At 60.2% G+C, this 140,224-nt stretch overlaps 1 protein-coding gene across 14 annotated transcripts; it reads left to right on the forward strand.

Annotated features, from left to right (window-relative positions):
• Nucleotides 1-35,127: 35,127 nt before the first annotated feature.
• MBNL1 (muscleblind like splicing regulator 1) lies at nt 35,128-114,366 on the forward strand. 14 transcript variants are annotated; one of them, XM_055125595.1, is made up of 11 exons: nt 35,128-35,371; nt 51,268-52,308; nt 90,849-91,031; nt 97,963-98,163; nt 101,286-101,543; nt 101,913-101,966; nt 102,624-102,777; nt 106,143-106,178; nt 106,850-106,944; nt 109,603-109,677; nt 111,001-114,366. In XM_055125595.1, exons 2-10 carry the CDS (start codon nt 52,135-52,137, stop codon nt 109,657-109,659), a joined length of 1,212 nt encoding a protein of 403 aa, XP_054981570.1. In that variant the 5' UTR covers nt 35,128-35,371; nt 51,268-52,134; the 3' UTR covers nt 109,660-109,677; nt 111,001-114,366. The 14 variants fall into 14 exon arrangements, with proteins under 14 accessions (XP_054981570.1, XP_054981573.1, XP_054981574.1 ...); XM_055125598.1 differs by having other exon boundaries at nt 90,849-91,019; XM_055125597.1 differs by lacking the exon at nt 35,128-35,371 and adding an exon at nt 50,554-50,682.
• Nucleotides 114,367-140,224: the final 25,858 nt, after the last annotated feature.

Here is a 140,224-nt window from a genome sequence, read left to right on the forward strand (position 1 = left end):
ACAGCGGCCTCCCAACGCCACCCACAGCCCCGACAGCGAGTCCAGCCACGGTGAAGCAGCGGTGACGTGACGGCTCGTGATGTCAGCATGTGGAAAGAACCAAGAACCAAGTCAGAGACTAACCCAGCTCCAAACATCTACACTGCCTGTTTCCACTTTGGGAACACTAGAAGAACAGCACCAAATACCAAGGCTCTTCTCCACACAGTCAAAAAACTTACTCTGAGACTAACACCCAAGGACAGTAGAAGCAAGGGCCAGGAGGGTTGGCCGGTGGCTGGGATCCTCCCTGGAGTGCTCAGGGAGAAGGCAGGTGGGATAGAGAAGGGACCACTAGGACAACGATGGTTGGAAATGATAGTTCTGGGTAAGAAGTGCGTGCTGAAGGTAGGTAAAGGAACAAACACGATGACCTCTCAGCATCTGTGTCGCCAACTACAATACCCAAAGACAGAGAGAGAGAGACAGAGACGAGGCAGAGACAGAGACAGATAGACCAAGCTGGGGGTGGGGTGGCTGAGGGCTGGGACGTTGGTGGTGGGAAATGACACTAGTGGAGGGATGGGTGTTGGAACACTGTGTTAATGAAACCAGACCATGAACAGCTTTGCAACTCTGTATCTCATGGTGTCTCAATAAAAGAAAGTAAGGAAGGAAGGAAGAAAGAAAGAAAGAAAGAAAGAAAGAAAGAAAGAAAGAAAGAAAGAAAGAAAGAAAGAAAGAAAGAAAGAAAGAAAGAAAGAAAGAAAGAAAGAAAGAAAGAAAGAGAAGGGAGGGAGGGAGGGAGGGAGGGAGGGAGGGAGGGAGGGAGGGAGGGAGGGAGGGAGAGAGGGAGGGAGGGAGGGGAGGAAGGAAGGAAGGAAGGAAGGAAGGAAGGAAGGAAGGAAGGAAGGAAGGAAGGAAGGAAGGAAGGAAGGAAGGAAGGAAGGAAGGAAGGAAGGAAGGAAGGAAGGAAGGAAGGATAGTCAGTCACCCCAAACATGGCTCTGTTCTCGCGTCCGGGCAGCCCCTGTGTGCTGGGTTTGAACACAGCACAACACAACACAGAGTTGCCCGGAGCAAAGCAATACTCCCCGTCGCCTGCTCTGCAGGGAAGGACAGAGATATTAACAGGAATCTCCTCGCAGAGATTCTTTCTCCTTCTGTCACTCAAATGCAGACCCCTGTGCCGTGATAACAGCTGCGGGGTGGGTGGGACCCCACTGTGGACCGCAACACACCCACAGCCTTTCTTGGGACACCCCAATCTCCGTCCTGAGGCTCCTGAGCCTTGGGGCTCCCTGGGCCCGTCTCCCCAGGCCCGTCTCCCCAGGCCCGTCTCCCCAGGCCCGTCTCCCCAGGCCCGTCTCCTAGGCCCGTCTCTCAGGCCCGTCTCCCAGGCCTGTCTCCCCAGGCCCGTCTCCCAGGCCTGTCTCCCCAGGCCCGTCTCCTAGGCCCGTCTCTCAGGCCCGTCTCCCCGGTCCGTCTCCCCAGGCCCGTCTCCCCAGGCCCGTCTCCCCAGGCCCGTCTCCCTGGCCCGTCTCCCCAGGCCCGTCTCCCCCGGCCCGTCTCCCCAGGCCCGTCTCCCCAGGCCCGTCTCCCAGGCCCGTCTCCCAGGCCCGTCTCCCCCGGCCCGTCTCCCCAGGCCCGTCTTCCCAGGCCCGTCTCCCCGGCCCATCTCTCAGGCCCGTCTCCCCGGCCCGTCTCCCAGGCCCATCTCCCCAGGCCCGTCTCCCAGGCCCGTCTCCCCAGGCCCGTCTCCCAGGCCTGTCTCCCAGGCCCGTCTCCCAGGCCCGTCTCCCAGGCCCGTCTCCCCAGGCCCGTCTCCCCAGGCCCGTCTCCCCAGGCCCGTCTCTCAGGCCCATCTCCCCAGGCCCGTCTCCCAGGCCCGTCTCCCCAGGCCCGTCTCCCCAGGCCTGTCTCCCCAGGCCCGTCTCCCCGGCCCGTCTCCCAGGCCTGTCTCCCCAGGCCCGTCTCCCCAGCCCGTCTCTCAGGCCCGTCTCCCAGGCCCGTCTCCCAGGCCCGTCTCCCCAGGCCCGTCTCCCCAGGCCCGTCTCCCAGGCCCGTCTCCCCAGGCCCGTCTCCCAGGCCTGTCTCCCAGGCCCGTCTCCCCAGGCCCGTCTCCCCAGGCCCGTCTCTCAGGCCCGTCTCCCCCGGCCCGTCTCCCAGGCCCGTCTCCCAAGCACCGCCTCGACTTCTCTCTGTTCTGGCCTCACAGCGCCCGCGTGAACACGCGTGAGAACAATGGCCAGCAGGCTTTGCGGCCCTGGTGCCGTGGGCCGAGCTGGGCAGACACTGGGAGCGCGGGAGGGCCCGCTGCCTCCACGGTGCCTCCAGGGCGGATGCAGTGCGGGGCCCACGGGTGCACTCCCTGCCCACAGAAATGCTTTTTCCTCCACACGAGCAAAGACTCAGAAGCGGGGCTGCTCCCAGGATGCACTTGGGCCTGTGAGAGGTGTCACTTCCCAGACTCTCCAAGACCACGGGCTGGTCAGTCTCCACAGCAGCCCTGTCCTGGCTTCTGTTCCCGCCCTCCACAGAGACAGACCCTCACTCAGCCACGAGCCAAGGGCTTGGAGCAAAGCGGGGAAGGAAGGAGCAGCGGCGACATGGCAGACAGGGTGCCGACATGGCAGACAGGGTGCCAGCCAGTGCCTCTCTCTGCGTCCATGGGGCCAGTGCCTCTCTCTGCGTCCTCAAGGCCAGCGCCCCTCTCTGTGCCCGCGGGGCCAGCGCCCCTCTCTGCGCCCGCGGGGCCAGCGCCCCTCTCTGCGCCCGCGGGGCCAGCGCCTTTCTCTGCGCCCGCGGGGCCAGCGCCTCTCTGAGTCCACGGGGCCAGCGCCTCTCTGAGTCCACGGGGCCAGCGCCTCCCTCTGCGCCCGAGAGGCCAGGGCCCCTCTCTGCGTCCGCGGGGCCAGCGCCTCTCTGCGTCCGAGGGGCCAGCGCCTCTCTGCGTCCCACAAGGCCGAGAGCCAGGACTGGGCTCTTCTCTTCCTTATCCATGTTGATATTTCCTTGAAAGTCGTCTTACTCTTTCCTGGTTATAGAACACCAGCTAATTAAAGAAAATTCTAGAGCACGTCTATTTATAAATTAAAAAGTCCTTCGAAGCACAGCCCCCGAGAAACAGGCGCCCTGCTAAAGGTCTCAGCCGTTTCCTTACGCGCCTCCTCCAGGCTGCTGTGGTTGTAAGGGGCTTCTTGCGGCTTATTTCAGTTGCAATCCAATTACACTTTCCTCCTTGCCGCTGGGAAATGAGCTAACGACGGTTTCCAGTGGTTGTGTCCTGTCAGGTGTTTGTTTATACTAACTCCCGGGAAAAGGGCCTCACTCTGAACACCCGTTTAGCGGCCAACGGCTGCGAATAGGAGTAAGGAGAAGCGGAAGAATCTGTCTTCAATCTCATGGTCGCTCATCCGATAGCCGGGGAAAGTGTGGCAAATCCCACACAGGCCTTCACAGAGCAGCCAGCGAAGCCCCTGCACCTCTCCCACTCAGAGGTGGGCTCTCACGGTCCACAGAGAGCATCTCTCGACATCTGCGAAGACAACCGCAAATCAAAGTGACTTGGCACCTCTAGATGTCTACGACAGAAAAGGTGTTTTTCAAGAAAGAACACGCCAGTGTGCAGTCTGGCACCAGCCCCGGCTGCCAGAGCACTGGCGGTCACTCAGCTTCCGGTCACTCTCCCGCCTGCACGGCAAAGCCAGGAAGCAGCCCAGTCCTAAAATAACAAACGGACACTAAGCTCTGAGGGGCCAGGCAGCCAGCAAGGCTTCTCAGAGCAGTGCCTAGCTAAATCACACGGAGGGCCCTCTACTGAGAAAAGACTGCACAGAGAAAGGATAGCCGGGTTCACACACACACACACACACACACACACACACACACACGCGCGCGCGCGCGCGCGCGCGCACGCGCGCGCAGCCACACTTCCATTACAACTCTTGGGGTTGGGGCAGAGAGCTCCAAGGCCTGGGGCTTTGCCTGCAGGACCCCCAGACCCAGCCCCACACACATGGTCCCCGAGCACCACCAGCACTGACCCCTGAGCCAGGAGTAGCCCCAACACCGCCCAGCATAGAGCCCCCGAAACTTTCTCTTCAGAAATTAAACAGCTAGATAAAGTGTGAGGCTAACAATGGCCACTGATTAACTAGAACTGTTTGAGTATTTCCAGGACTCCCCGTCTTATGCAACCACCGAGTCCTAACATGGCGCTCTACAAGGCGTGTGATGCGCGACCAGTGATTTAGGCCTTTACTCAAACAGCTCCGACCTAACGTGCTGTGGTGCAGACATGCGTGCACACAAAAGCTGTATTTTCAAAAATCTGCCTGGAGCCAGGGAGCTGGCATGGTCCAGGCTGTGGATGGCCGAGACCAGGTTCCATCCCGAGCTTCCCTGGGAGTGAGCCCAAGCACAGAGCCAGGGGCAGCCCCTGAGTTCTGCCAGATGAGGGCTCCCCTCCAGGGAACCTGCTCAGTTCAAGCAATGCCGTGATCAGAGTCTGCCCTGAGCCCGCAAACAGCAGTCGGGGTGAGGAGGGAGATGTGCCAGTGGTGACCGGGAGGGCAGCGCCCTGCTCGGTGAGAAGGGGCACGGCACCCCTGCACCTTGGCCGACCCGGGAGGGCAGTGTCCAGCTCAGAGAGAAGGGGTACGGCACCCCTGCACCTCGGCCGACCCGGGAGGGCAGTGTCCAGCTCATTGAGAAGGGGTACGGCACCCCTGTGCCTAGGCTGACCCGGGAGGGCAGTGTCCAGCTCGGTGAGAAGGGGTACGGCACCCCTAAGCCTAGGCTGACCTGGGAGGGCACTGTCCAGCTCGGTGAGAAGGGGTACAGCATCCCTAAGCCTAGGCTGACCCGGGAGGGCAGTGTCCAGCTCGGTGAGAAGGGGTACAGCACCCCTAAGCCTAGGCTGACCCAGGAGGGCAGCGCCCAGCTCGGTGAGAAGGGGTACGGCACCCCTGTGCCTAGGCTGACCCGGGAGGGCAGTGTCCAGCTCGGTGAGAAGGGGTATGGCACCCCGCACCTTGGCCAACCCGGGAGGGCAGCTCCCAGCTCGGTGAGAAGTGGTACGGCACCCCTGCGCCTCAGCCGATTTGGGGGGGGGCAGCGCCCAGCTCCGTGAGAAGGGGTACAGCACCCCTGCCTCTCAGCTGACTTGGGGGGGCAGCGCCCAGCTCCGTGAGAAGGGGTACGGCACCCCTGTGCCTCGGCCCCTGCCCACGTCTGCAGCTGTCTCTCCTACAGCTTTGTCTGGACAGCACTGACTGGTTTGGTGAGAGCTCAGGAAGGAGGCCCCAGAGCTTCTGCTGCTTCCTGCGGGGTCACAGGTCATGGCTGCCCCACAGGACCCGCCTGTCTGGGGCTTCACTCCCCCAAACTCCCACTTCCCTGGGCTCCTGGTGGTGTCCCTGGCTGCAGCCAAGCAGGCTTCCTGGAATGATCGGTTTGGGCTGGCCACACCCTCCACCCTGCCCCAGCCTTCCCTGCCTCCCCGCCCCAACACACACACACACACACACACACACACACACACACACACACACACACACACACACACCACACACATACCCCACAGCTTTCTCTCCTCCCCAGAGCTCCTTCTTCCTAAAAGCCAAATGCTGGCGTTTCGCAGAGTGAACTGGTCTCATTTTAGAGCTTCTAAATTATTGAAAACAAAGTGTTGTCTTCAATTGTTTCAACACAATCAATATTCCTGATCTCCTTTGCAAAGGGAATTTTGGAAGGTACAAAGGGCGCCGTCTCAGCAGCAAACAATAGTGAAAGCAAAGAAGCAAGCCCAGTCACTCTGTTCACTCTGCAGAACTTGCGATGTGGGCAGCGTCCACCTGCTTACGGGCAGCGTCCACGCGGGAGCTAGTTAAGACACACTTGCTCCCTGGCGGCAAGGCAGTGCAGAAAGCCTTAAAAGGGAAGGAACATAATTTCATTTGCTGGCACTTACCGAACATCTAAAATAGAATAGTAGCAGAACTCAAACTTGCAGCTCCAGCCAGAGGAGCTGTGGAATCACCTCAGAAGATTGCGAGTTATTATAAAAATGTCCTGGTCGCGCTGTTGCTAAGAGAGCTTCACAGGACCTGACCGTTTTGTTTAGCCAAGAATTATTTAGAGCCACAAACAGCCATTAAGTAGCAGAGAAAGATAGTTTTCAAAATATTTTCTATACTGTGATGTAGAGCCTGCTTTAACTTAGCACAACATTGAACTAGTTTTTACTTCTTGATGGAAATTAGACTTTTCCAATGATAGTTTTCAAGTATGTAACATAATTTTGGGACAACATCCTTGCGACAATTTGCTTTTTTTTCAGTTGACAGACTAGAAAACAAAAAAGAAATCCTACTTTTTATTCCTTTCATGAATCCAGAACATTTTAAGGCAAATTTTACGTGTGAAAGTTAAGAGACACAGCAGCAAGGAAGGGCTGGCTCCTGCGCGGTGACTCCCAAAGACGCCTCGCTGGCAGCGCTGCAGAACCACGTCCCTTTGAGCCACGCACATGTGTTCACACTGACTTGCTGCAGACTCAGAGGCGGTACTGGTGGGAGGGACCTGGGCACAGGGCAGGTTTCAGTAACCGCCTCGTGCAGGGCTCAACGCCTTGTGTGCGTCTGGGCTCCTGCTGGTGTGCACAAGCTCCACTCACCTGGCAGAGAATCACCCTGTGCTGGCAAGGAATCATGGCAGTGAGGGTTCGCAGATTTTCAGATGTGAGTAGAGCTTTGTGTAAATGTTTCCCAAGCCTTTCCTAGTCACAGATTGTCAATATATATATACATATATATAATTAAAATGTCCATAGGAACATAGTCAACTTACAGCTCTGTAGGGTTTTTTAAGCTCAAAGAAAACTGAACTTTTTTTTCTGAAACTTCTTTCTTTAAACTGTCTGAAAAACAAATATTAATATTTAAATTCAAGTATGAACCCCCACTCTGAAATAAATATCTAGCCGTTTCCTTCTCATTCAGTCAACTCTGCTTTCTCTAAGGGCAATTTGTACTAAAGAGTCTCCAAGCCCCCAAATCAATCGAGATGGAACAGACAGAGGTGCCATCACACTCACTCCTGCCGAAACTGCTCTGCTACTGTGTCTCTCCTTCCTCCACGAGCCTGCTGCAGGCACCTATTCAGTCTCTCAGGAGCTCCTTCACGTGTGCCTGCTTGCTCTCATCTGGCATCAGGTACCTGGAAGGCGCCCTGTGGACTGTCTGTGGTCAAGGCAGTGCAGCCCAATGAGAGTGCAATGAGAGCTACAGAATGAGACCTGCCTCTAATGAGATCTATGCTGACAAGATCTGTGCAATGAGAGCTACACAATGAGATCTATGCAGTGAGATCTAGGCAGTGAGATCTAGGCAGTGAGCTCTACACAAGTGAGCTCTATACAGTGAGATCTATACAGTGAGATCTATGCAGTGAGATCTATACAGTGAGATCTATGCAGTGAGATCTAGGCAGTGAGATCTATACAGTGAGATCTATACAGTGAGCTCTATACAGTGAGCTATACACAGTGAGATCTACACAGTGAGCTCTATACAGTGAGATCTACACAGTGAGATCTATACAGTGAGATCTATACAGTGAGATCTACATAGTGAGCTCTATACAGTAAGTTCTATAGTGAGCTCTACACAGTGAGCTCTATACAGTGAGATCTACACAGTGAGCTCTATACAGTGAGATCTATACAGTGAGCTCTATACAGTGAGATCTACACAGTGAGATCTATACAGTGAGATCTATGCAGTGAGCTCTATACCATGAGCTCTATACAGTGAGATCTACGCAGTGAGCTCTATACAGTGAGCTCTATATCTACGCAGTGAGATCTATACAGTGAGATCTATACAATGATATCTATGCAGTGAGCTCTACACAGTGAGATCTATGCAGTGAGATCTATGCAGTGAGCTCTATACAGTGAGATCTGGAGTCCCTGTGGTTAAAGGATTAGTCAAGGCAGCAGCATCAGATGCCAATGGTAGGACAGTGCCATTTGCCTTGCATGTGCTTGTCCTGGATTCAATCCCTGGCATCCCATATGGTCCTCCAAGTACTGCCAGGAGTAATTCCTGACTACAGAGCCAGGAGAAACCCCTCAGCACCACCAGGTGTGGCCCAAAAAGGAAAAAAAAAATCAGATAACAGCATCTGGTTATCAGACAACAGGTTAGTCCTCACAGCCTCAGTCATCTCTCAGACACTGACCAACCTGCACCAGGTCAGTCACTAGGAGGACTCAGACTCTCTGGGGAGGCCATGCATGCTAGGGGCTGCCACCTCCTCTCGCCTCGGGTGTGGCCATGAGGCTAGACCCTGTGGCAGTTATCGAGCAGACTATGTGGGGATCTTTCTCTGCCTGTCCGTCCTGTGCTCTCCATGCCCCTGAGATCTACCAGATCTACCCAGCACCTCCCCCTGCAAGGATGGAAGCTCTGCTTTCCCCTCAGGATTCTGACCCCGACCCCTCCCCCATCTACCTTAGCTTTCTCTATCTGGGACGACAAGTTCTGCTGTGGGTGGGAGTGTTACCCTCCTGTCTGCAACTCTCACCCCCTTAGGCGGGGCAGGGCCCAGTCCTTGTCCATCTGATTCCTGTAGCGACCCCCAGGGTGGGGGCAGGGGCTCTTCCTTCTCTCCCACGCCAGGCAGCTTGACTTCCACTCGGACATCAACAGAGCTCCTCTCGCCTGCTCTAATGTTGAAACTTTATCCTGGACCAGGAGAACCAGCTTCTGTCCTCAGTACCACCAGGCACGACCCCAAGTGCAGAGCCAGGAACAGCCGCTGGTGCTGCAGAGTGTCAGAGATGAGACAAAGATGAGGAGCCTTGTCCTGGCCCTCTTCCCACTAGAACTGCAGCCTCAGTCCTCGTCATCTGTCTTGACCCAGCACCCACCCGAGGGTAAGCAGGAAGTTGCTCTATAGATGTGACTGTATTTAAACCAGCAGAATTTGACCAAAGCTGCATAAAAATATTCCTACCTGGAGGGTGAAAAAGGAACCATCTCATCATTATATAGTGACGTATCATTTATTAGTGAGCACTGACTCTAGTATTGATCCAAGCTGATTCTCTAAAATTTGACTAACCATTTCCTCCTTCAAAGCCTGTGGCTGTGAGTGATCATCGGGGTTAAGTCTGGAGTCTGTCTCTCCGACTTCCAGGTTGGGCACCTCAGGCCCAGGAAATGATTGAGCAGATCACTTGAGGAGACTCGTCTAAGATACCCCCAGAATATGAGCCAGAAGAAAATTAGATGCCTCTGCTATCATTTTTCTACCTGAAATATGGGCTCGGGTTCAATAGATCCAAATCACCTTTAATTCCTAAGCATGAGGCATGTCTGCCAGATGGGGATACTGCAGTGACCCTGTGCCACCCCCAAGGTTCTTCTTGTTAGGCTCCATCTGGATCATGGCCACAGCCCACCTTGGCTCCATCACCACCCCCCATAAGTTCTCTGGACATCACCCGGAATAAGTCCAGGGGTGGTCCAAAATAGGGAGGGAGGGAGGGAGGGAGGGAGGGAGGGAGGGAGGGAGGGAGGGAGGGAGGGAGAGAGGGAGGGAGGGAGGGTGGGTTATGGATCATATCGTGGCCTGAAATCGTTCTTTCCCCTCATGAAGAAAGTGCCGTGCAATGAAGTTAGCTGGGATCAGCCCACAAAGGAGCAGCGAGACCTGCGTGGGGGAGACGTGGTGCCTTGTACCTCTGGGGAAGAATGCTTGGTGCGGGGCTGAGTGCTGGGAGAGCCTCCGCCTGGGGGTCAAGCTCTGCTGCCCCTAGGCAGGAGTTTGCTGCTGCTCAGGCCCCAGCCCTCCTGTGTGTCTCCACGGCTGTGTCAGGTGAGGCTAAAGGAGGTAGTTTCGGAATCCCGGGGGTTAGTCCTCACAGCTCCTGCTGTCTCACCACGTATAATCAAGGAATTCCAGCTCCGTGGGTCCCACCCAGGGATGAACAGGGCTGGGGTGACACCCGGGGAGGAACCAGCTGCTCCAGGAACAGTGGAGTGGCCTGAGATGTGAGTCTGAGCCTCTGCCCCTGGAGGAGGGAGAACCCCGCCTCCCGCCTGCCCTGGCCTCTCTTCCTGAGCTGCTTGGCCTCTGCTCCCTGTGTGCTCCCCTCCTGCCTCTCCCTCTGTGGAGAAACACAGCCCCATTTGGACAAAACCACAGACATCCCTGTTTCCTGTCTCCTGGGTCGCTTGCTCCCAAGTGAACATCATGTCAGCCAGAAAGAGGGAGGTACCAGAAATCCAGGAAGGTGCTTTCCTGTCCAGGGCTTGGTTCTTCTGGGGAAACCCAGGAATGATGACCCCATGCCAAGGACAGAGAAACATGCCAATACCTATGAGGAGCATACCTGTGAGAGATACACACCTGTGAGGGGCACACACACCTAGGAGGGGCACGCCTGTGAGGGACACACAACTGTGAGGGACACACAACTGTGAGGGATACACACCTGTGAGGGACACACAACTCTGAGGAACACACATCTCTGAGGGATACACACCTGTGAAGGGATACATACCTGTGAGGGGCACACATACCTAGGAGGGGCACGCCTGTGAGGGACACACATCTGTGAGGGACACACACCTGTGAAGGGATACACATCTGTGAAGGGATACACACCTGTGAAGGGATACACATCTGTGAAGGGATACACACCTGTGAAGGGATACATACCTGCGAGAGGACACACACCCGTGAGGGACACACACCTGTGAGGGACACACAATTCTGAGGGACTCACATCTGTGAGGGACACATACCTGTGGAGGGATACACACCTGTGAGGGGACACACACCCGTAAGGGACACACACCTGTGAAGGGATACACACTTGTGAGGGGACACGCACCCATGAGGGACATACACCTGTGAGGGGAAACACCTATGATAGACACACACCTGTGAAGGGATACACACCTGTGAGGGGACACATACCTGTGAGGGACACACACCTGTGAGGGGACACACCTGTGAAGACACACACCTATAGAAGGCACACATACCTGGGAGGGAGCAATGTGAGCAGAACCGTGCAGAAGAAGGAGCCATCTGGACAAGGCCAGAGCAAGGGAAGGAAGAAAGCGTGGACACAGAGGCAGGCCTCAGCAGCAGTCACCTGACCATGAGGGCAAACGCACTGGAACTTGGCAGTGGACACAGAGGCACAGATGACCACTGCTCCACACCCCACCCATCTAAGTCTGTGCCCACTACACCGCTGGCATCCCTGGTCGTAGAGAGAAAGCTAGAGGACTGGGGTCCCTGCCTGTGAGTTGGGGTCCCTGCCTACACTGGGGGTCCCTGTCTGCAGCCGGATCCTGCAGAAGCCTGGAGACACAGCTCGGCCTCTGCTCAGCTGGTCCCGTCCACAGCACAGAGACCCTCGCACTGCCGTGGGCCCCTGAGCCCACAGCCGGCTGTGTGAGACTCGCCAGGTCACCGCATGGGTCGCCTCCCCCAAACTGCGCCCCACACTGCGCTCTGGCCTCTCTCAGCCCAGCGCTGCTGGCGCTTCCTGTGGGGTGAACTCACGCCCTCCCTTCGAGAGGCGGGAGTGCTGAAATGAAGTCAGCAACGAGACTGAGCAAACTCGGGGCTGTGTAACTCGCGGTTACAGAAAACATTCCAGAGAGCCGCAGTGTGCAGAGGCAGTGATGGGGAAGGGCATTCGGGGGCCGGGGGCTCCAGTCTCCTTCCTGAGCCATCTCCAGTACTTTCATAGACGCTGGGCAGGCCACAGCCGCTGAGTGAGTGCGGACCCTTCCTCACCATCCCCGCCCACGCTGGCGTTTCCTTCTGGGAGTTGCTCTTCTCGCTGCTGTGACTCGATACCTCAGAGTCGTTTTTATTTCCCGGACAATAAGAGATAACGAATGTGTTCCATATGCCCACTGACTGTCTGCATGTCTTCTTCAGAGAAGTGTCTGTTCACATCCTCTCCCCATTTCTTAATGAGATTATTGGTTTTTTGGGTGAAAAACTGATTTTAAATGTGGTGATAAAATTGGAAATAATTATTTGTTCCAAATCAGGAAGAAGACATCAATTTAGCTCTAGGTAATAAAAAATTATCACATGTTCCCCTGAGGATGAGAATATAGAGCAATTACCTAAATTAGTCTTAATATAACATCATGAACTTTTAGTTACTACATAACTTAATAACTTAGTTTTGTTTGAATTGGGCAAGTCATAGGGCTTGTGGGAGTGAAAGCCACAGGATTCGTAGGCTTTATGGGAAACATACAAAGATTGATACTGCGTGCGTGCTTTAAGACTATCTCTATAGTAGATAGAGATAGTAATATAGTAAATATTATTCTTTATTATTATTATTATTATTCTATATTATTCTTCTTGGGTTTTTTTTTTGTTTTTTTTTGTTTTGTTTTGTGGGTCACACCCGGCAATGCGCAGGGGTTACTCCTGGCTGGGCACTCAGGAATCACCCCTGGCGGTGCTCAGGGGACCATATGGGATGCTGGGACTCGAACCCGGGTCGGCCGCGTGCAAGGCAAACGCCTTCCCCGCTGTGCTATCGCTCCAGCCCCTATAGTACAACTTAAACGGACAATTATCTCTGTGCCCACTACACCGCTGGCACCCTTGGGCTGGCCCTCCCTGGCCCTAGAGAGAAGGCCAGAGGACTGGTGTCCCTGCCTGTGAGTTGGGGTCCCGGCCTGCATACTGCGGTGGTCCTTGTATCAACACACGTTTGGATCCTACAGGGAGAAAAATACCAACCCTTTACTCAACGGCATCCATGTTTTCCATAATAATGTCATGTTGTCTGGATCTTGTAAGGACACAGAAAAAACATTTTTAAAAATACTCTTCTCTATAAAGGGGTCACCCGGAGTAAAACCACTGATGGAGGGTGAAGACCCTCTAGCCCATCCCAGAGACTTGCACCCTGTGCAGTCTCGTCCTAACTCGGCAGCGACAGCTGTGCTAGGTTTGCCTGCGGGACCGGGGAACACCGGGCCTCGGCACGCCACCACGAGTCAATCGCTTGGCAATCTCAGAACAAAAGCCCTTTCCAGAGTGACTCCTGAGTGCTGGTCCTCGGACCCGGCCTCATACTGCTCCTCGTAACAGAGCAAGAGTTTATTGTTTTTTAACAAGCTAAACAAGAACAGATGCAAGTAAGCCAAAGATAGGAGGCTGCCGTATGACTCAACAGAGGGCAGAGTGAGTGTTTCTTCCTTGTTTAAACAAGGTTAGACGTCTTCTGCCACTGGGAACAGAAGCAGCCGTAAAGCTGCGAGAGGCGGCCAGTTCTGAGGCTTCTAAGGCTGAGAGAAGTGAGGCACTAGAGGAAGCAGATAACTGAGTGGGGACGTGATGGGAGCTCTGGGAGACTATTAAGCAATGCAGGGAGCTGCTGGGCCCACCTCGGGGTCCCATGTGCAAAGGCCCAATCAGTTTTAGAGACACCCTGTGGGCACGAGCAAGCTCAGCTCTCAGTGCAGGCTCTGCCCGCAGGGGCTGGCGTCCGTCCCCGGGCGCCCAGCAGACTCCGTAAGGCTCTGCCTGCAGGGCCAGTGTCCATCCCTGGTGCTGTCCTGTAGCCCCCTGACCACTGCCAGGTGTGCTCCCAAACCAAAACAAATCACTAAAGGTGAACATTTGTATGTAGAAACCTTCAGAACTGTGCACGACCCGAGTTATCACGAGTGCTCATTCATTGAACCCATTCACAAATAGCTATTGAGTATGTGTGTGCATGTATGCATGCAGGTGTATACTCATGTGTACATGTGAGTGTACAAGTGTGTGCCTGTTCTTTGTACACATGTGTGCATATGCTTTTGTACATGGGTGTTCATGCATGTGAGCATACTGAGTGTGTGTGCACCTACATGTGTATATGTATGTGGTTGCAAACATGTGTACATGTGTACTATGTGTGCATGTATGTGTGCTTGCACATGTGTGAATGTGCATCATGTGTATATGTGCATGCATATATGTGTGTGCTTATACACATATGTCTGTATGTCTGTGTACCCATGCTCATGTGTGCCCATGTAATTGTCTGCATGTGTGTGCTCGCATGCATGTGAGCGTGTGTGTGCTAGTGTGTGCATGTGTGGGTATCCTGACACATAATGCCCTGCTAATGGTGTGGAGAATGTGCAGATTCCATCTGATCAGAGAGGAGCCTCCAGGGCTGCAGCAATAGCACAGCGGGGAGGGCGTTTGCCTTGCACGCGGCCGACCTGGGTTCTATTCCCAGCATCCCATATGGTCACCCGAGCACCACCAGGAGTGATTCCTGAGTGCAGAGCCAGGAGTAGCCCCTGTGCATCGCTGGGTGTGACCCAAAAATAAGCAAAAAAAAAAAAAAAACAGACAAAGAGGAGCCACCTCAGTATCTTCTGAGATTGATCTCAGTGCACAAGAGAGCTTATTTTTAACTCACAATAAATTATGAGCAAACAGAATTATTTCAAAATGCACCAGTATGGCCAATATTTCCAAAATTAATATACCCATTCATAAGTTTTTAGGGCAGGGAGTTCAAACAGAGTTTTAGACAAAGGCGAAAGCACCGGTTGATGTGTAGTGCATGTCCTGAAGTATCTGCTTAGTAAGAGAATCGAGGCAAGCTTCGAAGGTGCTCGGGTTCGTGATGAAGTATCTCTGAGAGCTCACATGGGGGAAGCAGCGTCTTCACTGGAAAGCTGATATTTTTTAAAATGTCCTAGGCATAGCTTCCAATAGCGACATTCTACTAATTTAACCACAATACATCATATGCTATTATTTTTTAACTCGTATTCCAACAACACTCTAAGAACTGGCAAATAGGATGATCAGAAAATAAATCAGTATGAGCCAATTAGTGATTACTATATGATTTTGACTTATGTAAATAAGAAAATTAAAACCATCGGATACAATACAAAAATGCCTATTTTCATTTACATATGTATACTGGAATCTAAAGATTACATTAAATTTTATTTTGTACTTGGATCTCATGGTAAAAATCATGTCTCACCTGTCACCAACACTTAAAGCAATTCGCTGAAGTTTACATGGAATAGATTAGGCGTGTGTATGTAAACTTCCCCCTTACACTTCATATAAAGGTTGTGGTTTACCAAGTTGTTCATGATGATTTGTTATAGGCATCCAACATTCCAACATCAATCTCACCACCATTACCCCTTCTCTCCACCATTGTCTCCAATTTTCCCAACTACCCCTTGGCCTGCCCCTATAGTAGCCCTCAATAATTTATATTGCATGTTATCAATAATTTATCAATATCAAACATTCATCAATAACAAATGATCAAAAAATGTTTCCTTAGAAGAAAATGTGTGAAAAATATATCTCACTGTAGAGTCATTAAGTCCTTGTATAAGAGATTACTGGAGCGATAGCACAGTGGGTAGGGCGTTTGTTTTGGTTGCGGCCAACCCGGGTTCGATTCCTCCGTCCCTCTCAGAGAGCCTGGCAAGCTACTGAGAGTATCCTGACCGAATGGCAAAGCCTGGCAAGCTACCTGATATGCCCAAAACAGTAACAACAAGTCTCACAATGGAAATGTTACTGGTGCCCGCTCAAGCAAATCGATGAGCAATGGGATGACAGTGATACAGTGATACAGTGATCAACTTTAATTGAATTTATTTGCTTTTATACTTTAATCAAGACTGACTTTTCTTTTATTCATAAACATCACTTAATATGTAGAAAAACAGAGTGAATGAGAATTATGAACTCTAATTTACTTTATTTACTTCCTTTTAACACAATTTAAACGGAAAATTATGAACTATTACCATGCATGATAATTTTTATGAAATACTTCCATCTAAATAAATCAATAAATGAGAGAACACAAAATTAATCAAAAGGTAATTAATATTTATAATGCAAGGAATTTTTAAAGAAAGATTTCTTTATGAGATTAAGAATTCTTTCTAATTGAAGGGAAATCTACTTTTCAAATAAAAATCCTTTGACACCATTGAGAAAATGCTATTCACCAACAATTTAGTAAGTTCATTCATGCTCCCTGTGGAATGATTTTTGGAATTTTTAATTAAAATAGCTGATATTCTTGCATTTAGAGTGTTTTTGTAATATTTTCTTTCATTCAGCATCACTAATAGTAAATGTCATATACAAAATAAAGCTTTTAACCAATGCTCATGACTTACAATTGTTAATTTTCTAGTTTACCATGTGCTAAAGAGATTTAGAGAGGGGCTGGAGCAATAGCACAGCGGGGAGGGCGTTTGCCTTGCAAGCGGCCGACCTGGGTTCAATTCCCAGCATTTCATATGATTCCCTGAGCACCGCCAGGGGTGATTCCTGAGCACAGAGCCAGGAGTAATCCCTGTGCATTGCCGGGTGTGGCCCAAAAAGAAAAAGAAAAAAGAGATTTAGAGAGTTTGTTGGGGAAGAATTAAAATCCCTCAATACTAATAGCACAGTAGCCGTTTAACGCTTGGAAAATGCATATGTATGCAATTTCCTATAGTTTAAAAAAATTGCCTCCATGCTTGCTAGAAAACCAGGAGTAGCCCTTTCCACCCCTCCCCCGGCCCCTCCTCCTCCCCCTCCCCACGGGGCCTGTACTAGGCCCTTAACCCTGCATTGAACCTGCGTCCAGCGACACCTCAGGGCTCTCTGTATGTGAAATGCAGCAGCTTCCCCGGGTGCTGATAGCTCGGGGACTGGCCACATTGTTTTCAGTTGTGGAGAGAAGCACAAAGAGCGATTGTGATAGTGCCAGACTCGCCTGTAAGTTCAAGTCAGTGGGACTGTGCTGTGTTGGCTGGCGAGATCACACAGCAGGCAGGCACTGGCCCCGCATGCCGCAGACCCGAGCTTCACACCCGGACCTCAGACGGTCCCCTGAGCCCCACCAGGAGTGACTGTGAGTACAGAGCGGGGGGATGCCCTGACGACCGCCCGGTGAAGCCTAAGAACAAGAACAGAAAGGAAAACTGTCGGCAGGGGTTACAGGTATGAGGCCCCGGCAGCACTCATACGGGCACACGCTGGCACACATCTGCACTAACACATACAGAATCACCCATGATCAGACACCGGCAGAGACACACACCCTCAGAGGCACACACCCTCAGAGACACACACATCCTCAGAGACACACACCCTCAGAGGCATATACCCTCAGAGACACACACCCTCAGAGACACACACTCTCAGAGGCACACACCCTCAGAGGCACACACTCTCAGAGACACACACCCTCAGAGGCACACACCCTCAGAGATACACACCCTCAGAGACACACACCCTCAGAGGCACACACCCTCAGAGACACACTCTCAGAGACACACACATCCTCAGAGACACACACCCTCAGAGGCACACACCCTCAGAGGCACAACCCTCAGAGACACACACTCTCAGAGGCACACACTCTCAGAGATACACACCCTCAGAGACACACTCTCAGAGACACACACATCCTCAGAGACACACACCCTCAGAGACACACACCCTCAGAGACACACACCCTCAGAGGCACACACCCTCAGAGACACATACCCTCAGAGACACACACCCTCAGAGACACACACCCTCAGAGGCACACACCCTCAGAGACCCACACCCTCAGAGGCACACACTCTCAGAGACACACACCCTCAGAGGAACACACCCTCAGATATATACACCCTCAGAGGCACACACCCTCAGAGATACACACCCTCAGAGACACACACCCTCAGAGGCACACACCCTCAGAGACACACTCTCAGAGACACACACCCTCAGAGGAACACACCCTCAGAGATATACACCCTCAGAGGCACACACCCTCAGAGACACACACCCTCAGAGACACACACATCCTCAGAGACACACACCCTCAGAGGCATATACCCTCAGAGACACACACCCTCAGAGGCACACACTCTCAGAGACACACACCCTCAGAGGAACACACCCTCAGAGATATACACCCTCAGAGGCACACACCCTCAGAGATACACACCCTCAGAGACACACACCCTCAGAGGCACACACCCTCAGAGACACACTCTCAGAGACACACACATCCTCAGAGACACACACCCTCAGAGGCACAACCCTCAGAGACACACTCTCAGAGACACACACACCCTCAGAGGCACACACCCTCAGAGACACACTCGTAGAGACACACACATCCTCAGAGACACACACCCTCAGAGGCACACACCCTCAGAGACACACTCTCAGAGACACACACATACTCAGAGACACACACCCTCAGAGACACACACCCTCAGAGACACACACCCTCAGAGGCACACACTCTCAGAGACACACACCCTCAGAGGCACACACTCTCAGAGACACACACCCTCAGAGGCACACACTCTCAGAGACACACACCCTCAGAGACACACACTCTCAGAGGCACACACTCTCAGAGACACACACTCTCAGAGACACATACCCTCAGAGGCACACACCCTCAGAGGCACACACCCTCAGAGACACACTCTCAGAAACACACACATCCTCAGAGACACACACCCTCAGAGGCACAACCCTCAGAGACACACTCTCAGAGACACACACACCCTCAGAGACACACTCTCAGAGACACACACATCCTCAGAGACACACACCCTCAGAGGCACACACCCTCGGAGGCACACACTCTCAGAAACACGCTCTCAGAGGTACATACCCTCAGAGACACACACTCTCAGAGACACACACCCTCAGAGACACACACCCTCAGAGACACATACATCTTCAGAGACACACACTCTCAGAGACACACACTCTCAGAGACACACACTCTCAGAGACACACCCATACTCTTTTTTCCTGGGAGAAGAGGAGACTTGGGCCACACCCGGTGGTGCTCAGGGCTTCCTCGTGGCTCTGACTTAGGGATCACTCCTGGAGGGCTTGGGTGCTCCTGTGGGGTGCCAGGGATTGAATGTGGGTCGGCCTCTGTAGTATCTCTCGAGCCCTCCCTCCCCACTCAGACACAATCTCAGGTAGACAGAGCCACACATGCTCAAACAGACACCCTCCCACTCAGACACCCACGCCAGGCACTGCGTGTACCCTCACACTGTCACGACGCACACGCATGCACACACACATGCACACACGCATGTGCACACGCGCACACACTCCCGTGCTGTGTGTGAGCTACGTCCCCAGAGGAGGAGGGACCCTGCTGGGACTGCGGAGGTGGTCACCGTGGGCCTAGCTGCCGTCGCTGCCGGGACCTGCGCCTCCAGAAGGCAGGGTGCAGGGGGACCTTCCTGACGACCTGGGGTATGCCTGCAGGCCCCGAGCACTGCCAGTGCGTGTCACTCGCTCGGGAGGTTCCGGATGGGACTGGGGTTTCCTTCTGTGCGGGCGGTGCCAGCCTTGCTTCTGGCTTCCTGCAGACTGGCTGAGCGTGAGGGCAGGGCGCGGGTTTCTAATTCAGTCACCTCCGAGCTGCGCTGGCGGGCCCAAGTCCCAGCAGAGCCCGCGCTTTCTCAAGGGGAAGAGAGGTTCTGCAATGCTGCGGGTTTGCAGGGTTTGCATCGCTTCTAACGGACCTGCAGCCCGCCTCTGCCACGGCCCTCACACCTGGGGGGCGCAGCTGCCGGATGCCATTGCTGCTCCTTTAACTGTGTCGCCGCGAGATACACAGTTGCAAAGCTGTGCACCAGAGGGCTTCACAGTGTTCCAACACCTCCCGCCACCGGTGCAGCTCCCACCACCCAGGCCCCCAGTTTCCAGTTTGCCTCCCACCCCCACCCCCCCAGCCTGCCTCTGGGGCAGGCACCTTTCTTCTCTCTCTGTCTCTCTCTGAGTCTCTCTGTCTCTGTCTCTTTCTGTGTCTCTCTCTGTTCTCTGTCTCTGTATCTCTCTGTCTCTCTCCCTGTCTCTATCCCTCTATCTCTCTGTCTGTGTCTCTCTGTCTATCTCTATCTCTGTCTCTGTCTCTTTGTCTCTCTGTCTCCCTCTCTCTCTCTCCCCCCCCCCCGCCCGCCACCCCCCTTTCGGGAGATGGTTTGCAATACAGACACTGAGAGGCCATTGTGTTTGGTCTTCTCCCTGCTCGGCACGGCAGCTTTGGTTCCACAGGGCCCGCGGTCTCCCCCGACCTTTGTGCCGGCTGTGCCTGATCTTCCCTAGTGCTGGGCTTCTCAGAAGCCTGCCGGTGAGGCGGCTGACCTGCACCTGCCTTTTGTTGTCGGCGGCTCTGCGGAGCTCCCAGCGTCTTTCTTTCGTTTTTGCAGTGCCTTATCTTCGTGCACAGGCGGCCTTGGGTGAGAAAGGAAGTCCAAGCCCGTAGGTGAAAACCACTACCCAGATTCCAGGAAAACGCCGCTTTCAGTTTTTCTCTTCACAGTGTGTGCAGTCAGATTAGCGTGTAGGCGCACCCAGAGGCCAGGCCTGTGTCCCCCACGCCTCTGCGCCCGGCCGTGTCCCGGGGGAAACGCGTCCTCGGAGAGCCCCTCCACGCGCCCGGGACTCCGGCATCGGCAGCCTCTCGCCCGACTCCAGCACAGCCTTGCGTGTCCCGGCCCACAGGGCCTGCAGGGCCGACCCACCCAGCCTCCCCCCTCCTCCCCTGGGGCAGGCAGAGCCCTGCTCCACAGAGGAAGCCGAGACGGACCAGAGGAGGGCAGCGGGCTGCGAGCGCGTCCTGCCCTCACTGCTGAGCTAGCCGTCAGCAATGGCCATGGCGACAGCGGGTAAGCAGAAAGCCGGCATGCCGCTGTTCGTGCTCTGGTCGGGGTCGCCGTGAGGGGACACCCGTCATCGGGGCTGTAAGACTGGGTGCACTGCTGCCTCTCTCCAGTTACACTAAACTTTGGCCAAAAGGCATGCTGAATTCAGAAAGCTTCGCCTTCTTTTCTTAATTGTTCTTTGTTGCCACACCTGTCAGGGCTCAGGGAACCACATGTGGTTCCAGGGATCAGATCCAGGCTGGCCGAATGCAAGGCAAATGGTGCACACGCTGTACTGTCTCTCCAGCCCTCCCACCTGACCTGGGAACCATCTGGAGGGTTTTTCATTCTTCTTGATCTCTAGCTAAACCTCTTCCTTTACATGCATGTACACATCACGTAGTGCCTCAGAAACGTCTGGGCAAATAAACTCTGAGACTGTTGGGGCCAGAGAGGCAGTTCAGCAAGCAAAGCTCTTGCCTTGCATGCAGCCAACCTGGATGCAATCCCCAGCGTCTCATTTGGCCCCCTGAGCTTTGCCAGGAGTAATTCCTCAGGGCAGAGCCTGGAGTAACCCCTGAGCATTGCCAGGTATGGCAAAAAAAAATTAACAAAAATGTTTGAGGCTATTTTTTCTTCCCCTAACTTTAGTATATTTATATGTAGGTAAATTCTCCCACATACATCCTTTTGTAAATTTTACAAATTATTAGTTGGACTTTTTCCCAGGAAAATATTCTCTTATATTGTTTATCACTCTAAGCATAGCTTGTATGATTTAAGTGTGATGATCCTGTATTACTTTTCATGCCATCATACTGTAGCATTGTAGCACTATTGACTCGTTGTTCATTGATTTTTCTCGAGCGGGCACCAGTACTGTCTTCATCGTGAGACTTGTTGTTACTGTTTTGGGCATATCAAATACACCATGGTTAGCTTGCCAGCCTCTGCCATGTGGGCCATCATCCTATAATACTTAAATATTTTAGAAAAAGCACTTTGTAGTATAGATAGTCTGGTTTAAAATCTATATAAAGTAATTAAATCTAATTTTGGATATCCATGATTTGCTTAACAAGATCAGACTGTGCTTGTAATGCTTAAAAGCAGAGTAAGAACTGGAAAAAGTAGAGAACTAAAACCAAAAGACCGTTGGGTGGTGACTCACAGCTGAGCTGAGCCCATCTCAGCAGTATCCAAGACATGGTTTGGAATCTGGTTTCTGTTTGTGACTGTCTAGAGTGAAAGGTTTATATGTATTAACACTATGGGATGATTTTTATTTCTTCCTTAAAAATCGGGATTTGACTAAAAAGCAAGCCGTCCTGGCTGGACCCAGGGCTGGGGTGCTGTGTAGACACCCAGGCCTTCCCTAACGCTCCTCCAAGGAAGGGCCAAGGAAGGGCGGCTCTAGGCACCAGTGTACCGTGTGGTCATCTCTCTGGGAATTGGTCCCAAACATGTCCCGGGCCTCGCTCTGTAACAGCCAACGTCGCTCCTGGTAGCAGGGAGGAGGACGTGTTTCTGCCATACGGCAAGGAAACGACCACCTGAGCCTGGCATCCTGACCGAGGTCAAGGGGGTGATGCCACCTGAGCCTGGCATCCTGACTGAGGTCAAGGTGCTTCAGCTGATCCGTGTACCAAGCCTTAAACCACCTTCCCCTCCGTCTTGTGTGCTGCACAGCCTAAACACACACTCTATCAGGACATGAGCATGTTCTCTGCAACAATATCCCCCTCTTAAAATGTCTGAAATACAAGATGAGGCACTTAGATATGGCCGTCAAGGGTGGGTGGGTGGGTGGTCCTGAGGCACAGGCCTGGGGGAGTGCCTACGGCCATCACCCGGAACTCGGAGTCAGGGCCGCTGAGCAAAGGCCCCTTCCGGCGAGACAGACATGCTGTTGGAATTACCACAGCCTCCAAACGAGCAGCTTTCACAAAAAGCTTTCAGCTGCCCGCCTTCTCCTGCCCCCCACCATGGTGGAGACTCAGTTTGGAATTTTCTCTGTCCTTGGAAAAGTGCTATTTGCAGGGACAAGCGGCTGCATTTCACAACAGCCGCCGCTGCTGCAGGCCGTGCCGGGACTTGCCAGCAGAGTGTGGATTCTCGCCTCAGCCTGTGCCAGGCCCCTCACAGGGGAGGGAGACGGGGTGCCGGAAGGGGCTTATTGCTGCAAACCCCGTTTGGACACTGGCTGTGGACACAGCCCAACCACCAACTGCTGTGGAGGTGACAAGGAGCTCAGGCATGTGCTGACCGAGAGCATGTGGTCGGGCTCGGGTTCGGGGCCGCCCAGCCTGGGTCCCCAGGGGTCCCCTCTCCCCGGCGTGCACCGCCTCTGAGCTCCAGGCTTCCTCTTCCTGGCATGGTGGCTCGAGCTGAAGTGAAAGATAAGGCGGGTTGTTCCCTGGAAGATCAGGGAACATTCTGGGACCCAGAAAAGCGGATGAAATGTTCTAATTCAGAAACAAAAATCACCTCGATCTGGATAAGGAGGAGGCTCTGTCCTCTGAGAGGCAAACCTTCCCCCTCAGTCCTGTTCCATGGTGCGTCTCAGTCGGGGTCCTGTGCTAGTTATTACTAACCCAAGTGCAGAGTAGGAGGGGGCTCCCCGAAGCAGGGCTGCTCAGAGGCGGACTCCACGTCTGCTTTCAACTCTAAAAATGATTCCTGCAGACTGAGGGTGAGGCCTCTCCTCTCCAGAGCTTCCCTCTGGGAAGACGAGGCTCGTGCGGGTTCGTCCTGGACATGTAAATGATTCACTGCTTGAGCACTGTTGGTCTATTTCCAACATTTGCAAAACTATGATTATTATTATTTTACATGAATGTAAATACTTCGACTTGGTGCTCCCGAGCTCTTGTATACATATAGAGAAAATAGGTTTCACTTTTTCAGTATTATTAGAAAAAATACTAATAATATTTATCTTTGCTTTTGTTTGTGGGGACAGGCGGGGGAGGGGCACAAGACCAGTTGGGCCACACCTGACCTGGGCCTGCTCTGGGCTTACTCCCGGCTCTGAGCTCAGGTCTCACTCCTGACCTGGGCCTGCTCTGGGCTTACTCCCGGCTCTGAGCTCAGGTCTCACTCCTGAGGGGCTCTGGGGAGCGAACATGGGTTGGTTGTGCGTAAGGCAAGTGCATTACTCCCGTGCTATCTCTCCAACCTCGAAGTTTGTATTTTTAAATTCAAAATTAGAGTAGCAGTTAAGCCAAGCCTTGATGAACGGGAAGTGGCAGCTGGGAAGTAAAAGTCAGACTTCATGATTACGTTCCTTTGCAGATGAAATGAGTTTCATCGTGAAGTTTGGTTGTCTTTTCTGAGAAGTCATTGGTTATCACATTCTCAAAATTATTCTTTCTTTGGAAACAAAGTAAATAGTAATATGGTCTTCAAAACCATGCCCAGTTTGTTCTAGTTCTGAAAATAAATTGGCAGAATTTTTCTCTAAGAGTGCCCTAGTTGAGATTATTTTCACCTTTCATGACAAAAAATGTAAGCAAGAGCTTTTATTCTTGCTCTGAGCTGGCAACAGATGAGAATTATAGAGAATTTTACTATGTACAGTTGGGTTGTTCTCTGAGTTAATCAGAATCACACCCTGACAGCAATGGGATTTTTAAAAGCTCACCAGAAATGTCTAATATTTTCTTTTTATTTGTTTGTTTGTTTGTTTGATTCTTTGGGGGGATCCAGACTCGGGGATTACTCTCTGGTAGTGCTCAGAGGACCACAGGGGATGCCTGGGACGAGCCTCGGCCAGGATGCAAATGTCCTCTTCACTGGGCCGTCTCTCCCAGCCCTGTGCAATATTTCCCAACGTTTTCTATGGAGCAATAGTTTCAACCTATAAAACTCACAAAAATAATCAAAAGAGCTTCAACATACTCTCTCACTCTATATAAATATATATAAATATGAATTTATGGAGAGAGAGCAGGAGAGGGGGAAGAGAGAGAGAGAAAAGAAGAGAGAGAGGAAGGGAGCGAGAGAGGGAGGGACAGAGAGAGGGAGAGAGGGAAAAGAAGAGAGAGAGGAAGGGATCGAGAGAGGGAGGGACAGAGAAAGAGGGAGAGAGGGAAAAGAAGAGAGAGAGGAAGGGAGCAAGAGAGGGAGGGACAGAGAGAGAGGGAGAGAGGGAGGGACAGAGAGAGAGGAAGGGAGCGAGAGAGGGAGGGACAGAGAGAGTGAGGGACAGAGAGAGAGGGAGAGAGGGAAAAGAAGAGAGAGAGGAAGGGAGTAAGAGAGGAAGGGAGCGAGAGAGGGAGGGACAGAGAGAGAGGGAGAGGAGTATGTGTTTTGGTTTGGGGCCACACCTGGTGGTGCTCAGGCCTGCTCCAGGCTCTGTGCTAAGGGTCACTCCTGGCAGTGCTTGGGGGTCCGTATGGGGTGCCAGATATGACCCTGCATGGCCTTGTGCTAGGTGCGCAGCCCACCTGCCGTCCTACCTCTCCAGCCCCTCACGGCATGATCACTGTTCTGAGAACCCTGGGGTCAGTCCCGTGCAAGAAGCCCTCCACAGAGCGACTCCCAAGAGCAGGGCTGGGAAGCGTCGGCAGTTTGCAACTCCCTGAAGTCACAGGGACAAGTTTTCTCCAACGTCTGTGCACACTTCACCTTCCCGTTCCTCGAGTAAGGAGACCCTGGGAGGGGGTCTCTCTGGTTCCCGCAAGGAGGGAGAGGTCAGGTGCCGTCCTGGGTCCTGTCTGCTCTTTTCCGCCTGGAGCCATTCCCTAGCTGTCTCTTTGTCTTAGTGGAGAGTGGGAGGCTGAAGGGCCTCCCAGCTCCTGCCTCCTGGTGGCCTCAGGCCGGGTGGACACTCACCTGTGGTCACTGCCATGGAGCTTGTCCTCAAGGTTCCCATTCCTCTGAGTTGTGTTGGGTTGTTTCCTCTCTGGTGCCGCTGCAGCAGACCCCACATCCGTTGGTGCCCGGTGGTCAGTGGTGGATCTGGGCTCCCCCTGCCAGAGTCTGGCCAACTGGGCTTCTTCCTCAGGGTCCGCGTCTTAGATGCCCCAAGCTGCCCTCCCCGAGTCTCTCTCTTTCTCTGGCACACAGGCACTCCAGTTCCGTTCCACCCGGACCCGGGATCTGGGGTCCTTCTTTCTTGTCTGCAAAGGATATTTCCCGGGGCCGTGCTCAAAGGCCTAACCGTGCTCTCTGCTCACTCTCAGCACTTGGTTTTGAGCCTTTCACGGAAACACAGAGTATCCTGCATTTCACAGGGTGTGTGCACGCACCCCACAACGCACATGCCTGCCGTGAGAGTGTGCGCCCAGACGCATGGACGCTCACGGGGAGCGTGTGAGCACCCAGGAGTGTGCATGCTCACCAGGCACGCATGAGCCTTGGGAAAATACGTGCAATGGGGAACACGTGTGCATACTGGGAAGGTGCATGTACACCCAGGAATGTGTGGAGCAGAAAGGTGTACGGCTCCGAACATGCCTGGGCCCCCGGAGAGGGGCCAGGCGGGTGCTGCAGCTGGGGTGGCAGGGTGCTCTCGGTCCCAGCCTCCCTTCAGGCCGGGGTCTGTGCACTGCTGGGGCCGCTGACCCTGGTTACCCACGTGCTTGTCCCGAAAGTGCAGCCCCCAATCCGAGAAACCACGACGCTTGGGTGAGGCTTCCCACCTGCCCAGGGGGCTGCTGACCCAGTTCTCCCCCACCCGCCCCCCCGCACCCCTGCTTTCTGCCTGGTTCCTGGCCGATCTGCAGTTGAAACAGCATTAAGAACGTTTGTCTCCAGCTCGGGGCCTTCTCCTCTGTGTTGCCAGGCCTGGTTTTATTTTCTGACTGGCTTGACTCCTCTGTCTCCCACCCCGCCCCCAGCCCCTGGAGACTGAGTGTGACTCGCCCCAGCGTGTCTGTGACACAGACCGGAAACACCCTACCTCACACAGTAGGGAACAACCCAGAACGGCTGGGTTGAGGTGCTGGCCAACTTTTTGTCTTTGTGTTTCAGCTCTACTCGAGCGGGGATGGTCTGGGTGCTCTAAAGAGGGGTCATTTCAGGAAAGAGAGTGGACGTCTGAAGTACTCAGTGAACCTTACGGAGTTACCACGATAGAGGGGTTTCAGTCAAAAGTTTAAATGTGCTTAAATGAACAGAAAAGCGTTTACAAGGAAAGGGAGCGCAACCGTGCACGGCCGGGCCCGTGGCCCTGGGACTCAGTTGCAGGCTTTTTCAAAAGTCATTCCAGACTATTCTGCCGCCCCCCCAGCCCTCACACGTGGCAGGCGGTGAGAGGGCTCCCGCAGCCGAGGTCTGTCTCAGACCCTGCACTCTGCTGCCAGCTGTGGCCTGGGCAGGGACAGTCCTTCCGGCCACCCCCAAGTCCTGTCACTCCGCCTTCCTCAGTCCCACTTCTGGCTTCTGTGCTCCAGTCCGGGTCTTGCTGGCTCCTGCCTGCTCCGGTGCAAACGCGGGATTTCCTCAGGTCTGCACCCCGGGGCCTCCGGCTCCACTTCCTGCCTCCTGAGCAACCTGCCTCCAGTCCCCTAGACCAAACAGTGTCCTCCAGCCCCCCCAGGCCCCGGGGTAGCTGAGCAGAGCTGCTAACGTGGTCCCACCTGATGACCACGTGTCAGATCATGGCAGTGATGGAAGGAAGGGGGTGGGGAGCCGGGAGACTTCTGGGGGTAACGTGGCCCTGGATTTGGGGGAGAGGGCAGAGTGATGGTCACAGACACAGAGTCGGGCCTTAACCCCCTGGACTCCATGGTCTTGTAAACTGAGGCTGTGAGGCCAAAAAATTTGGAAAAGAAAATAACACATAATTCTGCAAGCTACAAAGTAAATAAATAAATATTGTGTGAGAAAAAGCATTTTTTTTGTTTTTAAATGTGTTGAATAGTTTTGCGAGGTATTCTAAAATGCAACGATGTCCGTAAGGGCTTCAAGTGACTTCATGTACTTTATTAAATTCAGAGCCGGGAGGCCTTTTTGATAGATGACCATATGTCCTGAGCGAACTGTTTCTCTCTTATAGATTTATGACTTTACTTGCTTAATTGCAGATACCTAGTTTCATTTCAATCCACTTTGGGTATTTAAAGTGTGAGTCATACAATATCATAAATTAAAATGTGTGTGTGTATAAATTTACGTCTGAAAATGTGTGTGCTCGCCGGGGCACACAAAAACAAAACCTTCCTTGTGCACATACGTTTCGCACGTGAGCACAGAACATGCACCTCCGTGTGTCACATACGCACCGGTCGATCCATGTGGGGGTTCCAACCCGGAATTGTTTGGCATCCTTTTATTTGTTTTTTAGTTTTCATTTTGGGGACACACCCGGCGAAGCTCAGGGGTCACTCCTGGACCTGTGCTCAGGAATCACTCCCGGTGGGCTCGGGCTGCTGGGGGCTGCGCAAGGCAACGCCCTCCCCGTGGTCCCGTTGGTCCAGCTCAGTCTGCACAGGCCTCCCAAGCCTCACTCTGACCCCACTGTCCTCCTTCCTGCCCAGGCCTGCAAGATTCTCCCTCCCAGGCCCTGATACCCCTGCATTTGGGCCCAAGCAGTCCTCCTCCTCCAGGCAGTTCTCCAGGCCTGACTTCAGATGTCCCTGAGGTGACCTGACTCCCTGTCTTCACGCCTCTAGCCTAGTTCCCTGGGAATGTGGCTTACTGCGTTACTTTCCATCCTGGGCCCCGTGTAGGTCCTGGGGCTGCTCGGCACGCGACCTCAGGAGCAAATCTGAGGGTGCCCGGGGAGCAGCAGCAAAGGGCCTGAGGTGCCTGAGCCGTGGAGCCCACGTGGGGTGGGCAGCCGAGTATTGGCCAGATGGGGCCTGCTCTGACCCCCGACAGGGAACTGAAACTGAGCTCAGCCCCCAGCCAGCAAGTGGGCCCTCAAGTTCTGCTTTCTGGGGGCGCTTTCCCACTGAGCTAAAAAGGGAGAGTGGCCCCGCCCGATGCCAGGCCCTGCTTGCTCCTCGCTGCCCGCTAATGGGCTGGGCCTCTGAGAACACGGGGGAGAGCTGGGGGCCCCCAGACCCTTGCCGGGAGGCTGGCCGGTTCCAGCGCTGTGTCCCCGTCCCGGGGCGGGGGCGGGCTGCCCCTAAGGCTGTGTCTCTTGTGATGTGACCACGGGAGGGACGCGAGCCATAGCTGAGCATGGTGAAGGGGGCCGCTGGGGCCGCAGGGACGCCTCAGCACTGTTTGGCCTCAGTCACGTTCAGAAACCGTGGGGGGCAGCTCGCCTGGCTCAGGAGCCCCTCGCCCGCCCTCCCGGTGAGAAGCACCGACATTCCCACAGTCCAGGCTGGGGGGGAGGGCTGGGAGAGAGGTGGAGCTGGAGACCCACCGGGTCTCAGCCAAGGATCCACAGGTGGGGCCGGAGCAGACCAGAACCGAGCGCCCTGCAGAAACCCCCAGCTGGGCTCCCCGGCCCTCAGAGACTAGGGCCGGGCCCCAGGGGAGTTAGCAGGTGAGGGGCTGGGGAGAGGGTGGGAGTTCATGGCAGTTAGTGAACTGAGTCAGAGAATAGGCAGAGGTGGGGGCTGGAGTGAGAGGGCCGGGTGAGGGAAGGAGTGGGTGGGGGGGGGGGCTGGGGGCGAGGGGAGGAGTGGGCAGAGGGTGGCTGGGGTGAGGGGGCAGGAGGTGAAGGGCCAGGCGAGCGCAGAGGGGGCAGGAGGCTGGGGAGAGGGACAGGGCAGTCAGGACCAGGTGCTACCTTCAGGGACGGGGCTGACCTGCCCCCGGGGCTGCAGTGCATGGCCAGTCTCCATCCAGTAGGCATAGACCCAGCGGGTGCCTCCTGGGGGCTGGGCAGGGCAGTCCCAGGGAAGGGAGGAGGGTCACTGTGATGCTGGAGTGTTTGGGAGAGCAGCACGGAGCTCAGCGAGGTCTGGGATGCAGGGCTTCAGGTGAGCAGCTTCCTTCCCTCCCCCGCCAGGCTGGGGTCGGACGTCAGCTTCAGCAAGTCAGCTGCAGTGCTGGGCTGGCCCAGAGGCCTCTCTGAGGGCCAGGGGAAGGCTGCTCCCCCCGCTGACCCTCCTCCACCCCATGCCCGGGCAGCACCTGTGACCTTCCCAAGGCGGGGAGAGCAGGTCCTTTCTCAGTGACCACAGACTCAGGTCGAGACGATGAGCCCAGCACCCTGGACCCAGGTCGCCATGCAGTTCCAGGTCAGCAGGGCCCAGGGGGCCAGGTGGGGTCTGTGGTTCAGGACAGCGTCAGCCCCGAGAAGGCCTGCACCTGACTGAGAGCATGCAGGGACATGGGCCCCCGGGTGACAGGGATGTGAGCTGGGGTGACTGCAGAGGGATGGGCATTGCCCGGGTGATGGGATGGTGTTGTTGTAGAGTGATGTGTGCGTTGTCTGGATGACACGTGGGTACCGTCGGGTAGCAGTGTGGGATGACAGGTATGGCTGTTGCCTAGGTGACAGTGTGGGTGTGTGATAGGGTGACATGTGTGAGTGTGATGTAGGGTGACAATGTGGGTGTTCTACGGTGTGTGTATAATGCCTGGTTGACATGTGTGTATTGTAGATAACGTGGGTGTGCTGTAGGGTAACAGTGTGAGTCTGGTATAGGGTGACATGTGTGGGTGTACTGTAGAATGTTGGGTGACAGTGTGGGTGTACTGTAGGGCATCAGTGTGGGTGTACTGCAGGGTGTCAGTATGGGTGTACTACAGGGTGTCAGTGTGGGTTTGCTGTAGGGTGTCAGTGTGGGTGTGCTGTAGGGTGTCAGTGTGGGTGTGCTGCAGGGTGTCAGTGTGGGTGTACTGTAGGGTGTCAGTGTGGGTGTACTGTGGGGTGTCAGTGTGGGTGTACTGAAGGGTGTCAGTGTGGGTTTACTGTAGGGTGTCAGTGTGGATGTACTGCGGGGTGTCAGTGTGGGTGTATTATAGGTGTCAGTGTGGGTGTGCTGTAGGGTGTCAGTGTGGGTTTACTGCAGGGTGTCAGTGTGCGTGTACTGTAGGGTGTCAGTGTGGGTGTGCTGTAGGGTGTCAGTATGGGTGTACTGCAGGGTGTCAGTGTGGGTGTACTGCAGGGTGTCAGTGTGCATGTACTGTAGGTGTCAGTGCGGGTGTACTGTAGGTGTCAGTGCGGGTATACTGCAGGGTGTCAGTGTGGGTGTGCTGTAGGGTGTGAGTGTGGGTTTACTGTGGGGTGTCAGTGTGGGTGTGCTGTAGGGTGTCAGTATGGGTGTACTGCGGGGTGTCAGCGTGGGTGTACTGCAGGATGTCAGTGTGGGTGTACTGCAGGGTGTCAGTGTGGGTGTACTACAGGGTGTCAGTGTGGATGTGTTAATGAGGGACCATAACAGTGTGGGAGTTAAGTGTAAAGTGTATGTGCTGGAGCGTGTGTTGCTGGGTGACATATGTGTGTGTCCCTGAGTGGCGTGGCTGGGTGTGAGGGTCACAGGGTTGTGATGCTCAGAGGATGGCGGAGCTGACCCCTGGGCCCAGACCTCCCAGTGCAAGGCCTGTGTTCTGGGTCCAAGAGGCTTGGAGGGTCTATTTTGGTGAGTTACACCCTCTCCTTGGGGCCACAGACAGATGTGGGCCACTCTGGGGTGACAAACACACATGGAAGTTGTGTGTTAGGGCTCATGGAGAGGAATGGGTGCTGCGTGTTGTGGTCAAATGGCAGTGCATGTTGTGGGTCATAGGAAGGTGTGGGCACTGCATGTTAGGGGTCACATGTAGGTGTGGGTGCTGCGTGTTAGGGGCCATGTATGGGCATGGCACTGTGTTAGGGTCACAGGCGGGCGGGGGAGTACCATGGCCTGAGCACTGCATGCTGTGGGTGCCATGTAAGTGTGGGCACTGTGTCGGCCCCAGGCGGGTGGCGGGTGCTGTGTGGTTCTGTGTGTGTGTAGAATAAATCAGCGACCTGCGTCGCCCTGAGGCCTGTGTGAAGCAAGTGAACATTCCGGAGAAACCCGGAACTCCTCCCACGGCTGCTTCCTCTGGGGGCAGCAGGCCCGGCAGCAGACACAGGCCCTGCTTCCTGCAGGGGCCGCCCGGTGTGGGGGAGGGGCCTGGCCTGGGCCGTCTCTGCGAGGGAGGGCGGGGGGCGTCGGGGCAGAGTCCAGCGGGGACTGTTCTCATCCTCGCTGAGTCAGCGCTCGGCAGTGTCCACTCTGCTCCTGGCTTCCCCGCCTCCAGCCGGGGCCAGTCCCTGTCCACTCCCACCTGCCGCAGCCACACACCTGCGCGCCCTGGGCAGGGGCCCCTGCTCCGCACTGCCGACCCCGGGCACCAGCCAGGCCTGGGGGCGGCTGCTGGGCGAGGCCACTCGGGACGCAGGCTCCTGGGGGTAGCCAGCCGGGTGGCCCAGGGGCTTCACCAAGGTCCGTGTGAGCAGCTCTGGGCGGGTGGCTTGCTCACGGCCCGGGTGGGTGGCTTGCCCTGGGTGCTCACCCCACGGCTGCCAGGGCTCTGAGTGGTGACTGGGGTCAGCTGCGGGCACTCTGGCCTCGCCTCCTGCCCCTTCTTCGCAGGCCCTGGGGTAAGGGCCCAGGGATTAAGGCTCATTCTCACCCTGGTGTGAAAGCCACTAATCAGATAATGGCCCGCACTGACCCAGGGGCAGAGGCTGGGGGCTGCCTCTCTGCCTCCTCCCCTGCACGTGCCCTGCCCCAGCTGATGGTGTGTGCTGGCAGGCCAGCCTTCTCCCCCACCACCCTTAGAATATTCTCCCGCTGTCCTGTCCTCCCTGCGCAGCACGGCCTGGGGTGTGGCTCCTGCCAGGTGCCAGGTGCCAGGCCGCCTGACCCGCGTCTGCTCCTACATGCGTGTGGCTGAGGGCTGGCTGAGGGCTGCGGGAGCTCTTCTCTTCGTGTGCATCCCCGCGACCTGTCCAGCTCCAGGCTGCGTGTTTACTCCACGCCTGTTTCACCCACTCGGGACCACCCGCCTGTGATTTCCTACCCTCCTCCTGGTCGTCCATGTGACAGGCACAGAATGTCACATCAGACACGGCAGTCCAACATCACGGCGAGCTGTGGGGCCTCAAGGAGCAGCGACTCAGGAAAAACAGCCGTCTGAGAACGCACAATCAAATTAATGTTGGCTCCGTCTGTATGAGCACCTTGGGGGGATCTTGTTCATAAAACATCCTCACGTTTGTGTGACTTACATGTTAAGTGGTAGATGTGGATGCAATGCATTGTCTGTTGAGTCACTTAACACACACACATAGTGCATGATAGAACGTATGAGACTCACACATTCCAGATCCAATCTTGAAGATGTAGTTGGCATGATAAACATGCATGTCCTCGAGGGCAAACCTCAGCAGTCCTCCCTGAGTGTTTATTCAGAACCTGGAGGAGTCTGAATGCAGCCTCAGGAGGCCCTGCTGTGGGTCGGGTGCAAATACACACTCAGCCAATTCTGCCGAGGGATTCTCCACCCACGAACTTTCCCATCAACTGTCGCTAAACGGGGCTGGTGGGCCAGGGTTTGGGTCTGGCTCTGACACTCCCCTGGATCAGGTGGTGTTTAATTTGGGGAGAAAGAGAGGCGTTGAGGCGGTTTCACTGCTGCTCCGAAAGAAGCCACTTTCCTGGGCTGTTTCCTCTGGGTGACTTTTGATCAGAGAAGGTGGTTGCACTTGTGATGGCTGACTGCACTGTGGAGTGCAAGCCAGAGATGCTGTGTATTCACACACACACACACACGTATGCTTACACACCTGCAAGCACAGACACGCACACATGGTACAGGCACACACACACAGAGCCGCCTTACGTTCTGGGAGGACGGGTCCATGCCACCGCCTCCTTTTCCTGTGCCACAGCAGGTCAGACGGCTGATGGGTGGCATCTCTGAGGAGCTCCTGAGGTCTCTTCTGGGACGCCCTGGTGAGGCTTGCAGGGCCTCAAGCACCTCAGGGCCGTGAATCGTCTCCCTTTACCACCCCCAGGATGTTCTGCCTTGTGGTTCTCTGAGGAGGGGCCGTCGGGACGCACTCCTGGTGCTCAGAGGCAGTGGACGGGGGCCCACTAGCTGGTCACAGGGACGGCTGACGGGACCCACGCACTGACTACTCCTCCTGTGAGTTTGGGAACTGCGTGGGAATGTGATGGTGAAGTTCAGCGTCTCGGGCCTGAGATACCGTCCCAAGGCTGTCCGGCTCCCCCAGGCCACACTCAGGTTTCGTGCCACTCCGAATCGCGACTCACTTTTGAGCCCCGGATAGATCATTGGCCCCACAGACTTCCGGAACCTCCCATCTTAATTGCTCTAAGGAAAACAGCATTTTCCTTTCTGGGCCTCTTGCTGGCTGGCTGCCTCCACGGCCCACTCCACTTCCTGGGGCTCAGAATGGCGTCCGGGAACCTCCCTGCACGGTGCCCCCAGTGCTGAACACTGCAGGGCACTCAGCAGCCCCCTGCAGCCCCGGGCCCTGACCTGAGCTGGACAGAAAGCTCCCGCCCTGAGTGAGCACTGCCGCCGGCTCCGCCTCTGCCCACGTTGTCATGGAGAAGCACAGGCCACGGCCGGAGGGCAGGGCAGAGCAAACAGGCCGCTGTGGGCCCAGCTCCGCCCTTCCTCATTCCCGTGAGTCATCAGCCGAGGCCCGAACCCCGCACCCTCTCCACAGGCTCCAACACGCAGGCCCGGGACACCTGCCCCCGGGCAGCCGCCCAGGAAAGTTGGGAGTGCAGGACCAGCCTCCTCTCCTGCCCTTCCCGCCCGGGCTCCCGCGGACACACACACACACACACACACACACACACACACACACACACACACACACACACACACACACACACACACACACACACAGTGCCCAGGCCTCCCTCCCGTGGGCCGGACGCCTGGCTCTTAGGTCTTAGGATGTAGGACCTACACCCCTCATGGCACTTGCCCAGACTCCTCAGGCCCTCTAGATAGGGTTGCCGGACTGACTGGTTTATTACTCTTTGGCCCCTCTCTGTTCCCAGGGGTTTGGGGGCCGTCCTGCGCCCTTGCAGCTGTGCCACGGGCCGCAGGCCCTCCTAGTGGCCAAGTCCTCTGAGAAGGGCTCCCTGGGGCAGCCTCCAGGCCCGCCCGTGAGTGTGTGTGTGTGTGTGTGTGTGTGTGTGTGTGTGTGTGTGTGTGTATGTGTGTGTGTCGGGCACAGGCAGCTGCGGGACAGCGCTGGGCAGGGGCAGGGCAGCTGGGGCCGGGCGTGAGAGGCTGCTGCCCTGACCTTCGAACTCCCCCACCCTAGGCGCCCCCAGCCCCAGCCCGGAGTGTGTAGCTCTGGAGAGGGGCGCGCAGAGCCCTGCTTGGACCCGGGGCCCCGTTCCCAGGGCCACTCGGAGCCGGGACCGGGCGCTCGGGCGACGGTCCCGCGTGCGCGGGGTGTCGCCGGCAGCGCCCGAGCGCGCGCGGGGCGCGGGGCCGCGGGGCGGCGCGCGCGGGGCGCGGGGCGCGGGGGCGCGGCGGGGCGCGCGGGGCGGCGCGCGCGGGGACCCGCGCGGGAGCGGCCGGCGCCGAGTCCGCCCCGGGCTTCCTGGAGGGGCCGGGCGCGGGGAGGGGCCGCGGAAACCCGAGCCGCGATAAGAGGCTGCGGCGCGGCCGGGCCGGGCTTGGCACTGCAGCTGCCCGCGTGCAGGCGCGACCATGCGCCCGTGACCCGCGCCGCGGCCGGCCCCGCCGGACCCCCACGCCCGGGCCCCGCCGAGGACATGGGCGAGGTGAGTGGCCGGCCGGCCGCGGCCTCCTGCGGCCGGGCGCGCGGGGCGGGAGGCGCGCGGGCGCGGGGCCTGCGTGCGTCACGCGCAAACTAGGAAAGAAAGTGGACGCGGCGCGGGCCGCAGTGCGGGACGGCGCGGGGACGGCCCCGGCTCCGGCCTGCCCCGGCCCCGGCCCCGGCCCCGGGCCCGGCCCCCGCCCCGCCGGCCCTGCCACCCGGGCCGCGGACGGCGCGCCTGGCCGGACGCCGCGTCTGTTTACGCCGAAGGGCAGCGCGTCCTCGCGGCCACTCCCGCCGGCCGGCCGTGGCGCCCCCGGGAGGCGGAGGCCGGGCCCGCGGCGCCCCGAGGTGCCTTTGTGCTGGGGACGCTCAGGGCGGCCGCGGGGACCCTGGCCCACGTGCGCGCGCCCGGACCCCCACGGTTCCCGGGCCGGGCGGGACGCAGCAGCAGCGTGACCGTGACGGAGAGTGACCGGCCCCTGGGCCCCCGCCCGGGCAGTAGCGCGGCCCGCAGTGCGCCGCGGCCTGGTGGACACACGCGGCCGGGAAGGCCCGGTCGGCCTGGGAGGCAGCAGCAGGAAGCGGCCTGGCTCCCCCCCCCCTCCGGGAGGGGCGGGGGGGCGCCGAGGGCGGGCAGTGGGCCCGGGGCTGCTGGCCGCGTCTCGGCCGTGCCATGTGGGACGCTGCGTCCCGGCGCGGGCGCCACGTGGCGTCCTCACGGCCAGAGCAGGAGGGTCCGCCCCGAGTGAGGGGCTGTGGGTCTCTCCAGGGGACACCGTGGAACCCGGCTGGGCCAAGTGCGAAGCCTTGACCCCTGTCCAGCCTCTCCCGCCTCGCCTGCGCTTCTGGAGTCACTAGTAGAAAGTTTAAAATAAGCCCCGCTGCCTTCTGAGAATGGAGGAGGGGTCAGCCTGCCCCACGCGGGCCGTGGCCAGGGGAGTAGACCTTGGTTTCTGCAGTCCCGGGCCTCTCGCTGCGAAGTGCCTGTCTTTCTTAGCCGTTGTAACCCAAATTTGCAAAAACACGCCACCTAACATCTATTTTTATTTCCTCAAAACTGCTCTTTAGTTTGGAGATTTAATGGCAAGGTAGTAATAACAGAGAAAGGGTTATAATTAGGGATGAGTCTTAACACCTCTCAAAGGCCAGAATAGAGATGATTGCTACTCGGGGAGTTTGTGGAGCCGCCCTGGTTATCACTGTCCTGAAGTTACCAGGCACTGACATTTACTTTAAAATAGAGTTTTCAGTAAACAGCAATTATCTCCAAATGCTTAATGCGTGTTTTCCTTCACACGGACTTTCCTTCCTTAGAAAACAAAAACACGGAGTGATCCACTCGCACTCGGGCCTGGCTGGTGGGCAGTTGGGGCTGGTGTTGCCGTGGGCCCTGGCCTGAGCAGGCACCGTGCTTTCCCGTGGGGCAGGCGGTGCTGGCCCCTGCTTCCTCTTGCTTTTCTGGAGAGGCCCAGGGCGTGGCTGCCTGCGCCGGCGTGTGAGCAGGGTGGCGGGATCCCCACTAACTGACCTGGTGGTTTTGATGAGTCACGCCTGGTCTGTAACGGCTGGTCGGCGGGTTAGCAGGGCCCAGAGCCACACAGCGGAGTGCCTTCCACGTGGGGGCGGCAGGCTGCGTCTCCGGGCTGGAGGCTTGCTGACGGGAGTGGGTGTTGGACCCCGAGGCCAGCACCCCAGGCACGTGGCCTGGAGCTGCACGCCGACCAGTTCTCTAAGAAAGCGAGTGGCCCCCAGAGGCGTTTTGGCAGGAGCCACTGCCGTGGGCCCGACAGCAATTATCTGGAGGGCTGGTACCTGCACGGGACCACCGCACTCTCCCGGCACAGAGTAGCCTCGACGACTGCCTTTGGCCACACAGCTCTGGACGCTGCCCAGGAGGGAGTGTCAGGCTTTAAAACGAGGGCTGGAGCGGTCGAACAGTGGGGAGGGCCTTTGCCTCACATGTGGCCGGACCGGGTTTAATCCCTGGAACCACTTATGGTCCCTAGTGCCACTAAAAGTGATCCCGAGTGCAGAGCCAGGAGTAACCCCCTTGCACCACCAGGAGTGATCCCTGAGTGCAGAGCCAAGAGTAAGCCTCAAGCACCAAAACAGACCAAGAAAAATGTAGGTCTTGTTGGGTCTGCGCTGCTGTTTCAGACACTCGTTAAATTCTTCAGCTGATCCATCCCTGTGCCAAGCTCATTCCAGCTCAGGATGTAACGGCTAAATTCTTTACCCCAAATTGGAAATTCTGAGTCAGCAGTGTTTCTCCCATGAGGACGTGGCGTAGTCTGCGGGGTCCTGTCCTGGCACCAGGGCCACAGTAGTGCGTGGTGAGGACATGGCGTGGTCTTCGGGGTGCTGTCCCAGTCGGCCCCGGGGCAGCGAGATGGTGCTCGAGTGTCAGGATGCTGAGGGGCTCTCCTCGACCTGCTGCTTTGGGGCAGCACCCATATTTCCCAGGACTCTCTTCCTGGAAACAGAACATCTTACTGGTCCTGGTGCAAACGGGCCGCAGCACGGGCTGCAGGTGTACAGTGAGTGTGGGGCAGGACGCGTTCACCCGAGCCCTCACAGACCTCCTGAGGGTCTTCTGTGCTTTGACAAGTTAGCGTGTAGCTCAGCAGAGGTAGAAGACCCCAGAGCAGGGCTCAGGCCGGCCGTGGTGATCATGCAGATAGATTCCCGTGAAAGCAGCACGATTTTAACAGAAAGTCTCATAAATACTTGTCACCAATTTATGAGGTGGTCTCTATCCACAGAGCACTGTTGGTGTGTCCACACAGCATGGTGAGGCACACTGAGAGAAGAAGGCCCTGAAGTGCTCTCTCTCACTTTCTGTCTGTGTGATACACTCGCACGCACCTTTTTTTTGTTTTTAGTCATTTCCCCCCAGTTTTATATCAGCTTTGTGCTGGCGAAATCTCTTATGTTGTATCAGGTAACGCGGAGAAAAGACTTGTTTTAAGGAACTAAGATCTGGGAGTGTTAGTTGGAGGAATTCTCTGTGCTCACTCATTGGGCTTATGGTAACTGGACAACTTTGCTTCAGACTTTTTGCAGTCTCACTGCTGGGTCCTTCCAGGCTCGGCCCTGCTGTCAGCTTGGTGGGGTTCCATTAGGCGTTTGGAGTAAGGTCCCGCTGGGAGTGAGCGTGTGAGCCAGGAGGCCAAGTTGCTGGCTTGGCGGGGACTGTGTGTCACCTCAGAGGGGCTGGACCTGCCCACGGTCCTCGGAAACGTCCAGAGCCACCTCAGAGATGATCCACACACACAGTCCCATTCACACACCATCACACACACATTCACACACACACTCACATTCACAGGTTTACTCACATGTTCACACATATTCACACACACTCACATTCCTTGATATTCACTGACACGCATACACTTACATACTCATACATTCACTCACACACATTCACACACACTCATACACTCACACACATATTCACACACTCACATTCCTTGATATTCACTGACACGCATACACTTACATACTCATACATTCACTCACACACATTCACACACACTCATACACTCACACACATATTCACACACTCACATTCCTTAACATTCACTGACACACATACACTTAAATACTCATACATTCACACACACTCATACACTCACACACATATTCACTCAGCTGTTCACTCACAACACACACACATTTACACTCTACACTCATCCACACACACACACGCGCGCACACACCCCATGCAGATGTAACACCTGGTGCTGGTGGGGGGCTGTTTCCTGGAGAGGTCACGTGAGAAATGACGCTCAGGGGAACAGCTTTGAGGGCCTGCAGACTCAGGGTTACTCGGGGCCAGCCCGAGGGGGACGTGCACAGCGTGGGGGCTGCGGGTGGTCTGTGGACACCAGCCGCCACGGGCACAGGCCGTGCCCCCTCATGGCTGTCTGGTGCGTGCCTCACTGAGCGTGGCTTTGGAGGGCAGCAGTGCAGACCTTGACTGAGGCCCGTTTCCTTTGTTCCGGACTAACCCGAACTGAGCACACTGGCGCCTAGTCCTGCGTGTGCTGCTGCTAGCTGTGCGTGTTTGCATGTGCACATCCATGTGTGCTTGTGAGTATGAGTGAGAGCATGTGAGTGTATGTGAGCAGGAATGTGTATGTAGCATGTGTGTAGCTTAGTAGGACCCAGAAACTGAAGCGCTAGGACTGAGGCCTTCTGAGGTCTGGTGCAGGAGGTCGGAAGTGGGCAGTGAAACAGGGTCTGTGGAGAAGACACTGCATGAAGTCACAGTGTGTGGAGACATGGACTGCATGAGTCACGTACTGTGCAAAACCAGGCACTGCATGAAGACTAATTGCGTGGAGACACACACTGCATGGAGACACATGCAGGGACACACACGCACTGCGGGAGATGGGGGCCTTCACACGGGCAGAGTTGGCCACTGACCCTCCCGGCAGCAGGACCAGGAGCAGGGGCAGGGCGGCCACAGACATCAGACTCCGGCGCTGTTCGCTCAGCAGGGAGGGGTGCTCCCGACTAGGTGCACCTCAGTCAGAGACGCAGACTTTGTGTCCAGCTGAGACACCCACCACTCACCTTTCATCACTGCTTCAGGGCCGCAGGCAGAATAGCTTCTTGGTATGATTTGGACCGAGGTATTCAGGAGAAACTCAGGACAGAACTTGGCTCTCCTTCAGTTAGGGTCTGAAGGGAAAGCCACGCGCCTCCATGACGCCATGAAGACGCGCTAACGCTGCACGGGGTGGAACGGCTTGTACTGGGCAGAGCTGTGCTTGTGTGGGCAGAGGCTGTGCCTGTGTGGGCAGTGGCTGTCCTGTGTGGACAGTGGCTGTCCTGTGTGGACAGAGGCTGTCCTGTGTGGAGAGAGGTTGTGCCTGTGTGGACAGAAGCTGTGCCTTGTGTGGACAGAGGCTGTGCCTGTGTGGACAGAGGCTGTTTGTGTGGACAGAGGCTGTCCTGTGTGGGCAGAGGCTGTGCCTATGTGGACAGAGGCTGTCCTGTGTGGGAAGTGGCTGTCCTGTGTGGACAGAGGCTGTCCTGTGTGGGCAGAGGCTGTGCCTGTACTGGACAGAGGCTGTCCTATGTGGGCAGAGGCTGTGCCTGTGTGGACAGAGGCTGTCCTGTGTGGACAGAGGCTGTGCCTGTGTGGACATAGGTTGTACCTGTACTGGACAGAGGCTGTCCTGTGTGGACAGAGGCTGTGCCTATATGAAGAGAGGCTGTGCCTGTGTGGGCAGAGGCTGTCCTGTGTGGACAGAGGTTGTGCCTGTGTGGACAGTGGCTGTGCCTGTGTGGACAGTGACTGTGCCTGTGTGGACAGAGGCTGTGCCTGTGTGGACAGAGGCTGTCCCTGTGTGGGCAGAGGCTGTGCCTGTGTGGACAGAGGCTGTCCTGTGTGGGCAGAGGCTGTGCCTGTGTGGACAGAGGCTGTGCCTGTGTGGACATAGTTTGTACCTGTACTGGACAGAGGCTGTGCCTGTGTGGACAGAGTCTGTGCCTGTGTGGACAGTGGCTGTGCCTGTGTGGACAGTGGCTGTGCCTGTGTGGACAGAGGTTGTGCCTGTGTGGACAGAGGCTGTCCCTATGTAGGCAGAGGCTGTGCCTGTGTGGACAGAGGCTGTGCCTGTGTGGACAGAGGCTGTTTCTGTGTGTACAGAGGGTGTCCTGTGTGGACAGTGGCTGTGCCTGTGTGGACAGAGGCTGTGCCTGTGTGGACAGAGGCTGTCCTGTGTGGGCAGAGGCTGTGCCTGTGTGGACAGAGGCTGTCCCTGTGTGGGCAGAGGCTGTGCCTGTGCGGACAGAGGCTGTGCCTGTGTGGACAGAGGCTGTCCTGTGTGGGCAGAGGCTGTGCCTGTGTGGGCAGAGGCTGTGCCTGTGTGGACAGAGGCTGTCCCTGTGTGGACATAGGTTGTACCTGTACTGGACAGAGGCTGTCCTGTGTGGACAGAGGTTGTGCCTGTGTGGACAGAGGCTGTGCCTATATGGAGAGAGGCTATGCCTGTGTGGGCAGAGGCTGTCCCTGTGTGGACAGAGGTTGTGCCTGTGTGGACAGAGGCTGTGCCTGTGTGGACAGAGGCTGTCCTGTGTGGGCAGAGGCTGTGCCTGTGTGGACAGAGGCTGTCCTGTGTGGGCAGAGGCTGTGCCTGTGTGGACATAGGTTGTACTTGTACTGGACAGAGGCTGTCCTGTGTGGACAGAGGTTGTGCCTGTGTGGACAGTGGCTGTGCCTGTGTGGACAGAGGCTGTGCCTGTGTGGACAGAGGCTGTCCTGTGTGGGCAGAGGCTGTCCTGTGTGGACAGACGTTGTGCCTGTGTGGACAGTGGCTGTGCCTGTGTGGACAGAGGCTGTGCCTGTGTGGACAGAGGCTGTGCCTGTGTGGACAGTGGCTGTGCCTGTGTGGGCAGAGGTTGTGCCTGTGTGGACAGAGGCTGTTTCTGTGTGTACAGAGGGTGTCCTGTGTGGACAGTGGCTGTGCCTGTGTGTGCCTGTGTGGACAGAGGCTGTTCCTGTACTGGACAGAGGGTGTGCCTGTGTGGACAGAAGCTGTTCCTGTACTGGACAGAGGCTGTCCTGTGTGGACAGAGGCTGTGCCCGTGTGGACAGAGGCTGCTGTGCCTGTGTGGACAGTGGCTGTGCCTGTGTGTGCCTGTGTGGACAGAGGCTGTTCCTGTACTGGACAGAGGGTGTGCCTGTGTGGACAGAGGCTGTTCCTGTACTGGACAGAGGCTGTCCTGTGTGGACAGACGTTGTGCCTGTGTGGACAGTGGCTGTGCCTGTGTGGACAGAGGCTGTGCCTGTGTGGACAGAGGCTGTGCCTGTGTGGACAGTGGCTGTGCCTGTGTGGGCAGAGGTTGTGCCTGTGTGGACAGAGGCTGTCCCTATGTAGGCAGAGGCTGTGCCTGTGTGGACAGAGGCTGTGCCTGTGTGGACAGAGGCTGTTTCTGTGTGTACAGAGGGTGTCCTGTGTGGACAGTGGCTGTGCCTGTGTGTGCCTGTGTGGACAGAGGCTGTTCCTGTACTGGACAGAGGGTGTGCCTGTGTGGACAGAGGCTGTTCCTGTACTGGACAGAGGCTGTCCTGTGTGGACAGAGGCTGTGCCCGTGTGGACAGAGGCTGCTGTGCCTGTGTGGACAGAGGCTGTCCTGTGTGGACAGAGGCTGTGCCTGCATTGGGCAGGCCTGGGGAGCAGGGATGTATCAGATGCCCTAATCTCCCTGGGTGCTTTGCCAGGTATTAGTTCTACCACACCTAATACCCTCTGTCCCAGCACTCGTCAAGATCAGCAAAATCTACTTTTAGACACAAAATCTCTCCACCTGTGTGGTGTCTGGTGTCCCGGCTGATGACACAGCACTGGGTCCTGGGGCCGGCTTCAGGAGTGCTCTCAGAACCGGCTGGGCCCACAGTTCTCCTGCTTGGTGCTCTCAGAACCAGCTGGGCCCACAATTCTCCTGCTTGGTGCTCTCAGAACTGGCTGGGCCGCAGCCTCGCCTGCTCCCCGAGCTCATGGCTGTGTCCGAGGGCAAGAGTGGTTTCTGTGTTCTCTAAGCATCAGCAGGAAATGCTTGTTGAGGTAGCTAGGCAGGCTAGGAGCTGACGGTTCTGCACACGTGCCTCAGTTTCCCCAACTCTCCAGAGGAGAAGCTGAGTGTGTGTTTGTGTGTGTGCTGCAAACAGGACCCTGCAGTGTGCCCGCAGAGTCGGGGCTTTCTGGCAGTCTGCCTCTGCAGCTTGGCCCCAACTCACTCTGTCGCCTCGGCCAGGTGCCTGCCCGAGCGGGAGGTCTCAGCTCACGGCGGGCTTGTGCTGGACTCGGCCCGAGAGGCCCTGTTCCTGCTGCTCTTCTGCTCAGCGTTTATCTGTTGGTCCTCAGGAATGTGCAGTTTGCTAATGACCAGACGTTAGTGGGCTTGAAAATGCCCCTTCTGGGACCAGGAATTCTCACTCCTGCATAGTTTTCCAGAGACGTGCTCCTTGGAATGTGCTCCCTTTTTGGGCAGGAAAATGAAGCATCTATTTTCTAGTTTAGTAGATCCGTGATCAATATAATATTAAATACGCAGCCCTGTCCAACTCGCCCCTGACCTTCTCACCCCTGCCTGACCCGCCCCTGACCCTCTCCTTGCAGCCCTGTCCATCCCTGACCCTGTCCCTCCCCCTGAGCCCCTGCCCAACCTGTCCCTACTCTCTCCACACACCCCTGCCCAGCCGTCCCTGTCCCTCTCCCCACACCCTGCCTGACCTGTCCCTGTCCCCACAGCCCTCCCCAACCCAACTTCTCCCTGCACCCCTGCCCAGCCTGACCCTGTCCCTCTCCCCACCCTGCCTGACCCAACCCTCTCCCTGCACCCCTGCCTGATCTGTCCCTGACCCTTTCCCCACTCCCCTGCCCATTCCTGACTTCGTTCCTCTCCCCGCACCCCAGCCTGACCCGTCCCCATCCTCTCCCCGCATCTCTGCCCGTCCCTGACCTCATTCCTCTCCCTGCACCTCTGCCCAACCCACCCCCTCTGCAGCCCGGCCCTCACTCTCTTCCACGTCTGCCATGACCTTGGAGTCCCTGCATTCTCCCTGGCCACGCTGTTCACGGTGCTCCCCGTCCTCCCTCTGTTGGGGTCCTCCAGCCGTGGTGACCTTCAGAGCCGGGCCCGGGGTGTCCTCCAGCACCGCTGCCTTGCTTGGCGCTTCCCGTCCAGTCTGCTCCGCTCACTGCTGACCGTCCTAGGACCTGCTGTGTGGGAGCCCCTGAGCCCCTCCGGAACCAGCTCCCTCCTGTCCAGGAGCTGGGGGGAGGACTCCTTTGCTCCCAGGAGGCACGTCTTGGGCGTGACAGAGGTCCCAGGCTGGATTTTGGTGCATTGGAGCCGGAGGGTGGCTCTTTGCTGCTTGACTTTGGGCTTTACTACGGGAAGCAAGATGAGCAGTGGCTTCTCGGCTGCCGAAGGCGCTGACCTGACGAACAGCAACGCGCTCGGGCAGAGGAAGGCGACCGGCCCATGGGGCTTGTCCTGCAGCCTCCGTCCCTCTCCTACAGGCCACACTGGCTGCAGGGCTCTCCCGAGGGACCCTGGACGCCTCCAGAGCAGGAGGGCACTCAGAGAGGGTCCTCGTCAGAGCGGACGGGGCTGGCGGCGGGCTGTGCTGCCCTGCCCTGCCTGTCCCCAGCAGGGCCCTGCATCCTTCCCACCCTCCCCGCCTCCCCCCACCCTGCCCCTGCTCTGGCTCGTGGCGGCGTCTCTGCAGGCTTTGTATTAGCAGCGTGAGTTGTGAATGAAGTCGAGCCCTGGCACCAGGAGGCCCAAACCCGGCCCTCCTTAGGGCGTGGGGACCCCACCTTTGTGTCTCTGGACGCCTCCGTCTGCGAGGCAGGGCTGGAAGGCTGGATGGTGTGTCACAGGGCCATGGCAGGACATGTGTGTGCCACCAGAGCTCCTCTCTCTGCCCGTCTCCCTGGGAGGAGCGTGCCATGGGGAGAAGGTTCTGGGCAGACAGCAGGGGAGCTGCTGTGTAGGTGGGACCCAGGGCGGACAGGATGGGGTGGACGGGCCCGGGGTGGACAGGCCCCGGGTGGATGGGCCCCGGTAGATGGGGCCTACGGTGGACGAGCCCAGGGTGGTTTCTCAGTCAGTCACTCTTCCGGGTGGCAGCATTCAGAGTTTTCGCAAAACCAAAATGGGGCTTTGCTGGTGCAGTGGGCAGGGCTGACCCAGGCTCGGCGCCCGGCACCCCACAGGGCCCCCGAGTCTGCTGGGAGTGGTCCCTGAGTACCACAGACTGTGGCCACTCGGAGGACGGCCATTTCCACCAGACGGTGTGCCAGAGAAGGGAGGGGGCGGGGCAGGGCCGTGTGTCAGAGCAGGGTCCCCAGAACTGGGTGCCTGTGCCGTCCGCACCGAGACTCCCGGAATGCAAACGTAGGTTCAGATTTAGGACTCTTGTTCTTTGGCAAATGATTATAAAGGACCGGGACTGTAATTGTTTTAGGGAGGGGAGTCCACTTTTCCCTACAACAGGAGTGAAAAACAGATTTTACAAATGCCCCCATTGATTACCTGCCATATATTGACTAACGGTAGAAAATATTTAGCACAACACAAATACAAGGGCTGAAGTTGTATTTGTAGAGAAAAGAGTCACACCTATACACTAGAAATGTGCAGTCTAGACTCACAGATACTATCTTTCAGGGGCTTGGTAGCCGTAACTTACACACAGCGCGTTATACATTGTTGCAGAAGTATGTATTATTAAACACTTTCTCAGAGAAGTTTGTTCTAGTCAGTCAGTATCTCCATGCTCTCCTGTTAGGAATCTGCACTATTAGAGCTCCCGTTTAAAGGCAGTCCGTACGTACAATTCCAGCTTCGTGGGGCCACTAGCTCAGGGACCCGCATGAGGACACCGTCCTGTGAGAAACCAGAGTGTGTGATCCTGAGGGCACCTCGGCAGGTGACCCAGAAACGCAGGACCAGGCCTCCAGGCCCTTCTTTCCGTCCTTACCCTGCACCTGAGATTCCAGAGAGCCAAGACCCAGATGGTCCACATCAAGATGGCCTAAGTCCTCATGAGCACTCTTGAGTGCACCTGCCTAACTCCACAGATGAGCCCACCATGTGGAGCCAAGTTCAGTACAAACAGCTCAGTTGTTCTTCCATGAAGCAGACAGTCATTCGATAGTCACTGCAGTGATGTCAGCTCTGGGCATTAGACAGTCACTGCAGTGATGTCCGCTCTGGACATTAGACAGTCACTGCAGTGATGTCGGCTCTGGGGCATTAGACAGTCACTGCAGTGATGTCGGCTCTGGGCATTAGACAGTCACTGCAGTGATGTCCGCTCTGGACATTAGACAGTCACTGCAGTGATGTTGGCTCTGGGGCATTAGACAGTCACTGCAGTGATGTCGGCTCTGGGCATTAGACAGTCACTGCAGTGATATCGGCTCTGGGGCATTAGACAGTCACTGCAGATCTGATGTCGGCTCTGGGCATTCGACAGTCACTGCAGTGATGTCTGCACATGGGGCTCTGTGTCCCAGACTTGGTTCTCTAACTGAGTTAATGGAATCATGCCCAGCGGGTACTCAGGATCTGGAGGTGTGTGAATAATGAATTTGAAACTGTATCTTTTCCCTTTTAGTCAGGAAGAGACACCTGGATCCTGACCCTCTCATTGGAAATCCACTTTTTATTCCTACTGAGCATATGTGAATTTTTTTTTTTTTTTTGGTGTGTGTGTTTGTTCGTTTGCTTTTTTTTGAGTCACACCCGGCAATGCACAGGGGTTGTTCCTGGCTCATGCACTCAGGAATTACTCCTGGCAGTGCTCTGGGGACCACATGGGATGCTGGGATTCGAACTCATGTCGGCTGCATGCAAGGCAAATGCCCTACCCACTGTGCTATTGCTCCAGCCCCACATATGTGAATTTGTGATTCCTATTTTCAAGAGAGAAAATTGCTGTGAAGAAATTTTAGGGTTTTATTTATATTTTTATTTGGTCACAGGAATAAGTTTTGTTGATGCGGGACTTCTGTCAAGAGAGTTTGAAAGAGATGCTCAGAGTCAGTGCTGTAAATCAGTGGAAGTTCGGGGGCAGCTGAGTGGTACTTTTGTGGCTGAACATCATTCTTGTCTGTGGCACAACACTTTGGGGACATACAGGAACTTTTGCAGATTGAACAGGAGGAGGGAATGTGTGTGTGTGTGTTTCACGAGTTTGTGGTAGGTGGCCGGGGTGCATTTCAGCACTGCAGACCTCTGCTGTGATTCTCCACAGATTTCACATCCTTTTCTCATCGTGGTGGATGAGGATTTTGCCTTATATTGGCTAATCTTGAATGGAAAGAAATAAGATAGCAAATTTTCTGGCATCGAGGTGATTGTTGTCACTATTATGATTGTTCGTTTATTTTGGTTGTTTGGCCATGCGCATTAGTGCTTGGGTCTGACTCCTGGCTCTGTGCTCGGGGATCACTCCTGGTGGTGGTGCTGAGGGAACCCTTTGTGGCTCAGAGATTGAACCTGGGCTGCGTGTGCACGGGTGGGTCACGCCTGTGCTACACTTCGGCCTCCTGTTGACTTCCACTTACTCACTTCCTTGTTTGTGGGCCATACTTGGCAGTGCTCAGTACTCCTGACTCTGGGCTCACAGGTCACTCCTAATGGGGCTCAGGGACCATGGGTGTTGCCCCTGGTGTCTTCTTGCTGGACAGACGGACAATCGGGGGAGCACCCCCTGTCCTATCACTCCAGCCCTCTCATGTTGAGGCCTAGATCAGATGTTTGGAAATTCAAGATTTTCCTGTTAAGATCGAGCTTTTGGACTCAAATGTTGTTCATGGTAACCCTGAATTTCCGGAAGTTCTGTAAAATGGGACCACCGAGGTCTGGTCCCACCTGAAGTGTGCTTTGGGTTTTGGTCAGTTCTGAGAAGTGTCCGAGTGGTCTGGCCCGTCTGATGGAGCCCGGGGGCTGGACAGACCGGTGTGAGGGCAGGCCAGGGTGGGGGTGTGGAGGTGGCCCCGGGAGGGCAGCTGGGGGGTTGGCCATGGGCGCTCACGGCCCGAGACCTCAGAGCCGTGCTGCCGGGCCTCCTGGCCACATCAGGAGGGGAGCCCAGGGCCGTGTGCCTTCCCTGTAGGGGCCGGCCGGTGGGGACACCGGCTCCTGGCTGAAGGCCGCGTCTGGCCAGTGCTAGAGCACGTGCCCGCACCGCTGGCTCTGCCGTGGGGTAAGTGTGAGCTGACCAGCCGAGTCGGGCCAGCGTGGCCTGAGGGGTGAGTGGCCCAGGGCCCCCGGTTCCCACAGGGAGAGGACTGTCACGCCGTCCTGCCCGTGCTCAGAGAATGCAGGAGGCCGTGCTGGGACGGCGCTCGGCAGGTGGGCCGGGCTGCATGCAGGAGACCCCGGCACACGCCCTCCCCGGCCCCCCTCCTCCTCGTAGGGCTGCGGGGGGAGCGACGGGCCCTGGACAGATGCACGGCCCCGGGGAGCTGCCCGTGGACGACAGTCCCCAGCTGGCAAAGAGGAGTGGCCTGCGGGCCGATGGACAGTCCCCAGGGCAGGGGCAGGGGACCCGTGCGCTGGACCTGCTGGTGGCTGCCTGGGTGGAGGCCCCTGGTGTGGCCGAGGGTCCCAGGGCTGCGTGCCTGCTCCCACAGGGCCACCTCCGTCCTGGCCCTGGCCTGTGGCGGACCACAGTGTCTGGTGCTGGGCTGACCTGCCTGGGCGCTGGAGATGGGTGCGAGGCTGCTCTGGGCACCCGCAGAGCGAGCAGGTCCCTGAATTGCTTGCCCGCTGCCCTCGGGGTCTGCAGCCCTGAGCACGGCCCCCCGCCCGCCCGCCCCTTCCTCCTGCTCCCCTCTGACTGTGCACTTCTGTCTCGTCTTTCCTCTTCTCCCCAGTGTGTACCTGGGGGCCTCCATGCTCGGAGTTCAGGGCGTGCCCCGGCTGCTGGCCAGCGGGGGGCTCCCAGGACTCTGTGGTGCTGGCTGGGCCCACTGGCGGCCTTGTCTGCCCCCAGACCCTCCCCAGGTAGCACTCAGAGAGTTTCAGGTTCTTGGGCCTGAGGCAGTGTCCCGTGGTGGCTGAGGGCAGCGTGCTTGGCCGAGGCTTTGGGCCTCATGGTCTGTGTTTTAGAGAGTTTGGTTCTTCTGTAGAATTTGGATTTCCCAGTTCTTCTGTGCTTTTCAGAAGTTTATTCTAATTTATTATATATGTATATATATATATATACAGTGGCAGTGATATATATGATATATATATATTATATATGTATCTCATCATCATCACTGTCATCCCGTTGTTCACCGATTTACTCAAGCGGGCTCCAGTAACGTCTCCATTCGTCCCAGCTCTGAGATTTTAGCAGCCTCTCCTTACTCGTCTCTCCCAACGATTGGAGTCTCTTTCTGGGTCAGGGGAATGAGACTGCTATTGTTATATATATAATTTGCTATAATGCCTGAGAGACAGGACCTGCTCAGGACAGCCCATCAGGTACAGATAATCCCCTTCCACACTCACAAACCTGCAGATCTAAATAAGAATTTTCACTGTGGGGTGTCACCTCACGGAGTGTCGTTGGTCCCCAAACACAGAGATTTGCCTGCTGGGAGCCTTGCTTTGGGAATCAGTCTTCATCCAAGTCCTGTAAAAGCCCTTTTCTTTACTTTACTGTTTTGGGGAACAGGTTGGGGTCACGCCGGCAGTGCCCAGGGGGACCCTCTACGGTGCCTGGGAGGGAGGGGGAGGCAGGTGCCTTAGCCCTGGCACTGTCACTCAGGCCCCGCCCAGACCCTCGTTCCCTGCAGTGGTGCCCGGAGGGTTGCTGCAGGGGGGCACTTGCCCGTCTGTCAGTCTGTCCAGCACAGGGTCCTGGTACTGCCTGACGGACCCTACCTGTGTGCTGTGATTCCTCACACCCCCAGAAACCTCTGTCTCCCCCTGTACGCATTTAAAGGAAGTGAGTTTCTCTGACAGCGTGGAGCCAGCTAGGACCACGGGCCACCAGTGAGCACCTTCCGGGGTGTCCTTCCCGGGCTGCAGCCACGGCTGTGAATGTGTCCCCGGGGGGCAGGGGCCAGGAACCAGGTTTCTCTGTGTCCTCCCTTGTGGGGGGGGGGTGCGGCCAGCCAAGAGGTGGGCCCTGGTCGAGGATTTGCCATGGATCTGTCCAAGCCACAGCTGTGGGGGGCCCGGGGAGGCCGAGTGGGGCGCTGGGCCCCAAGGGCCCTGAGCTTCGGGACGAGCTGCTCCAGAGTCTGTCACAGCTGTGGTCTTCCTGGAGCGCGTGGTGAGCTTGCGGCTGGCCTGGCAGAGACCGGGAGGGACAAGAGGCCTGTGCGCCCGACAGTCCTGGCCACTGTGAGCTGTGTCCGCCGCCCCAGGGGCTGGGGTGCTTGCAGGTGACCAAGCGGCCTCTCCTTTGCAGCAGCATTCCCGAGCCCCCGGCAAGCTCCAGCCTCCCCTCGGCCTCTCCCGCACTGGGCCAGGTCGGGTCTGGGGCCGGGGCAGAGTGCCGGGAGCCGCGGGGCCGGGTCTGGGCGCTGTGCTCGGCCGGCCCAGGGAGGCGGCTCTGGGCCCGGCCCGGCCAATCAGACGCGGCTCAGGCTCCACGTTGCTGCCCTGAGCCAGCTCCAGGCCGCGGCCACACTGAGCTCCTTATTCGCAGCGTCTGCCCGGGAGGGAGAAAGGGAGCTTTTGTCCCAGGCAGCGGCACTGCTGACAGCGTCTGCGGGTGGGACGGGAGGCCCGGCCACCTCCACCGCCGCGGCCGGAGGAAGTGAATCAGCCGGATAGGTCAGAAGAACGTACCATTCGTCTACACCCCTTCCTCTGCTCACGTGTCTGTGCTGGGCGGGAGGGGTGGCCGCCGGCCGTGCCAGGAAGGCAGCTGCAGTTTCCAGCCCGGCCTGGGGGGGCCCGGCCAGCAGCGGCACGGCCGGCGCCGGGCCTGGGGCCGGCCGGGCCATGGTTCAGTCCACACGCTGCATGTCGGGTAAATCCCAAGCCCACATGCTCGTCCCCCTGCGGTGGGAGCCGGCCCATCCGAGGGGCATTTTCTGTGCCCCAGCATAGTAATGAAGGTCTGACAGGCACGACCTCTCATAGGACGGCCCCCGCGATTGGCTGGCTGCCCAGAATGTCGCTGCAACACTCCTGGTGATTGGCTCCTCCGCCATGCCTCGCTCCGCCACGGGAAGCGGCCCCTTTTTAATAAACCTACGATGGCTGGCAGCAATATGCCAGACCGTGAGTATTGTGTGTGTGCGCGCGCGTGTGCGTGTGCGTGTGTGTGTGTGTGTGTGTGTGTGTGTCCGCGCGTGAGTGCTGTTGCCGTGAAGTGCTGCGTAGTAAACCGTGACCTATCTCTTCTCTCTACAGGTTGGTACTGAGAAGTGCCTTTTCCTGACGTCTCTGCTGCTTGGAACCGCTTCTAGAGCAGTCTCTGCTTTTGCCTTGCTTGCTGCCAGCTAGACCGAGGACAAGCCCCGTGCCCGCCGGCATAGCCCAGCACCCGTTCCTACTTGCAATCAGGAGAGGCTGAGTCGCTGGCATTGCCTAGGCTGCTTTCGTTCTCAAAGAAAAGTTTGCTGAAAAGTAAGACACCTTCTGCCAGGAAATCAAGGAGGAAAAAAAAATCATTTTCTTGATTTTGCTCTAAACTGCTGCATCTGTCTATGCCAAACTAATCAATACCGATTGCACCACCAAACTCCATTGCAAACTCGGCTGCCCGGAGCTTCCCTGTCAGACAACTTGCTGAGAGCAGCTTGGAAATCCGGTGTCAGTGCTGCCACGTTTTCATGCTTGCGTTCTGGGCTGCGACTTGGCAGTGGGCAGGGGCTTCTGAGGGCCCCGGGCACGAGCCAGCCCCGACTCCCAGACGTTCCTCTGCTTCCGACCTGTGCGTCTGCTTCTCTCAGAACCCACCCCCCCGTGAGCGAGCACTTCGACGCTGTGAATGTCTGGGGGGGACTTCCCCTTGATGCTGCTGACAAAGCGCCTTCCCGGGTACTTTTGAGGCAGGGAGGGGGACGTGTGTGTGGGCACCAAGCACCCCCTTTCACACTTGGATCAGTTCCGCTTTTTTCCTTTTTCTTTTTTTTTTTTCCTTTTCCCCCTGGTGGTGGTTGCTGTTTTTTTTGTTTTTTTTTTTTTGTTTTTGTTTTGGATTTTTTTGTTTTTGTTTCGGAAGGGGCTGGGTCTGTTGGTTTCACCGAGACGTTTAACTACCTGTAACCCGTCAACATGGCCGTCAGCGTCACCCCGATCCGGGACACCAAGTGGCTGACTCTGGAGGTCTGTAGGGAGTTCCAGAGGGGGACCTGCTCACGGCCAGACACGGAATGTAAATTTGCGCACCCTGCCAAGAGCTGCCAAGTGGAGAACGGACGTGTGATCGCCTGCTTTGACTCGCTGAAAGTGAGTAACGACTTTGCTCTTCTAGGGACGGTGCTGGCGGAGGGCGGGCCGTGGCCTGAGTGTGCAGGAGGCCGGCCGGGAGCTGCGGGTGCGCCTGCCCCGGTGCCAAGGCGTCTCCTGCTCCCCGGCGGTGGTAGACAGCCCGTGGCTAGCCTGTGATTCATTCGCCGTGGTTCTGTTGGGGGCACCAGCCAGCCAGCGTCCAGTTCAGGGCTGACGGCCGGCTGGGCCTCTGTGCGGGCAGCTGTCTGGGGTGGCGGCTGGGCCACATCCTTCGCCTTCGCGGGCGTGTGGCAGGACTCTGCGTCTGGCGGCTGTGCCCAGGTGCAGCTCGAGCCCGCGGCGTGTGTGTGGCTTGGGCTCCCGGGGTCTGGGGGGCGAGGCCTGGGGTGTTGTGTTCAGGGGCTTTATCTTAGTTTTGAGCTTTCCAGGTGCCGATGTGAAGTGACTTAGCAGAATTTTCTGTCGGGTCCTGGCGGGTTCTGACTGGGAGTGGGTCCGGGCCAGTGTGGTCCTGGCCTGTGTGGTGCCTCCGGGCCCGAGATTCGCCGCACTCTGCCTTGGCATTGCAGGCGCCGAGGCTCCGGGCCTCCTCGGGGCTGGTGTGTGGGTGCCGGGCGTGCTCGGGCAGGGGCGCGGCCCCGGTGTGGCTCCCGCCTTGCTGGTCAGCCCTCGGTGGCCTCCGGGCCCGAGTCGCAGTCGCGGTTCCTGTCCGCCCCTGCCCCTCGGGGGCGCTCGCCGGGCCCCGGGTTGGCCCCAGAACGTGTGGTCGGCATGGGAAGAGGCAGGCCGGGAGCCCCAAGGGCCTGGGGCCGGTGGGCCAGGCTGCGTGGAGGCGGCCGGTGGAGCCACTGCCTGGTCCCCGCCCGCCCCATTGTGCCTGCTGGGACGGTGACGTGTGGGGACAGGAGGGCCCAGGACCGCCGTGTGCCGGCCTCCGGGACGTTGTACAACTCTGAGTCAGTCGGTCGCGATTTTCCATCTCAGAATGTCTTTGTCGTGGTTCCCGCCGTGTCCCTGGCACAGGCCTGGCATGGCGCGGTCGCGTGTGCCGCGGGGCTGGGCAGGGCTGGAGGTGGCGTCCACGCTGCCCTCTCTCTCCAAGGGAGAACGGAGGTGCCACTCACGGTCTCCAGAACTTGTGAAGGGTTTGGTTGTGTTGGAGCCCAGAACTGTCACACATCCACCCCCGGCAGCAGCCCGCTGTGCGGAGTCTGCTCTTACAGGGTCGAGCGTGTCCCTTAGCGTTCACACGTGCCACCCGTCCCGCGTGTTAGGACCCCAAGAGATCAGAAACACATTCGAGGTGATTCCAACACCTGACTCATGCCTGAGTTCCGTGTGTGTGTGTGTGATTGCGTGCGCTCGTATGCATTAGTGTTCATGCACTCATGTCTGTATACGTGTACACAAGTGTGTATACAAGTGCGTGTGCATACTTGTGTATCTGCATGTGTCTGAAGGCATGTATGTGCATGTGTGTGCACATGCAGGTGAGTGCGTGAATGTGTGTGCATGTGTTTGAGTATGAATGTGTGTGAAGGTGTGTTTGTGCATGTGCGCACGTGTGTGCGCGTATGTAAGTATGTGCATGTGTGCGTATGCATGATTGTATCTGCATGTGTGTATGTGTTTCTGCACGTGTGTGCAAGTGTGCATACATGTGTCTGCATATGTGTGTTCTTGCGTGTGTATGTATGTGTGCATGTTTGTGCATGTGTATGTGTGAGTATATGTTCATGTGCATGTGTGAATGTGAGTGTGTATGTGTAGGTGCATGTGAGAGTGCATGAGTGTACTTGTGTGTGTTTTTTTGTTTTTTTGCTTTTTGGGTCACACCCAGTGATGCACAGGGATTACTCCTGGCTCTGTACTCAGGAATCACCCCTGGCGGTGCTCAGGAGACCATATGGGATGCTGGGAATCAAACCCGGGTCAGCCGAGTGCAAGGCAAATGCCCTACCCTCTGTGCTATTGCTCCAGCCCCAATGAGTGTACTTGTGAATGCAAGTATATGTGTGTGTTAGTGTGCTTGTGTGTGTGCATGTTTGTGTGTGCATCATGTGAGTATGAATGGATGCATGTGTGTGAATGTTTGTGTCTGCACATGTGTGCATGTGTGCATATGTTTGTGCTTGTGTGTGCATATGTGTGTGAATACATGTGTGAATGTGTATATGTGTTTTTATGCATGTGTGTAATTGTGTATTTGTGTAATTTTGTGTGCGTGAGTATGCGTATGTGCGATTGTGTCTGCATTTGTGCATGTGTGTACATTTGTGAGTGTGAATTGCATGTTTGTGTGCAAGTATGTGTGTACACATATGTGAGTGTGTGCATGGGTTTTGTGCACATATATGTGTCTGTGTGCATGTATGTGAATATGTATGAATGTGTTTGTGTTTTGTGTTTGTCTTGCAACTGTCCGTATGTGTGCACATATGTGAGTGTGTTTATGTGTGTGTATATGCACATATGTATGTGTGTGCACATATGTGAATATGTGTGTATGTGTATGTATATATATGTGAATATGTGAGAGTATGTATGTGTGCATGTATGTGAATATGAGTGTGTGTATGTGTGTATGTGAATATGTGTATGTGCATGTATGTGAATATATGTGTGAGTGTGTGAGTATGTGAGTATGTGAGTGCATGTAAGTGAATATGTGGGAGTGTGTGTTTGCCTGTGAATATGTGTGTGAGTATGTGAGTGTGTGCATATACGTGACTATGTGTGAGTATGTGAGCATGTATGTGTGTGAGTATATGTATGATGTGTATGTGAGTATGTATGTGCCTGTATGTGAATATGTGGAAGTGTGTATGTGTCTGTGAATGTGTGAGTGCGTGTGGTATGTGAGTGTGTGTGCACGTATATGAATATGTGGGAGTGTGTGAGTATGTGTGTGCGTATGTGAATATGTGTGAGTGTCTGTGGTGAGTATGTGTGTGCACGTATGTGAATATGTGGGAGTGTGTGAGTATGTGTGTGTGCGTATGTGAATATGTGTGTGTGGTGAGTATATGTGTGTGCATGTATGTGAATATGTAGAAGTGTATGTGTGCGTGTGTGAATATGTGTGTGTGGTGAGTATGAGTGTGTTTGTGTATGAGTGTGTGTGCTGACAATGTGTGTGTGCATGTATGTGAATATGTGGGAGTATGTGTGTGCGTGTGTGAATATGTGTGTGGTGAGTATGTGAGTGTGTTTGCGTGTATGTGAAGATGTGTGAGTGTGTGTGGTGAGTACGTATGTGTGCATGTATGTGAATAAGTGGGAGTGTGTGTGTGCGTGTGTGAATATGTGTGAGTGTGTGTGGTATGTGTGTGCATGTATGTGAATATGTGGGCGTGTGTGTGCGTGAGTGTGTGTGCGTGTGTGCTTCTGTGAGAGCAGAGAGGGACGTTCAGCTGTGCGGGATTCCCTGAAGCAGCGGGTGCTCTGGCCTCGGGTCCCGGGGCACTGTCTGGCCCGGAGCGTGACATGGAGGCAGCTCTGCGGGCACCTATTTTTAGCGTGTGGGAAGGCAGAGGCTGCGCCAGGCGAGGGCCCTGAAATGGCTGTGCCCTTCAGCTGCCGCCCAGACGCTGGCACCGTGCCCACTGGCCAGCAGGGCTGGCTTCTGCCGGCAGACGGGGCCCGGTCCACCGTCTCTGCTGCAGAAACCCACGGCAGTGACCCAGGCGGCAGCGAGATGCACCGCTGGTCACTCGGGGGCGCCTGCGGGCGTGTTGGGGCTTGCACGGCGCGGCATGTTCCCCAGGCGTGTTGCTGAGTGGGATGGGGCAGCGCTGAGGCCAGGCGTGTGCCACGCGGGGAGTGCCAGGGCGAGACCGGGGGCCATGCGTGTGCCACTCAAGGAGTACCAGGGCGGAGACCAGGGCCAGGCGTGTGCCATGCGGGGAGTGCCAGCAGGGCGAGACCGGGGAGGCCAGGCGTGTGCCACGTGGGGAGTGCCAGCAGGGCAAGACCGGGGAAGCCAGGCATGTGCCACGCGGGGAGTACCAGGGCGAGACCAGGGGCCAGGCGTGTGCCACGTGGGGAGTGCCAGCAGGGCGAGACCGGGGGCTGTGCGTGTGCCACGTGGGGAGTACCAGCAGGGTGAGATCGGGGCCAGGCGTGTGCCACTCGGGGAGTACCAGCAGGGCGGAGACCGGGGCCAGGCGTGTGCCTCACACGGGCAGTCGGCGTGGAGACTCCCGGGTTTGCTCTCCTGCTCAGTCTCCTCTGCTGGCGTCCGAGTGCGTCAGGGAGAGCTGCTCTGAACCCAGGCCTGAGCACTGTAGCTGCTCCGGGAATCCCACGCACCCTAAAGCGTCGCTCTAAGTGGGGGTTCCGCGTGGCCTGACACGGAAGCGCCTCGGAGAACACGTGAGGGTGCTGCCGCGTTGCCCTCTCGGCCGTTCCTGCGTCACCGCTGGAGTCCCACGTCCACCGCAGCCTCCCAGATGGCCGTGCCTCCTTCTGGGACAGGGAAGGGCCCAGCCTTCACATGGACCCCTGCCCCCGGGCCCCTGCCCCCCGGACCCCTGCCCCACGGACCCCTGCCCCACGGACCCCTGCCCCAGGGAGAACCAACAGACCAGGCCCCCCAGACCAGGCCCCCCAGACCAGGGCCCCTGGGCACTGGGGACCAGAGGGATAGCCCACTGCTCGCTGGCAACGAGAGAGCCGGGCGAGCCCAGACCAGGCGGCCGGGGGAGCGTCCTGGAGATAGGCCAGGAGCAGCCCAGGTGGGACAGACCAGGACAGACTGCCCCTGACGGCCTCCCCCCCCCCAGGCCCTCCCCCAGACTGTCCCTGACTGCCTCCGTCCCCCCCGGCCCTCCCCCAGACTGCCCCTGACTGCATCCCTCCCCACCTCGGCCCTCCCCCAGACTGCCCCTGACTGCCTCCCTCCCCCCCGCCCTCCCCCTGACTGCCTCCCTCCCCCCGGCCCTCCCCCGCGAGCCCTTAGGAAGGCCTCGTGTGGGCGGCAAGATGCTGCAGTCCCCCCTCTGTCTTGGTGGGACCAGCGCGGGGGCCGCTGTGTGCCCAGGGCTTCCCCCGTCTCTGACCCACTGGGCGAGCAGAGGTGCTGCCTGCGGGTCACCTACCCAGGCCCCGCCAGTTCTGCTGCCTCGGGCCGTGTGCGCACACGCTGACCCGTGGGGTTGGGGGGACCCCCTGTTCCCCGCAGGCTTCTCCCCCCCACTGCAGGAGCCGAGCGGGCTCAGGCCTGTCCCTCGGGCCTTCCTGCTTGTCAGGGTCTCCCGCCCGGGTGGCGAGACGCTTTGGACTGTCGTCAGGACCACATTTCGTCCTTCCCAGATAGGGGAGTTGTTTGGGCGCAGAGCGGCCGCCTAGGTTGGCCGTGGGCGCAGCAGCGCGGGTGGCGCTGCAGTGTAGGGACATCGGAGGAGCTGGGAGCAAGTGGCGCGCGTCAGGCGGCTGCGCGGGTCCCGGGCAGGGTGGCAGGGGCAGCCTCACCGTTGGCGTTGCAGAGCCCAGGTTGGTTCTCCCCCCCCCCCCCCCCCCGTGGCACTGAGCGCGTCTCCGGCTGGAAAGCTGGTCTTCTCAGAGTTCCTAGTCCTGGGGACAGGTGCCCGCTCTGCGCCCATGGGGGCGCCCCCCTTGCCCTGAGCCGGCTCAGCCGCAGGGCATGCGGGCACCAGGCTCCCGGCTCTGCGGCGAGGTGGCAGGATGCAGTGACAGCACTTGGCTCTGGGTCATCCCGGCCGCCTGCCTGCGATCGGGGGGCAGGAAGGCCGGGCAGAGGGGTACATGCCCGGCCCTCGGTCTCCCAGTGATGTCTGGGCTGTCTGGTGCTGGCGAGGGTGGCTGGGGGTTGGCACCTGGGAGGGGCGCCGGCAGAGGCTGGCAGACTCCCCTGGCTGGAACTCACCTGCCCCGTGGGGTGCCCCCTCCCCCTGCGAAGGCCTGGGCCCCTGCTCACTGCAGCCCTGGCTTCCCCCTGCAAACGTGCATCGGAGGCCGCGGGCAGTACACGGCCGCCCCGTGCCCGCCTCTGACCCTCTGCCCGCACGTGAGCAGGAGCAGTGAGCGAACACCGGCCACTCTGAAAGGAGAGGAAAGGGTTCGAAAATGATTATGAGTGGGGTGGTGTCTAAGGCGAGGGGGCTGCCTCAAGGCCTGAAGCGGTGACTTCTCCAAAGGAGGCTCTGCTTAGTCAGCCATGCGCTCAGCGGTGCGTGCATGAGCCCTGTACGCTACACACAGTAAAGCACGCTTGTGTGCAGCAGCAGCAGTGCTCCTGTCAGGTCGCTCTGCCGCCCACGTGGGGCTCTCAGTCGCAAGGCCAGCCCCAGCCCATCTGCAGACGGGCAGGTCTGTCCAGCCTCTGGCACTCTCCTGTGCCGGCAGACAGGCGAGGTCTCGTCTGTGGCTGTCAGCCCGACTGCTGGTGCCCACCTGCCTGTGCAGAGTCCACTCAGGTTGTCCAGGTGGACTGCTGCGCCTGTGACTTTCCCCAGCACCCCCTCTCCCCTTCTCGGGGACCTGGACGCTGAATCTTGGTCCTTGACCAAGGACCAGTCTGTCCCATCACAGATCCCGAGAGCACTGGGAGCATGGGTATCAGTTCCTAGAGTTTTCGGGGTATCTGAGTATCATTTCTCGAGAACCAGGAGTACCTGAGTATCCCAGCTCTGTAGAGCATTGGGAATATCAGTATTACAGTTCCCGTAGCATCAAGAGTATCTTAGTATCAGCCCCAGAGCATTGGGAGTATCTGTGTATCAGTCTCCAGAGCATTGGGAGCACCTGAGTATCAGTCCCAGAGCATCAAGAGTATCCTAGTATCAGTCCCAGAGCACTGGGAGTATCTGTGTATCAGTCTCCAGAGCATTGGGAGCACCTGATATTCAGTCCCAGAGCATCAAGAGTATCTTAGTATCAGCCCAGAGCACTGGGAGTATCTGTGTATCAGTCTCCAGAGCATTGGGAGCACCTGAGTATCTGTCCCAGAGCATCAAGAGTATCCTAGTATCAGTCCTAGAGTACTGAGAGTATCTGAGTGTCAGTTCCAGAGCATTGAGAGTACCTGAGTGTCAGCCCCAGAGCATTGGGAGCATCTGAGTATCAGTCCTAGAGCATTAGAGTATTCGAGTATCCCAGCTCTGTAGAGCAGCAGGAGTATCAGTATCGCAGTCTCCAGAGTATTGGTAGTATCTGAGCACTAGACCCCAGAGCATTGGGAGTATTTGTGCATCAGTCTCCAGAGCATAAGGAGCATCTGAGCATCCTAGCTCTGTTGAGCACCGGGAGTATCAGTATCACAGTCCCCAAAGTGTCTGAGCATTGGGAGTATCTGCATCTCAGCCCCCAGAGCATCAGGAGCACCAGAGTGTCACAGTCCTCAGAGCGCTGGGAGTATCTGAGTCTCAGTCCCCAGAGCATCGAGAGCATCAGAGCATCACTCCCCAGAGCAGCAGGACTATCAGTCTGGGAGCATTGGAGTATGAGTGTCCCAGCTCTGCAGAGCACCGGGAGCACTGGTAGAGTGCACTCAGGGACCAGGGTGGAGGCTCCCTCAGGGACCAGGTGTGGGGCTGGGGAGCACTGCAGGTCCCGGATCAGATGAGCACTCGGGTGCCGTGGGGGGTGGGGCACTCAGCAAGAGTGGGAGGCGGGTGTGCCGTTGTGGGGAGGAGCGTGGCTGGCTCCTGCCTCACTCGGGCCTGCCTGGGAAGCACCCGCTGCTCCGGCCCCTGGTCCCCGTGCCCTGCGCCTGGAGCTGAGAGTCCCGTTCTCGGGCCCTGCGGGTCCAGGGGCCTCCCAGCTCATCCGGCAGCAACGTTTCCATTCCTTTCACGCGGACCCCAGAACTGCCCGTGCTCCCGAGCCCCCGCAGGACCTGCTGTCCTCACTAGGGCATCACCCCCTACCCAGCTTGCACCTGAGCGTCACCCACCCCGAGAGGCGAGACGCATCTGCTGTTCACAGTTGACAGTGAATTACATAAAGTAAAACATGGAAAATTAAAGTTAGAAAAGCTTGGAAGCTTTTCTATCATTTTCAATTTTCTGCACAAGCCCGGACATAATCACTATTTAGGATCAGCTTGCGAGGGATAAATTACATCTGTAATTCATTCTTCGTGTTACTGCATTCAGACGGTAATTGACTTTCAGTTATCTTTGCTCATCTGATATTCTAAAACCGTTCATAGACTGAAAACAAGTCTAGTAACATTCCCCCAGCACAGGAAACTGGGGACTGAACAGTGTTGATGCACCAGGTGGGCCACGTGTAAGAGAGCGGCTTTAGAGAGAAACAAAGCCAAGTGTATCGGCCTCACTGTTGGGGTTCACGTGACTTGGCTCTCCAGAAACAGTGCTCTGCTGAGGCAGGAGGGAGAGAGCCTGGAGGATGAGAGAGCTGGCGGGAGTGAGCCCCTACCGTGACCCTGACTCCTCGTGGCAGAAGGCCAGGCTCTAGCCATCAGCGTGATTCTGGTCACTGAATTTCCCGCACTTTGGCACTGCACTCTACATGTAACTGTGGGGTCACTGATTGAAGCCACGTGTCTGCGTACAAAATACGGTTATTACAGCAGAAACATAGTGCCACTGCAGTCCCACTCTGGCTCAGATGTCCCAAAGCTGTGGCCTCCGCACTGAGGGGCAGCCATTCACGGCATGTGCCCATGTGCCAGCTCTGTTTCAGCAGCCCAGAGCCTTGGAGCCATAGCAGACACACCTGCTGTACCTGCGCCACACGGCACACGGTGGGCATTGCCTGGGCCACAGCACACGGCGGGCATCTCCTGGGCCACAGCACACGGCGGGCATCGCCTGGGCCACAGCACACGGTGGGCATCGCCTGGGCCACAGCACACGGCTGGCATTGCCTAGGCCACAGCACACAGCGGGCATTGCCTGGGCCACAGCACACAGCGGGCATCGCCTGGGCCACAGCACACAGCGGGCATTGCCTGGGCCACAGCACACGGTGGGCATCGCCTGGGCCACAGCACACGGCTGGCATTGCCTAGGCCACAGCACACAGCGGGCATTGCCTGGGCCACAGCACACAGCGGGCATTGCCTGTGCCACACGGCACACTGTGGGCATCGCCTGGGCCACAGCACACAGCAGGCATCACCTGGGCCACACAGCACACAGCGGGCATCACCCGGGCCAGTGTGCCCCACTCTCAGTGTGCAGGGAGAGTAACGGGGTTCTTCGGTGGTGAGTCTTTCTGCCTACCCTGGGCTCCCGGGTTTCCCACTGAGCTTTATACTAGAGATATTTTTTGTTGAAGGTTTAGGGATTCAAGGCGTTGCAGACCAGAGTCTCTGCCCGTGTGTCCCGGCCAGAGGGATTAGTTCTCCCGTCCATCCCGTCCTGCCCAGAGGCAGGGCTTGCCTGGTCACCAGCTGCCTTTCTGAGAGGCGTCTGCACGTTGCCAGCCGCGGGGAAGGGCAGTGCAGGCGAGAGAATCAGCAGGATGCCACTCAGCGTCTCCCTCAGTTCATTCCTCCGGACCACACCCAGTGGTGTCAGGGCTGACTCCTGGCTCTGTGCTCAGGGATCACTCCCGGTGGTCTTGGGAGACTGCTGCTGGGGATGGAACCGAATCTGCTCCGTGACGGCTCGGGAGGGGAGGAGAGGGCTCTGGGAGACTAGTTCCGTTGACGGAGTTGCTCCCACGACACCTGTTCCTTGAAAAGCCCCATCGTGGAGTCACGTCCACGAGAAACCGTTAATGTCCCATAAGCCAAAACTCAGAAGCAAACTGCCCTTGGCTGCTCGAGGCAGCGTGCTGGGGTCTGCTGGTCGTCACGCGTCTGGCCTTAGAGCTTCTGATTCTCCACCGACAGAGCTCCGGGCGCCTCTGCCTGGGCCCTTCGCGAGCTCACTCCGTGCGCAGTCTCAGGGGTGGTTTCCTCCGGACACTGCCCGCTCTCTTGCTCTGCTGCCTGTACTCCAGGTCGCGCGAGACCACCAGGCAGGTGGGCTGCACCCAGACTGCGCCATCACAGAGGCCGCCCAGGGCACGGGAGCTGTCATCCCTCCCGGTCAGAGGTCGGGGCTTCCTGCGTGGAGGCCTGGACTGGACTGCTGGACCTGAGAAGCTCCACAGCGGCCGGACCCCTTTCTGCACTGCCCGCGGCCAGCTCTGGTCATTTCCGGCCTTTCTGCTGGTGGGAGGGGCGGCTTCCTGTTGTGCTTTGCCTGCCCGCTGCTGAGAGCACGTGTCCACTGGCCCGCCGGCGCCCCTGTCTTCTCCGAGGAGGCGTCTGTCCAGTCTCCCCCCAGTGATCGGCTTCCTGCCGCGTGGAGTCCGGTGCTTCTCGTTCTGGGCTGGGTGTTAGCCCTTGGTCAGTGAGTGGCCGCAGACTTTCTCCCACTCAGACCTTTCATTTATAACTAACCGTGTGATAACTTGGAGGAAATGGATCATCCCTTTTGTGTTCAAGGGCACCGTTACTTAGTTTCTGTTTGTTTCAGTGTTTCTGTTTGTTTCAGGGCTTAGTCCTGGCTCTGCTCGGGGCTCACGCCTGCTGGACTGCGGCCACATGGGGTCCCGGTTGGCTGTGTGCAAGACAAACCCTTACCTGCTGTGTGCCACTCCAGCCCCAAGGGTCAGAATTTTTAGAGAGCCATGAAGTAGTACTTTGTAGGAAGCTGAGATTTCATTCTTATTTCATGACTGTTACTTGGTTATTTGGAAACAACAAAGTGTGCTTAAAAATTCTTGCATGGTTTTGACAGTTTGCTGCGTGAAGGTCCCGCTGAAAGCTTTGTCTGCCTCTGACCCTATACGCAGGACTCGTCCTTGTGGTCCTGGGCAGAGATATTTACGACTTTTAATGTCTTATTGTAAAAATTAGCAGGAGATAATGTATTGGTGATTCACTGGGATTCTTGTACTTGTGTACTAGTGTATGGGCCTTGCTGAAATTGCTGTAGCCTGTAGGAAGAAACTTTCTTTATATGAATACCTTAATTTTTGTTGCGTATTTAAAAATAGCTCATTCTTACTAGGAATTTTGTATTATATGTCAACAAAATAAGCTTTTTTATTTTATGTTTGCAAGCGTGGAAATTACTGATTGCATTTGTTCTTCTGATAGGGATGTTGGCACTCAGAAAAACACAGATTTAAGAATGGGAAGTTCCTGGGTGTACCGAGTGTTAGCACAGACTAGTGGGAAAGGAAGTTCTGTGCTGCTCCGGACACGGCCTGAGTGTGTCGGTGTGTGTGGTTGGAAAGGCAGTGTGCGAGCCGCTCGTGTGCGTCTCTGGCATGGAGGCCAGGGAAGACAGGGAGAAGTGAGAAGTGGGGAGATGGGGTGGGATGGAGAAACAGAAAAGTGGGGAGAGTGGAGAAATGGGAGAACGGGGGACTGGAGGAACGGGGTGGGGAGAGGGTCTCTCTCCCCGCAGCCAGGGGCCGGCCGCTCACCGTGTGAGGCCGAATCCTCTCGCTGTTGGCCCTTTCCGGAGTGTGTCTGGTCAGAACAGTGTGTTGGAGAAATCCAGACGAAATCGCCTTTGCCAGGTTGGCTTGCGTCAGACTTGGGTTCGAGTGGGTCTTCTTTGCGCGCAGATCCCTGGGGCTTCCAGCTTGGGTTCCATGCCTCAGGCTTGCTTCTGCTTTTCCTTCCTTTCGTGTGGTGGCACTTTTGCGCCTCGGGCGTGACTCTGGTCCTCGTCCTCGGATGAGGCTCCCAGTGAAATGCTCTGACAGAAGGTGAGTGCTGGTGCAGGAGTAACGAGAAGGTCACCGTGGGGACCTGACAGGCCCGTGACACAGCCAGAGGTGTGCAGGGACCAGGGGAGGTCCTGGCGGGGTGGGGGGGGGGTGAGCTGGCCACTCTCAGGCCTGGAGCTGACGCACCTCCCGCCCCCGACACCAGCACTGCCTGCTGCAGCGGGCAGAGCAGAGCTGACCACCTCCACACCGCCACCGAGACACCGGGACAGGAGCTGGAGTCCAGCCTCGGTGGCCTGGGTGTGTCCCTGTAGGGCAAGGCTGGGCCATCTCGTGCCGTGGCAGTACCCGCTGTCTTGGGAAAGCGGCATCAGGACCGCTGACCTGTTGCATGCGTGAAGGACGTTTGCCATGGCTCCTTCATATACTGACCTAGAGAAAAGGCCCAGAGAGTCCCGACTCACTCCCACTGCCTGGTGTCTGTCCATCCACCGTCCATTTACCTGTCTGTCTGTCCATCCATCTGTTCATGGGGGGGTGACCACAACCACCAGGTCCCGCCCTCTTACCTAAGGCGAATGCGTTCTGAGTATCAAATAAATGATCCACCTTTGATGGCCTCAGTGCTACATTATTTACCCAAGTTTCTGCCCAGCACAGTCACCCAAGGCCCTTTTCAAAGACAGAACAGTTTCTCCAGCACCGTACCTCCAGGGTGGACAGGGCCTTCGAAGCCCAGCCTCGGGGAGCGCCAGGGCTGCCCCACACGCCCCTGGATTCCAGTTCTGAAGCGCGTTGTGTGCTGGCTGCTGGCCTGTCGCTCCTGGCCACCGCCCGGCCACCGGCTTCTTGTTAGGATATTGATCACAGCCCGTTCTGGCCTGCCGGGTATTGATTTCGTTTGTAGCAATGAGTTAATTGTATTGCTTGATGTCGGGAGAGTCCGATATGTGCTCCAAGGAGAGGTCTGGACCCTATTAAACTTTGTGGCTATTTCGGGCCTCTCACAGGCTGTAAAACAATTAGGAGGAAGAACTCGGGCCTGGAGGAGGGGCTGGTGTCTGTCCCGGCTTTTCCTGCCGAGCCAGCCGCAGTGCACCGGGACCTTCCTGGAATTGGACCAGGGCTGGTGGGGTTACAGGACGCACTGGGCAGCCCCAGCCCGAGGAGGAGGCTTGCATGTGAATAGAGGGGTGCTCTTGCAGGCACACTGTGGGGTTGTTTTGGGGGGTTGGGTTTTGGGCCATATTGTCAGGAGTCACTCCTGGTGGTGCTCGGGCCGTGTGGGACGCCGGGTTCCAACCTGGGCGGGTCACGTGCCAGGCAGGTGCCCTCCCTGATGTACTGTCGCCCTGACCCCGCGGGCACAAGTGCTTGGGGGGTTCCCAGGATGGAAATGAAGCCCAGTGACTGGGCTCGGAGTCCAGGGGGCCCTTCCCACCGTGCCGCCTCTGCCTTTGTTTCCCGGTTGGTTGTTTCCGACACGAGGGTGCCGTGACCCTCTCACACGGTCTGCCTGGGTCCTGCAGACTGGAGATGACTCAGACGCAGGGTGAAGACTCAGCCTGGATGAGCTCACGCCGCCCTGTGCCCGGAGTGAATGCTGCCTCTTGTTCCAGTGGCTCCTTGGCCCCGGCCCATGGAAAAGTTTCACTCCCATCAACCCCGAGGGGGCCAGAGCAGAGGTGCAGACGGTTCCCAGCAGGCCTGGCTTTCCACAGGCGACACGTGTGCACACACATGCACAGACACAGAACCCACAGTGATCTCCCAGAGAGCTGACACGTGTGGGCACACACACGCACAGACACAGAACCCACAGTGATCCCCCCGAGAGCTCACATGCGTGGGCACATACACGCACAGACACAGAACCCACAGTGATCCCCCAGAGAGCTGACATGCGTGGGCACATACACACACAGACACAGAATCCAAAGGTGATCTCCCTGAGAGCTGACATGCGTGGTTACGGCACTGTGCGTGCTGGTACGTGCCGGGCCCCTCCCAGCCTCTGACCACACACCACATGGACGTCAGCACCCACACATGCTTCAGGGGCTTGGACATGCCCCCACCCCACCAGGCCCCTCGCTGGACTCTCACGGGGCCCGCGGGCAGGCTCCTTCTGCTGAGGGAGGTGGCATTTCGGCCTCGACTTACCCTCCTGGAGGAGGTGGGTTCTGGGGAGGGAGAGCCCCTCCTGGCTGTGCTCGTCTGGGGTCCCTGGCCTGGGTGGGGGCTTGAAGAGGTGATTTGCCAAGTCCACCCGTGTCTCCTGGTGTAGAATAACATAGCCTCAGGTAGTTTAGGTTTGTTGGGTTACTCCCGTCATAGTGCTCCCATTCCTCTGTGTTTATTTGTAGCTTCTTTCTTAGTGTTCCGTTGAGTTGTAAATATTGTTTTTCTCTTCTCCTTGAGTCCTTTGCATAGTTTATTCAGAGCCAAGTCCTTTTGTATGGACACAGGAAGACTTAGCAAATGCTATGCTTTTGTAACCTGGGAGCCATTTGACTCCACGTGATATTTTCCTCCTGGGCTTCTGTTCTCTCGACCTAAGCCTCAGCTGCCCTTAGGAGCAGTGTCTTCCTTTTGGGGGCCTCAGCCAGCAGTGCTCAGGGCCGACTTCTGGCTCAGTGCTCAGGGATCGCCCCGGCGGTGTGTGGGGCACGGTATGAGCTGCTGGGGATTGAGCCTGGCTGGCAGAATGCAGGGCCAGCCCCTCCTGACCACTGTCCCTCGTGCCGAGGTGCCTCCTTGCCCACAGAGGGTGTGTCGGCCTCTCCCCAGGCCCAGCCCCTTGCTGGGGCCCGAAGGCTTTTCCGGCGAGTGGCAGACCGGCGCTCTGGCGGCTGAAGCTGAGCGCCTCCTCGGTGCTCTCCTCTGCCACTAGCTCCCAGAGTGGCCCTGGGCAGGAGCATTTGAGATGCGGAGTCCAGGGAACGCCCAGGACCTGCTTTCCCCGGGCGAGAGTTTCTGGTGTCCAGGGGCGCTTGTGCCAGAGCTGCAGCGTGTAAATTCGCTTGCTGATTTTCTCTGGCCGGTGCCGAGAGAGAGAGAGAGAGAGAGAGAGAGAGAGAGAGAGAGAGAGAGAGAGAGAGAGAGAGAGGGAGGGAGGGAGAGAGAGGGAGGGAGGGAGGGAGAGAGAGAGAGGGAGGGAGGGAGGGAGGGAGGGAGAGAGAGAGAGAGAGGGAGAGACGCCTCCCCGTGGAGTCAGCAGGTGGCCTCTCGTTCCCTCCTTATGCTCACGTGACGTCCACTCACCCGTGCCGTGGGTGGACACGGACCAAGCCCAGCTTCCCGTCTGAGGGAGCCCTCGGGCTCAGCGGGGGAGGAGGGCTGGGTCTCCCAGCCGCGGCAGCCCCACGGGAGAGGCCCTGCTTACGGCGGCTGCTCCGAGAAGCGGAGGGCCGGCCAGGCCCTGTGTCCTGACGGCGTGAGCAGCCCCAGGGCAGCTCCCAAGCTGCTGACCGCACAGAGAAGGGCTTCGGAGAAGTTACAGGGAGGGCCTGGACGTAGTTTTCTGAGTGATTGTAGAGAAAAACAGGCCACCGTTAGAGAAAAACAGTCTCCGGTTACGAGCCCGCCCAGTGATTGGGTCTCGACAGACTCTCTCCTCGGGATGAAACTCCTTACAAGGGTGCGGCCTGCGCACTTCCCGGTATTTGGTCATTGTTGTCTCCAGACTTCAGGAGAAATTACGCAACGCAGGCGGCCTCCCCTGCCGTCCTGGACCGCCCCCTCTGGCCCCAGGGGAGCAGGAGACCGCGGCAGGACCGTAGATTGACCACAGATGTTCCAGCTCGGTCCAGGGCCCGGAAGGCGCTTCCACTGTGTGGTTCTAAGCTGCGTTTGGTCAGAGATCGGATGTGGTTCCCCCCCGCCAGATAACCTCGGGGGCCAGAGAGGCATCAGGTCCACGGTTTGCCTGTCTCGGGCCGGCCGAGGGCTGGCCACACCCGCACGCAGACCTTTGGGAGGCCCAAAGCTGCAGGCCTTGCTGCGGTGAGCTCTTAGGCCCACGTGGAGGGTAGGAAGGAAACCAGTGCAGAGTCCAGGAAGGAAAAAGAAACAAGTCAGAAATGGGTCGGCAGCTTCCGGGTCCCGAGTTCCTCCTGGTGGGCAGCTGCCTCCGATGGGGGTCATCCCACTGCTGGGGGGTGCTGACAGGACGGTCTAGCCCGAAGTGTCTCCAGTGAGTAGTGGACGTCTGCCGAGGGCACCTGCGAAACTTAGAGAGGGGCCAACCGCCCAGACGCAAGGCCCGGGGCCAGGGGGTTTGCACAGACTCACGGGAGAACGCCGGTCTGGCATTCGCCCCGCGGGGGACTTCTGTTCTTGGCGTCTAGACCGGACTGTCGGCGTGGCATCTGCGGGTTCTGTGGCCGCGCGGAGAGGTCTTCCCTTCTACCAGTGGCTCTGGGCTTGGAGGACCTGCAGTTCTGGCGGTTGCAGCTTGAAGCGTCTTTAGAAACTGTCCCATGCCTAGTGTCCCCTCTGCTGGTGGGCTCCCGGCTTGGAAATAGTCCCGAGACGCCTGCAGTCAGTCGCCAGCACTCCCTGTGACGCCCTGTGCGCCCCAGACACAGCTGCATGGGGGCTTGGGGAGCCAGGCGCAGCTCAGAGCGGGGGGAGACGCAGGGCAGGCCCAGGCACCGTGTCCTCCTCCGGGAGGCAGTGCCAGTACCTGGGGGTGGGGGTGGTGCCGGGACTGTTGGCATGAAGGCGGGTTTTCCTGTGCTGGTGGGTTCTTGAGCTCTATGAGGAAGATTTGCATACAGAACTCGAAAGGCCGAAAGTCGGTGTATTGGACAGAACAGGCAGGCGGTCCCGGGTCCTCTCCAGACGTCCCGGCCTCTCCTTTTCCTGGGGACGCTGACCAGCCCCTGACGCTGCCCTGACCTGTGACCGAGTCCCTGTCCTGTCCCGCCTGTCTGCTTGCCTCCCGCGGACGATGGCCAGGCCCTGTCCCAGCGCTGCCCTCTCTCCCGTGGACGCCCCTCCACCCCACCCACGGCCCACGCCGGCAGACCCCGTGTTCCGAAGGGCCCTGGGCCTCTGCTGCACCCCAGCAGCTCCGGACCGCTCTAGGTTCTCGTGGGTGTACTGCTCTCGGGCCCCAGCCATGTGTGTGGGGTGAGAGTGCTGTGCTCAGTACCTGGTCACTACCTGGGCGTCGGAGCCCGCCTGTCCCCGATCCCTCCTGTCCCCGGGCCCTCCTGTCCCCGAGCTATCCTGGGCCTCTGAGCCCTCCTGTCCCCGAGCTATCTGGGGCCCCGAGCCCTCCTGTCCCCGAGCCCTCCTATCCCCGAGCTGTCCCAGGCCTGAGTCCTCCTGTCCCTGAGCCCTCCTGTCCCCAAGCTATCCTGGGCCCTGAGCCCGCCTGTCCCCGTGCTATCCCGCCCCACCCCCCGAGCCCTCCTGTCCCCGAGCTATCCCGGGCCCAAGCCCCCCTGTAGTGGGCCCCTGTCTGGGTGCTCTGCCTGCCTGATCTGTAGAGAGGGGAGAGGGAAGAGGGCGTGCTTGCCTCACCTCTGCCGGAAGCCGGAGCGCCTCTGGCCTCCTGAGTGTTGGGTGGGTGGGCCCAGGCTCCTTCCTGCCCACTTCCCGCCCGGCCACAACCGCCAGCAGATTGTTTGTGCGTCCGAGTCCCTGCAGGGATTATGTCCCCTTCCCGCTCCCACCTCACGCAGAGGGGGCTCTGTCTCCCCTTCCTGCTCCCACCTCACGCAGAGGGGGCTTTGTTGGAAACTGGTGTGCGGTTGCTCGCAAACTGCCTCTCCACGGAGCCCCGCCCCTCCTGTGGGCCCCGGGATCTCGGGGGCCACGGGCTGGTCTGTTCCCGCCACTTGTGTCTGCGCGCCAGGTGGGCTTTTCTCCCGAGCTGCTCTTGTCCCCCCCGTGCGTCGACTGGAAACACACTAACCAGGAGCTCCGACGCTGTGCCTGTTGGCTGTGGTTGTGGCCCCTTACAGCAGAACCTACGACCGTAGCAGCAGTAAGCGGTGTGGGAAGGTCCGTGGTCTACACCGCTGCTGTCGGTGCTGCTCCGCGGAGACAGACAGTGGCTCCGTTTCGCCTCCCAGGTCTGCAGACCTGATCCCGAAGCAGGAAGAGTCCCCGCACCCAGACGCACGTTGGCCACATCCGAGCTCGCCTTACTTCTGGGGGACGGGGAGTTCTGGGACAGATTGCCCTGACCCCATGCGGGAGCTCCCTGCCCTGTGTGTGACGGGGAGACCCCCCCACTGGGCGGGAGCTCCTCCCCAGTCTCCCTGCCCCACGGGTGCTGCCTGCCGTCAGCATGTTGCCTGACGGGGCTGCAGACACCAGGCAGGTGTGCCTCTCTGAAGACACCTGTGCAGGGGTGTCTCTCAGACACCGTGCAGGTGTGTCTCTCTGAAGACACCTGTGCAGGTGTGCCTCTCTGAAGACACCCGTGCAGGTGTGTCTCTCTCAGACACCCGTGCAGCTGTTTCTCTCATACACCCGTGCAGGTGTGTCTCTCTGAAGACACCTGTGCAGGTGTTTCTCTCAGACCCCATGCAGGTGTGTCTCTCTGAAGACACCTGTGCAGGTGTTTCTCTCAGACACCGTGCAGGTGTGTCTCTGTGAAGACACCTGTGCAGGTGTTTCTCTCAGACACCCGTGCAGGTGTTTCTCTCAGACACCTGTGCAGGTGTGCCTCTCTGAAGACACCTGTGCAGGTGTTTCTCTTAGACACCGTGCAGGTGTGCCTCTCTGAAGACACCTGTGCAGGGGTGTCTCTCTCAGACACCTGTGCGGGTGTGTCTCTCTGAAGACACCTGTGCAGGTGTTTCTCTCAGACACCGTGCAGGTGTGCCTCTCTGAAGACACCTGTGCAGGGGTGTCTCTCTCAGACACCTGTGCAGGTGTGTCTCTCTGAAGACACCTGTGCAGGTGTGTCTCTCTCAGACACCCATGCAGGTGTTTCTCTCAGACACCGTGCAGGTGTGCCTCTCTGAAGACACCTGTGCAGGGGTGTCTCTCTCAGACACCTGTGCAGGTGTGTCTCTCTGAAGACACCTGTGCAGGTGTGTCTCTCTCAGACACCCGTGCAGGTGTTTCTCTCAGACACCGTGCAGGTGTGCCTCTCTGAAGACACCTGTGCATGGGGTGTCTCTCTCAGACACCCATGCAGGTATGTCTCTCAGACATCTATGCAGGTGTGCCTCTCTGAAGACATCCATGCAGGTATGTCTCTCTCAGACATCTGTGCAGGTGTGCCTCTCTGAAGACACCTGTGCAGGTGTTTCTCTCAGACACCTGTGCAGGTGTGTCTCTCTGAAGACACCTGTGCAGGGGTGCCTCTCTGAAGACACCTGTGCAGGGGTGTCTCTCTCAGACACCCATGCAGGTGTGTCTCTCAGACATCTATGCAGGTGTGCCTCTCTGAAGACATCCATGCAGGTATGTCTCTCTCAGACACCTGTGCAGGTGTGCCTCTCTGAAGACACCTGTGCAGGTGTGTCTCTCTCAGACACCCATGCAGGTGTTTCTCTCAGACACCTGTGCAGGTGTGCCTCTCTGAAGACACTGTGCAGGTGTGCCTCTCTCAGACACCCATACAGGTTTTTCTCTCAGACACCTGTGCAGGTGTGTCTTTCTCAGACACCCATGCAGGTGTGCCTCTCAGATACCCATTCAGGTATGCCTCTCTGAAGACACCTGTGCAGGTGTGTCCCTCAGACACCCGTGCAGGTGTACCTCTCTGAAGACACCCATGCAGGTGTGCCTCTCTGAAGACACTCGTGCAGGTGTGTCTCTCAGACACCCAGGCAGGTGTGTCTCTCAGACACCTGTGCAGGTGTGTCTCTCTCAGACACCCGTGTAGGTGTGTCTATCAGACACCTGTGCAGGTGTGGCTCTCTGCAGACACCTGTCTCCGTGGAGGCTCCTTGTGAACTTGTGCCACACCTTGTGCTCCTAGAGCCTGGCGAGGTGGGTTCAGTCAGGATGTGGCAGCCGTGTCTGGCTGGCACTGAGGTTGGGGCCACAGTGCTTGCTCGTGTGAGGGGCTCGTGCTGGCCACTCAGGCCTGTTTTTGCTCCCCCCCCTCCTGCAGCATGTGGACTCGTGCCACCCGAGGGACTGGTCTCTAGCCCCGCTCGCCAGGCAGGCAGGAGCAGGAGCAGTGTCTGTCCTCACGGGCACGCGTCTCCTGGGTCTCCTTCTCTACACGGCGGTCACTATGGCAGGTTTCAGCGTGGACTCGGGCCTGGTGTTCCTGGGAGCTGTGGTGACCCGGCATCCCCCACCCCTGTCACGTCCCTTCAAAGTTCTTTGTCACCCTGGATCCCTGATGTCTGTCTGTCCACCTCCGGCTCCCAGCGCCATGCTCTCCCAGGGTCAGCTCTGCGGGACAGGTGGGGGCTTGTGGATTGCAACTTGAGAGACTGCATTGCACAGTCCACAGCCAGGAGGTGCAGTGCCGCGCGTGGGCCATTTCGTTCAGTCACGAGGACGCAGTTGCCTTTTTTTTTTTTTTTTTTTTTGCTTTTTGGGTCACACCTGGCAATACACAGGGGTTACTCCTGGCTCTGCACTCAGGAATTACTCGTGGTGGTGCTCAGGGGACCATATGGGATGCTGGGAATCGAACCTGGGTCAGCCGGGGTCAGCCGCATGCAAGGCAAGCGCCCTACCCTCTGTGCTATTGCTCCAGCCCCAAGACGCGGTTGCCTCTTGGTGGCCTCTCCTCTCCCAGGACCCGGGAGCTCTCTCACCGGAGAGAATACCAAAAATCGGACTTGAATTCTCACTACTCAGCCAGTTGTGGTGCCACCAAGACAAAAATATCCGTCTGTCTTCTCTCTTACGGTTGGGATGGAAAATGTTTATTTTGTTAAGAAAAGTTGGTGTGTGCGTTTTATTAATGTGCTAGACATTTGTGTTGTTGAGTTTTAAAAGCTTGGTCATTTATTCTGTGAGTTTTCTCCAGAGCTAGGGGACTTTGGGGCGGACTCACTTGATGTAGACTCCCCGTGGCTCTGAGTGTTCGTGGGACCGGTGTGCTGAGTGTCTCTGCTCTGCACCTAGGCTGGAGTGAGCCTGCTCTCGGGGTCACAGTGGACGTACCGCCTTTGATCAGACAGCTGTGGGGCACGGGGTGGAACTGTCTGTCCCGGAGGAAGGGGCGGGTCATGTAGAAACACAGAGACGAGGCTCCGCAGCCCACATCAGTTTGCATCCTTGGGGTCCGCACAGCAGGATGTGGCCCCGCTCTATAGGACGTGGCCCCACACAGCTGGACGTGGCCCCACACTGCAGGACATGGCCCCGCACAGCTGGATGTGGCCCCACACTGCAGGACATGGCCCCGCACAGCTGGACGTGGCCCCACACTGCAGGACGTGGCCCTGCACATCAGAACATGGCCCCGACTGCGGGACGTGGCCCCTGGCAGTCTCCACCCGTGGGGCCCTCACTGCCGCAGAGGACAGGCTTTGTGGGCGGCCCCAGTGTAGGGAGCACCTTGTGTGGGGTGGTCGGGTCTGCCCCGGAGCCTTCTCTCACTCTCTGCGGGGACACCTGCTCCCCAAGGAGGACTGTCCCTCTCCTTTCATGTGGCTCCTCTCTCGAGCGCCCGCCCAGAGCTCGGGTGCTGCCCTTTATTGCTGTCCAGCCCATGACATGGTGTGGTCCACGCCATAGCCCCAGGCTGCTCTCCGAGACAATGGCCTGGGGCTGCCTGTGTGTGAGGCGGGAGCTGTGCCCACACCAGGCCACGTGGCCCCTGGCTCGCTCAGCTGTGTCTTCCTTCCCGTTGTACTGCCACGTGCAGTGACCGGGCAGAATCCCGTTTCCAGAATCTTCCGGCTGTGCGTATGTGCTGCACTTGTAGCACTCGTTGCTGTGGCGCTGGTCAGCTTCAGAGGACCGTCCCTGGGCTCCATCGGCAGGGACGGGCTTTCGTGTGCATTATTCGGCTTCTGGAGCCGGACATTAGCTTCTAGTGTCAGATCTAAGGGCAGTAATAGACTCACGTTCGGCTGACGCGGTTTCAAAGGTTCCTTTCCGCTTAGCTCATTTGTCAGAAATGCCCTTTGTGGAGCTGAGTCCATTCCTGGGGAGGTTGTATTTTTCTCTAGGCCTCTGCACGTGGCCTGGGTGCAAATAGGAGTGTCCCGGGATGGGAGATGTGGGCCTCCTTCCCTCGTGTCAGGGCCCCGAGGGGACGTGGTCATGCTGCTCGTGCCTGGTGCTGGGCTGTGGTGTTTCCGCCGACCGTGGGGTCCACGTGCCTGGAGCAGGTTGCCAAGACCGTCCTGCGTCCCCACTGGCCTCGATGCCTCGTGGAGGGCCACGTGACCGACAGCTGGCCTCCCCTCTGCCCTTGAGAGTACAGGGCCAGCGCATAGAGCGCCCCAGGGCCGGAAGGAGCTCGGGCCCTGTCACACAAACACCTACTTTTATTTTGGGGGCGTGGATCGTGTGCTGGCTGGGTGGTGTGACTGTGGCCTTGTTTTCCACATGGTTCTGTTTAGTCCTGGGAGGGGGCGGCTGTGATTCCCCCGGGACTGCCACGAGGGCAAGGCCTGAGGCCCTGGGCGCAGGCTCTGGACTGGACCTCCCGAGTGTCTCTTTGTGTGTGGGGTGTGGGGCGCGTGAAACCGCTGTCCAGGCAGTGCCCCAGCGGGTGGGAGAGGAGCCGGGAGGGGCTTCCACAGACGTGGCTGCGATTGTCTTTCTGGCACTCACCGGAGATTCGGGAGCAGACGATGATCAGCCGTGGGTGCTTGCACCCCGCACAGGAGGAGAGCGCTCCTGACCTCTGACCCGCAGGTGTGGACGCCACGTTGGCCCGGCCAGCTGCTGAGTGGACGGCTGTGCTGAGCTGCGGGTTCTCAAGAGTGGGAAAATGAGGTTATGTAACGGGAGGAGAATACCAGGGGAAAAACTGACAGAATAACAGGAAGATTAGTCACTTCTGGAGGGAAAGAAGGTGGGCGTGGGGGATCAGGGAGCGGGGGTGGGGGGCTGGGGGAGGGTCAGGCACGGCCTGGCCTGACGGTCCTGGAGCTTGGGGCTGGGGTCTGGCCACACCTCCTCCCGGGACACCAAGTGTCTGCGACAGTAGGCGGATAGGCCGGAGGGCTCCTGGCTGTGTGGGGCTGGGTCTCAGTGAGGGCTGGAGAGCCCCGTGGCCCTGCGGGGCTGTGTCTCAGTGAGGGCTGGAGAGCCCCGTGGCCCTGTGGGGCTGTGTCTCAGGGGCTGGAGAAGCCCGTGGCCCTGCGGGGGTGAGGGCCCGGCTTGAGAAGGGAAGTATTGAAGTGCACCCAGAGACACTTGCCGGGAGCACTGTGGCCTGCTTGCAGGAGTTGAGGAAGATGGAAGCGCGTGTGAGGTGGTTGCGGAGTCCTTGGACACGGGGGTCTCCGCCTGCTGTATCCCGGAGAATCCTTTTTCTGCCTGGAACCGAAGGTGGAGCTCGGGGCCTTGAGTGTGTGGTGGGGCTGAGCCCCCGCCCCGTGTGGGTGGGGAGGGGCAGAGGCCCGGGGGCTGTGCATCAGCAGTGCGGTGTGGCTGGGGGCCTGGCTGTGCCCCCTGCCCAGTGCCCGCGGGGGCTGCGGCACGTCCAGCGCTGGGTCCCAGCCCGTGCCGGCAGCTGCTCTCCGCCCGTCAGGAGAGCAGAAGGGGAGCACAGTGGTCTGGCCCGGCCACGGAGGCCTGCGTCCTGTCCCCGGAACGCTGAGCGTCCAGCAGGAGCACTGAATTCACGCAGATGCACCGTGGTCAGGAAAGCATGTCCTGGGGCTTTTCTGATAAACGTGGCAACTTTTCGACTCCCGTGGGTGTGACTTGCAGAGGTGAGTTCTGACTCCGGCACAAATCAGTCTGCTTGTGTGAAACATGAAAAAGGACTGAAAAACCCTCCATGACCCCTTTCTCTCTCCACCCGTCCCACGCACCAGCACATGCTTGCACATAGATGCACACACATGCACACACGTATGCACATCCGCACACGTGCCCGTAGCACACACTCCCCCACGCTCCCTGCTCTCTCCTCCTTTTCCCGCTCCTTCTCTGAGGCTGAACTGCGTCGGAAATGTTTGTTGATCCCTCTCCTGAGGTGCAAACGGTCCCCTGAGTTCCTGCTGCTTTCTCGGCCGGCGTTTGGGTTTATTTAGGGCCCGGAGTCTGGAGGACAGAATGACTAAGGAACTTGTAACGTGTAATTAGAGCTTCTCGATCCCGGGGCACAGTTCACCCCCAGCTGACGTGGCCCGGTCGAGGGTGGGTGCGCTGGTGTCCGGCGCCCGCGGTGAAGGCGGCACGGTGAAGGGGACGTGGCCCTGCGGTAGGGCAGGTGCCGGGGGCCCAGGGGCCCTCACTGTCCCAGCCCGTGGTGGCCCCCAGGTTGGGCACCCGCTCTGGTCACTGGGAGCCCCTGGCTCTGCGCCTGCCCGGCCTCTCCTCCCCGTCAGCCACGGCTCACACACGCTGACCCGTCCTCCCGGAGACGTTTCTCCCGCACAGGGGCCCTCGGTCCTGGGGACTCCGCGGGCCGTGCCTCAGCGCCCAGCACTGCCCTTTGTCCTCCCTGAGAGCTCACCCGCCTGTGTCGTGCGTGTCTGCTGGGAAGGCTGGACGTCCACCCTGGACTCAGAATCCCCGCCCCGGGCTTGATGGGGCCCAGAAATGTTCTTCTCAGGCGTCCTCGCGGGCGAGACCCCGCCACATGCTGCCTGCCACCCCCGGGCTGCCTTTGGGTGGAGAAACCCCCCCACCCGTGCTTCTCCGGCCTTCAAGGTCTGCGTGTTTGTGTGTTACTGCGTCAGGTATGGGCTCACGGTTCCGTGGCTACTGTGCTAGGTGTGCGTCTTCACGGTGCCTTGTGCTCACGCGTCAGTGTGTGTTAGATGTGTCTCACGGCTCCTTGCTTGATGGGTATCAGGTGTGAGTTCACGGTTCCATGTGCTGACATGTTAGTGCGTGTTAGGTGAATTGATGGTTCCCTGTGCTGAACGTGGTAGTATGTAGTATAAGTTAACTGTTCCATGTGCTGACATGTTAGTGTGTGTTAGGTGAGTTCACGGTTCCATTTGCTGACATGTTAGTGCATGTTAGGCAAGTTCACGGTTCCATGTACTGACATGTTAGTGCATGTTAGGTGAGTTCACGGTTCCATGTGCTGACGTGTTAGTGCGTGTTAGGTGAGTTCATGGTTCCATGTACTTATGTGGTAGTGTGTGGCAGGTGTGAGTTCACGGTTCCATGTGCTTACCCGCTAGTGTGTGGTAGGTGTCAGTTCATAGGACTAGGCCTGATGGGTGTCAGGTGTGAGTTCAGGGTTCCAGGTAAAGCCGGGGATAGCTGGTCAGGGGGTGCTGCCAATGGGTGGCGGCTGGTGCCCTGGGAACCTCTCCCCCTCAGTCAGTGGGTGTGAGCCCGAGAGGTCCAGTGGCTGTTCCTGGTCTTCTGGGCCCGGCTGGTCTGGGCCCCCTGGTGGGAGCTTGGCTCTGCACCCAGAGCACCCGTCCCATTTCCAGTGGCTGTGAGGCGGCCCCCGGCTCTCTGGAGATTGAAGGGAGGGTCATCGCTAGGGTCGGGGTGCCTGGGCCAGAGAAGGTGGGGGCTCCAGGCTCCACTCCTGAGCAGCTGTGGGGCGTGTGCCAGCTGACCACCCTGCCCACTCGGCCAGCTGTCCACTCCGTCCACCCTGTCACCCTGTCCACTCGGCCAGCTGTCCACTCTGTCCACTCAGCCAACTGTCCACCTTGTCCACTCTGTCTACTCTGTCCACTCGGCCAGCTGTCCACTCTGTCCACCCTGTCACTCTGTCCACCCTGTCACTGTCTACTCTGTCCACTCTGTCCACTCTGCCAGATATCCACCCTGTCTACCTTGTCCGCTCTGCCCTCTGCCTGTCCTCTCCGCTCTGTCCATGGTGCAGCTGTCCCCCTGCCCTCTCTGCCAGCTGCCAGCACACGCCGAGGGGCCTGTGGGTCTCGCGGTTGCCCGTGGCTCTGGCCCGCAGGGAACTGGCATCTCTGTGCCGGGTCCTTGCCCGCCAGGGAACCGCAGTGGGCAGAGCGTCGCCCTGTTGGTCACTGGAGCGGGGACTCGGCCCTTCAGTCGGCGGGAAACCCCTTGATCCCAGCAAGCTGAAACGAGTCTGCAGGAAGGAGAAAATGCTCTCCGGCCGCCGTGTGGCTAGAAAACAGATTCATCCCCAACAGTGCTCAGTCGCCCGCCTGCTGCGGGGCACGGGGTGTTCAGCCAAGGATTCCACTGCACTTAGAGATATTTAGGTCCTGCTCCCTCTGGACCTGAGCGCATGCTTCAGTGCTCTGCTGAGTCCTCGGGGCTCATTAAGTCGGTCAACTGTCTTCAGGTGAAGAGTGGGGGGAACTTTCAACGCCGGAGTCCTGGCCTTTCTCCCGCGTTGAAGAGTTACACACTGGGCTGCCTCGGCACAGAGCTGGTCTGCGAGCACAGACGCGTGAGCTCAGTGACTGGTTGGCTTGGGTACAGGCTCCCCCGTGGGTGCTCAACTGCAACCACAAGGCGGGAGGGTGCAGCGCCGCAGGGGCCCTCGGTGCCGTCAGACCCGTCACCCCAGCTCAGCGGTCCCGTGTGCGAGTTGTGCGGAAGGTCACCTGGTGCCCCGAGCAGGGCCGGTGGGGGAGTGGCCGCCCCAGCTGGGCACTCTGCGCTCCTGGGCCCAGACCTCGGGGGAATCCAAGCCTGAGTCCCGACTCGTGTGTGTGGCCCCGCAGCGTGGTGTCCGGGAGGCTGCCCCGGGGTCGGTCCTGCCTCACTCGGCACGACTCTCCTTACGTGGGGCTTTGTGGGGTGCCGCAGGGCAATGCCGTGCGTCCCGTGGCCTTTGAACTTCCGAGGGGGCGTTCGCCTCTCCCCGTGATGTGCAAGCCGGGCTGTTTTCTGAATATTACGTGTGATGCTCGGGCCTCCTCCTGGCTCTGTGCTCAGGGGCCACTCCGGGGCGGCTGGCGGGACCCTGTGGGGCGCGGGGCTTGAACCCGGGCCAGCCATGTGCCAGGCGGGCACATCAACCCGCTGGTTTAAGTTCTCGACCTGGGAACGGCGGACACTCGTGCGGGCCACTTTCTGATGCCGCGCCAGCCCGTTACCTTCTGGAAGATTCTGTCCTTCCCCAGAGCTCATTTCTGGTTCCGGCGGCGCGGACTCACCTCGCTCCCCTGACCGCTGTGGGCTCAGGCCCTGTCCGGCCTGGAATCCTTACTCGAAGCTGTGACGATCATTTTCCACCCCTGGTGGGCTCGCGGGACCCTCTGCGGCACAGCGGGAGGACTCGGGTCCGCCTCATGCAGGAACTGTCTCGCTCCCGCCCCCAGACGTCACTTTGGACCCGGCCCTCCAGGATCTCCTGGGCTGACCGCACGTCTGGGCCGGCCCCTCCTCGGTCTCTGCGGGTCACTCTGTCAGGTCCAGGCAGACCCAGACCACAGAGGGCCAAGAGGAAACGTTGCCCACGGGGTCTTGTGTCAGGGAGTACGGGCCCTGCCCAGGGCAGCCTCACCGCTCACCACGGGCACCACAGCTCTCGGGACCCCCAGCGTCTACTGCTCGCCGGGCCTGGGCCCCCAGGGGGAGAGGGGCGGGCTCAGGGGACAGCCGGGTCTCCCGGCACCCAGCAGCCTCAGTGACCCGACCCTGGAGCACACGCCCAGCCTGGTGCCCGCGCAAAGCCCCTCTCTGCCCTTGCCGAGAGGCCGGGGGAGGTCCCACGCGGCTGATGCCGTGAGCGTCACTCGGCAGAAGTGAGCTCTCGTGCTGGAACAGACACTTCTCGTCTCCCTTCTCCGTGCTCTGGGGAGTGGACAGCAGGGCCAGAGCCATTAGAAGTGAGACGTCTGCCCAGGGCTGACCAGCGGCCAGACCTCCAGGACCGGCGTCTGTCCCCACAGAAGCACCGAGCAGCTGTGGGCGTTTCTTGTGGCCCCGAGTACCCACCCCACCCTCGGACCCCGCCGGGCCCCGTGCCCTGGGAGGCAGCGTCCACCCAGCTGTGGACGGCCCTGCCCAGCCGAGTGCCCACCCGGACCCCGTGCCCTCGGAGGCACTGCCTGCGCCGCCCTTGGCGCTGACCTTGGCTGCCCCGCCCTTCTCCCCCGCCGGGTCCTCAGGAAACACTAGTGATATTAGCTCCCTGTCAGGCTTTCTGCGAGGGTTTAATTAGATTTGATGAGACGCACGCAGGGAGCCGCGAGGCTGCACAGCCCTTCCCAAGGTCACGCCGGCAGGTAGCTGAGGGGCCTCACCTGCTCTGCCCGCTGAGCTGGGGGCCGGAGCCGTCACCCGAACCCATGGACCCCCATGAGCAGGTTGGGGGCCCCTGGTCAGGGTTCTGCGTGTCCAGAGGGGCCCCCTGGCCGTGGTCAGCGTGAGGGTCAGTGTCCCTGCAGCCCAGCCAGGACGCGGCCCCATGGGCCGTGGGCTGAGCCCTGCCGGGCGGCTGGGGCACAGGACCCGGCCGAGCAGTCGTCCGAGAGTTTCGCTTCCACTTGTGCTGCTTGGGGCCACACCAGCCGCCGGACCCGGTCTGGGGTCCCCTGCCAGTGCTGCCCCCCGCTGCCCCAAGGTCATGACTTTGCCTCTGTGCGCCCAGAGGCAAACAGGACGAGCTCACAGGGGTTCACATGAGCAGCACACGTGTGTTCATGCGTGGGGGACGCGGAGTACAGGAGTAACCACGCATGTGTCTATGCTTGGGGGACGTGGAGTACAGGGTAGCCACACACGTGTTCATGCGTGGGGGATGTGGAGTATAGGGTAGCCACACACGTGTTCATGCATGGGGGACATGGAGTACAGGGTACCCACACGTGTTCATGCGTGGGAGACTCGGAGTATAGGGGTAACCTCACCCCTGCACGGACCCCTCCCCACCCTTCTTCTCATCTGGGGTCTCAGCACAGGCCCAGCAGTCCCCAGGGCCCTGGCCAGGCTGGAGCACCCCTGCCCCGGGCGGGCTGTGCGTCCCACCTGCCTCCTGTGGTGTCCCTGTGGGCGTCCTGCTCCTGGCACCGCACTCGCCACGTCACCCCCAGACTCCGGGAGGCCTCAGAACCCGCCGGGGAGGGGCTACCTCTCCCCTGGGTCAGGGCCCCGGGCAGGAGGCTCCGTGGGACCGCGGGTCAGACTGGCGTGCGCTGGGGGGAGGAGCCGGGGCGGTGGGTCCCCCTCGCCATCTGGGTGACACTCTGTGCCACACGCTGCTGTCCACGCGGACCCTGCAGCTGGGCAGCCCCAGGCCTCGGGCCGGCCAGGGCGTGCACAGAGAACCGGAAATTTCCGTCTTCCCCCTGTTTCTCTTTGGGGCCACGCCAGTGGTGCCCGGGGTTTGCTCCCGGCTCTGTGTTCAGGACTCTGTCCTGGCGGGGCCCCGGGGAACCCGAGCTGGCCACATGCTGCTCCGTGCCAAGTGCTCCCTCCTGTCCCTTCCCTCTCCGTGGCCTTTTGCAGGTGGTGCCTGGGGCTGGCAGCCCTCCATGCTGGACTAGGGCCCTGGCAGTGACGTCAGCCGCGTGTCACCCATTTGGCCGTGGCCCTTTCTCTGAGGCCCCGAGGGCCGGTGGCTTCTGTGTGGCGTGGCGGGGGCCACTCACAGTCGCGTGCTGTGGCCCAGGGACCCGGCCCGTCTGTCCTGCCACACCCTGGCCACTCTCACAGCCCTGCGCATTCCCTGCTGCCCGCCCGGCCCGAGGCCCCTCCAGGCCTGGCGTCCTGGCAGTGCGGCAGGGGCACCCGGGGAAGCGGCCCCCACCGTCCTGGAGGCTTCCGGCCCTGAGCCTCAGCACTCGGGTGCGTGGGACTGGGCTGTTGTGCACGGGGAGGCACTGTCCTTGGTGCGGCTGGCCCGTCCCCCCCCCTGCACTGCCAGGAGAGACCTGGGCACTGGGGGTGGCCTCTACACACCCCCGGCCCCCGGTCTCTGGGGAACTTGGCCAGCCCTGCTGCTTGCTTTGGGGCCTCACTGGGCAGCGGTCACTGGGGCCCTGCGGTGTCCGCCCGCGAAGCCCGCTCTCTCCAGCCCACATTACGCATCGGGGAGGGACAGCGGCTTTCCAGGCCCTGCTGACCCTGATGCAACAGCTGGAGTCGGGTTTGTGGTCCCCAGCTCCTCCCGGGAAGCCCAGGGTTATTCCCAGGGATTTCTCTTCCGAGACGTTCTGTCACCCTCAGAGGAGCTGTGCCTGCACACACATCTCTCCCGTGCTCTCTCCCCCCCATCCACCATCACCATCGCCAGCGCCCCTCCCCGCCCACGTCCACCCGCCCTCCGCATCCCTCCACCCGCCCCTGCCCCAGCCATGGGGGAGGAGAAGCTCTGTTTTGTCAGGGAGGCGGGGCGAGGGGTGAGACTGCGGGACCTGGGCCGGCCTTGCCCCTCACCCTCTGCAGCGCTGAGTAGTGGCCCCGGCTCCTCCCGGTCCTGTGCGGCTCTGAGACGCCTCAGTTTATTACCCAGAGTAAGATAGTGAAGGCGCCCTGCAGGCCGCCCAGCAGTGCTCGGCCGACCCTCTGGACGGGGCTGCAGCCCTGTCCGGGCCGGCAGGGTGGTCCCTGTCCAGCCGTTGCACCCGTGAGTTCAGTTCCAGGAGATGAGTACGTCCCTGATTTCAGGTGGTAGTTTCCCAGGAAACACACGTCTCCCATCACGTGTAATTTTCGATGGTTTTTATGGCGCTTGGTTTTTCTCCGTTTCCGTCTGCTTCTCCTCTTATTTTCTGGTGTGTCCTGGCTGAGCTCTGCAGAGGGCAAGGGCGTCCGTCCGCGGTACTCGATCAGCCTGTGCTCCCTTCCAGGTGAGCGTGGCTGCGTGCAAAATCCAGCCGCATCCGACTGGACCCTCCGCCTCTCTGCAGTGCCCCGGGGAAGGTTAATGAAGGATTATCTGGCCTGACTATTAAATTTGGGGCGGCGCATTGGGAAGGCCCTGGGCCTTGGAACTCTCCCACTTTGGGTTACTTGTCCTGGAGAAAAGAGGGTTCAGCCTAACTGCTCGCTAATGCCGCATATTCTGGCCGGGACGGAGACGGCCCTCCCTGGCGGGGCGCGAGTTGGCTAAGCGGGGCTCACTGCCACCCCCCACGCTGAGCCGTCTCCTGCGTCCCTGGAGACCTTGGGGGGGTGAATGCACTAAACGTGGTTCATATTGATCCTCAGTTTAGGGATTTGGCTGGTTCTGGGGAGGTGGTGCAAAGCTCCCTGCTTACACCGCGTTAGAGACTCTCCAGGGAAGATTTTTTTGGCCACAGGCAGAGGTGCGGAGGGCAGGGCATTTCCGGGGCTGTGTGCTCGGCCTTTGCCTGGGCTTTGCTCCTGGACTTGGAGGGGGTAGCTGGGGCCACCCACGTCTCATGAGCGGGGCCCCACGGGCACCTTTTGCCGACGAGAATAACCTGAGCTAGGTGTGGCGGCCTGTTGTCCTCAGAAGCATCTAAACCTCAAGCCAGCCGTAAACTCACACAAGCAGCTCCCACGTAGAATCATCTGTGTCCAACACTCGGGGTTGACCCCGAGTGGCCCAGGCGGAGGCTGCTTTCATGCGGGCAGGACTTGGCTGGGTGGAGGAAGGTGCTGGCTCCTTTTCTGCCAGCACCAAAGGCAGCAGGAGGGCCGGGGAGTGGGGGCCTGCGGAGCGGGCAGGGGGAGCCGGGAGTGTCCCCCAGGTGTCCTGTCAAGCCCCAGTGTCCCGAGTCCCGGCAGCGGCTCCCTGGGGCCGGGCGTGAGCACCAGGGGAGAGACACCAGCGAGGTCCTGGTGGGACGGTCTGGGTTGGGCCCAGGAGACCCCTGTGTGTCCAGCGTGCAGGAACGTCGGGCAGACGGAGGTTCAGGTGTGCCTGCGTCCCAGCTCTGCTTCAGGCTCGACTCCGCCGCCGTCTGCCGCGGGCTCCCGACAGCACCCACCGCTTTCCCGGGGCTGGGTGGGAGGCGGGACTCCTGCCATGGAGACCGCGCATCCACGAGTCTGCACACGCTCGTTCCGCTGAGATAAACACACTGATTGCCATGGAATTAGCATCCAAATATTGACGGATTCCGGTAATGAAGTCGTGGAAATAAATAATAATTATAATAATGTGGGTCTTGTATGCGCGTCTCCTTGTGTTTCTCGGGCCTGAAAGGGGCTCTTCCCGGGGGGTCACTACCGTTGCCCCAGAGGTCAGTACGGACAGGTGTCTCAGAGCAGCCCTGGCCCCCGTGCTTCCCTCCAGACTCAGGACACGTCCAGGTGCCAGCCTCTGGCTGTTCCGGGTGCAGCCCCCTCGGCTCCGACCCGGGCTGTTTCCCCATGGAATCCTGCCGGCGGGCGCGCTTCTCAGGGATGGCTCTACACACACTTCTGAATGGAATTCTGCAAGGGAAGCGTCACATTCCAGAAGTGCTCTGGGCTCGCCTTGGGCGTCTGCGGGAGTGAGCGGCCCGAGCCCTGCCCCGTGTCCGGGAGGCCAGATCACACTCAGCCCAGTCGGCCCCCCGGGAATGCTCTAAAGATTAGTGACTAAACGTATAGAAACAAGCCACTTTTTTCTCATGACTCTTCTTTAAGCTCTGAACCTACACGCGGGTGTGGACCGAGAGATGGTGATTTCTCCTCTCGTGTCGTGGTGGTCTGTGCTGAGCTGAGGGTCTCTCTGTGGCTGACCGCTCTGTCCCCACGTGGGGCCTCCTGGCCAGGCTGTCCTCCGGGCTTCTGGGCCTGGAAGCAGGTGTCCGTGGGGCAAGGGCTCGCACTGTGCCGTGTCCGGCTGCTGAGAGGCACCGAGATGGGGCCTGGGTCTGGGTCTGGGGCGGGGGCGGGGGCCCCGTTGCTGCTGCAGATCTCGGGCAGTGGCCGCTCAGGGTTCTTTCCCTGCGTGCAGCCCCTCCGTTCACCGCAGCCCCCCAGGGTCTGGACGCTGCCACTCCGCTCCTGGCGGACCTGCGTTGGCTTAGTCACGGCGGCTGTGAGGCCAGAGCTGCACCGTGCGGCTGCCTCTCTGGCCTCGCCCCTGTTGGGCAGAGACACCAGCGTCCGGCAAAACCGCTTGGGAATGAGCACTTTCATCGCTTTGCCCTGGAAGAGTCCCAGAGCTTCCGGTAGCTCGGTGGACATTCCTGCCCCGTCCCCTGTCCCGTGTCCTGAGGAGTGTGGGGGTGTGTATGGCGCGGGACAGGTGCTCCCCGTCTCCCGGGGAGGGCGGTGACAGAGTGACACCTGGCCGTCGAGCCCAGCAGAGGGGCATGTGAGGGGCAGGCGCTGGACACCACACACGGCCCTGACCCTCCCAGCCTACACTGCGTGGGAGCGAACGGCTGTCCTTCTGCCCTGGTCTGCGCACACCCTATCTGTCTGTCCCTGTCCCTGAGACTACCGTCAGCCCGTGAGATGACCCCATTCGTGTGTGTCCGTGAGACTGTTCGTGCCCATGAACCTCCCCAGGACTGTCCTCTGTCCATGCAGCGGGCTGGCTGTGCAGATGGTCCCTCAGGACAGACCCGCGTGTGGCCCTTGGCCGTCTGCCGGTCACTGACATCGGGATGCTCTCCTCCTCAGTGTTTCCCCTGCAGTCGGGGCCCGGGTGGGTGATGGCGGCTTCTCTGCGCGGAGACTGCAGGCCGAGGTCGTGTTGCCACTCTTTCAGCTCTGTCTTGACTGCCTGCACATTGCTCGTGGCGAGGGGGCGTCTCCGCCCTGGGCTTCTTCCAGATCGCTCCGAGGGACCGTCCAGGCTCCCGGGACTGTGGGGCTCTCTGTGCTCCAGCTGTGTTTGGGCTTTTATCTCTGACTGGGGGCCCTGGGGTTTCAGCTCGAGATTGGGGGTGGGGGCCGCGTCCCCTCCCTGGCCCCCACCCTGGAACTGCCCTGGCGAGACCCCGAGGCCAGTGACTTTGCATGCTGGGAGGGCCCAGGGGACCCAAGCAGGAGCCTCTGAAGTGCCCTGAGCCACACCTGCCCCCGCGGCCGCAGGGAGGTCACTCCCGGGGGGGCTCTGGGTGTGGGGGGGTCTCCTGGTCATTGCATGGCCTGACCGGAGGCGCTTCCCCCTCTCGCTCGTGCTGTCTCCGGCCCGAACCCAAGGCCCAGGGTCAAGGCTGCCTGGGCATCGTGGCAGCTGCCCACGGGTGGCCCCGGTGTCCAGGGCAGGGCCGGGCTCCTCCCGGCGTCTCCCGCCCGTCGTGGGTCTGCCTGGGGCCGAGGGAGGGGAGGGGAGAGGGGGGAAGGGCCCGCTGGCAGCTGGTGGCCGGCCCGCCTCTGGCTCCTGCGGCGAGGCTGCGTGGTGGGGGGTGGGTTGGCACAGCCCCGAGCCCCCACCTCACACCTGCCTGCGTCTGTTTGGCTTCAGAGAGGAGGATCCTCGGGGCGGCTCACAGTGCTCCCCAGCTCCTTCTGAGCTAAATTTGAGTCGCAAGCAGTCCTGCTCGCGGGGCTGGGAGACCCTCCTGCACGGCGGGCACAGAGCTGAGGTGCCGGGTGTCTGCCAGCTGTCCGCAGAGGGCTGACCGGGCGTGTCTGCGGCACATCCGCGGGGAGGGAAGCTGCACACGAGGCTTCCGGGAGGGGCTCCGAGCTCTGGGGCATGGGGCCGCCCGGGGCCGGGGCCGGCTGGCCGTGCACGTGCAGGGCCCGGGGGCAGGGTTGGCCAGGCTGAGGCTGACTGTGTAGAGTGGCGGGTCTCCGCCGGGCACCTGCAGCGCCAGGGGCGCCAGCCCGGGCGGCCGTGAGGTCTCCGCCCGAGTCTGCTTTCACGGAGATTCTCACCCAGGCCCTCGTTTGTGTGGATGTCGGGATGATCCACAGGGTCAGCAAAGGCCTTTGGTGCTGGGTCCTGCAGGCTGGACCGTTGGGTTCGCTGCCCTGGGTGGACCCTGGCCAGGCGGTGGCCAGGCTACTCAGTGGCCGTGAGGGTGTCCGGCTGGACCCTCTCCCACCACCCCAAGATTTACTGACTTACTGGAGGGGCAAATCACAGGCAGTGCCCAGGGGGACTCCGAGCTATGTGCTCAGCTGTCTCTCCAGCACGGCTCGGCGGCCTCTGCAGGGCTGGGACTGGGGCTAGGGCGGCCTTCGTGGCCAGCGCCTGTCCCTCCTGCTCTCTCGCCCCAGGCCGCCCCGAGCACTCTGGCATCGTTGCCGTGTCTGAGCCAGGGGGCAGGTGGGGCGCCCGCATCCCGGTGATTCTGGCAGGGACACGCCCACGGGGACCTGGGGGCGGGGCTTGACCTGCGTTGGCTGCCCCTGGGACGTCGCTGCGGGTGTGAGTCTCGCCTGCGGGGTAGGGGTGCCACGGCCTGTGGCCATCGCCCCCTCCGGACCAGGAGTCGAGCCGCTCCTGCAGTTGTGGGTCATCCCCTGGAAGCGGCCTCCCGGGGCCTGCCCGGTGGGTGGCTGGGCCCACCGGGGGGCATGAGCAGAGGCCAGCGGCAGTGAGATGGGCCAGGGGGCTCCGGGGAGGCGGCGGAGGGGCCACGGCCGGCGGTGCAGGGTTCGATGCTGTTCGTGGAGAGGCCCCAGGACGCTCCCAGAGGAGCCTGAAGGCGTTTATCTCGGACCCGAGTCAGAGGCTGAACTGGCGTCCTGGGAGGGCCTGGCCTGCCCGAGGGGAAGTGGCTGACCTGAGTGCCCGACCCCCCTGCCCCTGGTGTCCCCAGGGACCGGCCGAGCTGTCCTGGGGGGGAGGGAGCTGCCCCGGCCACGTGGCCCCTCTGATGAGGCTCCAGGGCAGCCTGCCCTGCCGGGAAGGGAGGATGGGAGGGCAGCTCCCGCTCCCCTGGGCTGGCCGCAGGCTGGCCCCGCTGCCTGCTGCCCTGGAGCCTTGGCCCGGGGCTTCCGGAAGGTGCCAGAAAGAACGTGTCCAGTCCGGCCTCGGGAAGTGCTGGTGGCCACATCCCGGTGGGGCCGTCCACCCAGTGTGGCCGGAGCCGTCTCCATAGTCCGAGCTGGGCCCACCCACTGCCCGTGTCTCGGGTGTCAGGAGGCAGATGTGGTGGCGAGGGGCCTCCTGTGCTCTGGTCACCCCTTGACCACGCACACGCGTGTGCACACCCACGCACCCACGCACCCTGAAAGGGAGCCCTGCTCACAGTGAGCACTGGGCCTGGGTCTGAGCAGGGGCCAGAGGAGGGGCTGGACGGTGTGTCGGGGTGGGGTGGGGGCCTGGGGGCCTGGCAGGCCCAGCTGCCCACAGCAGAGTGTGGGGTAGGGACGCCCTCGGTAGTGGACGGGAGGGCATGCGGACAGTGGACAGGAGGGCGTGGTGCAGGCAGTGGGCAGGAGGCTGGCGTGGGCAGTGGGCAGGAGGCTGGCGCGAGTAGTGGACAGGAGGGCCTGCTGTGGCAGTGGGCAGGAGGCTGGGCGGGCACCTTCCCGTGGCGTGCAGGGCGTCTGGTGGAGCACTGTCACTTCCGCCTCTGCTTTCATCTCTGGGGAATGTTCCTGGCCCCGGCCCCGAGATGTCCCTGTCCTGACTTGCTCTCCGGGAGGCTGTTTGTGCCCTTCGTCTGACCATGGGTCACCAGCCAGCCTCAGGCTCTCCCCGAGATCACTCTAAAGCGGGCCCTCCAGGGTGGGCCTTCCCAGTGCCCAGTGCGTTGGAGAAGCGTGGCGGGGGAGCGGTCACTGCACAGAGCACTGTGAGTCTGGGCCAGGAGCTCTCAGCGTGGCCTGCGGGAGACACAGCACCCCTCCCCAGGCGCTGAGACAGCAGCCCCTGTCCAACACGGCAGGGTTCCAGAGGCCAGGACTGCGGACGGCCTTCCTGTGAGACCCTCTTTGGTTAGAGCCATTTCGAGTGTTGCGGGCAGGTCTGCCACCTGCAGTGGTGACAGAGTGGCACTGCCACTCAGCCCCGGGGTGTCAGAGGAGCCTGACACAAACCTTGTTTTTCATTCCCTCCGTTTGGTGGGCGCGGGAAGCACAGCCCGGGGCTGGTGTGATGGGCATCGTTCCCCGGTCACAGCCACCCCGGCCTGGCTATGCTGGGCATCGGGTGACAGTGGGGGTGTCCCCCACGTGTCCTGGGTGTGGGGAGGCCCTGGGTGTCTAGTGACACGAGACAAGTTCCTGTGGACTGGTGAAGCCGGCTGGGTCCCCTGCTGTCCGTGGAGGGGGTCCCACCTACTGCTTGTTCTAGGGGCCCCTCTGTCCATCCCTCGCAGGGCGGTGCCGTGGCCTGTCCTCTCTCCTGGCAGGGTGGGGCCGGGGCCTGTCCTCTCTCCTGGCAGGGCGGGGCCGGGGCCTGTCCTCTCCCCTGGCAGGGTGTGGCCGTGGCCTGCCTTCTCTCCTGCCCCTGTCCTCTCTCCTGGCAGGGCGGGGCCATGGCCTGTCCATTCTGAGCTCTCCTCCTGCAGGGTGGGGCTGTGGCCTGTCCTCTCCCCTGGCAGGGTGGGGCCGTGGCCTGTCCTCTCCCCTGGCAGGGTGGGGCCGTGGCCTGTCCTCTCTCCTGGCAGGGTGGGGCCGTGGCCTGTCCATTCTGAGCTCTCCTCCTGCAGGGTGGGGCTGTGGCCCCAGCGCCTGTCCACCTGGCAGGCCGGGCCTGGTGACTCAGGCGCTTGCCTTCTGGGACGGGGTCAGGGAGCCTGTGCGGGACATGGTGTGCTGGGCGTGTGGTGTCAGCTCTGCGGGTATTTTGGGAACCAGTAAATGTCACTGCGTGTTTCCGTGCCCAGGAACCTCCCTCGGAGACCAGGGATGATCTGTGAGGTGGGACCTGGCCAGGCCCCTCTCGGCAGGCAGAGGGGTGACCACAGTGGGCTGTGGCGGGGTGTGGGGACACAGTGGCCGGCCAGCACAGCCGCCCTCTCTGGGCCTGTCGGGACACGGGGACTGGCCCGCACACCCGTCCTCTCCCCTTCCCGGGCCTGCGGGAGACTCGGGGCCCTGGCTGCCCCGGGGACGGGGCACAGATGAGGAGAGGGGGATGGGCCTGTGGCCTGCGTGGGAGAGACTGAGCCGTGGGCTGGCCAGGGCTCGTGGCCCTCGTGGGTAGCTTCTGTCCGGCACTGATGGCCTCTCCCAGGGCAGGGCAATGGGGCAGCCCCTGCCCTCTCGCCCTCCCAGGGGCAGTGGCCAGGAGCGGAGCCCGACCTCGTGCCGCCCCGTGGCGTGGGGGCAGCACCCCGAGTCGAGCTCCGTCCAGCTCAGCGCCACCGAGGGGAAATCAGGCTGTGCGTGAGCTTGTGGGGGCCCAGCTGCACCCCGAGGAACCGGCCGCCCCCCCAGGGTTTGCTGCTGGCTCTGAGCTCAGGGACCACCCCCAAGCGGACCCGCTGGATGCTGGGATGGAGCCCGGGTCGGCCGCGGGCGAGGTGGGCCCCCCGCCCAGTGCCCGGGAGAATCGTGACGGTAGGCAAGACACTGTTCCTCCTGGCTCAGCACTGCCATGTTCCATCCAGCCTTTCTTCGTCACGGTGTGCTTCCGACATACATCCCGTGTGTGTCCGTGTCCTGCCCGTGGCTTCAGGGGCTGTTAGACTGGGGGCTGAGAACGGAGCCGGGCGCTCCCTTGGGGGCCCAGAGGTGTGCGTTCGCCTTCCCGTGGGAGCCCAGTTTGCACCCGTTTCCGAGGCGAGCGAGAAGGTCTAGACGTTCCCGGCTCCCTTGGTGGAGGGCGTGACACGCGTGTCCGTGCCGTGCTCGGGGCAATGAGGCGTGGGCATTCCGGGTTCCCCTGCAGGGCGGGGAGGACCGTCCGCCTGACTCGGCGTGGTGTGGACACGGCCTGCGGGGCCGTTCTCACGACCCAGGTCGTGCGCGGGCACCTCAGGGAGTGCGTGGCCGCAAGCCCACTCCTGTCCTCCCGAGGGGTCCCTGCCAGGCCCCTGCTGGCGCGGTCACCGCGAGGGAACTCAGCCACGTGGTCTGTCTTGCAGGGCCGCTGCTCGCGGGAGAACTGCAAGTACCTGCACCCGCCGCCGCACCTGAAGACGCAGCTGGAGATCAACGGGCGCAACAACCTGATCCAGCAGAAGAACATGGCCATGCTGGCCCAGCAGATGCAGCTGGCCAACGCCATGATGCCCGGGGCGCCGCTGCAGCCCGTGGTGAGCCCCCAGGTCTGGGCACGCGGGCCCCGGGGGGCGGGGGGCCCCTAGCGAGCCAGCGCCTCCTCCGCTCCCGCCCCGGGCCCTGCCCCCAGCCCTCCGAGCCCCTCCCCGCTGTCATGCAGAGTCGTTCCCATGCTGTGTCCGCCCCGGGACTCGCACCCTGAGGACCTGGGAGGCTCCCCGGGTCCTCACGCATGGACGTGGTGGGCGTGGGGGGATGATGCCGTGTCCCCATCCCCCTCTGAGCAGTCGGCCTCGGCGGGCGCGGTGAGGCCAGACCGTGTCAGGGTCTGTGTCACCGATACACGCGGCATGTGGGGCCCGAGAAAGGCCACTTTCTGATGGGCTACGACTGCGTGTGTGTGTGGATGGTTTCTCAGCATGTCCTCACGCCTGAGCTTGCTCATCAGCCCAGAAAGGCTGTCTGTGTGTGCACATGCATCCTTATGTGTGCATTTGTGTGCTTGTGCATGCGTGTGTTCATGTGTGTGTGCGTGTGCAAGCATATGTGCATTGTGTATGCATGTGTGTGCATGCATGTGTGCCTATGCATGTGCATATATGCATGTGTGCGTATGTGTGCTCGTACATGTGCACATGCTTGTGCGCGCTTGTACATGTGTGTGCGTGTGTGTGCACACATGTGTCTGTACATGTGTGCATGTTCATGTATGTACTTGTGTGTGCGCATGTGCATGTATGCATGTGTGTTGCATGTGTGTGCATGTATGTGCATGTGTGTATATGTGCGTGTGTGCATGTATGCATGTGTGTGTGCGTGTGTGTGCATGTGCGTGTGTGTGTGCGTGTGGGGGTCTCCGTGTTTCCTCTGCAGCTGTGACAGGTGTCTGAGCCCGTGGCCCAGGGAAGGACATTGCAAATCTCTGCCTTTCTAGCCGGGTCTGTTTCTCCCAGCTTGGTCAGAGCCACGCGTCCGTGTATGGCCCGTGCTCGCTGCTGCTTCCGCTGTCGGGCGGCGGGAAGCTGTTCCAGGTCACTCTGTGGCTCTGAAACACAGGACCCGGGGCCCCTCGTGTGGGACCTGACCTGGTCTGGAGCTCCGCGCCCTCTCCACCCCTCCCGCCTGCAGCCGGGGCCCTGTGCTTTCGGGACGCGTGCAGCTCCGGTGTTTGCCGCCATCTGCAAGCCCACTGCGTGCCCTGGGCTTTCCCCGGGAGACCCTCTGCTTCCCCTCGAGGCTTCCGGGCGGGGCTGGTACCGCGTGGCCTCCCCGGCGCAGACTCGGTGCGAGCAGGTCTCAGGACACAGCTCGAGGAGAGGACAGGAGATGGGTGCAGTCCCTGACCACCAGGGGCCCGAGGACCCCCAGAGCCAGCAGCCCACCCCAAACAGCCGCTGCCAGAACCCGTCTGAGAGTAGTAGCTGGATGAGGGGGCAAGGGAAGGACAGGGGCTGCTGGAGCCCGGGGGCACCAGCTGGCGGGTGCCAGGGGTCCGACCTGTGACCTGGGGGTCTGACCTATGACCCTGTGACCTCGGGGGTCTGACCTGTGACCTGGGGTCTGCTGCAGGCTCTGTGAGGACCCCAAGGGAATCTCTGCCCATTTGGGGTTCTTCTTTTTTTTTTTTTTGCTTTTTTGGGTCACGCCTGGCGATGCTCAGGGATTACTTCTGGCTCTGCACTCAGGAATCACTCCTGGCGGTACTCAGAATCCATATGGGATGCTGGGAATCGAACCCGGGTCGGCCTTGTGCAAGGCAGACGCCCTCCCCGCTGTGCTGTCGCTCCAGCCCCCTTTGGGGTTCTTGTTTGCTCTGAGGTTTTGAGAGGCAGGGGTGGGTGTGTCACGTCGGGGCTGGCCAGGGCTCCGGGCAGGCCTTTCTGTGGACTGTGCCCGGCAGGGAACAGGACTCAGGACGAGGGAGCAGCAGCTTCCCCAGCAGCTTCCCCGAGACTTGGGCCCAATTGGGGGCCCTCGGAGAGTGAGCACAACTTCGGGGCTGAGCATGGGGGGCCAAGCGAGGAGCGGGGGTCCGGGCCCAGCAGAGGGGCCACCCGCCCTCCCAAAACTCGCTGGCCCTCTGACAGTTGCGGCTGGAGGTGGTTCAGAGCAGCGCAGTTCCCGAGAGTGGACACACCCCACCCCAGGGAGGGGGCCCAGCTGGGACTCGAGCAGCCTTGACGGCTGCCGGGGGCTCCTCCCCTTGCTGGTGGCCGGTGCAGCAGTCCAGAGTCTGGTCTCTGGAAGGTTTTTCCCCTCTGTCCTTGGAGGAGGACTTAGGCAGGGAGCAGCGACGCTCACCCGCCCTGGGATCCTCCGGTAGTGACGGGGAACGCGGGTGGCCTGCAGGTCTGTCCTGGGAAGAGTCTGGACACTGGCTCACAGGCTCACGGCCCCCGTGGACGAGCGGGCTGTGGGCACCCAGCGGCTAAGCCGACCTACGCTCACAGCCCGGCCTGCAGGCGCCACCTGGTGGCCACAGCTGAGACACGCCCCGGTGACCCCGAGGGACATTGCCGGTGACTGGGGCAGCACAAGCCTCCCCCCCACTCTGGCGACCCCAGACAATGGTCAGAAGATGATCACCTTCTGAGGGCACAGAATCCCGCCAGCTCCTTTCCGTGTTCCTGGCGTGTGCACCCGTGGATGTGTGGGCTCTGTCCCCCAGGCCCGCCCCCGGGCAGTGCTCAGGGCTCCCTCCTGGCCCTGCACGAGGCCCCGGGGACCATGTGGCCCTGAGGAGTCCTGCCCATCGGCTGTGGTGAGGCTGATGCCGCCCGCCCGCCTGTGCTGTGACTCTGTTTAGCGACTCGGGTGCTGGGTTGCTTGGTCCCGGATGGCAAGGTCACAGCCCTTTACCTGGACTCAGAAAGTGGCAGTGAAGACAAAAGAAATGGCACTTTCTGTCGTCCCAGAGAAGTGGATGAAATCTGGAGGTCAAGAAAGGAAATGGCATCGAATCTGTTTAGCTTCCTGACAGCTATTTTTAGAAAATATGTAATGCATTTGCTGGTTTCGGTGGCAAAGAAAAACAGTTTGCAAAGCCATTAATGTGTGAGTTCAGCAGTTGTGTAGGGCAGTGCCAGCGGCAGGAAACGGTTCCGAGCACAGACTTGGACCCCAGCCAACCAGAGGAAGCACCCCGGGCCACAGCAGGGCCTGTCGGGAAGAGAGGACAAAAAGCCCCTTGCAGGAGGGAGGGCGGGTCCCGGAAACGAGCCGAGATATACCCCGAGGCTTGCCCCGGTCAGCGGATCACAAGCGTTGACTTTTATTGATCACGAGAAGTAAACTTCTGCCCTGAAAAATTATTCCAAAGTTAAAAATTAATCTTCTAGACGCGATTAAGCCTTAATGACGCTTCCTTTCCCTTTCCGTGGTGGAAAGTGCTTCGCGTGTCTGCCCTCGGGTCTGCTGAAGCGTCCTGGCTCCCGCTTGCCCCGGGGCTGCAGGGCTGCAGGTGCCAGACCGCCCAGAGCAGAGGCCCCTGGGGGAGGGAGCTCAGCCCCTCCTGTGCCTGCTCTCGGCCGGGAAGAGGAGCCCCTTCCCGCTAAGTCCGGCCGGCTCAGGCCCGTGAGGAGCGGGCAGCGGGCACAGACTGCAGGTGCCCCGGTGGATCACCCCAGGGTCAGCCCGCCTGCCCTCATGCCCTACCTTCAGACGGGCTCGGCAGCGCCCGCCCTGGGCTAAGCACCTGACCTGCGCTGTCTGAAGAGCTGGTGACCTCCCGTTGTCCCCTCTTTCCTGGTAGGGCTCTGGGGTCCAGCAGTGATAGTGGGGATGGGAGCAGGCGCAGCACAGGGACGCCCGGGGAATCCGTCATCCGTGACGGGCCTGGTGCCCTTGCTGGAGTCAGGACGCTCACGTCCAAGCGACCGGGTCAGCCCAGGAAGCCGCGGGTCAGTGCTTGCAGAGTGCCCTGCAGCCGCCGTGGGCCTTTCTGCCCTCGCAGGGGTAGAGTCTGTACACCGGGGACGCGGGGTCTGGGCTGGGCTGTGCCAGGGGAGGGCAGGGGTGCCCGCCGGAGGAGAGGTGTTCGCGGGGTGCGGCGGTGCGGGGGGTTTGCTTCTGGATCCCGCCTGAGTCTAGAGCAGGTCCCTGGGGTCTGCCACCGGGCAGATGGCAACTTACCAGACCCCGCGGGGCCCGGGGAAGGCGCAGCCCTGGCACCTCCCGGCCGTGGGCGCCCTGAGCCCAGTCTGCCACGGCGGGTGTTTTCATCAGACAGAAGTGTGCCTTGCAGTCTGCGAGTGTTGCGTTGTACATGCTGGTGGGTTATTGATGCCTTTTGCTCAGGCAGGTTTACAGGCTTGGATTTGATTGGGCCTCGGACTGTTTGTGAAATGCTTCCCTTTTCACCCGAAAACTGTACGTTTGAGCCCAAGCCTCCATGCCATTGTAGTGGGTCATGACGCACACGTTTCTGACCTTCGGAATCTACCTTCCCAGCAGCCCAGGAATTGCAGTGCCAGGCAGCCCTCCCATGGCTCAGTCTCGCCAAACGGCCCTGCAGTGGGACCCTGCACAGTCACGGGCGGGCTCGGAGCGTGCCTGACGGTCCGACCCTGTCTGACTGGTGACCTGGCTCTCTCATGTTGTGTCCGGCTGTACCGACAGGCTGGCCTCTCTGCTCTCACTGTCCAGCTGTACCGACAAGCTGGCCTCTCTGCTGTGTCCGGCTGTACCAACAGGCTGGCCTCTCTGCTGTGTCCGGCTGTGCCTGACAGGCTGGCCTCTCTGCTGTGTCCGACTGTACCTGACAGGCTGGCCTCTGCTGTGTCCAGTTATACCTGACAGGCTGGCCTCTCTGCTGTGTCCGGCTGTGCCTGACAGGCTGGCCTCTCTGCTGTGTCCGGCTGTGCCTGACAGGCTGGCCTCTCTGCTCTCAGTGTCCGGCTGTGCCTGACAGGCTGGCCTCTCTGCTGTGTGTGTCCGGCTGTGCCTGATAGGCTGGCCTCTGCTCTCGGTGTCCGGCTGTACCTGATAGGCTGGCCTCTGCTCTCGGTGTCCGGCTGTACCTGACAGGCTGGCCTCTCTGCTTTCAGTGTCCGACTGTGCCTGACAGGCTGACCTCTGCTCTCGGTGTCCGGCTGTACCTGACAGGCTGGCCTCTCTGCTTTCAGTGTCCGACTGTGCCTAACAGGCTGACCTCTGCTCTCGGTGTCCGGCTGTACCTGACAGGCTGGCCTCTCTGCTCTCGGTGTCCAATTGTACCTGACAGGCTGGCCTCTCTGCTGTGTCCTACTGTGCCTGACAGGCTGTCCTCTCTGCTCTCGGTGTCCGGCTGTGCCTGACAGGCTGGCCTTTCTGCTCTCAGTGTCCGGCTGACCTGACAGGCTGGCCTCTCTGCTGTGTGTGTCCGACTGCCTGACAGGCTGGCCTCTCTGCTATGTGTGTTTGGCTGTGCCTGACAGGCTGGCCTCTCTGCTGTGTGTGTCCGGCTGTACCTGACAGGCTGGCCTCTCTGCTGTGTCCGACTGTACCTGACAGGCTGGCCTCTGCTGTGTCCAGTTATACCTGACAGGCTGGCCTCTCTGCTGTGTCCGTCTGTGCCTGACAGGCTGGCCTCTCTGCTGTGTCCGGCTGTACCTCACAGGCTGGCCTCTCTGCTCTCACTGTCCGGCTGACCTGACAGGCTGGCCTCTGCTCTCGGTGTCCTTGTAGGACCCCGGGTGCAGTCTGTGTCTGCGGCAGGACCCTGTTGCCGGCTGCTCTCTGGTGCTGCTGTCTCCTGCCCCGTGCTGGGTGGGGCGGGGTTCCGGGGAGCCCTGGTGTCTGGTAGTTCATTGGTGGTCGTTGTTCCTGGGGCAGCCGCAGGAGCATTGGGGGGTCTGGTGGGGGCGCGGGGGGCGTCCGCAGAGCCGGGGGTGCTCCTCCTTGCCCCTCAGGGTTACGCACAGGCTGTCCTCGTCTGTAGCGAGGGACGGGGCCTGCGGGGGCCACTCTGCCCGGGGCCGTGCACGGGGACTGGACCGGCCAGTGCCTCCGGCCTCGTCCCGGCCCCGAAGAGCTGGCTGGGCGCCCGGGCGGGGGGGGGGGGGCGCGGAGGGGCTGTTCCTGCCGGCCTGGTGTGCCAGCAGAGCACCAGGGAGCACGTCCGTGGCCCCGAGCATCACCCCGTCCAGCTGCCCTGGCGGACGATGTCTGGGCGGTGGCCTGGCGTCGCCAGTGGCCTCTGCCTGCTCCCGGCCCGCGGTGGACAGCCGAGCGCCTCCCCTCAGGGGGCCGCTGGGGGCTTCCACTCTGGGCTTCGGGCTCCGCGGGCAGGCGGCCTCTCCCGGGAGGCCTCACGGCTGCCGTGGCCCAAGGGACGGTCCCTCTTTGCCCGGGGCAGCACCAAGAGGCAGCGAGGGGAGAGCCGCCTTGCACATGGCCAGCCGGGCCTGTCCCCACGCTGCACAGGGCCTCTGAGCACTGCCAGTGCCCCCGGGCCGAAACATTAAAGCCCCATGGAGACGTGTGTCTCGGGTGCGTGAGCAGCTGCTGACCCGCCCGCCCGCGTCACCTGCGCCCCAGCCCCGAGCGTCACCTGCGCCCCAGCCCCGAGCGTCACCCCGGGCGTCACCCGCGTCCCAGCCCCCGGCATCACCCGCGTCCCAGCCCCGCGCGTCACCCGCGCCCCAGCCCCGAGCATCACCCGAGTCCCAGCGCGTGGGGGCGGGAGAGGGGCTGGTGCCTGCCGGCTTCCCCTGCCACGTGCAGAGGGTCTCTCTGGCGGACATGGCCTTCCTACGCCCCGTCTCCCTCCCACAGTCCCCGTGGGGCACGTCCAGGCGGGGTCCCCGATCCTGGGTTGAGCCCGCGGGCAGAGGGCGTCGGAGTGGACACGCCGGCAGCTCCTGTCCCCAGAGCCTTGCTTGGTGACCGTGCTCGTGAGACACGCCACCCAAGTGCACAGGCGGGCCGAGCGGAGGAGGACAGGCAGGTAGTGCCCGCCCGGCCCGGCGCTGGTGCTCACTTCCCTGCTTTCTGTTCCAGCCGATGTTCTCTGTCGCGCCCAGCCTGGGCACCAACGCATCCGCCGCCTTCAACCCTTACCTGGGCCCCGTGTCGCCAAGCCTCGTCCCCGCGGAGATCTTGCCGACGGCCCCCATGCTGGTGACCGGGAACCCGGGGGTGCCTGTGCCTGCCGCGGCCGCCGCGGCCGCTCAGAAGCTGATGCGGACGGACAGACTGGAGGTAGGAGGCCGCTTCCCTCGCCGCCGCCCGAAGGGCTGGGACGGCCCAGCGGGGCCCGGGGGGCGGGCAGGGGCCGCCGTGCTCAGCTCCAGCACCGCACGGGGCCCGCGGGTCCCTCTGGCCCAGGGCAGTGGCGAGCACGTGAGCCCGGGGTCCATCCCCACCCTTCTCTGGAGGCCGCGACGATCCCCCACTCACGACCCGGGAGGGTGTGGCCCGGCAGGTGCCCCCGGCGGCCGGCTCGCGCCCCTGGACGTGGAGGCTCGTCCCTCCGAGCGGGAGTGGCGGCCCTAGTCTCAGCTCTTACCCGTGGCTCGAGACGTCACCGCCCTCGGCGTCAGCTGTGAGACAGACAGGCTGGGTGCCCGCGGGGTGCCCTCCGGGTGTGAGTCTCCCGGCGAGAGCCCGGCCTGCAGCTGGCCCTCCGCCCCAGCCCCTGCTCCTGGGCCCAGCCAGACTCGGCCTCTCCTCTCCCTGCTGCCCGGCACGGCAGGGTCTGGCCACGCTCTGGGCTGTGATGGTCAGGTCCAGCACCAGTGCCAGGCGATGGGCCACCCGGGGCGGCTGATGGTCCACCTGCATGTCCCTGCCCACAGCGGCTACCAGGGGGCCTGCCCGGAGGGCGTCTCTTGGCTCCCGGTCCTCGTCCAGGGAGCACTGGGAGTTTCGTTCGCTCCGGGCTCGGCTGGGGTGCTGGATGCCTCGGGCCGCTGAGTGGGCCTGCACGAGACCCGGACGTGGCAAGCATGAGGCCGAGGTGGCCTGAACGGCGCGTGCCTGGGACTGACAGGCCCAGTGATGCGTCGAGCTCGCTAAGGAGCCGAAACATCGAAGCCACGTCGGTTGTGGAAAGCCTGACCCACACCTGCTGGCCGCGGCTTCGAATTCCGCACGTTCGTGTTTAGAAATGACCAGAAAGTTTCAGACACAAGAAGCTGCTTTTGGCCGTAGTTCCTGGGTGCCGGGAATGCCAGGAGGGGCCCCCAGCCAGCTGGGGAGGAGCCCCGTGCAGCCTTCCCCGCCACCTGGGCAGAGGGGCAGGCGGGCGGTGCTCACCGTGCATGCAGCCGGCTCAGTGTGCACTGCGTGGGCCTTGGAGCCCTGCAGCGTGTAGCCGAGACCCTCGGAAAGCAAACACCAGGGCCAGAGTACGGGGAGAAGGCACCTGCCCTGCAGGCAGCCAGCCTCTGTTGGCTCCCGGGCACCACGTGGGTCCCCCGAGCCCTGCCAAGAGTGACCCTGAGCACAGAGCCGGGAGTGACCCTGAGCACAGAGTCGGGAGTCAGCCCCAAGCACAGAGTCGGGAGTGACCCTGAGCACAGAGCCAGGAGTAAGCCCTGAGCACAGAGCTGGGAGTGACCCCGAGCACAGAGCCAGGAGTGACCCTGAGCACAGAACCAGGAGTCAGCCCCAAGCACAGAGGCAGGAGTGAGCCCTGAGCACAGAGCCGGGAGTGACCCTGAGCACAGAGCTGGGAGTGACTCTGAGCACAGAGCCGGGAGTGAGCCCCGAGCACAGAGCCGGGAGTGACCCTGAGCACAGAGCCGGGAGTGACCCTGAGCACTGAGCCAGGAGTGAGCCCTGAGCACAGAGCCTGGAGTGAGCCCTGAGCACAGAGCCAGGAGTGACCCTGAGCACAGAACCAGGAGTCAGCCCCAAGCACAGAGAAGGGAGTGAGCCCTGAGCACAGAGCCAGGAGTGACCCTGAGCACAGAGGCGGGAGTGACTCTGAGCACAGAGCTGGGAGTCAGCCGTGGGGTTGTCTGCGCCCCCTGAAAGCTAAAGCGGACACGGAGCTGAGGACCAGGACTGACCGTGGCCCCCGCGGACACGGGCCTGCAAAGCTGTTTCTCCTCTGAGCACTGTCTCCTGGGCCAGGGCTTGTCCGAGGCACCTGGGCCCTCCCCAGCCATGTCCCCAGCAGTGTCGCTCCGGCCTGGGGCAGGCACTTCCCTGCCCTGCACCGGGCGAGACCCCAGGGCCACTCAGGTGCTCGGTCGTGCCGGCTGCAGCCCAGCGAGGGACGGGGAGTGCCGGGCCCTGGGCCTGCTGGTCTGGGGGCAGCGGGGGTCTCGCCCACCCCACGTGGCTCTTTCCCGAGACAAACGGGTCATAGGTGTGGCCCCTGGACTTCTCGGGGCCACAGGCAGGAAGCAGCGGGGCATGGGCTTCGTGCCCAGCAGGTCCCCTGGTCTCCCGCTGAGTGCAGCCCTCTGTGCAGGGGCGGGCGAGTGTCCAGGGGCCACTGGTGCGCGCTACGTCCCCAGGCAGGCGGGCAGTGAGGAGGGCTCAGCGTGGACTGCAGGGCCCCGGGGCCAGGGCCTCGGGAGCGTCTCTGCTCCCCTCACTGTCCTGAGCGTCGTCGTGTCTCAGAAGCGCCCTGTGCTTCACCCTGACCCGTCCACACTCCCCCCTCCTGCCCCGGGAGGGAAGTGGCCACTCGGGGTGGGGCTGGTGCCCCTGCTCCAGGCGTGTCCGAGAGGGCAGGCTCCTGTCCGGGCGGGGGGCAGAAACCGTGCTGCCCGAATTGCACTGTGCCCTGTGCTCCCTGCCCCGTGCTCTCTGCCAGTGCCCCCCACCTCATGTTCCCCATCTGTACTCCCCACGCCATGCTCCCCATCCTGTACTCCCCACCCCATGCTCCCCATCCTGTGCTCCCCGCCCCGTGCTCTCTACCTCGTGCTCCCCATACTGTGCTCCCCATTCTGTATTCCCTGCCCCGTGCTCCCTGCCAGTGCTCCCCACCTCATGCTCTCCATCTGTACTCCCCGCCCCATGTTCCCCATTCTGTTCCCCATTCTGTGCTCCCCATCTCAGTGCTCCCCGCCTTGTGCTCCCTGCCCCGTGCTCCCCGCCCTGTTCTCCCCATTCTGTGCTCCCCGCCTTGTGCTCCTTGCCCCGTGCTCCCCATTCTGTGCTCCCTGCCTCATGCTCCCTGCCCTGTGCTCCCCATCCTGTGCTCCCTGCGCCGTGCTCCCTGCCCCGTGCTCCCCATCCAGTGCTCCTTGCCTCGTGCTCCCCATCCTGTGCTCCCCATCCTGTGCTCCCCGCCCCGTGCTCCTTGCCCTGCACTCCCCGCCCGTGCTCTCTGCCCCGTGCTCACTGTCCCGCCTCTCCCCCAGGTGTGCCGGGAGTACCAGCGTGGCAACTGTAACCGCGGGGAGAGCGACTGCCGCTTCGCGCACCCGGCGGACAGCACCATGATCGACACCAACGACAACACGGTGACCGTGTGCATGGACTACATCAAGGGCAGGTGCTCCCGGGAGAAGTGCAAATACTTCCACCCGCCCGCGCACCTGCAGGCCAAGATCAAGGCCGCCCAGTACCAGGTCAACCAGGCGGCAGCTGCGCAGGCCGCAGCCACCGCGGCCGCCATGGTGAGTGGGAGGCCCCGCGCCCCCCCGCCCCGTGTCCCGGCCTCGCCCCACGCCCCCGGGCCCGGCCCCTCCCCAGGCCTGCCCTCCCCCCAGGGCCGAGTGTCGCTCAGCCCTGCCTCCCGCCAGCCCTGCCCCGCCCCGCAGTGCTCCCGACCCCAGCGGCCAGCGAGCCCCCCTGCTCCCGGCCTCGCCCCACCCCGCCCCCGGCGTGCATGCTCAGTGTCGTTCCTGTCCACACGGCATCCGATGATTTGTTCCCGTTTGTTTCTCTCGCCGGTGCACTGCTCCCATGGCGCCTCTGCTTGCTGTTTGTGTTAATGCGCTTCGCCCCACTGGCCATGCACCTGTGCTCGCTGCCTGCTAATTAAGACTCAGTCGGCTGTCAAATCACTGAAGCGACCCCTCGAGGCGACCTTTGACCTGGTACTATGACCTTTCACCTTTTAGCTTGGCATGTAGCTGTACGGTAGAGACGAGACTCTGGTTTTGGTTTTGGTGTGGTCCCGCCCACCCTCGTTTTTCCGTTTTGACTCGAGTTCGGAGCGAGAGGTTCCTGTCTCTGCGACGGGGCCGCCCCGTAGCGACGAGGGCCGGGGGCACAGGACGGCCCGGCCCCGAGGCCACTGCACCCTCGAATGTTCTCCGGCAGCCCCGGGGCTGTGGCAGGGGGTGGGGGTCTCTCGTCCCTCTGCTGCGTTCCAGACCGTCCCCGCAGCCTCGGGACTGGGGCGGGCGTCTCTCTGCGTCCCTGTGCTGGCCGCTTGGCTGCAGCCGTGGACGCGGCCGACCAGAGCCGACCGCTGCATGCCGGGCTCTGCATGGGGCCGGGCCGGGCGGGCGAGGCGGGCTCTCCTGCGCTTGGATGCCCCCGCGGTGCAGGGCCGCTGTCCTGAGGGCCCGGCACGGCCCGGGCACGGCCCGCGCGGGCTCGGGGTCGCCTCCTTCGAAGCTTGGACCCTGCTTGTTTTTGGAGACTTTTGTTGACCCCTGCCGCCCTCGCCGCGCCGCCCGGGGCAGCACTGACCCTGTCCTCTCTTCTCTCCCGTGGCCGGCCCGCTCTCACCCCCGCTCGCCGCGCAGGGCCTCCCTCAAGCCGTCCTCCCTCCGTTACCAAAGAGGCCTGCTCTTGAAAAAACCAACGGTGCCACGGCCGTCTTCAACACGGGCATCTTCCAGTACCAGCAGGCTCTGGCCAACATGCAGCTGCAGCAGCACACGGCGTTCCTGCCGCCAGGTAGGCCCCCGCCGCGGCCCGCGCCCGTCCCCACCGTCTGGCCCGACGCCCTCCTGCTCCTCGGACCCGGTGCCCGCCCCGGGGGCTGCTTGAATCCTACGAAAGGGCCCTGGCGGCTTGGCCGGCCCCCTCCCCACGTCGGGTGTCCGGGTGGAGGATGAGAGTCCCGCCCTGCCCAGGGCACCCGCAGGAGCAGAAGCCCCAGGGCCCCGGGGGCCCCGTCCCGGCAGTGACCTCTTCCCCGTGGCTGCACTTGGCCCCGCACAGACACAGACACTCCAGGGCTGGCCAGGCCGGCCGGCCCTCGTCCTCCCCTCGCTGGCCCGAGCCTGCCTGGGGCCCACTGCCCTCCTGCCCTTCTGGGCTGCTGGACGTGCGGCCCGAGGCCGGAAGAGCTGGGTGCTCCCCCGCGACCTGCATGACCGTGCACTGTCCAGCAGAGCCTGGGGACGGTCTCCACGGTCAGGGCTGCTCCCAGCACTGAGTGCTGCCCCCCGCAGGGCATCCCAGGGAAGGCAGGCAGGAGAGCTCACCCGCACCCACACCCGCACCTGCACCCACACCCACACCTGCACCCACACCTACACCTACACCCGCACCCACACGCACACCTACACCTGCACCCACACCTGTACCTGCACCCACACCTGAGCCAGAACCCACACCTGCACCCACACCCACACCTACACCTACACCCGCACCCACACCTGCACCCACACCTACACCCACACCTGCATCCGCACCCACACCCACACCTGCACCCACACTCATACCTGCATCCACACCCACACCTACACCCGCACCTGCACCCACTCCCGCACCCACACCTACACCCGTACCCGCACCTACACGCACACCTACACCTATACCCGCACCCACACCTGTACCCACACCCGCACCCACACCTGCACCCATACCCACACTCATACCTGCACCCACACTCACACCTACACCTACACCCACACCCACACCTACACCTGAGCCAGCACCCACACCCACACCCACACCCGCACCCACACCTACACCCACACCTGCATCCGCACCCGCACCCACACCTGCACCCACACCCACACTCATACCTGCATCCACACCCACACCTACACCCGCACCCGCACCTACACGCACACCTGCACCTATACCCGCACCCACACCTGCACCCACACCTGCGCTTGCACTGCAGTAGCCTGTCTCCACCCTGCATTCTCATTCCCACCCCCTGGCCCACACCTGCATCTATAGTCTCCCCCACTTTCCCTCACACCTCCCCCTCCCTGCACCAGCCCCCATCCTGTGTCTTCCCCCACACCTGTGTCTGCCCCCACCTGTGCCTCCCACCACACCTGGGCCAGCCCCCACACTATACCTTCACCTCCTGCTCCCTCAGTCAGCTTCAGACTCTGAAAGCAGTGCTCAGGACCTAGGGTTAGGTTTGTGAAGACTCAGGCCCGGTCTCTCTGAGCACCGACAGACCTGACCCGGGCTCCCGGGAGCAGAAGGTAGGGAGCTTCATGGGCGTGGGGGGTTTTGCGGAGAGACGGGGGGTGGGGCAGCTTCAAAGAGAAGGAAGGATTCTGGTCTGTCACTTCTACTCTCATTAAACCAATCCAGGTTGGGTTTTTTGTTTTGTTTTGTTTTTGTTTTTAGTTACTGGGCCTTGCTCCCGGCTCTGTGCTCAGGGCTCACGGCCGGCAGACCCGGGCACCCTGTGTGGTGCCGGGGGTCCAACCCCATCAGCACATGCTGTGCTCGGGCCCCTGGCCCATCTTGGCAGGCCCGGTTCTGCCCCCTCCCTCCCACAGGGTCTGCCTGGGCTCCTCTGCTGGGGAGACGGCGGTTATCTTCCAGTGCTGCGTCCTAAGTGGCTCTAAACTTGGCGCTTGGTCCTTTCAGACAGGCTGAGGGCAAAGCCAGAGCGGGCGCGGACTGGGGATTTTTTGTTTGTTTGAAGTGAATCACCGTGAAAGGCACAATTACAAACCTATTCGTGGTCGGGCTTCGGTCAGTCACTGTGTTTAAGCTGTACGGTTCTTCAGCTGTCAATTTTGACAATAATCTGATTGACAGTGAATTTAGTTGGTAATTTTCATCTGAAAAGATACCAGATTTTTTACCATGCCTTAAATCAGCTTTACAACTTCTCACCACCACCGACAGGCTTGAGTTCTCACGTCGAGACTCAAACCAAATCACCCTCCCAGTTCCCGTCATTCTCCCCCTCCCCGTTCCTCTCCTCCGTGAAGTCTAACCGCATACACCCTGCTTCTGAATCACCCCCTCCTCCTGCTCCCTGCATCCGCCACACAGACCAATCAAAACCGCCCGGCATGCTCTCCTCAGAAACACGCCCGCCCCCGGAGACCCTCAGCGCGAGGGGAGGCTCCTCTGCAGGCCCCCGGTCAGCATCACGGCCGTCCAGAGACCTGTTGTCCTCATGGGGCCGCCCAGGCCGAGAGCTGGCGGGAGCCAGAGAAGGTGGGAGCAGGCCAGGCCCGTGCTGGCCCGAGACCTGAGTTCCGAAGGGTGTCAGGGACGTGGCTCCGGCTGCTGACAGCCCCGTGCTGCCCTCTGACCCCCACAAGGCCAGGCCTGCTGGCCTCAGACTCGGCCTGGCCCCGCCGATGTGCCCAGCAGGCCCACGTGGCTGCTGCCGTGGCTAAGAGAGGAACAGAAAGGGCCTGCGACCGTCTGGGGGAGACCAGCTGCCCTGGGGCCAGTGCCCAGCCTCGCGAAGAATAAGATCAGGTTCTGGATCGTACGTGCAGGCTCTTCCCGGACGAGCACTGATGTCCCGCAGGCTTTCGGGTTTTGGCTTTTAACTTTTGTGGTTTGTTTTGCTTTGTTTTTTTTTTTTTTTGGTTTTTAAGTTGTTTTTTTTTTTCTTTTCCATATGTCAAATATTTTAGAGTATTTGATTTTCCAAATCGAGGGCCTCACCCAGCCACCAGCCCCTTCTGTTTCCCCAGAGACAGAGACACCAGCAGGGGTCCCTGCAGCTGAGTCCCAGGGAAGCCCGGCCCCCCAGGCAGAGGGTCAGTCTTTGACCCGCCAGGCACACGGGCCAAGTGTAGCACCACCCAGACGGAGCCCGCTCACTGCCAGGCCGGCGCGGCCCGCGTTTCCTGAGGCGCAGGCAGGCCCCGGGCCCCTCTCCGCCGAATGTTCCCGCCGGCCCTGGCCAGGCGGCTTTCCCCGGAGACGGGCCGTGCGCCTGCGGGCGGGGTTGGGGCGCTGTCGGTTCCACGCCGTGTTGCTAGAATAACCGTTTTTCTTCTTTGTTCAATGAATCTCCTAATGACACGTGTGATGGGACGTTTTAATTCTCTTCCCTTTCCAAACCCGCCTTCCTGTGTCCATGCATGCTGCAGGCTCGATTGTGTGCATGGCGCCCGCTCCAAGTCTTGGTAGGTGCTTTCTTTCTTGATTTTCTCAACCCCCCGGTGCCCCTCACAGCCCCTCAAAATCCACTGCTGATCTCACTTGCCCACCGACACATCCACCCCGCGTACTAACACCTGTCAATTAAACGCCACTTCCGATTTAATTGACTCCCGCGGGGGTGGGGGGCCGCCCCGCCCGCCCGTTTACCTGCGTGGTGCCCGGGGGTGGATTTTGATCGGACTCTGAGTTCTGCTGTGTAGAAAGAAATCGGTCTCCTAAAGTGACATGCTGTGTGTGTATAACGGTGGATAAGAACGCCTCTCTCCCTCCCTCCCCGTAACTACGTCTGAAGTAGGCCCTGACGTTTGACTTAAGATTTTGAATGCCCAGGAGCACTGGATAAAGTTCTCGTTTCTGACATAGCAAAGTAAGCCTGTTTGTGTCGATTTTCTTGATTTGATGGTAACAAGCTTTTTTTTTTTCCCCTTTTTTTCTCCCCCCCTCCCCCCCCGCCCCTGCTCTCTCTGGAATGTCGTCCTGCTTTGCGCTGTGGTTGCATGTCACTCGCTGGGATGTCCTTCCACGTGGCTTCTCGCTGTGGTCGACCCGTGCCCGCCCGTGTCCTCCGTCCTGCCGTGGCCCCTTACCGCTCCACTCTTCTGTGTGTTTGCTTATATGGTTTTCCCTCCGAAAGTTCCCATGGTGCACGGCGCTACGCCCGCTGCTGTGTCCGCAGCGACAACGTCTGCCTCCAGTGTTCCCTTCGCTGCGGCAGCCACGGCCAACCAGGTTTGCTCCTTTACGGCTTCGTACTTACGCCCGACTCTCAGGGCCGTCCGCAGCCCTCGCACACGGGGCTCCGGGGAGGCCAGCGGGGGCTGTCCGGGGGCTTCGGCATGGGGTCTCCAGGGCAGCTCTGCCAGCCTGCACCACCGCCGTCGGGCCAGGCGCCCCCTGCTGAGACGGCCCCGCACACGCCATGCGCCTCGGCCGCACACGCTCGGGTGCTCCGTGCGGGCCCTCGGCCGCCCCCGTCTCCACGCACGCCGGGCTCCAGTCAGAGGGGGGCGACCGTTGCCGCAAGCCAAGTCAGCCTCTGCCGGCTCTGCCGTGCTCCCCGGCACTGCCCGTCCACCCTCGGTGCTCAGCCCCGGGCGCCAGCGTGCCCCAGGCTTGCCGTGCCACGGTACCACGTCCCTGTCTCCACTGGGACCGGCCCCGAGGCGGCTTGTCCTGGAGCTGAGCCCGGCCAGTGTCGGGGCTCGCGGCTACCCTGGTCTCCACAGAGAGGTGCTGGGCCTCTGTGCGGACGGTCAGACTCAGGACTGAGCGTCACAGCTTTAGGGTCAGTTTCGATGGTTTTGTATCATAGATTGTGCAGCATGGTCAGACTGCTAGCGTTTATGGTGCTGACGGCAGAGTCACTGCAGACCCCCCCCAAAGTGCCCAGACCCTTTGCCCCACGTCAGCATCCAAGGACATGATGGTAGAGGAACTCGGGGGTCACAGCAGAGGGAGGTGGAGGAACCCCAGGCTGAGGCCCAGGGAGGGGACCTGGATGAGCCCCGCCCACTCGGGAGCAGGCCCCACCCACACGACCCTCTGGCCTCATCTGGGAAGCACATCCCCCCCACCATCTCCCAGATCACCTGGCCTCCCAAGGCAGCGACCCGTGTGCATTATGGCATGTGAGTGAAGAGGCTGTGGGCATGTCCCGTGTGGGCACAGGTGAGGCTAGATGCCTCGCTGGCAGCGTGCAGCAGTGGGATGGCGGGTGGCACGGGATTAGAGGGGCCTTTCCTTTGCCTTGTGCTGTGACCATCTCATGCATCATCTGAGCAAGAGCCCAGGAAGGGGCCCGTGCACATGCACACACACACGTGCTGTACTTGTGCACAGATGCACACCATGCCTCACATATACATACACACGTTCTGTACATGTATGCACATATATGCTGTATATGTGCACAGACACACACCATGCTACACATGCATACACACGTGCTATACATGTGCATAGATGCACACCATGCTACACATGCACACATGTCTGTACATGTGCACAGATGCACACCGTGCCTCACATATGCATACACATGTTCTGTACATATACACACATATATGCTGTACATGTGCACAGACGCACACCATGCTACACATGCATACACACGTGCTGTACATGGGCATAGGTGCACACCATGCTACACATGCACACATGTCTGTACATGTGCACAGATGCACACCGTGCCTCACATATGCATACACATGTTCTGTACATGTACACACATATATGCTGTACATGTGCACACACACGATGGTACACGTGCTGTACATGTGACATAGTGCTATACACACACATGGAGGCACTTACAGGCTTTCCATGCACACGGATGCACACACAGGCTGTATATGCACGTGGTGCACATGGCTGTTTTGCACACAGACACAGACCATACGTACATGCACACGGATGCATACATGTGGTTGCACACTCAGTCTGCACATGCACACGGGTGCACACTCAGTCTGCACATGCACACGGGTGCACACTCGGGCTGTACATGCACACGGGTGCACACTCAGGCTGTACATGCACATGGGTGCACATACTTGGGCTGTACATGCACATCGATGCACACTCAGGCTATACATGCACACGGGTGCACACGGCGCACACGTCCTGTGACTGCATATGCACGCGACGCCTCCAGCACTAGTGCTGCGCCTGCATGTCCGCCCAGAGCCCGGTGGCCCTGGGCAGTGCTGCTGCTCAAGCCCCTCGGCCTGTCCACAGCCCCACCCTTGATGCTTCCACGTCCTGGCCCGCAGGACAGGTATGACGAGCTCCTTCATGCCAGTGCACGCCGCCGTGAGCTGGCTAGACGTGCGCGGTGCCCTGGAGGGGGAGGGAGCAGGTGGAGGCCGCACAGCCTCCTCGCCGGCAGCCGTGGCCTGTGGTGCCTGCCGCCTCCTGGACGAGGACGTGGAAGACTCAGTGTGGGGGTCTCGAGGGCCCGAGCGGGGCGGAGGCCTTGGGGCAGCCCCTCTGGTGCCCGTCTGGGCTGGCCCCTCCCCCCAGGGGACAGGCTCAGTGAGGCCGGGGACTCGGGAGCGTCTGGCTCCCGTGACAGCTCTCCCAGGGCACTCGGGCTTGGCGCCAGTCCTGGGCTCTTGTGGCACTCTGCTCGGAGCACCCGCACTCGTGCCGGCCCACAAGACCGTCTCCTGGTCCCGTCCCCTGGCTGGGCCGTCGGCCTCTCCAGCCCCGGTGCATGGTGTGGTGGCTCGCCGACAGTCTCGCGCAGCCCCGCCCTCTGTGGCACCGAGGACTTGAGCCTCACCACGGAATTTCACTTTCCTTGAAAACGTCCCGTGCTGACATGTTCAACTCTCGGGGTTGGCTTGCTGGCCGGGTCACTCATTGAGTCGTTCTTCTGTTTCCCAGATACCCATAATATCTGCCGAACATCTGACTAGCCACAAGTATGTAACCCAGATGTAGAACTTTCATCAGTAAACAGTAAGTGCACGTCGAGGGCGTCACGGAAGGTGGCGGTGGGGATTAGGTTTGGGATTGCCTCCCGTGTTTCTGCCAGGCGGGTCATAGGAACACGCCTTGGAGAGCTCGGAGAGCTCCTGGGCTGTGTCATCTCGCGAGATGCAGTCGTGAGGGGACCTGCACGGATGATCACTGGGAGCAGACGTGCAGGAGAGGGAAGTAGGGAGTGCCAGGTCCCAGCATGGGGCATTGCGAAGGCCACTCCGCTCCCCACAGTGCCCTCACAGGGCCCCACGCTCAACTCGCCCACGCCTGGACACACCCAGCACTGGGGGCACGGGCCCATCCCAGTGCATGTGTGTGCACACGTGTACCTGTTGGCCATATCACAGTCCCATCCTCATGCAAGCGTGTGCACACGTGTGCCCATTGGCCATATCACAGTCCATTTCCTGTGCGAGTTTGTGCACACGTGTGCCCACTGGCCATATCACAGTCCATTCCCTGTGTGAGTGTGTGCACACGTGTGCCCGTTGGCCGTATCACAGTCCCATCCCTGTTCGAGTCTGTACACACGTGTGCCCGCTGGCCATATCACAGTCCCATCCCCGTGCAAGTGTGTGCGCACGTGTGCCCATTGGCCATATCACAGTCCACTCCCGATGCAAGCGTGTGCACACGTGTGCCCGCTGGCCCCGTCCCCCAGCCCCGCACGTGCGTTTCCAGAGGCCCGAGGTAGCATGTCACCACGTTTCAGGACCGCGGCTCTCAGTGTGCCGCTGATGAAAGTGGCTTCGACGCTTTGTGGTGGCCAGTGGCTGTCCCTCGGCCCTGGAGACTGTCTCGTCCCCACGCCTGCACGCGGCCTGCCCAGGCGTCAGACACGGGCTGCCGCCCACTCCTGGGCAGGAAAGGCCCACAGCACAGGAGCCCAGATCCGGTTGGGCGGGGTCACCCTGCATGCCGGCCTCGTGGCACGGTGCCACCAGAAGACAAGGCCGGGCCTGAGCTGCGGGCGACGCCGGTCCTCGGGGGCCACGCTAGGAAGGGCAGGCGGGCGGGGGGGCCGAGGCGCTGAGGCACTGAGTGAGCTCCGGGCTGGCACTCGTGCAGGTGCCCTGGGGCAGGTGCTGTGAAGGGGCCGTCGCCAGCTGCCCCAACGCCGTCGGCCTGGGCTGGGGGGGGCGCGGGGAGGGCTCTTATTCCTTTTGCCTGGAAACCGAGGGGCCAACTTCGGGTGCCCCCACCGCCCTCCCCAGACGGAGGCTCTGGTCTCTGGGGCTGCCGCGGGGGCGGGCTGGGAGGGCGCCCGCTGGGGCCTTGACCTCCCGTGTCTCCCTCCAGGTCGTACTGAAGAGGAAGGGACAGTGTGCTTGGAAGGAGAGAGAATGGAGAGAGGACGAGACCATTAGCCATATTGTATATACGTCAAGTGACACCCACGACACCCTCAGCCACAGACATCACCTCTTGCATGAGACCCAGAAGGCCGGGCCGGAGCTGCACACTGTCGCCTGACGCCTCGGACGTGGCTCGGTCCGGGTGCGAGGTGGCGCTCCTGCCCCTCAGACCACCGCCGTCTTTGTTCCTAGCACAGTTTGCTTGTGAGGCGTGCCCGGGTGGGTCCCCCGACACCCGGCCGCCTCGGAGGGCCGACCGAGGTGACCACGGTTCTGTTAGCATTGGTACGCCTGTAGACCAAGATATAATTTTTTAAAAAATAAGTTTATTTCTTTCAAGGTTTACAAAAACAAAGGTGCACCTTGTATTTGCAGTCGCCGGTGCCGCGCGAGCGTGTGCCGTCGTTTCCGTTTGAGAGGGAGAGTTCTGGTGTGAGTTGTGAGGCGTGGGGGGGTCTGACTGACGAATGTGCCAAGCAGGGCCGCAGCTATGTGTCTTCAAAGCACATCATGGCCTAAGGACCATGTTGTCAAGGGTTCCCGCGAAGTGCCATAGACTGTGCATCAAGCAGAGTATTATTCCTTCAGTATTACTTTCAGAGCCGCCCCGGACTCCGCAGGCGAAGGGCACCATGCTTTCTTGTTTTGTTTTGTGTTTTGAAACCAAAGCTGTCTCAGAAATGGCCAATTTAACTTTAGCACTCACGGGCAGTACAACACACACACTCGAGACAGACAGACTCACACCTACTGGAGATATATAATAGATAGATAGAGATATATATATAAAGTTATTTTAACACTTCGTCGTGTACTATTTATGCCCACTAGACCGTATAACGCACCACTTCAAAAGGGATGTGCTATTTCTGAGACACGATGACAAAAAAGATGTTTGAAGACATTATTTTGCTTCTATTTATAGCTCTGTGAAAAGTCAAAAGACTATAAATGCTTTGCAGAAATGCTTTTACATTTGCTCACCAGTCACATTTAACGGTAAGAGTGACTCTAAAAGAAGCAAGCAGGTCTGTCATCAGATGCATGAAAAAAACCAAAAGAGGAAAACGGAAACGTTTAATGAACCTAGCCACTGGGTGGGTTAAGTACATGGGTGAATTTTATATATTTTTGTTGTTGTTGTTCAGATTAACTGCTTATAGCCTTAGAAAGCCTTTTACAAAATTTTAAGAAAAATAGATGTGCATTCGGTTTTTAAGAATGGATTTATCCAAAGGAAGTCTTTGCTTTGCTTTCTTTCCTTTTTGTCTTTTTCTTTTTCTTGTGGTTTGGATGTCGCAGCTAGGCAAGGGTGTTCTTGCTCTGTTCGGCGGTTCTGATTCTGCAAACAGCCGGGCGGGTGCGTCCCTGGTAGTCGGGAGTGGGGGCGGAGTGGGGGTTCCCTAGCAGAACTTCCCGCACTCCCAGTTTGCTGCGGGTTTTGATGCTTGGGAAAGAAGCTTTCTAGTTCCAGACTGATGTGTCGATTTTACTGATTGTACTGTGCATCTATTATGCCTTAGCTACATTACGGGTTGGAGCCCATACCAATGTGTCCCAGTCGTGTTCAGAGAGTGGGGGGTCTCACGTTATTGTAGGTAGTGACATTAGAGAATAGGACTTATTTTTCTTGTTAAAAGGTAGATTTTCATTTCCTACATTTATTACATTTCATTTTCTATTAACAATTGAATACCATTTCAGTTTGTAGACTATTGTTTTATTAGATTTTACCATTGAATTTATTCAAAATACAAAAAAAAAACCCTTAAAGGTAGTTTTCCTTCATAACATACTCAGTTTTGAATTACATGTAGTGTCATATGAATATTCGTATTATTGTTAACGAAATGATTTATATTTTACTGATTTAATATTAAAGTGTAAGAATGTCAGTCTTGTTCTTGTCTAGTTTTCATTAAAAAGAACAAAGATCTTTTATATGGATATCTTATAAATATATAATCATTGCTAAGTAAGAGGTTCTGTTGTTGCTATTGCAACAACGCTGGCAGACAATTGAGTAATATTTTGATGATTTATTTTGTTTGTAATTAGTTATTATAAGAAGATCTAGATCCTAGATATTAGAATAAAATTTATTTTCTACTGTATCCATTTCAAATGTTAAAGTATTGTTTAATATTTTTGAAATCCCTGAATATCAGGCCTTGTTATAAATAAGCTGCATAATCAATAACTAGAACAAGGGACTTTTTGTTGATAATCCAAATACTCCAAGTTTACGTAAGGAGAATGGTAGCGTGTGTGCAAGTCCCGGGGGCCAGCTATGCTGCAGTGGGAAGCGTGTTGGAGCGACTCGAGAAGCCGACTTTTTGCACTTCTGTATATAGTCAAAAGAGAGAAACCTGTATAATAGTAAGATCTTATTTTGAATAAAAACGTCTATAATTACCCAGAGTTTTGTTAAGGCTAGCAAACCGCAGACCGAGCAGGATCCCTCGCAAGGTGTCCACGCCGCAGCGTGCTCGCTTTCGTGCACAGCTTGTAGTTCGCCAGGATATTCTCAGCGGGAAGAAACGCCGCCCAGCCGGGTCTCACGACCGACGGACTCCACGGGGTGAGTCCGCCCGAAGACCATCACCAAAACAGCAGGAACTTCAACCATTGAGGCGCAGCCATGGATCAGAAACTCCTGACATTTTTCAGAACTACTGCATGCTTAAAACTTCAACAACAACAACTACGACAAAACAGAGAAAAGGACGATACTTAGGACACACTCAAACCTGTTTCTGCCAACGCCGGTGGTTTCTTGCTCTCACACACACACACACACACACACACACACACACACACACACAAAGAATCTTCAGGACAATATTGCCTTTCACAAGATCTCGACCACCCACAGGCAAAGCGAACAGCTCACCGTAGCTCTAGTCGTTATGTGATCGGTTTTTAATTGCTATAGGATCCTGTTCTTCCGGCAGGGAGGAGGTAGAACACAGTTCAGATTTCACGGTTTTGACCTCCCTCTGAGGAGCACTAGACATGGCAGAGTGGCCAGGCAGGCACTTGAATCGCCCTCCAGCCTCCGTCCGGCTAGGGCCCAGTGGCACTTACCAGCACCCTGCTCCACCTGCCGAAAGAACAGACGCTTGGTTTTACTATTATGTAATCAAAACTTACTTTCTGCTTGTAGTTGCCTATAAATTACGTATTTTGTCTTGGGCTGCATTTTGTTTTTTGCTTATTTTATTATCACTGCAGTAGTTGGCTTTGCTGTATGGAAAAATAAAGTGGAATTGCCCTAATAAAACTTCTCTTTCTTAAGTATATTTGAGTATCTGAGGTTGAAGTGTGCGTTCTTTCCTACGCCTCCCGAGCGTGTGTCTTGGACCCGTGTTGACGTAGAATGATGTGCCGTGAAACTTGGTATTAGTGGCACAGAGACCCCCCACCCGTGGCGGACCATGGTCGCAGCCTCTCCACTGAACCCGGAGGGCGTGTTGGGCTCGGCCAGTGTCTCCTGGAGCACCCAGCCCGCTCCTGACACGGTTCAGGAGAATCGCAAGCCAGAAAGGTTTTCTCATCGCTGCCCCGATTGTCCTACTAAGGACCCACTGTACCTGTGGACTGGGGGTGTGGTTCTGGGCTGGGTGCATGAGGCCTGGCAACAACAAAAAGCAAAAGGGGGGGAAACAAGAACCATGTTTGTCCTGATGCCCCAGGAGACCAGCCTCGCACATGTACAACCTGACGAGACAAACACCTCAGCGCTGGGATAATGCACCCCTTTGATTCACGGTCAGGGTCACGCCCCACACACACTTCCTCAGGACACGATGGGAGCTGAGTGTGTGCCTGTGTGCACTGTGCATGTGTGTGTGTCCATATGTGCATGTGTGCCTCCACATGTGTGAGCCTACATGTGTGCGTGTGTGAGCTACATATGCTGGTTTGAGCCTGTGTCTGAGCCTACATGTGTGGGAGCCCACATATGCTTGTGGAGCCCTTGTGGATGGGTGCCTACATTTGTGTATGTATGTTTGCCTTATGTGTGTGGATGCTAATTGTGCATGTAAGTGGGCCTGTGTGGATGGGTGCCAGAATGCGTGTGTGTGAACTTGTGTGTATGTGTGAGCCTGTCCTGGGTGCCTGCACTTGCTTGTGAGCCTGTGTGTGCATATGTGCATGTGAGCCGGCGTGTATGTGAGAACGTATGTGCATGTGTCGATCTGCATGCCTACTGCTTGAGCCTACACGTCTGCATGCCTGTGTGTGCCTCGGTGTGACAAATGCACGTGTTTGAAGGACACATGTTTCTGCAGCCACGGGCCACCTTCTAAGCCAGCGGCGGGTGGTCCCACGGAGGGCTATGCGGCTCTGCTCCTGCTCCTTGGCTGGAGGCTCCTGCCTGTGGACGACCCTCGAGCCCCCTGGGCCCCCCGCCCAGTGCTGTCCTTCCGATCTCTCGGGGCCCCTGCCCCGAGGCCCCACACGCCTCCTCCGCGGGTGTCCCCTGAGGCTACTCCGGGCCAGTGGGGCTCCTTGCTCAGTGGAGGTGGTGCCGTGAGGGGATTTGCTGGGCCACCGAGCTGGGGCCCCGGGGCCCACACGTGCCGAGGAGCCTGACCCTGTCCGGGTTTGCCCATCTCACCAGACGGACACGTTTCTCTCCTGACTGCGTGAGTTACGCCTCTCCGAGTCCCTCACTGCCCACCCCCACGTGATTCCGCCTCCCTGAGCAGAGCCCCACGAGTCAGCGCACTGACGGGTGGGGGGGTGAAAACCAGCCAACGGGAACCAACAACAAAGGCTTTGATGAAGAAACGCCTTCCATGAAGAGAGCATGAGCATCTTGAAGTATCTCAGTTGTGTGCTGATAAACTTAATTTTATAGAAAATAAACACCGACGTTCAGATCTTTGTTTGGGGTGACATCAGGTCGCGTTCAAAGCCGGCTCCTGGCTCCACTCAGGGATCTCTCTGGGCGCGTTTGGGAGACCATCTGGGGTGCTGGGGACTGAACCCCAGCCGGCCACGTGCAAGGCAAAGCCCCTCCCCCGCTGCACTGTCTTTCCACCATCCCCTCAGTATTTTGTATCTGATGAGGCTCAAAATGGATCCACAAGCCCATTGCAGATGTGTGTTCTTGTTAACTGTTCCCGGTGACTGACAACACATGAGCACTGTTTGACGCGAGTCCTCACGACCTGAGAAAGGACCACATACCCAGGGACAGGTCTGTGGCAGGGGTGTCTCCACCCAGACAGCAGGTGGTGCTGTGGAGGCGGGTGGTTCCGCATCCCCCAGCAGGCGGCACTGTGGAGGCGGGTGGATCCGCATTCCCCCAGCAGATGGCGCTGTGGAGGCGGGTGGATCCGCATCCCCCCAGCAGGTGGCGCTGTGGAGGCGGGTGGATCCGCATCCCCCCAGAGGTGGCGCTGTGGAGGCGGAGGCGGGTGGTTCCGCATCCCCCAGCAGGTGGCGCTGTGGAGGCGGATGGTTCCGCATCCCCCCAGCAGGCAGCGCTGTGGAGGCAGGTGGTTCCACATCCTCCAGCAGGTGGCGCTGTGGAGGCGGAGGCGGGTGGATCCGCATCCCCCCAGTAGGCGGAGCTGTGGTGGCGGGTGGATCCGCATCCCCCCAGCAGGTAGCGCTGTGGAGGCAGAGGCGGGTGGTTCCGAATCCCCCCCAGCAGGTGGTGCTGTGGAGGTGGGTGGTTCCACATCCCCCAGCAGGTGGCGTTGTGGAGGCGGGTGGTTCCGCATCCCCCAGCAGGTGGCACTGTGGAGGCGAAGGCGGGTGGATTCGTATCCCCCAGCAGGTGGCGCTGTGGAGGCGGGTGGTTCCACATCCCCCAGCAGGTGGCGCGTGAAGGAGTGTGGTTCCACATCCCCCAGCAGGCGGTGCTATTGAGGCGGGTGGTTCCGCATCCCCCAGCAGGTGGCGCTGTGGAGACGGGTGGGTCTGCATCCCCCAGCAGGCAGCGCTGTTGAGGCGGGTGGGTCTGCATCCCCCCAGCAGGCGGCGCTGTGGAGAGGTGGGTGGATTTGCATCCTCCCAGCAGGTGGCGCTGTGGAGGCGGGTCGATTCGCATCTCCCCAGCAGGTGGCGCTGTGGAGGCGGAGGCGGGTGGTCCTGCATCCCCTAGCAGACGGCGCTGTGGAGGCAGGTGTATCGGCATCCCCCCAGCAGGCAGCACTGTGGAGGCGGGTGGGTCTGCATCCCCCCAGCAGGCGGCGCTGTGGAGGCGGGTGGCTCTGCGGCTTACTCAGTTTTCCCAGGAAGGGGTTTGAGGGCGTGAAGGGGCCCTTGTACCGGGTCACACCGTGCTGTGGCTGAGGGAGGGAGAAGCACTCACCTCCGGGTGCAGGGCTGCATGCGGCCAGCAGGGGGCAGTGCTGCTCCAGCCTGGGGCCCGCTCCAGACCCCAACGCCACTAAAGCCTCCCTGGCCAGCCAGGGGCCCACCCTGCTTAGGCCACGGGCCCGGCACCACATAGCCTGCCCGAGCACTGAGCCGGGAGTGACCCTGCGCACAGAGCTGGGAGTGACCCTGAGCACAGAGCCGGGAGTGACCCTGAGCACAGAGCCGGGAGTGAGCCGAGCACAGAGCCGGGAGTGACCCTGAGCACAGAGCCGGGAGTGAGCCGAGCACAGAGCCGGGAGTGACACTGAGCACCACCAAGAGCGAGCCCGAGCACGGAGCCGGGAGTAAGCCTGATCACAGAGCCGGGAGTGACCCTGAGCACAGCTGGGAGTCAGCCCTGCGCACAGAGCCGGGAGTGAGCTGAGCACAGAGTCGGGAGTGACCCTGAGCACAGAGCCGGGAGTCAGCCCTGCGCACAGAGCCGGGAGTAAGCTGAGCACAGAGCCGGGAGTGACCCCGAGCACAGAGCCGGGAGTCAGCCCTGTGCACAGAGCCAGGAGTGAGCCGAGCACAGAGCCGGGAGTGACCCTGCAGCGTTGTGCCCCCCACAGTGGAAATCCTGCACCTGGGGTCCGGCTGCAGCCCCAGAGGGTCAGGTGCTGAGGTATTTCCCACGGAGCAGCAGGGCCTTCCCAGGGGTTCTGAAGCGTCTGAGCTTCACAGAGAAGGGTCCTGGGGTCCCCTCTGGCATGTACCTGCCCCCTGTGCGAGGCTGGGCAGCCCCAGAGGGGAGGCAGGGCCCCGTGGAGCTGAGTCTCGGGCCGAGTCGGGTGATGGCCCGTCCAGGTGCGCCCGGGAGGCGACTCGGGCCTAGCCCGGGGCCGGGCCAGTCCTCACCGTGTGGCCCTGAGAGTCGGGTGGGGGCGGGCAGGGGCTGTGACCAGGCGGCCCAGGGGGCAGGGGTCACTGTGTTTCCACACCCGTGTCTCTCTGGAAAGGGGCGTCCCTCCTCGTGCTGTGACTCACGGACGGGGCCTGGGGTCGAGCCAGTCGCGTCACTCTCGGGGGTGACTGATGAGGTCGTCTCCTCAAAGGCCCTGGGGCACTCAGCCGGCATAGACGCGGGCACCGGGGCGGCTGCCCGGCCCGGCCACAGGAAGGGGGTCTGTCGAGGGGGTGGTCACAGGAAGGGGGTCTGTTGCGGGGGCGGGCACTGCCCGGGGTGCAGGAGTGGACGCTGCCCCCGGGCCCTGAGCCACAGGCACGGGCGGATGAGGGGAGACAGCGCGGGCTTCCTGCTGTCCCCGAGACGAGGGGCTGTCCCCAGCGCTGTCGGGACGGGCTCCAGTGCCCGGGCAAGGGGGCACCTCCTCCGGGCGGCCTGCCCGTCACCCCGACACCGGGTGGCACGTGAGTCAGCCTGGCGCCCTGCAGCCCTGTGAGCGAGCAGGGGAGCGGGAGCCCCTCCCCTGGGCTTGGCCGCGCCAACCCCTCTCAGGCCCCGCCCTCGGACGGCTCCCGGGGACTGGACGGCGGCCGGAGGGAGCAGGCAGCCCACCTTTAGCACAGCTTCCCCACAGGGGCTGCACGTGGGTGCTGGGTGCGGAGTTCTGTGGACTGTGGGCGGGCGGCGGGTCAGAAGGCAACTGAGCTCGATTGTTCATCGTCCACAGAATACTAAGGATTTTTAGACACAAATTCCATTTCTGAAAGGTCTCACCAAGGACAGTGTCAGAATCTCAGCTTGAGCCCAAATGCTTAGGTGCTGTGTACTGGGTTAGAGCCGGGGCGAGCCCACGCCGCCCCGGGGGGCAGTGGAGGGCACCGCTGGGGACAGCCCGGGTGGGGAGGTAGGTGGAGTGACAGGCGCCATGCGGGGGACTACCAAGGCGGGGTGACCGCGGAGGCCACGCCAGCTCTTCCCTGGGACCACCTGCGCCTCACTAAGCCCGTGGTCCTTCCAGCACTGGCCCTGGACAGACGAGGCTCCAGTGGTCCCCGTGAGTGCCCGAGCTCCACGTAGGTCCCAAGCCCGGCCCCGGGGCCGTGGGCCTTTACCACGTCTGCTCCCAAGCCTGACTCCCCACATACTAAGTTTTCACGTGAATGTAGCACTGTCGCACTGTCGTCCCGTTGCTCGTCGATTTGCTCGAGCGGGCACCAGTAACGTCTCCGCTGTGAGACTTGCTACTGTTTTGGGCACATCGAATATGCCACGGGAGCTTGCCAGGCTCTGCCGTGCGGGCGGGATACTCTGGGTAGCTTGCCGGGCTCTCCGAGAGGGTTTCACGTGAATAAGGCCAACAATGAAGAACTTCATTTATATAAACAATTATATAATATAAATAATTTTATTTATTTATTCATAGGGTTCATCCTCTATACTCTGCTCGCTGTCCTTAGAATGGTTGTTGCACTTTCTCGGGTGAGTCGGGTCCGGGTGGGGACCCCGTGCCTGATTGTTTGCCGCCTCCCCACATCCCAGCTTGCTCCTCCAGCGCCCGGACCCCAGGTCTCCACACACACGCGCACACACACGCACACACACGCACGCACATGCACACACATGCACACACACGCACATGCACGCACATGCACACACACGCACACACACGCACACACACATGCACACACGCGCGCACACACACACACACGCGTGCACACACACGCACACACCACACGCGTGCACACACACGCACACACCACACGCGTGCACACACACACACACGCACACACACACACGCACACACCCCTCTGCCTTTTCTTCTTCACGCAACTGTTGCTCCTCGCTTCCCTCTCACTCACCAGGGCTCCTGCTCTTCCTGAGGTGCTCTCTCAGCTTAAGGAGGCGACTGGCCGACACCAACACTCTGTGTGGGAGTCGGAGGTCACCGCGCCGCCCGCCCCCTCTGGGTGCTCCGCCCCACACCCTGGTGGCCCGCCGGTCCTGGAACTCTGACCTCCCTGTTGTTTCTCCGTGCCCGGTGGGGCCAGAGTGGTGCCCGCCCGCCTGAGCCCACACAGAGGCCGTCTTGGCCCCGGGGCCCGGGCGGGGCAGAGCGTGAGCGGCCAGGAAAGGGGCGACGTGGCCAGGCCAGCAGATGGCCCAGGGCTCTGGAGGGGCGCACCCACACAGCCCCGGTCCTGGGTGCGGGAGCTGTCCCAGCTCAGACGTCTCGAGGGAGACGGCAGACGAGCTCCCGCCTCTCGGGGTGCTGGATAAGCCGTGAGCTGGGCCATGGGTCTGCCCCGAGGCCTGGGCTGGTGCCCGCCTCCCTCCTTCCCTCCTCCCCTTGCGTTCCTTCTGTTCTTCATCTCCTACTCTTTGTTTCGCTTTGTTTGGGGGCCTGCCTGGGGTGCTTGGGCTACTCCTGGCTCTGTGCTCGGGGATCACCCCCAGCCGGCTCAGGGGGCCAGACGGACGATGGGCATGGAGCTGGGCCAGCTGTGCGAGGCCGCCGCCCCCCCCCCCCCCTGCCCGCCGTGCCGTCTCTCCAGCTCGCGTCCTGCCCTTCTCGGGGGGAGACGAGCATTTTGGTGTCAGACCTTCTTCTTTCATGCTGGAAGTGTATGAGGCGATCTTGTCTCTTCCCCTGAGCCGTGCCTGCGGCTGTGTGGGGTTTTCTCTCCTGTCATCTCAGAGTCACCCAGCTAGAGCCATTTCTGACCTTCCTGTGTGCAATTCGTGATTCTTTGAGAACTTGAATTTGACATTGTGTTGTGGTTCTTTGATCTCTTACAGGCTGGCAGCGTCTCTGAGAGCCAGAAAGAACCAGAGACATTCTTTTGGCAAGTGTGTGACAGGGTGGCAGGGGGTAGATTTACTTGTGCCTAAGTTATCTGATAATATCTATGTTTCTTTTGTTTAATTTTTTCTCAAAGAATATTCAGCATTTTATGTTTTCTTCTGGTTTCTTTTATTATGATAGAAAGTCAGCCTCTAGTCACCATTTCTTGCTACATATTATTTTTTTCTGCTTTCAGGCTTTTTTATTTCTAAGTTTCAGCATTTTGATCTCTGACATGGCTGTCTTTGTCCTTTATTCTCACTCTCCTTCCCCCCCACCTCTCTCTCTCACGTGTGTGTGTGTGTGTGTGTGTGTGTGTGTGTGTGTGTGTGTGTGTTTCAGGATCTGAAGTTAGTGCTTCCTGCCAACCTGTGACGTATTTACTCAGGTTTTCCTCTGTCCCATCTCCTCTAACTGAGCTACCAGACCCTTCAGGCCTTGCTCCCTGTGGAATTATTACGGTGTACAGTGAGTGTTGGTCCAGTGTCGCTTGTCCTCAGTGACGAGGGCGAGAGGCAGGAGGGAAACCCAGGGGCAGTACCAGACACTTCCTGGGCAGGGCCTGGGGGTCCGTGGTCTTCCCGGCCCGGCGGAACCCCGGGGTGTAGGCTTCACCCGCTCGCTCCCGGTCGGCAGAGCGTGAGGGTGATTGGGGCGTGCTGCAGTGAGAGTGGTACCCCAACCCTCTCGCGGGGCCAGGGCAGGGGACGGCGGTGGGCAGGAGAACTCTCCGGGGATGGGGAAACCACTTGCTGGTCTGCGTCACACAGGGTCAGTTCAGAGCAGCCACGAGAATCCGAGCGTTTCACCAGCTCGTTCCTGGCAGTCATGGAGTCATCCTACGCGGACTCGGAGCTCCCTGCCCCGCCTTGCCGGTCATTGGTACTTTCCCCTAATTGGTGCTATTTTCCACCGAGCAGTGTTGCTCTGGGACCGGGCAGAGGCTGCCTGATTGCAGCTGTGCTTGATTAACGAGCAGGTCTGCCCCTCACGCGTGGCCTCTCAGAACAGGACACTGTCATTAAGTAATGAGCTTCCAAGAGACCATCTATTTCCTGCTGCACATTCCTCATCAAGTGCTCGTCTGCATAATGACGGCTCCCGGGAATCTGCTCCTCTCCGCGCCCCAGAAGGTCGTCCGCCCGCAGGTGGGGGCTGAGGCGGTCAGAGCAAGCCGCTGGCCCCTGGAGCATGGCCTCCGAGGGTCACCGAGGACAGAGGCCACAGGGGCTGAGACACTGAGGCCTGAGGGCCAGACCATGAACACCCACGGGAGACCCCAGAGCACCCAAGAGACACAGCCACCTGCTCGGTAGCTGCTGTGGACGCACGTGTGCCCAAAACGTCCTTTCCACCCTTTCAGCAACATTTTCGTCCACTCTCTCCTTCCTGTGTGGACTGTCTGTGTCCCATCTATGCCACACGTGGTAACAGTCCCATCAGAACTGGAGTCCACAGGACAGAGTCTGTGGGACAGTCACCACGGGACAGAGTCCACAGGACAGAGTCCACGGGACAGACACCACGGGACCACAGGACAGAGTTTACAGACAGGACAGAGACCACGGGACAGACACCAATGGACAGACACCACGGGACAGAAACCATGGTACAGAGACCACGGGACAGAGATCACAGGACAGAGTCCATGGGACAGACACCATAGGACAGACACCACGGGACAGAGACCACAGGACAGACACCACGGGACAGACACCACGGAACAGACCACGGGACCACAGGACAGAGTTTACAGATGGGACAGATACCACGGGACAGACACCACAGGACAGAGACCACGGAACAGACACCACAGGACAGAGACCACGGAACAGACACCACATGACAAACACCACGGGACAGAAAGCACAGGACAGACACCACGGGACAGACACCACGGGACACAGGACAGAGTTTACAGACAGAGTCCACGGGATGGGGCCTTCAGCCAGCAGGGGCAGGGCTGCCTCCTGGGAAGAGAGGACAGGAGAGAGGACCCTGTGTGCAGACGTCTCGCTCTGCCGATCCTGGGGCAGAGAAAGGGGGCAGTGAGCAGGCCCTGGGGTGGCCGTGTCCCGGGCGTAGGAGAGGGTTGGACAGCAGCACTCGTGACCCCAGAGCAGAGCAGGGCAGGCCAGGAGGGAGGGGCCGTGACTGGGACAGTGAGGACCCATACTGCCCGGCGTCCGAGGAGGCAGGAGTGCAGAGGCCAGCGGAGCACGTGGGCCCGTGGGCCCATGGCCTGAGTCGTGACCCTCAGCAGGCGTGGGAGGCGCACGGCTGGGCAGTGGCCAGTCGCCGTCACCCCTCTCCTCGTCTGGGCTGCCTCCCTCAGGAGCTGGGGGCCCCGGGCACTCTGGGCCAGTGCTCGGCCCTGCCTGGACACTGCAGTGCTGGGGGTGGCCGGGAGCAGGGGCTGAGCGTGTAGTGGCCGGGAGCCCCACGGGACCTAGGGCAGTGGGTGGGGGCGCCCCAGCGTCTGTCCACTCCCTGCAGAGCTGCTGCCCTCCCTGGGCTGACACCCGGCTACCCCCCCACCCCTGGCCCCGGCTCAGCGTCCGGCTCTGCCCGACCTGCTTGGAGCTTCGTCTCTGTCCCCCAGAGCCAGGACAGGGCCACCCGGCGGCTCGTGCGTCGGGGAGGATGCTGCCCGGGCCCTTCCTGCTCAGCCTGGAAGGTCAGGCACCCGGAGGGCACAGCTGAGCCTCCGCTGCCCGGTGCCCAGTGGCCACGCAGGCTGCTGTCCACCGCCCCCGCCCAGGCCTGGCTGTCACGACTGCCTGCAGGTTCTCTGTTCCCGGAGGCAGGCGTGGCGGAAGCGTGTAGATTCTCCCTGTGCACCCGAGAACGAGGAGGAACCCAGCGAGCAGGTGCCCCGAGGCCACTGCTCCTGCCCTCCCGGCTCGGGCACTCCCCCAGGGCTGCGGACACGGCCCCCCGGGGCAGGCGGGGAGGCGAAGGGCCCCGGCAGACAGCTCGTCCACTCAGACCAGGAGCAGGGTCCCAGCATGGACCTCCGCGTCCCCAGGAACCAGTACCCCAGGCCCTGGGGCCCCCGCAGGGAAAGACAGGAGCTTGGACAACCCCGCGCCTGAGGCCGGCATCTGGGGTCAGGATGTAATTTACAGCAGAAAATCAGCATGGCCGAGCCTGGAGGTGACCGGCAGCCCTTCCCAAGGGCAGCGGCAGTGCCCATTAGACCCAGGCAGCCTCCTCTCTGCACCTGTGAACACAAGCCATGGGGGACGGGGCCACAGCAGGTCACAGCAAGGACAGATGGTGCTGGGCACCTGCCCACCACTGGCCACCGCCCCGCCCATCTCTGCTAAGTGACAGCCACTGAGGAGACGTAACGCGGAGGCCTCCAGCTGGCCCTTCCACGAACCCTCCACGAAGTGAAGCAACCAGCACCCAGTCCCCCAGGCACGGGGGTGGACAGGCCAGTCACACCTGGTGCCGCTGGTGACCGCAGACGAGGCTGCAAGGGATGTGGGAGGGGAAGGAGCCGGGGGCTGTCTCCTCTCGCTGGGCGGCAGCCGAGAGGCCACTGCGACTACCCAAGTTCTCCTTCCTGCTCTGCTCCCTGCCGGTCGCTGGGTGGCCTTCCGTACAGGCGCTGGGAGACCGGCACTGAGCAGCCTCGGGTCCTCCCACCCCTCCTTGGCCTCACTGGACGAGGGGCCTCCGGACACCCCGAGACTATCTAGCTGCTGAGTTTTCGGCCCTCAGGGTCTGGACACAGGCTTACATTTACACCCGAAAAGGTGCCCAGTAGTCAGAGAGACAGTAGGACCAGGAGGCCCCAGCACATAGGCACCACATACTCGCCTCAGGATGGTCACACCCAGCTCACAGGCACCACACACTCACCTCAGGACGGTCACACCCAGCTCACAGGCACCACACACTCACCTCAGGACAGTCACGCCCAGCTCACAGGCACCACACACTCACCTCAGGATGGTCACACCCAGCTCACAGGCACCACATACTCGCCTCAGGACAGTCACGCCCAGCTCACAGGCACCACACACTCATCTCAGGACAGTCACACCCAGTACACAGGCACCACACACTCACCTCAGGATGGTCACGCCCAGCTCACAGGTGCCACACACTCACTTCAGGATGGTCACACCCAGCTCACAGGCACTACACACTCACCTCAGGACAGTCACGCCCAGCTCACAGGCACCACACACTCACCTCAGGATGGTCACACCCAGCTCACAGGCACCACATACTCGCCTCAGGACAGTCACGCCCAGCTCACAGGCACCACACACTCATCTCAGGACAGTCACACCCAGTACACAGGCACCACACACTCACCTCAGGATGGTCACACCCAGCTCATGAGCACCACACACTCGCCTCAGGACGGTCATGCCCAGCTCACAGGCACCACACTCACCTCAGGACGGTCATGCTCAGCTCACAGGCACCACACTCACCTCAGGTTGGTCACACCCAGCTCACATGCACCACACTCACTTTAGGACAGTCACGTCCAGCTCACTGACATCACACTTACTTCAGGACGGTTACACCCAGCTCACAGGCACCACACTCAGCTCAGGACGGTCATGCCCAGTGCATGGGCACCACACACTTGCTCTCGGGCTGATTCTGGAGGGAATGCCAGAGCCAGGCCAAGCAGAGGACGGAAATCGACTGCCTTGTGGGGCCTCCGGGCCCCCTGTCAGCTGTGACACGCACACGTGTGGAATCATGTTGTCGGTTCTTTGGGTGTTCAAGCCCACAAACTCCTCTGGCAATAGCACTGGGAGAGGCTCTGTTTCGAAACCCCATTCTTCTCTCATAAAGGTCACCTCAAATAGTCCAAATGTCAGGCAGGCCCACAGCATGGGCAGACACTGGCAACCCCTGACCCCCCAGAGCGTGTCCCAAGGCTGGAGCAGGCCTGACCCCTTGCATGGGGTGGACCCTCTCACCGGCTGCACACTCGCCTCAAGCCCACGCTTCCTCCGGTCGCCCCTGAGTGAACGAAGACAGCGACGCCCACCGGCTGAAAGGCTCCATCTGGGTGTCCGTCGGCACCCACAGCTGAGGGAGCTCAGGGCGTGGAGCTCAGGCCTGCTGCTTCCGGGACCACAGACCACTGTTTCCTCCAGACCCCGTGGCCCCGAGACCAAGGACAGTGGAGTTCACCGGAGAATGATCCTGTGCCAGGCCCGGGGGCCCCGTGGCTGGGAAGTCTTTGGGGGGGGGGGGTTGTCTGTCTGTCTCATCGCCCATTAGTGACGGGGTCACGGCTTCTTCCCTGCTGAGCTTTGGGCTTCATGCACCTGGATGTCGGCCCCCACAGGCACCACTAGGCAGGCAGTGAGACGGGGAGAGACGGGAGAATCCGTCACCTGTCACCAGCGCCAGCAAGCTCGGCCTTTCTCCTCGGCCAGCCGAGTCCCGCTCGGGCACAGGCCTGTCTCGGCCACCCCTGCCCTGCTCACCCCGGGGCTGTCCCATCTCCTTCCCCTACACGGGAGCTCGGGCTTGCTCCCTGAGCTGAGCTTCTGCTCTGGCCCCTGGGCGCCTTCTCGGAGCCCTGAAGTCTCCGGCGTGGCCGCTGGGCTGTGGCGCTACTTCAGGGGCTGATGAGTCTGAGGGGGACCTGGTCCTGCCTTCTCGGGACGAGCCGGACCCTGAGCAACAGGAGGAGAACAGTGACTGGGGGTCACGGTGGACACTGGGCATGAAGGACAGTGCCGGGTTGGGGCTCGGGGCCCACCCTCTGTCCACTCACGGCCACCTTTCACCCTCTGCCCACTCATGGCCACCTTTCACCCTCTGCCCACTCACGGCCACCTTTCACCCCCTGTCCACTCATGGCCACCTTTCACCCTCTGTCCACTCACGGCCACCTTTCACCCCCTGTCCACTCACGGCCACCTTTCATCTCTGTCCACTCACGGCCACCTTTCACCCTCTGTCCACTCACGGCCACCTTTCACCCTCTGCCCACTCACGGCCACCTTTCACCCCCTGTCCACTCACAGCCACCTTTCACCCTCTGTCCACTCAGGCCACCGTTCACACTCTGTCCACTCACGGCCACCTTTCACCCTCTGTCCACTCACGGCCACCTTTCACCCCCTGCCCACTCAGGGCCACCTTTCACCCCCTGTCCACTCACGGCCACCTTTCACCTCTGTCCACTCACGGCCACCTTTCACCCTCTGTCCACTCACGGCCACCTTTAACCCCCTGTCCACTCACGGCCACCTTTCACCCTCTGTCCACTCATGGCCACCTTTCACCTTCTGCCCACTCACGGCCACCTTTCACCCTCTGTCCACTCACGCCACCTTTCACCGTCTGTCCACTCACGGCCACCTTTCACCCTCTGTCCACTCATGGCCACCTTTCACCCTCTGCCCACTCACGGCCCACCCTCTGTCCACTCACGGCCACCTTTCACCCTCTGTCCACTCACGGCCACCTTTCACCCTCTGTCCACTCACGGCCACCTTTCACCCTCTGCCCACTCACGGCCCACTCTCTGTCCACTCACGGCCACCTTTCACCCTCTGTCCACTCACGGCCACCTTTCACCCTCTGTGCACTCACGGCCACCTTTCACCCTCTGCCCACTCACGGCCCACCCTCTGTCCACTCACGGCCACCTTTCACCCTCTGTCCACTCACGGCCACCTTTCACCCTCTGCCCACTCACGGCCCACCCTCTGTCCACTCATGGCCACCTTTCACCCTCTGTCCACTCACGGCCACCTTTCACCCCCTGTCCACTCACGGCCACCTTTCGCACTGTGGGGGTGGGTTTGAGCTGTCCTGGTGCTCGGGTCTCTGGCCTCAGCCGAGGACACGGGCAGACCCTCCGGGCGGGCCCCTGCCCCTCCCCCACAGGCCTTTGGTCGGACGGCCCCTCCCGCCTGCCTGCGTGTTCTGGCCGCTCAGGGGTCTCTCGCGTGCGGCCGGAGAGCAGGCCGGCCTGGACTCAGCCCTGTGGGGGTGACGGTCTCCCAGCCCCGTCCTGCCGGGCGCCCTGGACGCAGGGGCTGGGCTCCTGCTGGGCGCCCGCAGCCTGGAGTGCGGGGAGAACGGAGACCCCGGGTGGGTTTGCTGGGAAGTGGGCCCGCGGCCAGGGCGCTGATAAGAAACCGGCCACTTCCTCTCCCAGCCCTGTGGACGGCGAGTTCCGGACCCCTGAGCAGGGGAGAGCGGCGGGAACCCGGGCCTGGCTCCGGCCTGCTTCTCTCCGAGGGTGGCCCTGCACCTGCTTCTGCTCGGACCCTCCGACGGCTCTCTGGGCCCGGACAGGCTGGGGTCCCGGTGCCGACCTGCCACGTGGGCTGAGTGTCACTCACCCCTCGGATCTGACGCGGGGCTCCTGGCTGGCGCCTCCCTACGGGAGGAAGGTGCCGTGTGACGGCCCCTCGGGGCGCTACGTACGGGGAATTGTGCTGTTTCACCGGTTTCTTTGTGAAGCCAGAAATATGCGCTGCCGCGTCTGGCGCTGTCGTGAGCAAGATAAGCCACGTTCTCCTTCCTTTTCTATTTTTATCGTGCTGGATGGAGGGAACTTAATCTTCTTTCATAGGGAGTTCGAGTTTTTCAGCACTAGATTAGACTGGACCCTGCAAGGCCGCGGCATGTACTCATAGCCAATACTCCCATGCATACGTACACCCTGGATCTCTTTCCCCAGGAGGCTGCGTGTCTAGCGCTCGTGGTGCACACTCCGTGGTCCTTGATGTTTAGTAGGGCCTGAGGTCTGGCGGCTGTCAGCGGGTTCTCTGAGGAATGGCCAGTCACCGTGACCTCTCCCAGGGCTCGGCTAATGTCAACCACGTGCACACTAATGTCCATGACTCAGTGTCCGCCGAGCCCGGCCTCGCTGCCCGCAGGGCTGTATCTGGAGGCCCGGTGGAGGCGTATTTCCATAGTGACCCTCTGGCAGGAGAGCAGCTGAGGACACGCTTCATATGTGATTTCTCGGGAAGGGTTGCCGCGGAGGGGTGTAATTGAGTTCTGAGTGGGAGCAACATGCAGGAGACGGTCTGGTTACTGCTCCGAGTCTCACACTCCAGGCCCCGGGTCGCTCCAGATGAGACCCGCATTCTTGGGATGTTTCAGAGCTGGGCGCAGGGATGACTCTGTGGCCACTTTGTTTCCAAATGCATTTTTCTTGCTTGATTTGTTATCGCTGCGAGGAAATGATTTATCTTTGTGACAGAGGACCGGTCAGAGTCACGGCCCCCGGCTGGCCTGGTCCCCTCTGTGGTTTCATCAGGGGCTCACGCTGGAGCCTCGGAGCCCAGGGTGACGTCGCCGAGTTAGGGAGCAACCGTGGGCTGCCCCCAGCCCCGGGGGGAGCGGGCGCGGGCAGCAGGAAGCGGTGCCCAGCACCAGGCTGAGGCCTCCCTCTCGCCTCTGGGCAGGGTGCGCAGGGCCATGCTGGAGGGCTAGCAGCTCCTCCCCTCCGAGTCCCAGGCTGGGGAGGGGCAGGCCAGGGCCAGAGCAAGACCTGTGGGTCTTCCCTGTGTGGGGAAGGCGTTGGGGCCACGCCCGGCCCCCCGGGGGGACTCGGGGCCTGTGTGGCCCCGGGGGTGGAACCAGGGGGCTGTATGCAAGGCCAGTGCCTAGGGCCCTCGTCTTCTCTCGAGGCCAGGGCTGACCTGGCCCCGGGGTCGTGGCCGTGCAGAATCTGGGGCTAGCGTGTGCAGGTTAAGCAGAGGAGGACAGAGCGGAGGGAAAGAGGGAAAATGGGGGAAGGAAAGTTCAAGAAATGGCCTCTCCGAGCCGTTGGTGCGGGGACCACAGGAAGAACAGCCACAGGAGGGGCCGTCAGGGCCCCCAGGAGGCGAACCAGGGTGGAGCTCAGCTTCTGGTGAGGGTGCTCGGAGCATCCAGGGCTGCCCTCACAGTGCACAAGGCCCCTGTCAGATCTGATGGTCCTTGCCTGGGTGGGGCAGGAGGAAACATCTACACACACATGCATGCACACATGGATACACAGATGTGTGAACACACATGCACAGCCACACAAACACACACACGAATACACAGACATGTGCACATATGCACACACGGATACACAGATGTGTGAGCACACCTACATAGCCACACAGATGCACACATAATACACAGATGTGTACACACAGCTGCACAGCCACACAGATGCACACATAATACACAGATGTGTACACACACATGCACAGCCACACAGATGCACATGTAATACACAAGCATGTACACACACATGCACAGCCACACAGATGCACACGTAATACACAAGCATGTATGCACACATGGATACACAGATGTGTGAGTGCACCTGCACAGCCACACAGATGCACACATAATACACAAATGTGTACACACACATGCACAGCCACACAGATGCACACATAATACACAAACATGTACACACACATGCACACACAGATACACAGATGTGTGAGTGCACTTGCACAGCCACACAGATGCACACATAATACACATGTGTACACACACATGCACAGCCACACAGATGCACACATAATACATAAGCATGTACACACACATGCACACACGGATACACAAATGTGTGAGTGCACTTGCACAGCCACACAGATGCACACATAATACACATGTGTACACACATGCACAGCCACACAGATGCACACATAATACACAAGCATGTACACACACATGCACACACGGATACACAGATATGTGAGTGCACATGCAGAACCTCGCATGTGCACCTCTTGGGGGACAAAAAATGAAGCCGAGAGGAAAGCAGGGGTACAGGCTGGTGGGAGCAGCCCTTCTCTGTGGGGGAGGGGTGGCCACGAGGGCCTGGACGGGCAGCTGGGGGAGGGGTGGCTAGAAGGGCCTGGACGGGCAGCTGGGTGGTGGCCACCAGGGCCTGGACGGGCAGTGTTTCCTGACTCGGGGAGCGGAGGGCCGGGCTGTGCTCTAACCACAGTCTTGAGCCCAAGGAGCCGGGTGGACGTGACCCTCAGCAGAGACCCTGTCGGGGACAAGGCCGCGGTCAGGTGGCGCCCGGGGCTTCCAGCGACGTCAGACACACCGTCTGAGCAGAGAGGAGACCACAGACGCTCCAATGTCCTGAGGCTCGTTTCCAGCCCCCGAGCTGCAGCCAGGCAGGATGAGTGAGGCTCGTGCTTTTGCACACGAGAGTATCTACGTTGGGGGCTGGGCCCAGGCCAGGCAGGGCAAGGCAGGAGTCAGTGCTGAGGGGCCTCTGGCCTGCGTCTCGCTGCCCCCGGATGGGGACAAGGGCCGAGGGTGGGGGCCTGGTCTGGGGGGCGAGAGCTGCGTGTGCCTTCCCTGGAGCAGGGGCTTCCCCACTTTTCCCGGTAGAGCGGGAAGCAGGACTCGGGGCCTCGGGCGGGGAGAGCAGGAGGCCCCGCAGTGCGGCCGGTGGGCAGCAGGCACTCCCTCGGCACGAGGCATCGTCCCGGGGGGCAGCGTCCTGAGCGAGAGGCCGCGTCACCTCACGGGCATCCAGAAGAAGGTGGGGCCGCTAGGGGGACGAGGAAGAGGAGGGAGGCAGCGAGCATGTTCCTGAGGTGCCTAAACCCGAGTCACGTGGGGCCAAAGAGAAAGTCCAGTGGTTAGGGCGCTGCCTTGCTGGACCCAGGGGCCTTGGAGGTCCGTGGGCACGGCCTGGAGTGGCCCTGGTGTCTGCCCAGCACAGTGTTGGCACACAGATGTCCTGGCCGAGTCTGCACACGGAGGGCCGGGGGGGAGGGGGGAAGGGAGGCGGGGGGGAGGGTGAGACAGGCAGGGGTGAGGGGGCAGGGGAGGATGTCGGGCCCGCTGGGTGCGGCCAGGCCTGTGCAGGGGCTCCGGGCCCATGGTGGGGGGGGCGGGGGTGGGGGGGCGGGGCTCTACCGGATGCAGCCGTGCCGGGCGGGAGGCCTGGTGTGCGTCCATCCGTCTCTGCGGACTCGCTGGCACGCGTTCGCGCCATGGCTGTCCAGGAGCAAATTTGATTTCTCGCCGTCTGCCAGAGGTCACGGGTGCTCTGCAGCTCTGGGCCGTGACCTGGGGCTCTGGGCCATGGGGCAGCCTCAGCTCCGAGTCCAGACACCGGGCAGGCGTCCCCGCAGGGCCAGCTGGACCCGCCCCAGGGTGGGGGGGGCGGGTCTGCCCTTCCTTCTCGACCCCTGTGGGCTCGGGCGCGCACAGACCCGTGAAGCGCCGAGCCCCTCCCTGGGAGCAGCCGTGGTCTCGGGCTGCTGGACACGGGCTCTGCGTGTCCATGCCTGCGGGACTTCCCGCGGGAAGCTGAGTCGTGTGTCCTGGTCCTGTGCAGCCAGACCCGAGCCCTGCGGGCTGTCGGGGGCCGGGGGGTCGGGGCTGGGGTGCAGGGTCACTGGGGGCCGGCCAGAGGGAGGATGCCCGGGGTGCGGCTCGCGGACACTCACACCCTGCCCCTGGGGAGGAGCAGAGGCGCCCCCTGCTGCCCCAGCCCAGACCAGCCCCAGCCGCCCCCCCCACCCCCGCCATGGGCCTGCTCCCTGGCAGGACGTGGCCGTGCTGTGCTGACCCCTGGCCAGGGCCGAGTGAGGGCTTGGGTGGGTTCTGGCCTCCTGGGGAGACTGGCCGGTGCTGACCCGGGGGGCTCAGGGCAGGAGCGGGCGCACGGGGACACGGCCTCCTGTGCCTCCCCACTGACCCTCACGCTGAGGGGGCTGCAGGGCCAAGCTCCAGCACCACACCAGAGAGCAGCGAGCCAGACACAGGTGTGCGCACGCCCCTGTGCATGCGTGCATGCGTGCCATGTGAGGGCAGGCATGTTCATCTGCGTGAATCTGTGTGCACTGTGCATGTGGGTGCATGTGCAATGTGTCTGTGCGTTTCTGTGCATTGTGCAATCACATGTGCACATGGCTTGCATACGTGTGTGCGCTGTGGCTAGGTGTGTTTGCATGTGTGGCATATCTTGCATGCCTGCATGTGCTCTGCTATGGTATATCTACACGCATGTACATGTATGCATGTATAATGCATGTGTGCACCCATGTAGTTACATATGTGTTCTAACTGGCCATAGATATACACATGTGTCTGTGTATGTGTTCATTGTGCATTTCTATGTGAAGGTGGTATGAATTGTATGTGGCAGCACATAGATGTGTGTGTGCACATGTGCACATGTGTGCGCCCTGTGGTGGGGAGACAGATTGCTGTTAGCTGGACGCCACCCCCTGCCCATTCTTTCCCAGGTGGAAGATGTCACAGCCCGGTTCGGTTAGCAGAGTCTGGGGTCTCCCTGACAGGCTGGACTGTGTGTACAGGACACGGCCCTCCAGAGCCCACAGAGGCAGCCAGAGCAGAGCCGCCCTTACCACCCGACAGTCTGACAGGACCCATGAGAGCACAGGGGAGGCTCCCAGCATCCATACTGCACATATGTGCACACACACCACACACATGCACACATGCCACATACATGCACACACCACACACACGCACACATGCCACACATGCATGTACATTCTACACACATGTACACACATCACACACACGCACACACCACACATGTACACATGTCACACATGTGCACATGTCACATACGTGCCACACATGTGCACACACCACATAATGCACACATGCACACATACCACACATGTGCACAACCTTACACATGCACACATGCCATGTGTGCACACATCTCACATGTGCACACCTCACGTGTGCACATGCCACATGTGTGCACACATCACACATGTGTACACACAACATATATACACACACCACATACATGCACACACACAAACAGATGTCTGGGCCTGGCGCTTGGAGTGGAGGCACTTCTCCGTCCATCCTTCCGTTGATTTCTCAGAATTCTCCCTGATCACACCTCCAGGTACTGCCGGTGGTGGGTTTGGGAGCGAGAGGTCAGTGCAGAGCCCTGCGTGGGGTGTGTGTCGGGGCTCCCGGCCCCTCCACACTCCCCCGGGCTCCAACTCTGCATTATGCAAACGTGGGACGTGTTCTGATCACTTCTTTGTCCCACCCCTGTTCTGCCGGTGTTCAGAGGGCCCGAGGGGCCCGAGGCAGGCCACTGGCATGCGCCCAGGGCCGGCCAGAAGTGGGGTCTGGATGCAGCCCCGGAAACATGAGCTTTGTGGGCTTCCAAATCTGGCCCCGCAGAAGAAGGAGGCTTACTGGACAGTGCGGAGCCTGGGCCTGACCATCCCTTCTCAGAGAGTCCCAAGGCTCAGAGTCTGCACTCAGACCCCGCCAGAACAGGGAACCGGGTAAAGTCCCATTTCTCTCCACCGTGTTTGCCATTCCCGAACCCTAGCCCCACCCTAAGGCAGGGACTCAAGCTGCTTTTGCTCACTGAGCCAGGGCTCGAAGAGCAGAGACAAAGAAGACGCAGGGCCCAGAGACGGCCCGGGCTGGGGGGTGGGCAGGGTGCCCAGCTGAGTGCAGATGTTGTCGGATCACTGCTGGACTGCTGACCGTAGCGTGTTTGAAAATTAAAAAAATAAACACACAGAAGAGTGTTTAGTCTTAGTAATAGCCAAATGCAGATTCAGAAAAATCAGCACTTGGGGTCCGGGCGTGTGTGTGAGACAGAGCAGACGCCTGGGCGCCATCTTTTGCCCCCACACCAGGTGAAGCCCCAACGGAAAGTCCAGGGGCGGGGGCATCCTGCCCCAGGGCCTTTGCACACCCATGCCAGAGACAGGGGTTTCTCCCAGGCCCTCAGGTCCAGACAGGGAAGTTCAGAAAAGGAAGAGGAAAGCCCTAGAACATTCCCAGGTACCTTTACTCCCCTCACGAAAACCTTCCCAGGTGCCTTTTCTCACAGAAACTCTCCAAGGGACTCAACATAGTCCCGGGCGATTTCCGGGCCCTTTGCCCCTCACCAGGGCCGAGCTCCACAGACGAAGCTTCTGTGGCTGCGACTGTCCCCCCCAGTCATGCCCATGCGGTCTGCTGGGCAGATGCCAGGTGTGCCTGTGTCCTGGCCAGTGTCGGCCGGGCAGCTGGAGGTGTTGTGACGGTCAGTCTCTCTCGGTCCCCTCGTCTGCTCACAGGAGGGGGGCCGGCTCAGAAGGCGGGCAGAGAGAGACATGGCAGCCCCGGGGCAGAGAGAGGGGGGCCCTGGACAGCACCCGCGGGGGCGGGCGGGAGACACTCATCCTCAGAGCCAGGCTGAGCCTGGGAGAAGCTGAGACACTTCACACCCAAGGGATGAGGGCTTTGAAATCCACCCCCGGGCATTGGAAAACCATGGAGTAAGTCAGAGGGTAGTGGAGGGAGACACAATTGGGACCCAAATAGACGCTGAGAGCTCAATAGTTCAGACGCCAGCAGGACAGAGGGACAGAGGGATGGGGAGGAGGAAGGGCGGGGAGGAGGGGGAGCAGGGCCGGGGCTCCTCCCCAGAGGGTCCTCCCTCTCTATCCCTCTCTACCTCACCGCTACCTCTGCTTCGGGCAGCTACCTGCAGCTTCTCCCACCTAGAGCAGCGCACAGACCCCCCCCCCACCCATCATGGTCCAGAGTGGAGGAGCCAGGCAGAGCGGGAGCACTCCGACGAGAGGGCGCAGGAGTCGAGACCCAGAGCCCAGGCGACCGAGACCCCCAGGTGGAGCCCTTGGCAGTAGCACGGCCCCCTGCGTCCCAGGAGGGCGCCAGACGCCGCCCAGGAGTCTGAGCAGACGGGGCAGCGGCCGGGGGCAGCGGCACGACCGGTCGGCTCTAAATCAGCAAAACGCGTATTGGTCACCGTGTGCACCCGAGTGTCCGGGGTCCGGGGACAGGGCAGAGGCCGGGACGCTCCCTGGGGCCGGGGAGGAGCACGAGAGGAAGGCCGGCAAGGCAGCACTGAGTGGGGCCCAGCCTGCCCCCCCGCGCCCCAGCCCTGCCCTCTCACTTCACCCCTGCACCTGTGCACCCCGCGGAGTGAGTCACCCAGCCCAGGGGCCCTCACGGAGCTCGGGTGAGGGGAGGCGTCCAGAGGCCCGGGGTCCCATCTAGGCGGGCACTGCGGGGGAGCAGCGCCACCGTGGGAGTGCGGGCTGGGGAGGGAAGCCCAGTGGGCAGTGACCCCGTGCAGGGCCTGGGCCACCGGAGGGCAGGGGCAGCGCCGGCCCTCGGGATCTGGGTCTGTGCAGCCTCGGCAGGGAAGGACAGACGGACAGACGGGAGGACGGGGCACGGGGCTTGTTCCTGCCAGCGGGGGACTCAGGGACCTGACTGCTGTGGCCCCGGGTCCCTCCCTCACAGACGGGGCTTCTGACGGGCCGTCGGTCAGCGGGAGGGGAGGGCTCGGGTGGGCTGACCAGCGTCTCTCCGCAGGCTGAGGCGTCGCTCTGACCCCGGGCACGGGGGAGGCGAGAATCAGGACGACACTCCCAGCCCGCCCGGCCTCTCACGAGGGCACTGCAGGGCGGTCGCTCACCTCACCGTGCCCCTCTGCCTCAGCACCCGCAGGGCTGGCGGCCCTCGGGCAGCAGGTATGGCCAGAGCCGGGGCCTCTGGAGCTCGCAGGCTCAGGCCACAGGCGGTTCCCTCCTCTCAGAGCATCCAGGCGGGGAGACGGTCCCGGGTTTGGGTCCTGGTGCTGCTCAGTGCCCGAGCACCAAGACAGGAGCACCCTGCGAGCACCACCAGCTGTGTCCCCACAGACAAACAAGAGCCCACACGCCACAGTGGTCAGCGCTGGCCCTGGTGTATGTCCAGGGAGCGAGTGCCCTGAGAAGTGGGCCGAAGGCTCCTGCCCCCACCACGGAGTCGTCAGACCACAAAGGGGAGTTGGGGGCCCGACTCTCTGTGACCCTCTCTGGCCACCCTGGCCCTGTCTGACCCTTACTGAACACCCGGGCCCCACTGACCGTCTCTGACCCTCACTGACAACCCCAGGGGGACGTCGTAAGGGAACCGGGAAAGGTCTAGGGAAAACACGGCCCTCTGAGGCCTGAGAGAAAACTCGAAGGACCCAGTTGGGAGGGCCTGGGGTCACTGGAGGGCCACCGGGCTCTGCTCCCGGGCCCAGCAGGGCCAGGCCAGGCCGCGAGTCACAGCACAGGGGAGATGACGGAGAGTGTCTGAGAGAGGGAGCGAGAGAGGGAAGGAGAGGGAGAGAGAAGCAGAGAGAGAGGGGAAGGGAGAGATGGAGGGAGCGAGAGAGAAGGAGAGCGAGGGAGGGGGAGTGGGGGGGAGAGAGAGAGGCAGAGGGAGGAACAGAGAAAGAGGAGGGGAGGGGGAGAGAGGAGGCAGAGAGGAGCGAGAGGAGGGAGGGAGAGAGGGAGGAGGGAGAGAGGGAGGAGGAGGGAGAGAGGGAGGACGAGGGAGAGAGGGAGGAGGAGGGAGAAGGGAGAGGAGGGAGAAGGGAGAGGAGGGAGAGAGGGGAGAAGGGAGAGGAGAGAGAGGAGGGCGGAAGAGAGGGAGGAGGGAGAGGGAGGAGGGAGAGGAGGGAGAGGAGCGGAGGGAGGAGGGAGAGGAGGAGCGGAGGGAGGCTGGGGGAGGGGCCCTAGGCTCCACCATCTGCCGGGTTTGCCCCTCGAGGAGGCTGCAGGGCTGCCAGGCAGCCCGAGTTCTGGGAGTCTGAGCCCTTTGGGGACCCTCGGGGCAGGGCAGGCGTCCCCTCCAGCATCTCCCCGGGAGCCCGGGGCGTGTGTGGACAAGGCCGGCCGTGCCCGCGAGTGCCAGCCCCCGAGAGACGTGGCGGGTGGGTGCTGCCACGCTCAGCGCAGGGTCCTGCCCGTGTGATGCCTTCTCGGCCGCGGCGCCCTGCCGTCAGGCCTCAGGGCGGCACGGGGGAGCCGGGGGAGGCCAGGGCATGGAGCACTGCCCAGGGAGGCCAGAGAGCACCAGGGCCGTGGGCGGAGACTCTCGGGTCCCAGAGAACCGTCCCCTGGAGGCCAGTGCTCGCCAGACACCACAAGGACAGGCCCTCCCCCACCCACACTGGGCAGAAACACAGGAAAGGAGGCAGGAGGGAGAAGAGAAAACACAGGGAAGGTGAGGAAGAGGAGAGAGGAGGGGGTGGGGGGGCGGGGAGGAGGGGGTGGGAGCGCGGGGAGGAGGGGTGGAAGGACGGGGAGGAGCAGGCAGGGAGGACGAGGAGGAGGGGCTGGGAGGACGAGGAGGAGCGGCAGGGAGGACGGGGAGGAGGGGTGGGAGGGCGGGGAGGAGCAGGCAGGGAGGACGGGGAGCTAGGACAGAGCACTCAGGGCTGGCCGGGGAAGGGTTGGCCCGAGGAGGGGGCTGGAGACACACCCTGGCTGAGAGCCCCAGGGCAGCCTCTGCCCATTCTGGGCTTTGTGACCCTGACACCTCCAGGACACACACAGGAGACTCACTGAGATGGGTGTGTATGAGTGTGTGTGTGTGTGTGTGTGCTGAGGTGCCTGGTGTGAGTGTGTGACTGTGTGAGTGTGCTGAGGTGTGTGGTGTGTGTGTGACTGTGTGAGTGTGCTGAGTGTGTGACTGTGTGTGAGTGTGTGTGACTATGTGAGTGTGCTGAGTGTGTGGTATGAGTGTGTGACTGTGTGTGTACTGAGGTGTGTGGTGTGAGTGTGTGACTGTGTGTGTGCTGAGGTGTGTGTGTATGTGTGACTGTGTGTGCTGAGGTGTGTGGTGTGAGTGTATGACTGTGTGTGTGCTGAGGTGTGTGGTGTGAGTGTGTGACTGTGTGTGTGCTGAGGTGTGTGGTGTGAGTGTGTGACTGTGTGCTGAGGTGTGTGGTGTGAGTGTGTGACTGTGTGCTGAGGTGTGTGGTGTGTGACTGTGCGTGTGCTGAGGTGTGTGGTGTGAGTGTGTGACTGTGTGCTGAGGTGTGTGGTGTGAGTGTGTGACTGTGTGCTGAGGTGTGTGGTGTGAGTATGTGGTGTGGGTGTGTGGTGTGAGTGTGTGTGACTATGTGAGTGTGCTGAGGTGTGTGGTGAGTGTGTGTGACTGTGTGAGTGTGCTGAGGTGTGTGGTGTGAGTGTGTGGTGTGGGTGTGTGGTGTGAGTGTGTGTGACTGTGTGAGTGTGCTGAGGTGCGTGGTGTGAGTGTGTGTGTGTGTGTGTGTGTGTGTGTGTGCGCGCGCGCGCGCACTGAGGAGGGAGGCGTTCTCACCCGTTTCTGAGGAAGTCTCTCTCAGGAGCCAGGGGATTGGCTTTCCCCGGGGAGCTTCGGTTTCCCAGAGGGATGCTGAGGCTGTTCTCGCTCTCGCCCGGAGTCGCCTGGTTCCCTGCTGTGGAGGGGCCGGGCCCCTAGTCCGGCTTTCTGCCCTTATCTGATGTGCCGTATGCAAATGTCCCTCCCTCGGGCGGGGTGTGGGCCCTGGATCACAGAGCTGACTCCTGGGGGACGTTGGGCGGTCGGGCCGGGCCTTTCATCCCCCTGAGCTGATGTCGGCGGAGACAGGCGCGTTGCTTCTGCAGTGACTCACCACGTTCCTCGCAGCGTAGCTGACACGTTCCCTGCTCCACTGCTCGGACCAGGATCTGTCGAGGACTAAGAGGGGGCCTGGGTCCCTCCGACCTCAGCCTTGCCCCAGCCTGGGGTGTGCCAGGCCGTGCCCGTTGACAGTGGAGCTGGGGAAGGCCGCTCCTCTCAGGACCGCTCTGCCCCCTCCGAGGCCCACCTCTGGCAGGCGCCAGAGCCCCGAGAGCCCGGCGGGGCCGAGACCCTGCATGACAGACCGTGAACACGGCTTCCTGGTGTCTCCTTCCGCTTCTTTCCTCAGCGGCCGGCACTTCCCGAGGTGTGTGGGTCTCCAACCTCCCTTGCCAAGCTAATGCCCGGGGGTCTGGTGCTGGGGTCGCTGTTTCGCGGGAGGGTGTCGTCTTTAGGCTTTTCCTTCAGCGTTTGCAGGTAGACTGAGTCTCGGTTCTGTGGCCTGCTACTCTGCAGCCTTGGCTCATTCCTCCCATGGACTTTTCCTGGTCCTCCTGCCTGTGACCTCCCAGCTGCAGACGGTGGCAGGCCCACTTCTTGCTTTCTGCTTCGGTTTCCTTTCCTTGGGTCACTCCTGTGGAGAGGACTCACAGAGCGACACTGGACCATCAGGGAGAAAACAGACTCTGCCAGGTG

The sequence above is a fragment of the Sorex araneus genome, chromosome 2 (assembly GCF_027595985.1).
Source record: "Sorex araneus isolate mSorAra2 chromosome 2, mSorAra2.pri, whole genome shotgun sequence".
Taxonomy (NCBI): Eukaryota; Metazoa; Chordata; class Mammalia; order Eulipotyphla; family Soricidae; genus Sorex; species Sorex araneus.

Bases quoted from the DNA above. Each gene is read 5' to 3' on its own strand.
- MBNL1 (XM_055125595.1), top strand. From the start codon at position 52,135: ATGGCCGTCAGCGTCACCCCGATCCGGGACACCAAGTGGCTGACTCTG. The intron at 101,967-102,623 runs GTACTATGACCT...CTCGCCGCGCAG, and splicing joins TCGAGGCGACCTTTGACCTG to GGCCTCCCTCAAGCCGTCCT. The intron at 106,179-106,849 runs GTAGGTGCTTTC...TCCCTCCGAAAG, and splicing joins GGCGCCCGCTCCAAGTCTTG to TTCCCATGGTGCACGGCGCT.